The 144,179-nt window shown below is 38.1% G+C and overlaps 3 protein-coding genes across 3 annotated transcripts; 2 read left to right on the top strand and 1 right to left on the bottom strand.

Annotated features, from left to right (window-relative positions):
- Nucleotides 1-10,689: 10,689 nt before the first annotated feature.
- LOC143353698 (uncharacterized) lies at nucleotides 10,690-14,909 on the top strand. Its single transcript, XM_076787204.1, has 4 exons — nucleotides 10,690-11,005; nucleotides 11,117-11,295; nucleotides 11,917-12,196; nucleotides 14,021-14,909. The coding sequence occupies exons 2-4, from the start codon at nucleotides 11,126-11,128 to the stop codon at nucleotides 14,264-14,266; spliced, it is 696 nt and encodes a 231-aa protein (XP_076643319.1). The 5' UTR covers nucleotides 10,690-11,005; nucleotides 11,117-11,125; the 3' UTR covers nucleotides 14,267-14,909.
- A 6,994-nt stretch (nucleotides 14,910-21,903) lies between these two features.
- On the top strand, nucleotides 21,904-31,091 carry LOC143353870 (uncharacterized). The gene is made up of 4 exons (XM_076787474.1): nucleotides 21,904-21,912; nucleotides 26,510-26,715; nucleotides 28,795-29,047; nucleotides 30,542-31,091. Exons 1-4 carry the CDS (start codon nucleotides 21,904-21,906, stop codon nucleotides 30,761-30,763), a joined length of 690 nt encoding a protein of 229 aa, XP_076643589.1. The 3' UTR covers nucleotides 30,764-31,091.
- Nucleotides 31,092-44,930: 13,839 nt separating this feature from the next.
- Nucleotides 44,931-143,372, bottom strand: LOC143353696 (popeye domain-containing protein 1-like). The gene is made up of 7 exons (XM_076787202.1): nucleotides 142,452-143,372; nucleotides 139,063-139,385; nucleotides 66,696-67,037; nucleotides 62,853-63,250; nucleotides 60,275-60,696; nucleotides 59,272-59,525; nucleotides 44,931-45,133 (listed from the first exon to the last, which is right to left on the bottom strand). The coding sequence occupies exons 3-7, from the start codon at nucleotides 67,023-67,025 to the stop codon at nucleotides 45,110-45,112; spliced, it is 1,428 nt and encodes a 475-aa protein (XP_076643317.1). The 5' UTR covers nucleotides 67,026-67,037; nucleotides 139,063-139,385; nucleotides 142,452-143,372; the 3' UTR covers nucleotides 44,931-45,109.
- Between the last annotated feature and the right edge of the window lie 807 nt (nucleotides 143,373-144,179).

The following is a 144,179-nucleotide window of genomic DNA, read 5'->3' as shown; positions in this document are numbered from 1 at the left end:
CAACTCTCGGAGAAAACGGGGTCACGGATCTCGCTGCCTCTACTATGTTAATTGTCGGTAATCGTGCCTGTTATGGAAAAACTAGACTGTTAAACGGCGTACGTTCGACCGAGGAGAAAGAGCAACTCGGATCGTACTTTCTTCTACTTGTTTTCAACGATATTCGCCTTACAGTCGGTGTACAAAGTATTCGTACACTCTTCAATACCAGGACTACCGAACCAGTCAAAATGATCGGTTCCCAATTTTCTTTTTCACAAATACTGAAATTATAAAAATGTTTTCATCAGTTTTCGAACGAACCTCTTCGTTGAAGCACATGCTAGAATAAAAACGGTATTAGGTTTGAATGGATGCAGTCGAGTTATTATTACAGAGCAATATACATCAGTTGTATTTGTTACTCGGCAGTTCTAGTGTTAAGAACGAACAACTTTCTTAAAATTGCACCAAAGTAATTTTTTGGAGATGTCAGAAGGATTAATTTACTAAGTAATGCGTAAATAATGTATTTTAAACATTGCTCGTGATTCGGAGGAAAAAAGTAGAGGTCACGATTTTGTACGTTTTTTGTCTGTGTCTGTAACGAAAATTTCGAAGGGCTCTTTTGTAGATCACCAAAGTCGAATTCCATACCGAAAAGTCTTATCGAAGAATTAGTAAAACAAATTGATAACGAGATCCAGTGTTTCAGCCGCATTGTTTCGCAGCTCGTCCAGTTGAACGGCCTCCGATGCTTATTGCGTGGTCTTTATTGTCCCCCGGTACTTATATGTCCCCGTCGATATTCCCCTGACGATCGAGAAAAACGGGTAAGATTGATCACGGGCACCGAAAGGAAAGCAGATTAGTGGTTTACCGGGGAGAGTGATCCTCCAAACCGACATCGAGCGTGGGAGGGGGGTTGGGGAGGGGAGGGGAGGGGAGGGGAGGGGCCATGGCACACCAGAGGATACGAAAGGGGCTGATGGAGCCACCGGGAACGCGAGTTGCATTTCAATGGGCCCAGCGCGTACGTAAAAGTGTTTCGTGGATTCCAGCGGGGTAAAAACCCTCGACGATGACCGTTCGGACAGAGAGCCACAAAGGCACCGCCATTTCGTGCGATCCCGGCCATGGTGGTACCGCCTGCGCGCCGCACCCCGCGGAATGCTTGTACACGCCGATTTTTGATTTTGTCGAACGCGGAGGCGTGTCAATAGTCCTGTGCCCCTTATTCATTCTAATAGGTCAGACTTCGAGAATTTTGCATACGTTCCCGGGCAGCTGCTGCGCCCTTTTTTTTTTTACAGACTCACCGTATGCCGCGTTATACAGGGCTGCGCGAAATAATAAGACACTTTACATATTCGTTCAGGGTGATCGGTGACTGGTAGCACAACCGAAAAGGGGACGATTCCACGTAAAAACAAAGACAATTCGAACATGCGTAACAAAACTTTTTCATGCGAGGCTTTGCTTTCGAGAAAATTGAATTCGAATGGTCGTTGAACACTCGTGCTTGGAGAAGTAGAAACGGTTGGTCGTGATCAGACGCTTCGGACGATTCCTGTTTAACAGTTTGTCGACCGGAAGCTTGAAAATCTTTTACAAAATAATTCGAAATCGTATAATTAAGTATCTATCATGGACTTTCAATAATTATAATATAACAGTACGTACATTATAATTATTAACCGTACGCGCGCACACCGAATTTTCCAACGACACGTGTTTCTGGAATTTTTTGGTTTTTACGGTATAATACTATGGGTTTTCCTATTTTTTGGAGGGGCCACATCTTCACACGGATACGGATGAATAGTAAATATTTTTTTTCATTGCATTATTGCATTTTCACAGACAATTTGAAGGGTTAAACATTTCCACTTGAGGGTTACACAACCGGCGTCGTTTCTCCGAAACAAATGCGTGCATTCAGCGAGCAAGCCCGTCCTGTTGTTTGGCCACCGAAGTTACTCCTCCGGGGATCCTTTGAAATTGATCCCGCGGCTTCTTTACCTTACCCGGCGAAGAGGCTTTGAAATCTAGATAAGACCGGGGAAAACGCATAAACGACCGAGCCACTGTTAACCGTGGCCAAGCGACCAGAAAAAGGCGGTGCTTTTTAAAAAGGCGAAACTGTCCCAATGTCCGAAAGCGAATCGCAGGCGTACTCGCTCGGCGGTGGCGCACTGGCACAGGACACAATAGCGAAAAAGGTTTATAGCTCGTAAAACGGGGCCCGTCCTTGCTTGGCCGGGCCCCGGGACTGACCACACGCGGCATCCTGGGAATTTGTTCATTTATTTCGCATTAAACCAGGCCGAATTTTATAGCCGACTAAAGCCCGACGCGACAACAATGTCATTAAGATACCCCCGGATAACAGATTTATCGTGGCGCCGGCCACTTTTCCTGATGCCACCTCTATGTGTTCCATTCCACTTGTTCCTCGACACACTGTTCGTTCCCATACGGCGACGATCGATGCGCGAACAAGTTTAGATTGGATGTTATGGCACACGGCTTTTTGTTGGAATATAAAACGCTTCGGGGGGGGACAATAAACGGCCAGCCGAAAGTGTCGATCCCGGCCGCATAAAGATTCCCTGTCTACGAACATTAGGAGGTTAGGAATAATTATGAATAGACTGCGAAATTAATGTGTCTTTCGGAATTTATAAGAGACAATCAACTCGAACATTTAATAAGACTGCCGCGTCAGACGTATATAGCTGACACAAGTGTTTGGCCATGCTTGAAAGTCAATTTTTATTACAATATATAGTGAAATTTAGTGGGAATATTTTGTTGGAATCTATGAGGAGCAAGAAGATTTCTAATTGTTATAATAAACTTTCTCTTCTCTATCCTTGTATCATTATATAAGTAGGATTGTATCATTATATCTTAGTCAGTATCACTTTGACGTCATATATGTCCGACGTTGTGTGACTTTTATGGGCATTGGTGTGGCTTCGTCGATACATAAACAACGAGTAAAAACACTTAGCAAAGTCAGAGTCAACAATTTGGCCAATAATATTTTTCACTGGGGCAGAACATGATCAACAATATAAAGATTTGATAACTAACCTAGCGAGATGAATAAAATATTACACTTGTTTCGATAGATTTTACAAAGCAAATAAAACAGGATCGAGAAGAGAAGCTTCATTGTCATCGTTCTGTTTTCATTGATAACTTGAATAACGAGTAGCAGGAACATTCCCGAAATACTGAATAATTGTTCCAATGAACAGTCTATGATGCTATTCCGAGTGTGTTCATTACTGTTGGATCAATATCCAATAGGCATTTATAGAATTCACCACGGAACGAATTCGAGATATTTCGGTAAGTTTCTAGCCTATTAACAATCCCCCTGATAGCAGACGGTGATTTAGACATAGGCCATTTTATGGTGTGTATACGTTATACATATAGGCGAACACTTTTACCGCGAATGTATTTTCACAACTATCTAGTAGAGATGACTTTCTATTAAAATACATGTGTAACACGAACGTTTAATGCGTTCATATTTTAGTCTGTGTATTTTGTAATACACAGAATATATATAATAACACACCCAAGAATAGAATAAAGATGGAAGTTTTACACCTTTATATATACTTATAAAAAACTTCCATATCAAGGTCGATTTTTCTTTTCCCTTAACCTCTTCAGGATCGTGAATTTTCTAAAGTTGAAAGAAGAGATATATAATAATTTCTTGGTTGATTAACATAATATATTCTCGCGCTTCCATACAGCTAATATTTTTGTTTCTATCGTTGAGAGATTCTATAGCGAGTACAGCGTTTATTGGCCAGGAGATACTATTCTTTGATCCACGCGACCTTACACTCTTCGGCGACCGAGGTCTCTCGACCTTGCTGGTCCCTTACAGGATAGTTCTGGGACTTTTATCGGCTAGGCTTTTGTGACATATATAGAGTAAACACCGTAGTTCTCCAATAAGCTTTAATCTTGTTGTACCTCGAGTAATTTCAATTTAACAATAAAAAAGAAGCGTACGTGCTAGTGTCCCCGAAGAGGTTAACACACGCGTAGAAAATCGTGACCTATTGTTTCCACGCGGCCGCCATTCAGGCTCGTCGTTTTGCGCCGCGCTTTGCATCGTTCATGAAGAGTCACGCCTTTCTGCTTTCTATAGTCGGCGAACACAAAGAGCCGTGCCACGGGCGAGCGAATAGCCAGAGTTCATTATCACGGAAAAACATGGCCGGCTGTTATGTCGCTCGGAGAAAATCGAAACGACGATTACCGGCGCGAGAGGAAACGCCGGGGACGTTTACGACGGAATGCGCCAATCAATCGACACGTATGAACCTTTATAATTCCCGCGAGGCTCGATCGCGTTTTTTCGAGCACGCGAAATGACAGACCGGAATGGGGATCGTTATGTTCGCCGATATCGCGCCGAGCTATGAAGCAATTGGAGCAGAACGAGTTTCGTCGCATATTTTCATACTATATTTTGAACATTGTGATGCGTTCCACGCTCGTATTCCACTTCTTCGTTTCGCCGTCGATTCTGCTGATTGCGCTACCGACGAATCCGCCAGATTTTTTTTTTTTACAAAATTCTGCGTTTATCTTTAATGAAAATCTGGAACCTACGCATCCGGATACCCGATCAATGATTTCTCCGCCTTTGGATTCACAGCAGAAAAAACGTTGATACGTCGTGCGATTGTGATGTTGCGACGGTGACGTCTTCCATTGCACTGGAACGGATGAATTCAGGTAAAGAAATCACCGTTTAACATTCGTAACTGACCAGATAACCGACGCGTTAATATTCGGTCGACGAAATGGAATTTCAATTGACATAGAAATTAGGGAGAATATTGATTTGGAATTCGATTATAATCTATGTTCTACATGGTTTGTTAGTGTTGTGTTCGTTTATAACTTTCCGTCATTTGTAAACCAAAAATACAATTAAAATCTGTCGAACGATGTAGTGAGGCGACGATGCGTCATTTAGGGGAGTGAACCAGCACATATTTTGGAAAAGAAAAATGTTTGCAATGTTATTGGTGGAATTAATTAACTACGAATTATAAATTGATCGCATTCAGCTTAGAAACTGATCTAAAATAAACTACGGTTTCCTATATACAATTGCAGCTTTTAGGAATTTTTTTCTGTATTGTTTCGAACTCTACAAAATTATTTAAAAAAGAGGCGTATGTATACGTATACCCGATGTCTTGCAATTAATGGGGACAATCTCTATTTTGCATAGAATTCCAAAATCTAGTTATTAAAATAAAATATAGTGTAATATAAAGTGAAATAATGCATCCGGATCTGTAGCAAATACAGTGTTTTCTCGATATATGTCAACAACATTGGTCTTGCCAGTGACATATATCGTCAAGGAGATACTATTATCCTTTCCTCCACGGGAACGTCGTACCCGACCCGTATTATGTTTACACTCCTCGACGTCCGAGGCCTCTCGGGTAGTGGGGATAGTTCTGCGACTTTTATCGGCCAAATATTTGCGACATATATCGAGAAATGATTGTAATTCGAGTTCACATAAGTTTCACTGCAATTCATCGAGTTTCTCGCAAGGGATCGGAAGGGAATGAACAAAATCGTTGTCTCATAGAGATTGTCGCTCGATTGTTTTACGATTGTTCGTGTAACACGATGCTCCATGTTACCTGCGTTTACGCTGGTAGTTAGGAGGAAGCGCAATTGAAGCGTTAGGACAGAAACAAGAGGGATAAGCGTGTACACGTGTTCCGAAGATTGTCAAGTGCTCTCGCGCGTTCGTTAACTACGAAGATAAGGAGACTATACGTAGGTGACACGTGCTACGAAAATACACGGCTAAGGACTACTTCGAGGGAAGCGACAAGATAAAATTAGAAGGAGAGAAAAGCGCGGCGTCGAAACGTTTGTTTTACGGTCCCGCGCGGTTCCACGACATTCGCCGCAATTTTTCTTTCCACGTCCACTTACGGCACCGCGAAACGCTCGAACTCGGTGAACAGAGGGGACCCGCCGACTTCGGCGTATCTAAATTAATAATATCGTTTAGCAACGTCAGATTACTCTGCCAGAAAACATATAAAACAATGTCCATTAAATTTATATGTATCCGCAGGACTCATATAATTCCCCCTTATTAAAATTTAAACGAAATTTGAAATTTTTAACGAAGCAGAACTTTTTTCAAACGCACATACGTTTAATTGAACAATTTTTCAAATATCCGATATTTGTTCTTCGAACAATTTGATGTTTGCAAATCTCCAATAATTATTTCATTCGCTTTTTATATAAAAGCATTTATTTTTTTTTTTTTTTTGAACGTCAGAAATAGTCCTCCAAAGTAAAAGATTTAGAGAATCTTTATTAAATTATTAATATAGAAACACTAATCCGTTTTGTCGCTGCTTGATGTCTGTAATCTTAAAAAACAATATTACAATAGGAAATACGAAAAAAAAAAAAAAAAAAATTCAGTTCAGTTCACATGGGATTATTCTTTACACATACTAATCACTTGTGTCTCACACTAAATAAATGACTTTAAGCCTTGAATATTAACGAAAGATGGAATCATGCTTCGTTGGAAAGTATAAAGAGAAAGAATGACGAATAGAGAAAAAATACCAGACGGATGTGTTTTGTTAAAATTTACACGGAATTATAGAAATTTAGATAAGACCGATACAAATGCAAATATTTCACAGGAACATGACGAAGTAACAAAAGTACCGAGCGCGATGAATTATCCGATAGTTTTGTTACTCGCGGAATTCATTTAGCGAACACGTAGCCGCTTGTACTCCTCGTTATCTTCGTATTTACTTTTTCCGAGGGAACGACGTCTCTGAATGAGTTATCGCGGCGAAGCCTTAAGCCCACTCAATTATCTTAATGAGCAGAAACGCCAATAGCGTACCACGTTTTTAGGGGTACGTCTTTATTTTTAAACCTTTCTCGCGTTGACGAATTTGCGGATGCTAGTCGTCCCGTAAACGGGACGCTCCTAAATGGAGACGTTCTCCGAACCAAATATCTTTCTACGAAAGTTTTGCGTTTTCGTTGCAATTTTACTGTGCGGCGATGTTTTTTAGAATTCAATCTAATTACTTACGATGTTCGCAGTAAGTTATTAGATGTACAGATTAATTCGTGGCTTTGTCTTTGTAAATTTGTTGGTCGTTAACGGACAACTGAAACACGCTCAGGTCTAGAATATAATACATAATCTAGAATATAATTTTCTATGATCCCACTAAAAAATGAATTACATTTCAAAGAAAGTTACAATTCATTAATCCTGGGGGCCACGAATTAATTTGTACACCTAATAAGTACAATGCTGTTTGCACATATCACATCCAACATATGTAAAACTGTTTTTTATTAATAATTAATGATGCAGTATTATTTTTACATACACAATGCGTATCAAGTTCAGTTTTGTAAAATCTCTCAGAATATTTGTTCTTAAATTTATTAGTAGACTGCGGATTTTAATTGCAAGATACACAGGGGCTATATAAGAATTTATTTATTTTTTTCATTAAGAAATTTTCTTTCTAAATTACTATTATAATGCACAGGATACAATACAAGAGTACTTTTAAATTCCATAAATATTTTCACTGTTTTGCATTGGACCTACTCATTTTTATGACAAATGCATGAAGTCCGAAGTTTACTTATTAGTAATCCCGTTTTTGCAACTTCTGGAACCTGTTAAAACAACTAATTCACTTGTGAAGGACTAATAAAACCCTATATCTAAATTTGGAAATAATTTTTGGCTTGAAAGAGTTCAAATATATAGATCTGAAATTTTTTGCTGAATTACTTTTACTGTAGAAGTTTTCTATGCATATTAATGTACATACTAAAATATATTTAATGATCGATGGTAGAACGTTGAAGAAGAAGAGTGAGGAATTTTATTTTTCATGCGATTACGAACCGATGATAGTAGTAGGTACTATACAGTGCGTATGAGAATGCACTCTGTCATTAGGAGTATCATTAGCGGAAGGTGCATTTGTTTTTTATAGGGACGTTTATGCTTCTAACGGTATTTTCGTGAGCAAAAATTGCACAACGTGTCACGTGTTCGACAAATTCGCAGTCGACGGTCTCCGCTGAAAGCTTTCGATTATGCTTGACTATGAGAGACATTTCACTCCGTTCTGCTTGATCAGTCTGGTATTTTACAGTGTATTTAAAATATTTCGCGGCTAATGTTGAGCCTCCATGTTATTCCGCTCATCCTTGTTGCGCGGAAACGTTCGCGCATAAATTGTTAATTAACTTGAGAAATGCAAATGCTTGCGCGCAACTATAAAACTGAAAATAGAAATTACATCACGAAGAAATGTGTACAAAGATCTACCGGCTGTTTAAAATTTCAAAGCAAGACCATTGTTGCGTAGGCGACTTAATAGTTACGGATATTAAAAGATCTGATTAAAAACAGAACACTTATGTATTACTTTAAAAAATTGCGAAATTCAGTGAATGAACTACATTATAACATACATTAACATATATTTCTCAGAAATATATAATTTAAGACTGAAGAATCCAAATGTAAAGAAATTTTGTTGAGGTCATGCAAGACCCCAGTATACTAATTCAGTGTTAATATTGATGTACGAGATATCAGTTCTCGTTGCAGAAAAATTGATATTATTAGAGACTTAGAAATATAGATTTGTATATTTTATATATACTTTCAAGAACTGTTTTCCATTTATTCCCGTCGGGACTTGTAATACAAGAACGTTTTTTGAAAATGTTCTACAGTGCAAATAGAATCTAGAATCTGCAATGGAATCAGTTCCATAGTTTTAAATAGAATCTGTCGAATAGTGCCATAACTCTTTCGGTCCCTCCCTAGAAAGGATCGGAATCTCCGAGATACGACGAATTAGTGAAATCTATGACTAAAAAGGAAAAAAGGGGCAAGGATAGAAATAAAAAAAAGGAACACGGAAATCTCCGTGGCGTCGATCCGTTAAGATTCCAAAGGGCGAAAAACTATTTCTGGTAGTCATGTGCAAACCGCGATGCCACAAAAGTCCCCAACGCGTCGCGTTTCCCTTTCCCGCGTCGGTTAACTTAGATTCCTCGGGCGAACAACCCATCAAAATGATAAACTCCTCTTCTTCCATGAAAGAAAGCTGGGCGAGGCGTCGGTGCATTTATTTTCGTACTCTACTTTCCCCGCGTCTGCTGGATAATAGATCGAAATTCCTGTCCGGAAGCTGCTGGCCGGAAGACGAGGTGTCCTTTCGCGCCAAGTATGGCGCCACCGATCAAGGCACGAATTGTCGGTAAGCAAAGCTGGGTAAAATCACTGCAGTGTGAATTACCGTCTCTGTAGAATAAAAAGTATAGGCGTGAAAAGACTGCAAGATTTATCTTAATTTATTTTAAAAAGATTTATCTTAAGAAGATTTTCTTAAAGCGATAATCAAACCGGCGCACTTAGAACTTGTAGTATCTTACAAATAGAGAATAATATCGAGCTAATAGCTGCTGATTTATAATTCGCGATAACATTGTAAAATAGAATTTAAGACTTACTAATTATAAAAACTTGTGTATTCAATTGAATTGTGTCAGAATTTACTTTATGCTAGCTCGGGATGAGCGTAGGTGGGCCTTCAATGCTTTCCTTGTTTTCCCCTGGTCCACCTTCAGCTTCTTGGTAAGCTCCTTTGAATTACTAACCGAAAAACACAGTTTTCCATCGTCACCTATTTTCCAGGATTTCTAATTGAAATTTTCTTCGGAACTTTTCAAAAGTTCCTTCTCTTAAAATTGATATTTTTTTGCCTGAAATTGGTATTCCTTCGATCGGAGATCCTTTCATTTATTACAGGTATATGGTCTAAGCTTCTCGTGGATCCAGTTGCAGCATTTGTCGTTCGTCAGCGTAGAGGGCGTAAGAAATCTAGTTGTTGTTAACGATGTCGGTATTTCAGATCGTGAGACACGAAACCACATATGGTGATTGGTCTACTCCTATACCTCGGCTGTGATTGGGGCCATTACTGATTTAAAATTCTGAAAAATATACCAAATACAGCTGGTTTGTAGTTTCATTTTTGCTTTTCTTTCGTATAAATATCATAAGAAATCAGCGAGAAAGTAAAAGATAAAGTTTAGGCTTTTTACCTACATATTATCCTTATACGAAGTGGTAGAGATCTTAAATTTTACAGAATAGTGTTTTAGACAAAGAATAAGATTTAGCAGATAAAAAAAAATGAAAAATAACATGGGGGCCGGTTACAGCTAGACCCTTTCATTACAGGAATAATGGCCAAAATATTTCTTTCAAACAGTTGTTTAATGTTCTTGCTGAGAAATGCAAAATTGAAACACACGTTAACCATATTATAAAATTCAATGATTAAAATAATGATAAAATGATGTATTTAAATGGTATTTATACCTGAACTGGTATCAAATATTACTTACATTAATACAAAAGTAAATAATTATTTCAATCGAACGAATGTAAACCAATTTAAGAAATAGCACAGACTTAGTCTGTGGAAATACTCAGAAAACATTTTTCTTTCGAACACTATTTTACCCAGCTCTGTCGGTGAGGTAGGAGGATCGATCAGTTTGCAACGTTGCCGTTTCTAAGGGGCAACCGGTGACGAGGGAGTGGTGGGGGGTTAGTGTGACGATGTATTCGCAAATACTCGGTGACGGTGGTGAGCAACGAGGGTGAGAAAAAAAGCGGTGTCGCGAGAAGGTCGATTTCGCACAGACCTTGTGAACACGTGGCTCATATGTGCATTACACGTTGCGAATTCATACGTCGTTGCACGGTCAACCGGCGTCGCGGTGCGTTTGCTTGCGGTGTACCACGCAATTACGCAATAACGACTGGTCACGATGCGGGACACTTTGTGTGAGGGTTCTCGAGTCTTCGTTCGATCCGGAGCTACCTTGGTGATTGCTCGTGAATGAACCTGTGCGTTCATTTCGCTGATCCACGTTCCTCCATGTATAGTTGTACCGATTCGGTTCCTCGCGGGGAGCCGCAGGACCTTCGGTTTCACGAGAGCAGACCTTTGTGTTTAAGGTTACCAGCATGACCGTCTGGCCACGAAGAAGGTTCCGCATCACACCGCTACGAGCGTTTGCGGCGTTCGTCCTGATGGTAGTGTTGTTCTGGTACAGTCTCAGTCGGCAAGAGGAGCCCAAGCAACCGTGCAGCGTGCCGGAGGAATATACCGAGAAGCTACACGAGCTTGCTTACAGGTCCATATGGTTCGATATGTACTGGCTGTAGATAACTTCTTATCGGATTTCTGCTATATCAGCCTACTTTAGCAACCTTGAAGTAATTCGACGAATCATGTTGAAAATTAGCATTGCTTGCATTGTCTGTTACGAACGAATATTTCCACTTCTTTAGTAGAGACCTTCTCCGATTCTTACTTATAAATAGCCTGAAACTTTTCTCTCGGACTACATTCTGATGCTCCTGAATGAGACATGTAAATTAAACCGGTTTTATGATTCAGTACAACCAACTCATTTGGCGTTCGAAGTATGTACTCAATACGCTTTTACCACACGCGCAAGTCGTTGGTACTAATACAAGGTTACATATTGCAACGTCCTACATTTATTTCCTTAATTTCCTTAATTTTTAATCATCGAATTGAATATCTTATGTTACCGTAACGGAAAATACACGATATAAATGGTACGTTTTGGTCGCGAAAGTTTTGGCACACATCGGGACGGTACTCTATAATCAACAGAATCGCACAATTCCAGCCAAGCAATTAAAAGTGAAACTTTCATTTTGTAAAAGATTTCTCCCAAATCGAGTTTCACCGAGCGCGTTTAACTGTAACAGTCTGGTTCTACTAGGGCTCACCTGGTGTTGGCCAAACTAGGGATCGTGCACTTTCTGTGCCTCGGTGGACTTTGGGGTCAAGTTCGCATCGGCCGGGCCCTACCTTGGGTAAGGAAAGTCGAGCTATGCTTGGTGGACACGTTACGTGACGACGTTTTGATCACGAAAGCATTCCGCGAAGTTGGACTTAGCGCCACGTACATGCACGCTGCTGGCGTTTACCGTATACAGGAGAACGATGCCACCGATGACGCTCCCAAGGTGGAGGTTGTTGTCTTCGAGGAGGACGCAGTTGTAAGTGTTTGTTTATATTCTTTACACATCATCCTTAACACTAGATTTACGGAGCACTAAAAATTACTATTTTACATTACTTCATAAAAATAACATAAATTCATCTATCAAAATTTGCTGTCACATTTTTAATAATATATACCCGAAGAAATGAATTTGCTAAATAATTCCCCATGGATGATTTTAATTTTAATCTTTAAAATTAAAAATATTAGAACCCGTCATTTTGACGTGTACCGCAAATGTAGTGTTAATCGAATTTGTCTCTGGCTTTTCTCTGTGAGTTTTGTAGATACATGCCTGACACTATTGTCTGCTAGTTTTTTTGCTTGCTTTTTACAAATTTCTGTTATAAAATGATTTTGTTAGAGGAAAAATAACAAATTCATCCTGTCACGGTTTGTTGAACTAAAGTACGCTTGTTAAAGTGTGAACATAATATAGGAACCTACAAACAAAAATGTTTGCAATTACAGTTTTCCTTTCGCAACGATTTCACATATTTCTTCATCTCACATATTTCCTACCACAAATTTCTACCGCTGCCTTACACAATTTCTAAACTGACAACTTTCCCACTGACACTTATCTGCGAATTAAATAGCGTCTTCGTATACTGCGACATATCTGTAACACGGTTAGAGGATTGGGAAACCCCGATTTGAAATATCGCATGAAGCATAGGGTGTCGCTGTTACAGAAGTGAGTTCTGTCAAAATGGTGGACAGACAGTTTCTGTTTTTACATTCATTGGAATTTTGAGTCTGAGAAAAGAATATTTATTCATGATCTTGCAAAATATTTACAAAATATTTCGTTTCCCATTTGATATAAGACATAAGTGTTCTTTTAATTCTTGTTTGTAATATTTTATACAAAGTTGATATAATGAAATTATTCTTTACTGTTTTTATGTTTTACTGAAGTTTTATTGAAACATGATGTTTGGTGAATGCGTCTAGACTGTGTGTTCCTTAAACATTTCACGACGTCCAACGACAGCTTGCTCTATGCAAACGATTCCCCCCCCCCCGAATTTTAATACTTTCGTGACCTATCCAGCAAATTTAACGCTGCAGTACTATCCGTTACGAGTTATAAATTTGGCGTCCCGTTGCGAACATTTTGCGCGATTCACGAGGTATGTTTTACATGTGTCACATAACTAGGACAACCGAAAGTTGCTCGCTGGCATTGCGTTCGGTAGTAAACCGGTGAACTTTCCTTTATTAACGTTTCGTGACTTTATTGCTGCGCAACATTTGCAAGAGTGTCTTGTCAACGATAAGAGCTGGAAGATAGGGAACATAAAATGTACGAATACGGAAACTATTTGAAAAATCGTTAAAAAATTGGCGCATACTCTTCTATCGACTAACAGTCACATTTATGTGGAAAAAAATATTGTTAGGAACATGACTCAATACAGTACTCATTTAAATGCGAAGAACATTATTAAACGAATGCTTTCGTTTTCTCTCTTTAGCATTAGAGACTGTTTTAATATAAATCTATGTTTTGTAAGTCTATGGGATCATTGGTTCGGATAATCGAGGTTCTACTGAATCGTGAATTGTATAAGCAAATATGCTCCGAATTATGTCATGTTTGGTCTCATTTTAATCAGAAAAGTGTCGCGAATATGTCGATGAACATTTCATAAAGAAGTAATTAGAATTGAGATAGTTTTGTGTTAGAATAATGAAATCAGACAAATCTCGAATATCTCGTGTCTCACTTCAATCCGAAGACACACGATTTGAATAACTTCATATTCCCCGATTTCTTTAACAGATTTGATTGGAAATTTTGTACTCGTTCCAGACACAAATGGTAAGGAGAGTCGGTTGGACAAGAAGAGTGCTGCCTCCGGACTGCGAGTTCTCCCCAAGTTTGCAATGCTTCCCGCCACAGCTTGTGATTCCTCCCTTACCGGCGAAACAATTTGGCGGTCGATTAATGCCCGTACCAAGGGAGGGTATCGAGCTTCAGAAATATCATTACCCTTACGACTGGTGGCTCGAGCTGAAACCCACTGAATGCACCGAGACGCAAGAAACAAACGCGTAGTACTTGATCTCGTTGTAGCAAGGATTCGCGGTGGATGAATAATCGGATAGGTGCCGAATGATGTTCCCTTGGACGAACCGTCTCTGCTGCGAAATCGTGTTCCCAAACTGCTTCCATTTCCAACGTTCAACCATTGCTTTAAATCATTGAAACTGTTTCAATGGATTTCAACTTGAATAACGTGTTTTTGTAAATTATAGGAAGGTACCCACTTGTAGAATTCAACTTGATTTCAAATTGAAAATTTCAAGTCACAAAGAGGTTAAAGGATTCTGCTCCGACCAACTAGGAGACGCGGAAGTATGAGAATATAACAAATCATCATCAGTGAAAGTTCGAATTTCCATTTTTAGAAGCTTTCGAATATTTCTGTTCTTCCAGTAATTAAATATAGTCAGTGTTATCACGTGTCAGTCGCGGGTTTTAATAACATAGATGGTCTTTCAGACAAACATGTGTCGCTTTAATGAAAGTACGATAGGGTATACTGTACGAGGTGTCTCTATTTTCGGACACCAGGTTGATCTCCCAACGCCATTACCGTCAGCATGAGAATCTCTTGATATATGGCTATATAAGATTCATTATAAATTAATTACTATTGCTTACGTAGCTGAAAAGTTAATTTGAAAACTGCCAAAATGGCAGTGAAGGCATTTTTGAAAAATAATATAAGGTTAGCGAAAATGAATTTATCGACTGACCGTTTTATAGCAAAGTATTTAGGCAAGAGCCTCGTTTTTATGCTCCTCTTTTTATGCGAGAACATCAATTCTAAAAGAAAGTTTCTATAATTTTGTGTAACAGCAATATTTTTAGTATATTTTATATATTCATGGAAAACTTAAAAGTCACGTTTATTATAACATAAATTACGTATACTGGTTTTTAAGTTGACAATGAAGCTACTTTTCTTTTGATTATGGATTCGTGTTGTTTGCCAATTAAGGAAGAAATATGTTGGCGTCTGTGTAAGATTATTATCTTACACTTTCATTTCAAGGAAACTACTCGAATGAACGATCACAAATGACTATAATCTGATGGTCCACATCTTGTATTTTAGAAACTGGAAACAGTTTCGTCTATGTTCTGTAAGATGTGTTGCAATACATTGGGTTCACTGTTTGAAAAATATCATAACAATTTCATTAAACATTGGTCCTATACTTCTTCTGAATTTTGTTTCGAAATAATTTAATTATTACTACTTGTCTTTGTTATAACATCGACTGTTATATTGAGACACAAGTCAATCATTTTGTGTATGATATTGTTGAATGAAAGAATTTTTGTAACCATTTATTCAACATGTTTGCTACTACTTGTTTGATCGCGTTATTTTAAAAATATTATACTAAAAAATGTAGAATTACAATTAATATAATGAATTTTAACGTTTCAGTCTTTGTTGCATTCAATAAATTATTTCGATTTTGTGAAATCTTTATGTTTGCTAACAGTTCGTTTAAATTTGTAAATAGTGTCTCGTCCTGAATTGTTGTCATGAAAATTTGTCGTAAAGTATTATTATAAAGAATTTTGATATTAAAATAGCTGGATTATATTCAGATACTAGAGATTCTATTGTGTTATTTGAATATAGGATACTAAAACTTTTTTGTGCAATTATTAACAATGACAGCTTTCTTCTTTGGAGTCTCCAATAGTCTACTGATATGTATCGTGATTGAATTGTCTGATTCGATTTCCACCTCTTTATTTTCGAAATGAAACTGACACAAGTTTCATCGACACTATTTCGACTGACACAAATTCGTCCAAGTCAAGTTTGATTGACACCACCATTAATCGACGGGAACATTGATCAGCAGATAGAAAGTTTCGAATCACTTCAATCAAATGATTATTGTGTGACGAATTTTCTTCTGATTCAGAAACTGACATTTCTAGAAATACTGAAACCCTTCAGCAGTTTGATAATTTAATAAGCATATTATCTACATTCATTAATTCATAAAGCGATTCCAGGTTTCGTCCAGTGGTGTAGATGCTTTATCCTTTTGGTGAAAAAAGTTGAACCAATCAATTTTTGACATTGTTCGTCAAAGCTATGGTACAAACTTGATTTTTATGATGTCAATGTAAAACGGCCATTACAATGTAATCCAGGTCTCCTAACTTGTTTGAAGTTCACAATGAAAGTAATGTTTCAAAATCTGATGTAGTTTTAATATATATACTCAACTATAAATATATTACTACACAATATTACATAACAATATTGTCAGACATTTTTTCATATTTTCTTGTATTAGTGATATAATTATTGCAGAGATTGTGTACCATCAAGAGATCACATGCTGTTTCAAGAATGTTAAAATAATGGCGCCGGATTATTTAGTATTATCACATTAAACTATCTTTTGATGATTCAAATTACTTTCTTTTTGACGGAAAAGGATAGTTTGAATGGTGGAAATTTTATGGCTATCTAAAAAATGATTTTTGAATACAGATAAGATATTTGTGTTATGAAATCCTGATAACATGGTTTTCGTTGTAGCTGTTATATTTTTTCATAGATAATACCGTTGCGACGTTTTCTTCCAAAAACAACAGCCAATTTAGTATTATAAGCACAACGAAAGAAACAAGTGATACCAAATTTTGTTTAGTACAACTAAAGTTAGCTAATCTTTTGAAATGTTTTATGGAGGCTCAGAGTTGGTGAGAATTTGGATAAGATGATGAGGAATTGGAAAATTTATAATAAATTGCGATGGAAAGTTGTATGTGTGACATGGAATCGAGGGGGAGGACGCATTAAACGGTGAAAAAAGACGGGCGCAATTTTTCTATGTAGCGCTGAAAGTCAAATTTAGAAAAATTGTTCCTCTTAAAGAACCTGATTAGGTGCGTGCTGACTGTTTTCGAATACTCCACGACAATTGGGTTTAGTGAGTGATGTATACTTTATAAATGAAAGTTTCGAGTGTGAGTTTGCCGCTTATAGTCTCCGAACTGATTTCATGATTGAGTCATTATCCATAAGTGTCGCTAAAACCTTCCCGAATTTATTAAAACTATTCTATCGACGGCAAATGGAATAAAATTGTAATGTAAATATAAAATGAATTCCAATTGGATTCTTGTAGCGTCGATAAATCATTCCGAGTTCGATTAGTTCTCAGTTCCTCTATGAAATGATTTGTATTACCTGTGTGCATTTTGAAAAAATTACGATCTATAAATAACCATCAAATTTATTATGAATCGTGTTCTGAGAACTCGTTCAAAAGATAGAGACATCTGTTATGAGGTACACTATGGAGAAACAGATCGTCTTAAATTCACAAATTCAAGAAAATTTGCAAATTATCCTCGTATTAATTATTCAATTTATGATTCATCACTGAAGTCTTACAATTAGAAGTACATAAACACGAAGGTCACTGAAACCAAAAAGTAATGTTAAAATAAGTGAAATGAGTGTTGCCTTTCTTACTATAAATTTCATCGATTTTGTGTATCTTTATTAATAAGTTACTATTCAATAGAGTAGTTGACTGTTAGTATAAAATTAAAAATTTATTTTCTTCGTCGATACGCAGCTTCCTTTTTAAACAAATTATGCTGTAAGGTATCTCTCGACGATGTTTATACTATAAATAACATACGATAAATATCGCTAGTACTGTACTTAAAACCGAAGCATCAAGATTTACGAGTAAAACGATGAGATGCTTCCTCTACATCTTTAATAGTATAATTATTTATACGTATTTATATCGCTTTTATACACGATCTTGGAAATGGTATTTGTCCGAACGGTTTCATAAGTTTTCTACGAATCGCATTTTTCTCGTATCGAAATTGCATGTCGCAAAATGTCGAGTCGAAGACTCGCAAATGAAAGTAATCATGCCACGATCCTATCGATTAATCGTATTTTCGTTCGTAGAAGAAACTTCAAATGTATTCGACAATAATACGATTGTGTAGCGAACGGCAAGCATTTCAGTATAATCCAATGAGAAATTAGTTTGTATTAAAAAGAAAGAGAAAAGGAAACGTTTGTTGAACGTTTGAATTCCTATATTTTAACATGATTATTTATATCCTCTTGAAATTTGAGGAAAGCGGGGAACATAAAAAGAAGCTAACATATTATATTTCACTAAAATGATCGAAATTAATTTAATAAGATCTGATCAAACATTTATTTGTCCTTAAGTGGTCGACATCTTCCAACTGCTAGTTTAACCTTATAATAAGAAGTAGTTTGATTAAGAATTGTTAACTAATTTATCTTGCCCGTTTTCATTTGATAAACTGCTTTAAATAGTGCTGTTTCTAATTTTTTACTGTAAGAATAGTGTTAGGTATAATTTCGAACTTAAGCATTGTTGAGAAATGAGTGCCGTACTTACTACTACGATAACGTTATGAATGAGTCATTGAAACGTTTAGTATTCGAGTTACACTTCCAAATATTTACTGTTAAACAGCGCTGTAGCTTTTTACTCTGATTACGTCGTTTTGAATTACATGTACCGTCCGGGTCTCGTAATGTGATACTCGGAAGGAATGCGAAAGGAATTCGCGAAGAGACCGTCTGATTGGTTAGGCGCAGACAGTTGAGTCACGCGCATTCTCGCTATTGGCTGAGGGGATTACCACCCCTACTTCAGGTGGTATCCCCTAACCCCTGTGCCATCCCGAGTACCACGTTATGAGACGCGGTACATGCTCGTTGTTTTTCGTATGGATGCTCGGAGTATACGGAGGTACGGAATGTGTATTTCTTGAATAGTGGACTGTTTGGTGTATTGTAGTTGTCTTCGAACCTTTCACGAGACTAAATAAAATACATATGAAAAACGCAGAGATTTTTTCTTCAAAAAGGAAAAAAACAAAAATAACCTGTATCTCTATCTGATAGGTGGCTGTGAATTTTACGAATTTATAAACACAAAAAGAAAATTAGTAAGTGTTAAGAAGAAAATTGGATTTAGTATTGTCGATAATAGGTAGTCAGATGCTTCCCAGGCAAAACAACGGACTATTTACACACTACATTACGTACGACGTTGGTACCGTCAATCGTCCACTGGCTTTACAGAGTCCATAAAAAAAAAATCAATTGTGTTTTACAGTGTATTGACGACAATACCTTATCGTTGAGCTATTTTTCAGATGGTTCATTCTTAAACTTCAATATGAAATTATTATATTTTTGTGTTTTCCACTTTTTACAACCAGAGTTTGCAACTGAAAAATGTGTCAGATTTTTTTTAGAATTCCTAGATCCGATTAAATGGGGAAAGTAGGGTAAAAACTGGTTTTCCGTTTTTTTCCTCATAACTACCCTCACGGTCAAGCCGTAGGGCTGAAACTGCACAGAAAGGGTTCCTTCTTGGTAAGCTATCGAACGAGCCATTTCCGGCCAAAACCGGTTGAAGGGCGTTTTTGACCCCCTTAACCGGCTACGCCCTATCCACGTAATTCCTGCTTTCTGCAATCGATGGAGACAATTTGTATTTTACATAAAGATCCACAGTCTGCTGATGAATACTGCGATAAAAGACCAATTTCGAATACGTGCATATGGCGTAGTATACTCTTGACTGATGCTATCGAGTTGAAACTTAGAAAAAACACTGACACTGATTTTACATATGTATCCTTCTCAAAATAAAAGTTAGAGGAGTGCTTCACTTATTTATTGACTGGCCGCTGTTATTTAACTTATGCATTTTATTTTTACGCACTTTCACACGTTCATTTGACAATGCACGATCTCGCTTGTCCTCAGGGGCCTCGCAAACCCGTTTTTACGGTTGCCCTCGTTTACAATCCTTTCGGAGGAAAGTGCTCTCATCTCTCACTTACTGTCCATGTCATCCGAAGCCGGTCCGCATGTTCAGCACAACTCTTAAATTAGGGCGTTCAGGATAAACTGTCCCATTTCCGTTTAAACATTACATTACATTACATTACAAACGTAAAAAATACTTCAAATGTGCAAGTCAATTTTACATCGGACACGTTGAACATACTGACAATGATGCGTATACTCACCTCATTAAGAAACAAAGATTTGCACCCCAAAATATAAGTAAAAAACCTGCTATAACATACTTATGCTAATAGTAATGTATTGAACTTACTTACTTTTGTTTACAGTCCGAGTATCTAAGCTCGAATAAAGAGAAAACCAATAACTGTTTGAAAAGCAACAACAACAAGCTTTACGTTGAGTAGATTACATGGTATTATTCTACAAATTTTAAGAAAGGTTAAATGTTAATTTTATGTCCCGAACTTGTTATCTTTGAACACGAATATTAAGTTTCAATTTCAAATCTTCGTAAACATTAAATGTGACACAATGAACGTGTTAATTTTAATAAGTATTCGGTGCATCGGAAAGTTTTAGTATTTTTCAATCGTCTATGCATAATGACTTATAATTATAACGGTTATAATGTTCTGCCTTTTTATGCAACAACGTTATTGTATAAATAACCATCTGTATTATCGATTACTAATATACCTCGTATGTCATGTATAAATGAAAGAAAATTAGGAAACTACTAAGCATGTTGTATATACCAAATATTGCAAACTGATGAATATTAAATTTATAAATGTATTGGCGAATTTATATTTTGCTCATTTCGAAATTTGTCCAGCTAGATCAAAGCTGTTCAGCGTCTGCCCGTACGGGCAACGATTATCTTGCCCTGGGCATACACAGAACGGCAGGTACGAAGTCACGCCCCTGCGGGCAACGCTGCATGTGTTTGTCACACGCATTGTCACAGCTATAGCTATGCCCGTAGCTGTGCCCGTAGCTCAAGAGTCAACGGATTTGTTTCAGAAAAGAACAATACAAAATTACATATTACACTTCGCAGAAAGCTGAAAACGATCCATTCATTGATCGAGGGTTATAAAGACGCCATTGCATCCTGCAGAGCACATGACGATACCATTCCGATCAGAAAATTAAATATGACGCAGAGGGTACGTAGCCCAAGCGGCGGTCAATGTGCAAATGTGGCGCAGTGGCCAACAAACAGCTTCGCCATTGCATCCAAGTACCGTTTTCTGCAAACAATGTAGCATCTTCTCGTTCAATGGTAATCTTGATTTTATATCCACCGTTTACAATGTACTCTTGCTGTTTCATTGGCACAATTCGCGATCCCCACGTGTTCGTAACTCGCCACGGGAAACCGTCGACAGGGCTTTAAATCGGGCGACTGCAACTTACGAGCAACGCTGCACTTTTGTACGGCGTCGCGTCGTACGAGTTCCTGAACTTCATTAGCCGCGACTGTCTCGGCCCCTCGGATGTTTTCGGATTTACAGGCAACGGAAACGCGCATCTTTCCTTCCCGAACCCATCAAACTTTTTGGCACTGGCGTTGTCCCAGTTCCCGTTGATCCTTTTATTATCCGTATATAGTTTTCTCGGTATTGAAGTCGGTCTTCGTGGAATCACGAGGTCGAGACCAGTCCCGGAAATGGAAACACTTTGCCGCATCCGGGACAGACTTATCCTCTTTCATTTGTTATGATGGGGACGCGACCTTGACGCAACGCCTCGCTTCGGACTATTCGATGATCAGCGTCGGTCATCGGTAGACTGCGGATTTTGCGCATTTATGGCGAAAGTGAGTTTGTGCGATTTTGAAAACACAGAAGGTTAAACAAATTTTTGAAATATCGACGTATTATTTCCAGCCTATCAAAGTCATTCAAGAAAGAGAATTATTGTTGCTTGGTGAATTTTTGTAATTAGGGGCAACAGAAAGACTGACCTGTCGCCAAAAATGTATTTTAAAAAATTGATAAATAAAACAACGCATAGTCCTAAACATTATTAATTTTAAATTGAAAGGTCCATATATCAGGACAGTTATCTCATACAACGCTCATATTATTTCGTAACGTCGACACTAATCATCGGGATGCGTTCATGTTTGTTCATATTTAATGGAAACGCTAACTGATATTACTTCACGTATTGTAATATTAAGCATGCATACGAATAATCAACAACTGTTGCGCGAATGCAGTGATCAACCATTATTTATTCGCGTTTAGATTCATAAAGTGTGGGTAGATAACGAACGGTGAGTGCAATATCGGTCACACATGATTAAGAGAATATCTTTAGACGATTTACTGAAATCAAAATGTGCGCCAAAACACATTAAATAAATCCAGAAAACATTATTAAACAGTATCAATTGTTTCAAAGGAATTTTATGTTTTATAATTTAGAAAGCCGTTTTGAAACATTTATTAAATTGCAAATTCGTTCTTCAAACTCTCCGCGAATAATTTATAGAATGATTTGAAAAATAGACTAAGTAAATTTTAATAAAAATAGTGGTAAAATAATTATTACGAAAATTTGTGTAATCAATTTTTCCTCGGTGGATGGATTGACAAATGTTGTATTGTTTTCAATGAAGGGGTTACGCGTATTCACGAGGTAATAATAAATTGTAATGGAAATCGACTAAAAGGAAATGTTTAGGGAAGAGACAGGAACTATGAGACAATAGAAAATTGTTGACAATGGGATCTTCGTGACAATAGTACCTATGCGGAATACTAGGATGAATAGGGAATTCGTAACGTTAGGACAGTGTAGACAATAGAGCGTTTATAACAATGGCGTGTAATGGTGCTCTTATAAACACATTACAGCATTAATTTTTCACGCCTTTATCTTTCTATACTCTTTCAAATCATTTGGGTTATCGCTAAAATTACCCAATCAAAATGTACTTGTTCCTGATTTTTTCTTTCACAATTAGTGAAATTATCTTTCTAATTAAAAATATTGTACAAGGTCTGTTATATTATAATAATATTGTACACACATAGGTGTGTTTACTGCTTGGTAGCAGATGAGGGGAGGGGGCACGAATTGAGGGGAAAAGCGCGGTAGAAAGGGATATTAGAGTGGGGGAACAAGTCTTGATCTGGCGACACTGCTTGGTATTTCCAGTGCTAATCGATGTCCTCTTCCTTAGTTAAAAAGTAAGAAGAATTATTAAAATTTAGATAATTAAAGGTTATCATTCATCTGGTAGAGATAATAAATACAGTTATTAAGGATAGATTATTGTTGTGATGATCAATAAAATGAAAATAAACACTTTTTCATAACAGGGACAGATATATTGTTCGCCAATATTAATAAAATTGTCACTTATTGTCACAAATCATTATGACTGGCATTTATTTCATAAGAACTGTCTTAAAAGGAAATCCTAAACATTTCCTTTCATGCAAATTCCACAGGAGATATTCTTTTAAATGAAGCAGAGAACGTTTTTAAAAATAAATGATAATTGTCTATCTCTGATGTAGAAAGCGATCTTACTCCTATCAATTGTGCTTTTCCTAAAATAATTATACAACCACTAATCCTGTTAACTATTCAAAATACTCTAGGCGCTCAGTTCAATTTCAAAAGTAATCCTAAGATTCAAGCTCTATGCGACTCTTCAACGCGGCCGGATACACAATACACATCGAGTGGTTGTTAATAACTTAGAGGGACCGATGTTGCGTTGAATAAGTAAACAGAAAACGGTGGAATAATTTAGTTGCGCCGAATACATATTTGGTTCGGATAAAGCAGGACCAGGTAATTGGAACAGTCGGATTGATACAGAGGACCCCGCAAAAGAGAATTCCCTCTCACGTTTCAGCTGCTCTCTGCTCGTATTGGGCAGAGTGGGACAAATATAAAAGAAAGGTGGGTTAGACTTTCGGTCGTGGGCTTTCGAGAACATGTGATGAAAGTGGGCTCGCGTGGACGGGACTTGTCCAACGGTATTAATGAAGGTTACTGTTGTGCGCGGAAATGAGCGAACGAATAGTATCCTCTTGCTTTCATAATAGCTAACGACTTAACTTGAGTCGCGTGGATAGTGAGGTGTACACAACGTTGCTCTATCTGTGGCTGTTTAGATTGTACGTTTTGTCGCGTGCTTCGGTATTAAACATACTCCTGGAGGAAACAACGAGATTGAACGAAACGTCGACTGATCAGGTTATAACGATGAACTTCTTGATAAGGGTGAGTTGTTTGACTGTGTTTCATTTATCATTTTCATTGACGAAGATTAATTGGCTTTCCAGGAACATGATTCTTGATTATTTTCCTTCGGAATCTGACTTAGGCACAGATTTATTAAATATTTTTATTTTCGGAATGTCACGATTCTGTATTTAAAAAATTATATACGCGTGTACTTTGAACAAAATTTCCAACCATTAGTGAACTATTGACAGCAAAGAGAGTTTTATTTAATTTCTGTTTCCTTTATAGAAATTTGTAAAGTATTGTGCATTATAATTTACACGAATTAACTTTCACCGCCGCTCGCGATATCGGTAATCCAGTATTTCCGATAACAGTGGTCGTTGGAGCAATATCGAAAATAACAAGACTCTCGAATTTCGGTTCGCTGAAACGCGTATTTACGACAGAAACGAAACACCAGAATCGGCTAAGGAGTATCTTCTAATTGCGCATACGTATTCCCTTACTGTTTCCCTTTCATCCCATAACGCGTCTCCAGACTGCCACCAACTCCGGTTTCACCGGTTCTGATAGTATCGCCGAGATGCTTATCAGATCCTGCCGTTACGGTACCGCTTGACTTTCGGAATTGGAAGGGACGTCGAAGATTGTCAGTATTTCATAGAGAGATTCTCTGCAAGCTGACGGGCATTTCGATAACATGAATTGCAAACCGTACTGTGCAATGTGATGTCTGAAATAGCGACAATAATACAGTATACAGAGCGAAGCATGTAAAAGGACATGCTCGGTATCTCCGTGACTTGTCAAGATACGGGAATGTTCGCAGTTAAATGACGAGATTTAGAAGTACAAAAAAAAAAAAATGTTAATGCATGGAAAAATTTGTCAAAGTTGTGCAACTGAACAAAATTAAACCGAAATTTTCCTACCTTATTGAAGATTTCATCGTTTCAAATTAATTAAAACTATTTTTACTACGAATTTTATGCGTTTATGGCAAAAATGAGTTGGTGCAAATCAGAACAATGAAGAAATTGCAAGAATATAAGGATCCACATATTATTTCAAATAAATTTAAAAAGAAATTTTAATACATATTCTGTTTCATACAATTGAATAATATTTATTTTGCATAAAGCAGTCTAGTTATTAATAATTATTACATTTGTTGAAATACTGAGCTTTGAATAATTGAGAAATAATTACACTGCAAATCTTCGTGCATAACGAAAGTTTTGTGGATCAATTACATGAACCGGGGATAAAATATGAATTTATTTGAACTTTCAATAATTGGAATAAATCGAAAATTACATGATCATATTTTTAAATTCATTTATTGTTTTTGCATTTTTAGAAAATTACATTAAATTATTCTCAACCGTGTGTAGGAATGCTTTCGTAGGCCACTATAAATTTGTTCAGGTTATACAGAGGAGGTTCCTAACGAAATAAAATTAATTCGGTATCCATCGAGATTTTATCGAGGAAGAATCTCCGTAGATGATGGACCAATCTGATTCACGCGATTCCTCGTGAAACGAAGCTTAAAATTTCAGTAGCTCAGTCTCGTGAACAGCTTTTTCTGTAGGGAAATTAATGGCGCAGAAACTGTTCCAATTTATTCTATCGGTTTGAGCGAAACCTTCCTGTGTATCCTATTCGGTAGCAATAATGGAACAATATACTTGTTGCATGTTGATTCGCAAGCGACTTCAATAACGATGGCAGTTGAATTTACATACAAGCGAATTTCTGTAGTCTGAAAATTCCGTTATGTTGTAAACATTGTTGTTTTGTGCGAGATTTCCATAGAAATATCAGGCAAATTCTGTTGTTTCTATTTTTTTAGAATAAAAAAGTATAAACCAGAGGATGTTGCGCATTTTCGTGCCTTTTTATTTATCTTGAAAAATATAATACACATGAGAAACTATCTAGAATAAAAATCTAATGGCTTTGATGGTCCATAAAATTGTACAATTAAATTATTAAGTATTTGTTTAGCATTAACAGCTATTGAATTTTTATCTTTACAATTTCTTCGTGTCTATTAACACCTTTAGAATGTACTACAGAGTAGAAGAGATATTTTTACATCTATTTATATCTATTTTATATAAGAGATATATTTATATAAATTTTTCACTCAATTGTCTATGATTAAAATTACATAAACAAATTTATTGTTTTAACAGCGGTGTCTGCTGGCTGCAATTTTTGTCCTGTTGCTCGACATTATTGAACCCGGGGAGGCATACAAACTGACGAGATCGTACAAGCGTTATAAACGTAGGCCGTTGCATCGACCACGATGGTATACAGGTCATGGATCATCGAAGTACTACCATTCAAGGAGGACACCGCCGGAAGATTATTATTCTCAAAGGCCTGAATATTATGGGTACGGAATAAACGTAAAAGTTTTACGGCGGAAATGCTTCGAAACGAGATCACGAACGAAATTAATCTCTTATACCTTTTGAATTTGGTTGGCCTTGTTATATTTATCAATGGAAATTTCGATTGAAAATCACGGTCGTATTATGCATTTTAAATGAACGGACTCCGTGTGTAAAATTCTGAAAATATTTCAGATTATTTATCCGGGTAATTATTTCGATTTTAAAACTCACTACTCAAACTGGAATCACCTATATGTCTGATTTTCTATAAAAATGAGAATTTCTTGAAATATTTGCTATTTATTATATAAGTCTGTAAAAATACGAATATGTTATGTTATCGTGTTTAACATAGCGCCTAATTCGAATCTTTCGAATCTCGATCGATCGTTTAACACAAATGACAGTTTAATTGAAAATTAAATAGCAAATTTAGCGGAATAATATAGAATTGTGTAAACTGGAACGTGTTTCATCGACATCCTATCTAGGATAATTACAACCATTTACGCGTTACGAGTATTACGCGATACTTAGTCTGTTCGTAATATGTAGTTAGCATTAGTGTTATGCGATAGCGTTGTCGTTCATCGATAAAGTCTCTTCGTAAGGGTTACTTCAGAAACACTTTTAGTTCGACGATTTTTCGAGGCCATATTAAAGAGAAAGATACGGGAAATGTATTGATTAAAACAAAATGTAACTCCGAATGGTAATACCTAAACAATCGATCACAGTGTCTAACAACTTTCTGGATACATATTTTCATTTTTGATTTGTAAAATATTGACAATATCTCGAGAACCGGAACAGTGTTCAATTATTTTTTAAATCCATTGTACATTAAAGAAAATGTTATTTCCTTGTGATCGATATTTAACTATTACAGAAAATGTAGACGTACGACAGATATAAATTATATTTTAAAAATATAGAAATATAGAAATGATCATAGTTGAAATATTGACAATTTCTCGAGAATCGGAAAAGTGTTGAAATAATTTTTACAAATAAAAAAAAACAAGCGGCGGTCAAAGAAATGTTTATGTAATACTTGAATTCGAGATTGGAATTGATATATTGTCGGGGAACAGCATCGTTTGGCCATGATTTCGCAAATTTGCGTAATTAGAAGTTGTACCGAGCAATTTTCAGGACAGTGGCCACTGTCGTCGTATTGTCCGCGAAAGCGAGCCTTTTTTCTGCTGAGAACGAGGAAACAATTGGAAACAAAAATTAATTTGCTGGTCGGAGGACGGCGGTGGAACTTTATCGATTCGATGAAGTGCGCGAACGGGGCTCGAAATGCCGGCGTTTTACGAATTAAGTTTAATTGAAAAACCACGCGTGACTCTTCGCGATCGATTTTAGGCTTAAGCGGATCCCTGCTCGAAACACGTCCTGTTTCTATAATTGGATTGCAAATTCGGTCGCCTGTTATTAATAGACCGATTTGCACGTGACCGAGATTACCAAAACGGCCTACGGACGATACGATTTATCGTGCAACTAATTCTACGACAGAAGTTGCCTCGATCGTTCGAACGACAGTCGCACCGTTTGCGGTGCTGTCGCAAAACTCGTAGTACGATGCGGTCGTGTCGCGCGGTAGTATAGCATACTAAAAAACAGTCGTACGACAGGTGTCGAACGTTGTACGCGTGTTACAACTTGTTGAAACTTGATGAAGCGATTTCGATTCTATTTGCATTTTAAGAATAGGGATTTTTCAATTTCTCATTTCTTACTTTCTGCGGACGTATTCTCCGTGGTCAGGTATTTCAGCACCAATTGTAAATCGCGTGTTTCTTTAGTAATTTTACGGCGAATTAATTCTAACAATAAATGGCAAGCTACTAAAGTTGTAATTTATTGTTACATGTAAATTAATATTCGACATTCTTCATATTTTTGGTATAATTATTTAGATAAAAAATTTTCCATTATTGCGTTTAATTAATAATGCTTTCTAATTATTAGAGCTTAAAAATGTATAATTATTACAGCTGTTTAAATTTTTCACCGTGCGAAGTGAAGTACGAGTTAGCTGGAATAATGATGGGAATCGATGGTTTCAGATCGCACATCGGAAACGAGGATTATGACGGACGCGGTGAAAACAAGCCGTACACCATCGTTATCCAGTTACCCAAAGGCGAAGACAAGTATAAGTATAATGATTACCTCGATAGTAAGAGAAACTTCGAGAGGGATCCGATTCAGGTGTTTACGAGCGAGAGTGATTACATAGATGATGATGATGATATCAAGAGGGATTATATGGATGATGCTAAGGTCGTTAATGTTAATAATAAAAGGGTACAGATAAAGGTAAGTGCTAAGTGACTATAACTAGACTGCGTTTTTGGGGAAAATAAAAAATTGTCTGTGTTGATTTTAAGACAGTAGTCAAATAGATATAGTGAAGAGTAAAATTTAACCAATGAATGGTTCTATCACATTATGATAAATTCTATCTCTACAGCTTCATTTTCATTAAGTAAATTATTTTGATGTTGTGAGAGCTTTTGGGGCTGACGTTTGTTAGTCAATACAGTGATTTCTCTATATATAAACGTCGCGGAATTATCCCCACTGCCCCGAAGCTCGAGAGGCCTCGGTCGCCGAGGAGTGTAAACATAACTCGGTTAGGCTATGTTTCCTGGATGATACATGACGCTGGCAAGACCCGCGTTGTTGACATATATCGAGAACGCACTGTATATTGAAATTCCTTTCCCTACTCAATTTTGTCATGAACGCATAAAATCCGCAGTTCAATAGTAACAAATATGTAGACTCGTAGACTTATTGTAACTATTATATGTAGATTTCTTGACTAGTTGTAAATATGTTCAATAATTTATAAAGTATAAATATTTATAGAATTGAATAGAATTAGTTTAATATTAATTTACTTATGTCGCTGATGAAGCAATTGGAAACATTCTTACCTTAACTTTTTTTAAATTCCACCATTTTGCATAAATCTTCACTGTCTAGTTACAGCTACTCCGAAAGAAATTGAATAGAGTATTTAGATGCAAGTTAATCGGCAGATTTAAGAGATGTTGAGATTCGCAATTTTCTCGAGTGAAATTTTCGAGAAAATAAATTTGGATTTTATTTCCGGGCAAAAAAAAGTTTTACATGCAAGAACGGTTAAAGAACAACTACGAAGAGCAGGACATAGGTAAATGCATACTACACAAATTTTTATGCATTTGTAGCTTATAAACATGTTCAAGGAAAGATACAATAGAATTTGATTTGTCTTTATCGAAATTATGAATATATGAAATAGAATTTTATTTAATTTCAGTTTTTCACAATATGTCTATAAACGTGTGAATTTGAAACTTTTGCAATTAACCGGTGAACAATGAAAATATTCGAAGGGCAGGTTTTCATATTTGAGGTTTTTGGATATTCCAACATATATCTACAGTTGTAAGACATTTGACGCGTTCCATATTTATTTTGTACACGCCATTTTTAGCATTCGCTTTCTTTTTCGAGCATCAGTGCAGCGTCAATATTCGCTCGGTAGATAGAATTTAAAGTGAATGGTTGACAGTCTTTGTTTTAGGAATGAAAATTGATTTTCTCGAGTACGAGGCATCAAATGAAAAAAATTCATTGCATATTCTCGACTTATTTTCTCATGTAGAATCGACCCCTCCCCACCCTTTCACCTTGTATTATTTTGTGTCTCATTCTACTTTAAGGACAGTTTTAGGGATTGTAGCTACCATCACAACATTTAGATTATGTACACGTTTCATGAAAATAAATAATGTTCAATACGTATTTTAATGCATACAGATGATTAAAGGTGAACGGCCACAGTTGCATATCAAAATATCACGATCGGACGACGAGCAAGATATAGAATTTATTGACAATGCGAACATCACAGCCATGGGTTTACTGGCCACATCGTATGCAAATTTAACGTTTTCCATGCCAAATCCTGAGGAGAGCTGGACAACGATAGAACCATCTACCACATATCCGGAGGTCTTCAGCAGCAGTGAATTAACATAACAAAAGAAGACTCCAGTGTTCACTGGAGAGAATTTTTTTATCATTTCGTCTTCCTAATTTAAATTATTCTCCCATAGTAGATTTACAGAACGAGTCAACTATTTATTATTCATTGCTCCCTTATTTTATCGTAGTTATTCTATTCATTATTTTGTTATTCTGTTATAGTTATTTAATTCTTTGTTTTGCCATTCTATTGTAGTATACTTTATTCATTATTTTGTTATGCTATTGATAATTCGATTTACGTAAAATGTATCTTTAGCAAGAACCATATATATGGAATATGCCAAAAATGAATAGGTAAAATCTTAAAAAATAGCGACATTCAATATTTCAGAAGAATATTATAGTTTTAAACAATTTATTCTTTGAAACTAATATCGAGTATAAAATTTTTTAATACGAATATTAATAGTGAATATTTGTGTAAGACTATAACATTCGGCGTGACATTATTATAGTCACGTAATGTTTAAGAGAATAATAACAATAATCAGAAGAATGTGATTGAGTAAAAGTAAGCAGTTACTTAGTTGTCAGAACAGATGTAGATTGTTTAAGAACAATGTAATAACATTCAGTTCTCATGTGTTGCTTTTTTTAAATTGCACTATGCATGTATATTCAATTTACTGGAACTGAAATAAGAAGATATTGAAATGCGTGCGAAAACCTATTAATTTTGTTTTCCTTATTGGAAACGTATAAACATCGTTCCGTTGTACACGTTAAATATAAATCATTCCGTAATGCTCCAATTGAATGCTTAATGGAAACAATTATAAAACGAAGCATGGAGATATGGAACGCGCCTGCTGGAATCCTTTGAACAATACTATTGATTTTCCCCCGTACCAGTTTTCCCATAGCGTATTGTATCGAAAAAACAATGATCTTTGCAATTGTTTAATGGTAGTTGCGTATTGCGTTATTCATTGGAAGCTGTTCGCTAAAAGAGTTATGGACGTTTAATATCAGAGAAAACAATAATAATAATAATAATAATAATAATAATAATGATCAGTTTGCAAAACTTTATGCAAAATTAAAATTTGTATCAGATTCACTGTGAATATACATATTTTTTATGAAATCATTATAAAAGAAGACGAAGGTGTGCAGTGCGCACACTGCATTATTATTGTTATTATTATTTATTTTCAAGATTTAGTAGATCAAAATAAAATATAATAAAATTAATTATGCACATTAAAATTCGTCAAATATTTTCCAGTGTTTTTGTATAGTTAAATGAATTTAATAGAATATTGTTTACGGTATCTAACTTCATTGACTATAAATTTATGGTAGAGATGGGTGTCTAAAACAGTAAAAATATTAGAACAATTAATGAATATACTCGTGTTATTATTAACTTATAAAAATTATTCAGAGAATTCACGAAGACAAACGTCTATTTTGCATCAGGGTCTGCAGCCTGGAAATTATACTAATCTGTTCGCTAATCCCAGTCCAAACGTATGAACGAGATCTGATTTCGTCTTCACGATCCACGACGGGCTTAACAAGTTCGAGATCGAAGTTTCGAAGGCATTAACGAATACTCTATTATAGTAGTCCGTTTATGCCAGCGTAGATTCTCCTCGGGAAACTATGAATCTCCACTGCGAGGGGTAAAAAGCGTCTGCCGAGGAAGACAAGATAAGAATTTCGAATACGCGAAATTGCTCGGAAGGGAGAGTTCCACCGTTGATCTCCATCCTCGAAAGTTTCCGTTCCCCCTACGACTTTCGATGTCGAATTATTCGCAAGAGGTACCCCTCCCCCGTCGCGTCCTCGCCGTTCCCACGCGGTCCTGAATTTAATACCGGACGATCGAGCACTCGAAACTCGGGAAACCGTTCTTGAAGTGGATGGATGATGAAGAAACAGCAAATATTGTGTTTCGAAGCGAGGCCTGCAGCCACACCTCTTGTTCCGCGTTTCTTCCATTTCGAGTACCATTCCGCATCCACTTCCACTTCGCTGTTCCTCGAAGACTAAAGAACGCCGAGCACGGCGAGCCGAACAAAGACGGCGAGAGCAAACGCTGCGGAGCTTTCTGCTTTAAAGAGAAACAATTAGCTTCTCAAATCTCGCCGGATCATGGAATCCTTCGAACTAGTCGGAGACTAGAGAATTGTAATTTCTACAATTTATTTGATTTTTCATGCCAACTAATTAATGCCTCAATATATGCGACTGAGATTTTCACGATATTTGTGAGTAATTTCATATCGAATTAGATATGTATCGGTGGGATACCTAATCCAGTGGTTAAATTTCGTTATTTTTAATCATTTTTTTACGAAAGTTTTCATCAACATATTACTGACATTTTTCTGTTTACTACATGTCACAGTTCAGAGTATACTTGATTGCTCAATTGACCCTGTTTGACTCCTATCCCCTCTTCTTCTTCTTCATCCGAAATACGACGAAAGACGGTCCCGAGCCGTCGCCTTATATCGAAAGAAAACTGTAGTGAAATATCGGCGTGAGTCAGAAATTACACCGGCATCGGCCTAGAACACGCAGGAGTCTAAACTCCTTGACGTTATTTTAATTCGTTGCAAGTTTACACCATATTTCATCTTGAATTGAGATCACGGTATTATATTTGTTGAACAACATCGATTTTGCTCGCACAAAATGATAAAGATTGAATTTTATTTAAGGTCTTCGCCACGACTCTGCCGCGATATTGTAAGGCAAGGGATTGAAATACGTAGAGAAGGTGGTCGAGAGTAGAAAGAAGGTATCTTCAAGGAGATATAATAAGATTTCCAGGGATTCGATCGATCAGGTCACTTTCTCTCATTGTTTTTCTTCAATGTAGTTTTTATTTCTAACACAATAGTCAACGAACATATCGTAATAATAAATAACTGTAATATACAACGCAGTTGTGGCCGTTCGCATCAGTTTCTTTTTCGCTTTTGGTTCATTCATTCGTACGGTTTCTCATTTCCTGGTTTGACGTTCGCCCTCTATCCGATTCTGTTGATAACACGAAACACAACGTCGAAAAAGACACCCTTGGGGGTTTCCGGCCGCTCCCGGAAAAAAACCGTGGTTCGTCGGAAAATACGATTTGATTAAACAAATGTGCTTCTTTGCCGGCGGAGAGATAATCCACCGCGTGTTGAAAACTTTTCTATATACGGAGCGTTAAAGAAAGCCGAACAAAAATTCGAAATCGTTAAAAACATTCCAGAAACGAGAACTGTGTTAATCAGAATACGCGTACAGCGAAGCGAAGTACAGCGATTTGTCTATATACAGTGACGAGCAAAAGTGTAAACACACTTCGCTAGTTTTACATAAAACGAGATAATAGAACCTACTTTTCAATTGAATGATAAAGCTTAGGTAATAATAATTATATGATGAATGTGATAAACAACACATAATAGTGAAGTGTGTTTACAGTTTTGCTCGTCACCGTATGTCGCCGGGGCCTGGATGATAAATGTCGCGCATTTATCCCCACTACCGCGGGGTATAGGAGTGTAAACATAACACTGACGATACAGGACGCTGGCAAGACCCGTGTTGTTGACATATATCGAGAATTCACTGTACAACATCTTGAGGGACACCCTGTATATTTAATCGAGTAAAATTTCGGAATATGTAAACATGTTTTCCAGTTTCGCGTAAACAAACATATGTGTAATGAACGTCGAAAGATGTCCAATGGAGAGCATAAAGCGACGCGTGCTTTTTATGCCTTTTGTCCATGCTTAAGGCACTCGACGCTGTCAGAGGATGAACGATGACTTTCCCTGAAAATTTTTCTTGGCAGTTCCGATGCCGCGGTCCGTTTCTACACAAAACCTTTCGTCTGCTTCTCAACGGTTTCTGTAATCGTTTCCATCGATTCACGTCAATCCTTTTGGGAGTATTCATCGTGGGAACGGTGATAATCGAAAATCGATGGGAGACGTCAGTAAGCAAGGTACACAAAGGATGAACTAAGACTTGACACTTGATACGCATTATTGGTGTACCCTCGTCGCTCGCATTTGCGATTAAAACAACGTAGACGACGGAAGTCTTTTGCATCTTTTTGATCAGGGTGGTCTAGATACAAATTCATTTTTTTTTATGCGTAATGAAAATTTTGGAAAAATAGCGTTTAGTCTGAATTACGATAGAAATAGTAAAAGTCGATTTTCATAACTTTTTTCTTTGAGCTTGTAATGAAAATTAGAAAATGTGGTTTGTACATTCGTATACGTTACATACATGCTGAAAATTTCGTCGAAGTTGATTGGTTTACGAATTATGAACGATTACAAATGCTGAAAATTATAGTTTTTCACGATTTTCAGCCCATTTTCGTCGTTTTGTTCCATTATTCGGAAATACATTTTGTAAATTTTCGTTACGGACTCGAAGAAAAAAGTTGTAAGAAGCAAAATAAATACTAAAAGTTATTTTCGTGATTCCGACTAGACGCAGTCGTTTCGTCCGTTTATAAAAACGTTAAACGTTAATAATAAACTCAGGTGGAACATGGCTCGCCCGTGGGATCGGTGAAAAAGGGGGACAAAAGGCGCATCAAAAACGTGACGAATTTCAGGTGCTAATGACGGTGCCGACCGTATCGTCCCGGAAACAATATTATCCGTTAAACAGTTAACGGGCTTGTCCCGTGAATCAGCTGCGATCAGCGAGCAGCATCCCCGTTCGCTTTGTGCGCCGACATATTCTACAATCGGTCCGGGGACCAACTCGAAAATTCCGAGTGCGCTCGGAAGAAAAAAAAAGAACATGTTTGGCAAATGCATTCGGTACGGTCTCCATTCGTATGTAAATAACTCGGCCTAAAATCAAGCCAGATATTTGCCGGTCGACTGGGTTTCCCTGCCAATATCGACGAGTCCGCGGAATCGGGGCACACAGAGGCGCGCACATCTCATCCCTCATTACGCGAAGCATAATTGCCATCCCGACGTCCCACCGCCCCTTAAACTGTACCATTTCGCCGTGATCGATGCTGCGCGCGTTTATTATTCCGGGCACACTTACGGGGAGCAAAATTCGTGTAATCGGTTAGGAAGGTCGAATTTTCTCTTGCATGAATGGATTCTACTATATCTGCAAAAATATATGCCAAAGCATTTTATATGAAATTCATAGTACAGTGATTTCTCTATATATGTCGCCAAGGCTTGGATGATAAACGTCGCGGAATTATCCCCACTACCGCGGGGTATAACCCGTGAGAGACTTCCAAGGTCAAAAAGCTTCGGGCACCGAGGAGTGTAAACATAATACGGATCGGGTACGACGTTCACGTGGATGAAAGAATAATAGTATCTCCTGGACGATATATGTCGCTGGCAAGACCCGTGGATCTTTATGCAAAATGAATATTTGCTGCATGGACTGCGACAAACTCGAGTGAAATAAAAATGTAGTTTCTTTCTTAATATGTTCAATAAGTTTAAAATAATATAACACTGTTTTGAAATTGTTCGAATGTTTTTACTGTTTTAAGTTACACCTACACATTTTTGTCATAAATGCATAAAATTTACTTAGAACACGATATTCTGGATATTATTGTTTCTAACATGTTACACAGTAACGAATTTTGAAATTTTGAATAAATTGCGAGTAATAGTTTTTCTAAAAAGAATTCATAAAAATTGCTCCATTTTCAGCGTGTTACAAGGATTGTCGTCCCCTTAAAAATTCAACTGTGCTGGCGATGATTTTTCGTAGACGTGAGCTGCAGAACTAATTGAAGAAAAATACGCGCTCGAGATATCGAGCGTACACAACGGCGCTTTAGAACACTTTGAATCGGATGAAAAGATAATAAATCTTTTCTTCCGTTGATTGTATTTTTGGCGCCAGTTTGATCCCGACTGGAGAAGAAAAACATCACGTTTGAGAGTACTATTGTACAGGATGCCTTACAATTTTCTGTAAAAGCTTTTCCAATGTCAACAATACGTAAAAATCCATGTATATTTTTATGTTCAAAGTCTGAATATTTTTGGAACGTAAGAATAATACAATTGTCAATATATCGTGTGTGTTATAATATTAATTAAATGATTCAAATAAAGAATATCAGCGTTTTAGTCGTGCTTCATCAAAATAAAAGATAAAATACATATTAATTTAATCGTGGTAGAATATACATATTATATTGTTTGAATATGAATAAAAGTCACTATTAAATTGTGACATTGAGATCTCTACGAAGTGAAAGTGTTTTCCATTCTATAGAGACCACCCATACCATCAGTTCAGTGAGAAATAAATATGAATTGGATGAGATAAATGATTATATTTATCTAAATAGTATTCACATTATATAAACATAAGTAAATTACACGACGATACTTAAATTAAATTAGACAAACTACATTTCGCTTTATACAAACTCGAAGTTACGTTTACATTTTACGAAACACCGTGTGTGTGTGTGTAAAAATTTCGATCGCAAGTTCGGTTCAACAGTGCCTCGATTTAAAGTTGGAACGTAAATGTACCATATAGATAATTGACCTTATTTGTCTTAACATAAACGTCACTAAATTTGTAACCTTTTGCGTCGTTTCAGGTCACCTGGTGTCAATTTGTTAGTTACGATACTGTGCAAACAGTGCGAAAAGTCATTCATGTCGCCGGAGCGGACGAAGATTTGGCTTCGTGTCTGACTAGTACGGTCCGCTACTACTGATTTAATCGGGTCTGACCGTCTTCGACGTTGTCGGCCGATATTAACTTTTTGACTGGCAGTATCCGCAATTCTGAGCGTATCAACCGGCTGACACAATCTGTTTTATCTGGCAACAGAACTACAAGTGTCAGTGACGTGAAGTTCGATTCGGGATGATGCTTATCTTGCTAAGGGTTATCCACGTGAAATCTGATTTACTGTCACTAGCGTGACGAGACCATAGAGAACTCGAAACGGAGACAAAAACATCGCATTTTCTTTATTCAAATTTCTTCGTCCAAGAGATAGAATGTAGAATTTTTTTTTTTTCTTTTCAAGAAAAATAACTAGACAAAATTTCTTCCAAATATTTAATCAAAACAATCTCCATGTGTCCTGCGCATTTTCTAGAATTATTAACTAATTTCTTTGTCTCATATTTATAGTTATTGTCAATCTCCAAATTGAAAAATTTGAATTTGTATTTAAATAATCGGTACAACGCGAAGACGTCGTTTTGTGTATTAATTTTATATTACATCGTTGTTATAATACTCACAGTCTTATCACTTCCTTTTTATAATCCCTTAATTTCGAGACAGTTCACTTATTTCCAACACATTATATTTCATTGCTTTTACAAATCTGAGACAATAAAGTCAGTTAATTGTTGGGAAAAGTCTAGAGAATCACGTGGAAATTACTTTGAGTTGCTCGACGTTTCGAATAATTTATTTCAATTGAATATATGTATGAACTGTGTATAGATGAAATTTGTATGCGTCAGCCAGAGTATGAATGTCATCGATATCGCCAGAAATAGTTCGTACCATAAATTTCGAACGGAATGACTAGATAAAAGTGCATCATCTACCTAATGAGTACTCGAGTACATGAAAGTGTTCCGCTAAGGGCTTAAAAGCTTCAAAGCGTTCGAATGCAATTATCAGGATACGTAATACTGTCTCGTATGTACAACGCTATCGATATTACTATTTTACAATTTCCTTACTATACACATACAAAAATATAAGCGCGTCGGTATGTATAGTATTCTATGTACGCCATCGTGCGATCACGACACGTGGGGCAAATTTTTTTTTGACGTTTCTACTACTTACGTATTGTCATAAAAATTATACGTTACGGACTCTACACTTTCGACTGTAACACTAATCACTGATCCTGATCGATCGAGAAACTCGTTGGCATTCTATGAAGTTAAATGTCAAAGATACGTGATATAGTGAGAGCGAGAATCTCTCTGAAAACTTTGAAGCTTGCTGAGGCCATTTCGATGTGTGAATCGCTATTATGTGTATACAGTGATTTCTCTATATATGTCGCCTAGGTTTGGACGATAAACGTCGCGGCATTATCCCCACTACCGCGGGGCCGTGAGGGGCTATGAAGCACGCCGAGGAGTGTAAACATAACACTGTTCGTGTATGTCTCCTGTACGATATATGACGCTGGCAAGACCCGTGTTGTAGACATATATCGAGAATTCAGTGTATACAGTTAATCAGAAACAGTAGTAGCATGTCGTACGAGTCAAATTGTCAGTCGAATATTCAGAAGAATTTTTCAATCCGTAATGTCTTGTCGTGCTCGATTTCAGCTAATTGCGTTCTACGTTCGTTTCTACGGTAATGGTGTCCGACTTACCTGAACGAGTAAACACCTGTAACAAGTTTAACAATGACGTGCGCAACAAAATTCTCGATTTGTTCTAAAATTATTTCGAGAAATGTCTCTGAACTCTGAATCATAACCAACGTTTGGAAACATAAATTTGTTTAAATAAAAAGGATTTATTTGTCTATTTGTAAAAAACAATTGTTCCTGTTTATCTTCACAGACAACTGTAATCAAAATACGGACAACATTTTCAACGAATTTTTCCGCAAATTGTACTCCAAAGCATATCATTTGCTGAGGTGTACAATAGTTACTAACACTAATTTATATTTCTTACCAATTGCGTATCACACACCTAAAACTGTAAACAAATAACGCGGTGAACCAAATTTAGAAAAACAGAATCAGTCTCTTGCGTTGGTGTTGGTACGCGACAAAGTAGGAAAGCTATTTTGTAATAATCTACATACTTTAAAGAATTAAACTGTTTGAATTTCATTGGTCGTCGGAATTTCCTCATTTCGAAATAAATCGGGAATGACAGCTGGAATTGAATTGCGTAGGTGTCGAATTATATTTTGATCTGTGTAAATTTTGAAATGTAAATTAACTATATGTAGTTTCAATAATCCTGAAAATATCAGAATGTGTTAAAACGTGTTTGGTTACGTTTCTGAAATCAAACGTTTCTAAAATTTTTAATTACGTTTCTAAAATCATATTGTCATACACAAACGCGTTACTTTTACAATTTCGGTTCATTGTCGAAAGAGGAATTTCAACGTGTACTGCAAAATGAAGGATAGGGTAAACGGTTATAATAGTCAATTATAAAAACAAATTTGTTTTCTAAATCATATTCTATAAGCTTCAACAATGTACAATGTCATTCGTATGTATATGTTAATACTTCAAGTAGAGGCGACTTCGGAAGTTAATAATTCAAGAGACTATTATACAATAAGGGTCATATAAACTGTTCAGTCGTTTCAAGAATTAAAAAATACTACTATCTATTATTAATGCTTTCCTGTTTTTACGGCTTACCAAGTGTGAAAGTCAAAAGAAAAAAAAAACAAACAAATACTTCAAACATTTTTTGCAATCCTTGTTGCCTCTAAACGTTTCCAAGCAGTTCCTGATTGGTTACCGGTCTCCGGAACAAGTTCACTCAATTTCCATCTTCTTAACGACAAGCTAAAAACAAACGACAGAAACTGACCGAAACCGCAGCGGCAACAATTGTGCAAATTCGCATGAGCTGCTCCCTCGCGTAAAGGCAAACGAAAACTGTAGGAAACATTCGCGACATTTGCGGAACGTTGGTTTTGAGAAAATCAAATTTGAAAACTTTTTCAAAATTATTCTGATCTTGTTGGACTGCTGACATGAACAAAATTAATATTAAAACGTTGTTTCCAACATTGTACCAATTCATATATAAAATTTTTATAATGACTGCGGTTCGATGATATGTACAGTTATTTCTGTTTTTTGCATAATATACCAATCAAATTATAGTAGTGAGTATAGCATGTACACTGTTTTCTCGATATATGTCAACAACACGGGTCTTGCCAGCGACATATATCGTCCAGGAGATACTATTATTCTTTCATCCACGAGAACGTTGTACCCGACCCGCATTATGTTTACACTCCTCTGCATCCGAAGTCTTTTGATCATGGAGGTCCCTCACGGGTTATACCCCGCAGTAGTGGGGATAGTACTGCGACTTTTATCAGCCAAGAATTTGCGACATATATCGAGAAATGACTGTATTTATATACAAGAATAATGAAATGATATTTAATCATGCACACTTTATTAAATGATAAAATTGTACATGATATTAATATAGATGTTTTCATATAACAAATATATTTATGCAGGGTGTGACCGATCTGGTGGAACAAACTGCAAAGAGGTGATCTATATAAAAAATTAAGTCGACAAAAAAGTATAATATTTTTTCGTTTTCGAGAAAGTCGAGTTTGGAAGTTCAGCCAACCGCGCGCTGTTATATAAGAATTGGCTGGCGCGTCTGATCGTGACCGACCGATTCTACTTCCAGCAAAGACTAGAGCACGCGAACCCAACGGACCTGCAAACTCATTTATCTCGGAAAACCTTAAACGAAAGAACACTATACTTTTTTCGACTTAATTTTTCACGTAGATTTACCTCCTCGCGGTTTGTACTACCAGATTGGTCACACCCTGTATACAAAATGAGTGATAGGGCACACGTTACTCGTGTGCATGCGATTCAAATTTCAAATGCTATTTTCTCAAAATACGGTTCCGCGGTAAAAAATGTAGTTTTGAATTTCCTTTTCACGTCGACGAGTTGAATCACGCGTGTTCATGCTACAGTTATCGCCGTGCGTGTCCTGGAAATCGGTAACCAATGATTCTCCGCTTCGAAAGTGTACCGACCGCCTGAAGTATTGACACTCATGGACCGTTCCTAAATATAAAAAACCTATCAACCAGACTGCCGATTTTATGCGTGTGCAGCGTTCGCGACTACCCGAAACCCAATGAAACGGCTAACTTTATTGCATTTTCGAAAGTTTCATCGCCGCGAAACTTTTCATCGAAGAAACGATTCCCGTCCGATTCCTCGCTTTTGTAAATGGATCTGCAAACGCAAGTGTGTCTGCATAAACATCGACGGTCTGATAACAATGAATGCCAGAGATTCGTCACTCCGGGAAGATTTCTCCTCTCACCGTTCACCGTAAAACAACGGACAACAAACTAGGCTGTGTTGTCGCACGGAGTCTCTCACCTGTAGTCGCGACTCCACGGAGAACGTCTACAAAGTCTGTCCTCTCTCTACGCTCGCGATTTTTACGGCAGTGGCCATCGGCGTTAAACGTTTCTGCTAACACGTTCCCATTTGTCTCTCCTCGTTGCGCGTTCTGCTGACGATAAAAAAAAAAAAAAAGAAAAACAGAAAAAAAAAGATAGAAAACAAATACGAGAGAAACATAAACCAGAAAAGAGAAACACCGATCACGTTTACAACATCCCAGCAGCAGGTACGAAATATATTTTCCGACGAACGTAGTGCCCAACGTGAACGGCTGAACACGCCCGCGGTCCTTGTCGGCGCAACAAGCCGCGTTTACAACCGACGTTATGCCTCCGTAATCGTTGTTACATGACACACGCACCAGTGTACGAAAATTCGTTTTTTTTCCCGTCGATATATTGCGCGCGTCAGTATCGCACACACCCACCCACACACACACACACATACACACTCACATTTTTCTCATTCATTCTCACACGCATTCTCACACGCACTCTCCCTCTCTCTCTCGTTCGCTGTTCTTTATTATTATTTTCTTGTTTGAATATCGTTTTTTATTCTCGAACGTTTGTGCGTCTTCTAGATTCTCTACAGCCTCGCGCTCACACCCGGGGATTATATAAACATAGAAACATACAAACACACATTGTTTTGTTTTTCTTTTTCGTTTTCGTTCTCTTCCTCGTTCTCTACGTACTCTATTTATATTTCGCGACGCGACGTTTAAATAGTTTTTCGTTTTTTTTTCCTTTTTCGTTTAACCTTTAGTTTCGCCTTAACAATAACTTTTATTTTTTTTTTTTCGTTTTGCTCTTTAAACCCTCTTTCTCGTAATCAACTACAATTTATTTTCATTTTTTTTTCTCGAAGCACTTTATTGCAGGTTTTTTTTTATTTCATTTTAACGAAGCACTTATTGCGTTACGTCTCAAGATTACGCTCTCCGGACTCATCGTGTACTCTTTCTCTCTCTCTCTCTCTCTCGCGCGCGCGCACGCGCTCTTTCTCTCGCTCTCCTCTTATTCATTTATCTCCCATATTTTATTCGGCTGTCTCTTCGTATTTATTCGGCTACCATTCTGCTCTCGTCCCCACTCACTCCCGTTCTCTTTGCGGTTTTCTGGGCTCGTCCGTGTGACCCCGCGCTCTCTGTGCGTTCGTGTGCGTGTACGTGTACGTGTACGTGTACGTGTGTGTTTGCGTGGGCAGTTCCGGTGTCCGTTCCGGTTTAGCGAACGCAATCTTGGGCTCGCCTGTGATTCGAAACTCTGAACCACGCTCACGACCGATCGGCGTTGTCAGATTTTGCGCGCGCGCGCAACAGGGAACCCTCGGGAGCTCGGATCGGGAAAGTTCGGACGTCCGGATCGTTCGGCTGCTAACCGAACAAACGATCGAACCGATCTCGCGCGTTACCGAGTTTCATATTAGCATTACGATCAACAGTGTACTGCAGTTACGAGCCGAGTTCAAGAATTTCGGTCACAGTGTTCCGCGGTTAGACGGAGAGCTAACTCGATCACTGCAACGTCCTACGCGAACGAAACAGCGGTTCCCTCTGTTTGTAGCTGGCGCCATCTTGTGTTCGACGACGGCGAAATGTCGTGCCCGAAAATGGGACGGAAACGATTACACTTGAAAATAACCGATTGATTGAAATAATTATTCTGACAGAACTGAGAAACTGAATGGCTCACTTAACGACAGAACGGAGAAACTGAAAATCGCGAGAGACAACAGTTGGACGTCCGAACTTACCCGACCGAGTGACCCGAGCATCGAACGCTCGTCGCCCCGCACTGTGGTGTGTGTCTAATACGTGTACGTAATCAGCAGTTTCCTCTGAAAGACTTAACAATTATATCCGTTATAATCACAGTCGATGTAAAGATGTACGCAACGATGACGCTCGTCAAAAGTATACCGTATAATCTACCGAATCGCCTGCAGGAATTTTCCCAGCGTTCGCTGACCGTGCAGCGTCGCCTGGAATCGACGAGAACCGAAAAGAGAAACGTCAGAACGCAAACCGAAATCCAGAAACTCACATTCGTCACGGGTCCCCGACGATACGAGGCGCGTTCGACGCGATCCATCAGCTCCCAATCGGAATCGGTTACGCGGCAACGAAACCGATCGGGAAGCCGTGAAGAATCGTCAACAACGGGAGGCGCTCGTCACGGTAAAACAAGCGACAACAAAAGGACCGATACCGATCACGGAAGAGCATTTTTGTCACGTTTCCCGGCGAATACAAACAAAACGACCCGTTTTTGTTCTTCCCTCCCCCCTCCCGCCCCCTGGGTCCGTCTAATCGTTCCCGTAACTCGATGTTCCAGCAATCAACCCTGAAATTCTCGCGAGTCCCGTGGGTATCCGTCTGTCGTTGATATTTCGTCTCGGCCGCGAAGCAACTCTTTCCCAGTTCGCCTGGCTTCGATCTTGCTTGTCCCTCGAATCGAAACCGCACCGATACCGGCGACCACGTCCGTGTTCTTCGTGGCGGGACAAAGGGAACGCGATTCGCGGGACACTGGGTATCACTCGTTTTCGGGGATCCACCATTATTTCGCACTCTCTCTCTCTCGCTCTCTTTTCTCTTTTCTTTTTTCTTTTTTCTTTCTTTCTTTTCTCTCCGTTCACTACGATCGATCGCGAACACACGGCGCTGCGTAGCGCGGGTACGTGCGCGCGTGTCGGCGTGGCTGCGTGTAGTATCGGTAACAACGTGTAAGGCATAGCACTTGCGGGATATGAACGTATGTGTGTTTTCAGTTTGATCGCGCGACCCGACGCCGACCGTGTCCGCGAGCCCGAACCCGTATCCGAACGAGCCGGGCCGGTAGATGCGATCCTTTTCGCTCGGTCGTCGGTGCGGGTCGTGTCGGGTCGTGTCGGGTCGAGGCCCGGGTACACGAAGAAGCACTGTGTCACTATGCCCGTATCTCTGTGTGTCCCTGTCGTCCGTGTCGTTCGGGTCATCACCACCCGGCACCACGCGGGCCACGATGCTGGTTGTTCGTCGGCTGATAGGCCGTGCGATTAGTAACCGGCCGACGCGACGGCGGCGACGAGCTTCAGAGGGCGAGCCATGGAAGCTGATACAGTTTGACGAGATCTCGACGGGGCTAGGCTGAACGCTGCGGCGACAGAGATAGAAGAGGCACGCTGGCAGGGCCCTCCCCGTCGAGCGACCGTCATACGGGCGTCTCGAATGTTACCTGGAACAAAGTTCAACGGACAATTGTAAAAGCTCGTTTGCGTGATCGTTCGAGGTCAGCAGAGACCAGGCTCGGAAGGTGTTGGAATTTATTTCATAAACAGAACAAAATGAATCTTGTAGCATGTATAGAAAATTCGAGACGGAAAAGTAAAACAAAACGCGGAACGACAAGCTTCTAGAAGTTTCGCGAAGGGAGTTTGTAGGCAATCACGCGGGGAAGCGACGCGAGGGGAGCGCTCGAAAAGTCGAATCACGCTTAACGACCGGGTGTTGATTTCACGTTCGCGGATAGCAACGAATTTATATAAATAGAGGGATCACGGAGGGACTCGGCCTATTTGCTATTCCGAGAGAGAGGACGAGGTAAGGACCACGGCCGCTCTTGGTTAGCATTAGCACCCCGGCAAGAGAGTACGGCGATAATACCTGGACGCCTGTCGGGAGAACGGGAGAGGACGGGAGTCTGTTCCTGGTCGCTCGTTCGACATGGAGAGTACGGCGATAATACCTGGACGCCTGTCGAACGAGAGAGAACGGGTCAACTCCTGGCCGCCCAGGGCTCGGCAGGAGAGTACGGCGACAATACCTGGACGCCTGCCGAGAGGGAACGGAAGAGTGTTCCTGGCCGCTCGTCTCGACAAGGAGAGTACGGCGATAATACCTGGACGCCTTGTCGAGCGAGAGAGGACAGAGCATCTTCGGATCGGTTGCGAAAATACCACGGAACCTAGCTAGAGTATACGTGTGATGAGAGAAAGTTTGCATGATTGTGATTTATAATGCGAGCAATTTAATGAATTTATACATATACCTCACTTTCCTGTACCCCTGTTCCTAACCCAAAAATAAATTCTTTTATCCAGCATATCCTGATTAAATCCTTACTCATGGCTACAATCTGTTATTTCTTTAGAAGGAAGGATCGTTTGAATCGGCTTTTGATATACATTGTATCTGCAGTTAATATACATTGTATGTTGTCCCCGGCATGGGACCCTCGATCCTCTGTTGTTCATATTGAACTGTTGCTCCTCTGTTTCGTTTTCTTGTTTCATTCGCGACGTTTCTCTCAACCCGTAAAGACGTGTCTGACGACGTGCTATTAGAGAATTTGTTGAAATATAATCTCTATTCCGTGTGCTACAAAAGAGTGTGCTTTCTTTATATATATACCCATATCCCATTAGAAGGCGTGCGAAAGGAATGAAAGGGTATTATTGGTCAGGCCAGCCCACGCACGCCCGCACACGCTCGCACAGTTCGGTCGCACGCATTCGAGCTGTTCGCTGAGCACGTTATAACTGGATGTGGATCTTCGTGCGAAATAAACGTTTTCTCAATTTTAAGAAACAGGGGCCAAGGAAAATGTTCTTCCCTTCTTTAATAATTTTAGTGGGTTGACAATAAAGTGATTTCTCTGTATACGTCGCTAAGGCCTGGGTGATAAACGTCGCGGAATTATTGGCGACAAATATAGAGAAATTACTGTATAGCGTTTCTAAACCTATTCTGCTCATTCCTTCGACCGGAATCCAACAAATCGTAGATAAATAGTTTCACTTAAGGTTAAATAAATGAAATTTCACTCGAGAATAAATAAATTTGACAGGGTGGTCAACTTTACGTTATAATAGAGTTGAAAACTGTGTTTCGAAAAATTTTCTTAAAACCATTGTTGACACTACAGGACTCGCCAGAATGGCGGCTTCCGAATTCTTTTATATACGAGAATTGAACAAATTGATTTAAACATACTGTTGTTATTTCTGTAAAGTAAAGTAAAATAATCTTTTTCATAGCATCCTAGATCTAGCACCAAGTATGGAACAGTTTGTGCAGTGACAGTACCGTGTAATATGAGAAGTTTTACACAGTCTGGTTAACAATACAAACTAATTGAAACCTGCTACCTTCTAAATTGTATGAAACATGGAATTTGCAGGTATCGTTGCAAACACACCGGGCGTCGAATTTTAAAAGTTGATTTATTATTTCAAGCCATTTTTAGCAAACGAATATTTGCTTTCTATTGCTCTGGCTCGGAACTCAATAGCGATTGCCGTGTCATATGTATACCTTGCAAACACTATAGGCCAGGGATGTTCAACTGTTGTCCCGCGGCTTCCAATTTAGCGTTGCTCGAATGTATCAGGTTACATCCCGCCACGGCTAGCTACATATTTTCTATTTCGCTTTTCCATCACCGCTTTTCATTCACACGTGAATACGTCCGAAACTCAGAACGAACGACACAGATCGTGCTACACCACGCAAGTATGTGATCGCGATCGCCTAGATTGATGAATATGCATTGAAACAATAAATTTTACAATGAAAATCTTGCTACACTAAATTCTTACTGTTACTGTTCTCCATTCATCGTATTCTTCTTTTGTCACGTATTGAAGTTGGTAATCGTGAATATACATGTAGCAAATGAAAAAAATGTTTTCTGTATCCACATTTAGTCTGTACTTTTTCTGCATTAATATATTAAAAATCGTAGAAACACAGACCGCTCGTTAACCACTCGAAAAATAATTATAATTCCACTAGTAGGACAGCATACAAGTTATACAGTGTGTCCCACGAGCTCTGTCCACCTGAATATCTTGGTTATTTCAAACAATACGAGAAAATCTTACTTACAGAAGTTGTACGGTTTAAGAAACTACATAATATGGTATAAATGATATTCTTGCAAGTGGAGGCGTAGAGAAGATATAGAGGACACCTTCGTTTTTTTAAATGGAATGTCCAATTTTTTATGCTCGATTTCGATAGATTGGCGTATTCTGAGTATAAAAGTACTGAAGTGTATTTGTCCTAAAACTTACCGTTGCTGAGATTTTTTATCTAAATGGAACAGGGAAACTGAGTATTTAATTTGAACATAATTTAACGTACGAATTGAGGCTGTGTATCAATTGCATTGGCTAAGCAGTGTGCATGTATTAAACTAAGAAACTATCTTCTTTGTGAAAATTTTCATTTCCAAAGATTTAGAGTAGGATAGCTCCTCAGACGAACGATTTTTCAATTTCAATAATATGTGGAGAGCCTAAGTCCAGCTAGATTAACATTTCATCTACAGCAAATCGATACTTCGGTGCTGCAGCACACAGTGGTGTGATACTTCGATAGCTGCATCTGGTCCTCATTGCTTGGCTGTCGATATCTCCAGTTCCCTTTCAGCTTGACGCACAAACGACAGTTATCAGGGCCTGTGTAGTTTCTTGAACGATTATCTCTCTCCGCAGCAACGCCGGCTGATAATCACGAGCCGCGCGAGAAGGTCAGAACGAAAAGTCAAAGGAACTAGGTGGAGCATTATCGCGATTGTTCCAGAATAGCCTGCGGAATTTGTCATTTCTAGGTGCTGTCGCTAACAACAATTCTGGCTGGCTGCATAGATGAAACGATTACCGTGCCGCAGAATGAGCCGGTATCATCAGTCACTTTCACGCGACATTGATTGAAAAAATGAAACGCATTTCAAAGTACTGTTGCATTCACTTTACACTCACCAAGGTTATTCAGAAAGTACATAAACTTGAAATGAACGCAGACAATTCTTATTTTAAATTTTATTTTTAAGATCCTATCTTCGATAATATAAATTTTGTTGGTAATATTTATTTCCTCTTTGGTACACATTTATAGGTAATAAATAGACTGTGGATTTTAAGTATTTATAACAAAAAATAAGTAGACCAAATACAAAACAGTAAAAGCATTTAAAGAATTTAAAAATACTATTGTATAATTTTCATCTATTAAGGAAGGAAATAAACGTGTATGTAGCTCCTGTATTTTGCAATTAACGCAGACAATTCTTATGCTGCATAAATCCGTATAAATCGTTCCACCTTTTTGCTTGAAATTGAATGGGTTCAACGAAAAATTTCGTCTCTTTTTTCCATGTGCATTGTACTATAGTCACGAGCAACCGTTCGTTAAGTTCTACAGAAGAATTTCAACAATTTCCACGGTACTGAGATCCCCGCAGAAAGCATTTCTTAATTGGCAAGAACTCGGATCCAAGGACGTGAGAAATCACATTTCGTCCGGGTTAATGTAATCACACGGGCACGCTTTGCGTCGCGATCGGCTTCAGATTAACCGGCACAGACTGCAAGATAAAAATGAAAAGACCACGTCTTAATATCCGGTTACCAGCGCCGCTTTCCCTCATTTTCCCTCGTATCACTTCCATGTATCAAGAGTAATTGCTTTTTAGTTGCTTTCCCCGTACCCCGTTACAATCTCATCAGTTGAACTGATTAATAACTGGATTGGTATCAGGACCGGTAACCCAGTTTCCGAGACAGAGCCTCGATTCTCTTCGTGGCGTTCTTGAAAAATTTTACAGATTCTTTGTCGGAGTCAGCCGGAGATGCTTAATATACACCACGTGACACGCTAATGACACATGCGCGCACGTGGCTGTGAAATATTTAAGCGTCGCATGCGATCACGTCGTTCTTAATATTCCTCCTAACGCGCGGTCCTTTGTCGTATCAATCGTCGCCATCGTTCAAGTTTCCCGAACAAATTTGCTCTCGCATCAGCCCGACGTTTCAGGCGTTTAATTGCCAGCGAATATTTGATATTTCACTCGGAACGCGCGCCGAGGAGTCGCGAAACGTTAACTCGAATCACTATCCACAATCCTCGGAGCGTAATACAATGGATAACGATACAGAGCGTGTGTGCTTTGTATCGTATTATTTCCTTCCAAGTGCAACATTTGCTGATTTTAATAGCGGCACTGCGGATCCTTATGCATTAACTGCAAGAAAAGTAAGAACACAATTGGAAAAGTATATAAGGGGGTCTAATGTGCCCCAAATCCAAATTGATCTTTCTTCGTAACAATCGATACGGCCCCCGAAGAAATCCCTCTGTGGCAAGTTTCGAGTCAGTACCCCTCCCGCAAGGGTAGTTATGGGGTGGACACCCTTCAACGAATTATGCCCTGTTCCTTCTGTTCAGCTCGACGAAAAATTACGACGAAATTCACGAACATCCTACCTGATAGCACACAGAACTGAGAATTTTTTCCGAATTTTTTACCACAAAATCGATTCTGAAAAAAATTCCAAAAATTTAAAATTGATGGTTTTATATTGAAGTTATCCATGTTGATATTATTATGGTAGTTGGTCTTATTATGGTCATTGACATGTATCTTTTCGGATTAGACAGGAACGTTTGAAGAATTGAAAATTTCCAAAAATCCGAAAAAATTGCATATTTCTCTTAGGAGTTTTGGAGATACCAGTTTTATATAAATTCAGTAGTGTGCTATTGTCGAAAGCAATATTCTTCATTTTTTTCAGATTTTCTAATTAAGTGCATAATAAAATAAAAACTCGATTTTTTAAAGTATCTCTTTACTCTTCTGTAGGTATATTATTAAACACTTCTATATTGAGGGGAACAATGTGCATAATTGAAAATTCAATTCAAAATCATGGGATTCCATGAAACTGTAAATAATCATGACGAACTGAATAATTTTCATGGAGCTATCTCGAAGGGGTAGTGAATGGTGAGATATACAACAGCTTGCTCTAGTCTGGCACTATATTAAACTGTAAGAACCATTAAGCGCGTCCTTGTTTTCGCCAGAAGATTATCGGACTTCGTTATCGTGTGTCGGTCAGGCATTTCTGTAGCTTTTCTCGGCGTGCGTGCAGCAAGCCCGACATGCAATTTTCTTGCAGGACCTTTACTTCATATTTCGTAGGATTTATAATGCGCGCAACTCCATCCGAGGATTCTATTTACGGACCGTCTTGAACCCACGTGTCCGAGGTTGCGTTCTGTTGGGTGAGCATTAATTTAAGCTTATACAAGATTTTCTTGGCACCTGGTGGTTAAGAGTCATTTCGAACCGCTTTCCCCGTTAGGACAGCACTGAACTATTCTTTATAAATAATGTGTGCAACATAGGCCTCCAATTCACATGCATTTACATACACTTATGTTAATATTCGTTAAATGCTGGGCGTTTAACTCCTTGCCATATAATATCCAGTCAGGCTCGAAATTAAACTGCAGATTGTATACAGTTACAACAAAAATTAACAGGTTAAATACAAAACTGAGAAGATATAAAAAACAATTCAAGGGTACTATTACATTATTTTGGACTTTTTAAAATAATTTAAAGAGAAACTACATTTTTATTTAACTTCTAGAACATTTAGGAATTAATTACATATTTGATAAATATAAATTTTCCTTTTTTTTTTTCTTAAAAATTATTAGAGACAAAATCGAACATACAAATCGTAAACAAAACTGTATGGCAAAGGGTTGAACCGAACTGGTTTGTTTACGTCTTCTTTTTCTGTTTTGCATACTGCCATTCACAACTGACGATTAAGAGTCATTTGTTCTCCATTAGCCGTTGCCATGAAATTACCTATGCTACAAGCAAAATGTTAGAGTATTTGTCCTACATTATGTTAGGTTATGGCCTCCACTGTTTATTTCTTTTTAAATGTCATAGTGTTGCAGTAATTTCCTGTCATATAATACTCATATCAGACTTACACTGTATTTTTTCTACTATAATAGAAAAATTCTTCATTTTACATCGTATTTGTTGATATTTAGTCAATATTTGTGTGATATTTTTTCTTAGAAAAATTTAGGACAACCGGCAGAAATTTCGTGAACAATTATTTAAGGTTGTGTCGGATCCATTTATTCCATGCTATTGGAAATTGCTGTTTCATTGCTCTAATTTCGAATCGTTACGTCCGCTGTAAACGGATTACAGTGCCATTTATATTCGCACATTTTACGATTTTATATCGCGTGTATATTAAACGTAACTGTATTACAATTTGCGTAATTTTCATCTATATTTGAATACAGATATTTATTTCACCTCTATTTGGTTTTAAATAAATGTACGATCGAGTATTGGATTACTAGTTTATCGCATGATTGCTGCAGCTTTTTGTTAAGTTTACACACTCAATTTAAAAAAAAAAAAAACGAAAAAAAATATAAATCACACAAGAACGTATCTCACGAAAACAATTACAGGTAATACGGCAACCAACAAGCCTAATAATAATTTATTGCGTGTCAAAGATAAGCGCATGAAATATGACCAAAATTATAGTGCAATCTGATACATTTACCAGAGTGTGTGGAATTAAAATATAGCTTTCCGTGTCTCCAGGTCGCAGATAACGATAACAAATTTTGACGTAATTTGTCACAACAAAACGTAATCAGTTCAATTGCTGTTTCGACACGTAAAGACCGGGGTATTTACATTTGATTACGAAACTAATTACACTGATATCTGTAATTCCCGTCTGTACTCTGGAAATGTACAAAGTTCATTTTGCACCCTTTATGTTCGCTAATTACTTGAATAAATTCATGCGAATACATTTATTCGCGCGAAGTAACAAAATGAATTAACTGAAAATACATAAACTCTTAAATTAGTAAATGTGCAATAAAAGAAACATAAAACGTTAGGAAATCGTGCAATTTATGAATTTTGCTTTTGTCATTTCTTGTATAGTATGCTTTTCAATGTCTCGAAAGAAATATGACCAACGATTGTAGAAGATTTGCATAATGTGTGGAATCTTATTTTCTACATGACTGTTAGAAGAATTATATTTATTGCTTACTGTTATCGTATCACATGCTAACGAAGTAAATGATAACACGCGATAAGGAAAATGTGTATGTATATTATTGTTTGCATTGTCCTTACACCTGTCAGTTAGGTGATTTATGAACAACTGTGTACATACGTCCATCGTAAGTAGGATAAGACAGCTTGTGCCAGACATCTTCTAAATATCGATTCTTTACACTACTCTACTCTTTAAACCTTTTCTTGCTTTGCTTTGTGTAATGTAGTTGACAGCTGATGATAGTATTTTGGTTACGATTCATCGCAACTATAAAATTATACTTGTTTCAACAACAACAACAAGAGAAGGCTATTAGAAATAGTACTTTAGAAAATCTTTCACACAAAGTAAGGAGAAATTCGTAATGAATAATACCACAATATAAAACTTATATATTAAACGGCTAAACTTTACTTCAGGAAACCAGAAATTTTTAACTGTTTTTTATGTAATCCGTTAAATTTTGGCGAGAAAACGCCGAAAATCCAAATTTTAATCCTAGGAGATCAGTAGTTCAAAAGTTATGAATGTGTAAAGATGTGCGATTTCAACGTTTTGAAAAATCCAAGTTTCGGTAAAGACGAGGATAAAAATACAATATTTTACAGCAAAATTAACAATAGAAACGATAAATAGTGGACTGTTTTTACTATATTTGTTAATGTTATGCATTTGGGCTGAGGCTGGAGTTGACTTGACGGTGCCATTTACTGTCCTCATTGTATATTTTCGAAGTGCTTGCGGGCGACGGAGTCATTTAGACTTCCTCAGGACACTTTCCGTCACCTCATTCTCAACGGCAATTAATGAATCGCGAGAACTCACGCAATGCAAGGACTTAGATTTATGGGTTTGTTTTCCTCCAGGTAAAAGACCTTTCTGTAGAATCTCGACAGAATAAGTATGCGGAATTATGCATTGTGTGCCCGTGGGCGTTGTAGGTTCCAGAAAAACAGCCCTATATTTCTATTGGTTTTTTATTGTCTCACCTAAATACCTTTCCTTCCACAATTTTTGGACGGAAAATCTGCACTTTCATATTGGTGATTTTCGAAGCTTATAAAAAAACGTTGTCACGAACATACTAAAACGACTCTCAAGAACCAATTTATATTTTTTGGAAATTATGTCATTTTAAGCATCGAGTAATATTCTTATAACGAGTACCTTTCAATTTTCATTTGTAAATATCTCAAAATTCGAAAAATCTTTTCGATTTGTACTCGTGTTAAAAATATGCATATTTTTCGATGTTTCTTGGGACCAAAGAATGTTTTCACATTTGTGTTAAAATTAGATCGAATTTATTATCGTTTATCAGTATTATTTTATTTGTTTGGCCTACAATGTATTGTATATGTCTATGCATTTCCAAAGTGATTCGAAACTTTTGGCTGACCATGCATAAACGAAGTATTCCCGATACTTGTTTCGTTTTTTAAATCTCGTAATTGATGAACTCACTCTCTAAATGTCTCGTTTGCTTTTTTACGTTCCCTGTAAGGCACTCAGTAAACAAGCCCATGCCTAGTTGAGATTGAATGCATCGCATTCATTTTACTGATGGAACATCGCCAACGATACAATGACTGATCACTTCCACAGCATGTCTGAGCCATCTATTACATGCACAATCTTTCTAAATTCTGAACAGATGATTGATCATTATCGCACTGCAATTTTATTTTCATTCTCTGTGTCAATGAATATTCTATCTGGTTCGTATTGGAAGCCTTGAGTATTCAGTGAAATAGCTTTTCAGTTTTTCATAAATAATTTAAGTTTATGGTAGAACCAAGGTTTTTACAGACTTTCTTTACACTTTATATGATGTCGTAATTATTACTGCTTACATTAGATTCGTAATGTGATCAATTTACCTCATAAAAATTTTAAATTTCAATCATATTTAACCTATCTAATCTAGCGTTGCTAACATTTAAAGTTTCTTTACAATTTATATGATGTCATAATTATTACTGCTTACATTAGATTCGTAATGTGATCAATTTACCTCATAAAAATTGTAAATTTCAATCAGATTTAACCTATCTAATCTAGCGTTGCTAACATTTAAAGTTTCTTTACAATTTATATGATGTCATAATTATTACTGCTTACATTAGGTTCGTAATGTGATCAATTTACCTCATAAAAATTGTAAATTTCAATCAGATTTAACCTATCTAATCTAGCGTTGCTAACATTTAAAGTTTCACAATGATTTCCTACGATACTCAATGATGTTTCATTAATTAATTCATGTTTAAATTAATCTGTGATCACCAAAGAACATAAAACTCCACAATAATTTTACTATTGGTCAACTGAAAAAACGTTCAGAAAGTTTTTAAAAAGATATTGAAAGTCGGTAACCGGTTATTGACCTAAGGGTTGAGCCTTGTACAGCCAACAAAAATGTAAAGATATTTTAAAAACTGTAGTGTTTAACATTTTTCGCACAAATTCTTATTTTGAGACTATAAATCGGTACAATACTGAACACAGGATGACCACAGGAAAAAAAATTGCATTTGCTATTAAATAAAATTGAAGAGAGTGCGGCGCGGTGTAGTATGAGAAAAGAAGCACGAAAATAAAAAAACTAATTAAGCGCACAAGTCCACGTTCTTAGAACGAAGTGAAACGGTGAACAGGTTAATGAATTTAGAATTTGAAATATTTTTTTCTGCAAAATTTGATCCAGCTCTGATCGGAGCATACAGCGCGAGTGTCAAGGACCCGGGCGAAAGTCGTCCTGCGGCGAACGTATAAAAGGAAGCGGCTAAAAGAGATGACAGAGAAAAACGAGAGTGGTTGACGGCGAGCCGACAGTTAGCAAAATTCCGCCGGTGGCAAAGAAAGGGGGACGCGTCTGAGCGTCTAACGTTGCACCATTTGTCTCTGTGAAGAAGCTAGCTCCCTGCCACTTCTGACTTGAAGAGTCTAGCGCGGCTCTTTCCGTGACAGCTGCTCTATTCACGAGTGGACAACAGCCGGGGATCTCTGTTCACTTTGTTGCTATCTTTTTTTGCGTGCCAGGGTCAAGAATGACACCATCTGGCCCGAGCCGCCACGGAGCGAGCCGACGGTAACTCAATATCGGTCCACTTTTCCTGGCTCGAGTACGCGCCGTAATTGAGTTTTTCCCGTAACGATATATTCGTTGCGCTTTTTCCTCCGGACCGCGATTTATGTCGCGGCTCTCGCGCGAGACCTTCTCTCTCTCTCTCTCTCTCTCTCTCTCTCTCTCTCTCTCTCTCTCTCTCTCTCTCTCTTTCTTTCTTTCTTCTTGGCCTGGTCTCGTTCTATCACTAGATCCGAAGACGAAGAAACGGGCGAAAGCTCTGCTTCGATCCGGGACACTTAATCATCCCCCCTGGCGACGAGAAGAAACGACGCGGTTGAAAGGCGTCGCCAGGTTCGGTGGCAATCTGTTCGAACCCGTAACCGGAAAAGCCGAGAGATAAACAAAAGCTCGAGATACATGGAAAATGTGCTCGAGCTATTGAACAATGGTGCCATTCAGGTTTTTGCGGGATCAGTTGCCGTGTCCAAAGAGGTTGGACAGCTTTTTGCTGGATAAAGATAAACAGCGGACGACAATACCAACGGGGAGGAGCACTCGTTGAATAAGACACTGGAAGTACGACGCGAAACCGATGGACATTTTGCATTAACATTCTGCTCACGAAGACTTGATGAAAAGTCACGTTCTTTCTACCGTATAGAACGAGATTGCGTCATGTAGTCGTGGAGATATCAACTCCTTTTTTCTGAAGAATCGTGAGACTACCACATTGTTCCTGATCGTTCGTAGAACAATTGTTCTTTTTATCCTGAAAACAATTAACTTGCACATCACTTACGTTTCTTGTTACGAAGAAGGGTGTACATAGCATTTTTTGGAGTGTTAAAAATTAGTGTTTGTACAATCGATGAGTCAGGACTGTCGACATACAGTCAACCCAGTTTTATAATACAAAGTGTCACTGTAAGGGAACATTTTGAGCATCACTTGCAACAAACATCATTTACAGAGAATAAGTAACTATTAGTAGCTATTAGTTTTCACCCTGTATACCCATATAATTTGTTATTCAGAGTTCAATTGTCTCTTCAACTTCAAGATTAACAGTCACAATAAAGAAACAGTAAAGAAGAGTTTCTTGACCTTTATATCTTGACAAAAAAGGAAAACAGGAAAAAAAAACTAATTATTGAAAGCCCCTCTTGACACCATACTTTCATCTCAACCATTTTTTCATACACCAAATAGTTTACAAGTAGTTTAGGTGAATCACCCAGTATAAATATGTGTGAACATAAAAAGATGACGTAGAACTACGTTACTGGTAATCAGCAGATGACTCATACGAAATGTAAAATACCTGTATGAAGAAGGGTTTATGAAATAGTGATTACAGTATTTACTCGATATATGTCCCAAATATCTAGCGGATGAAAGTCACTTCTTGAGGGTCCATGAATCAAGGCCACTGTCCTTTGCTGTCCTTTTCAGCGTTCGGCAATGTCTCAAAGAATAGTATCCTCTAGTCGATATACAGTGACTCCCATAAATATTCGGACACTAGGTATAACTAACTTTATGATTTAATAATTCGTTTGTTGATAAAGCAATCGCCCTGGAAATTGTTTCTAGCAATAAAACATTTACTAAGGATGATAAACATATATAATTTATTTGAAAAATATATATACGTTTCATAATAAAAATTATTAAACGAAATAATGGACCATTTGTGGCTCACAAAAATATTCGGACACGTATTATATTTCTCTGGCAATCACCTTCTGGGGACGCGATATTCCAAGAACGGGAAAACGTTTGTTTACAAACAGAATCTCGTGGACCATTAGATGTCCATGCCACCTCACTGCTGTCAGTAGTAAACGTGAATTCGTTCAAAATGGGTCGCAAAGGAAAGAATACGAGTTTCGATGTGTGGCAGCTTGTAATTTTTCATCGAGAAAAAGGAAAAACCTATCGCGAAATTAGTGCAATGCTTCGTATAAGTAAGAGTACTGCTGCAGATATCTGTCGACGATTTTATATTGAGAATCGCATTGATTCTATTCCGCAAACTGGAATACCAAGTCTCTTATGTACGAGGGAGAAAAGCAAAATTATTCGGAAAGTGAACAAAAATCCGCGCTTAAGTGCTCCAAAACTAGTTAGTGAACTATTAGGCGAAAGCTCCAAAAATGTTTCAGCCGAAACAGTTCGGAGAGTGCTGAGGCAAGCTGGTTACAATGGAAGAGTAGCTAGAAAGAAACCATTTATCAACGAAAAGAATATTGATAAACGAAAAACCCTTGCAAGAGAGCTAATTTCTAAGGATGAGACATGGTGGAAGCATGTCATATTTGCTGATGAAAGCAAATTCAATCTGTACAATTCCGACGGAAGAACTATGATGTGGCGGAAAGCGAATAAAGAGTTTAATTTTGAAAATACAAGAGGTACAGTGAAACACGGCGGAGGCAGCGTAATGGTCTGGGGTTGCATTTCGTCATATGGAGTCGGTAACCTAGTTTTTATTGACGGTATCATGGACAAAAATCATTATTTAAATATACTCAAAAATAATTGAATTCAAAGTGCTGAAAAAATGGGGCTTAATAATACTTTTAAGTTTTACCAAGACAACGACCCCAAGCACAAGTCACGTATTGCGCAAGAATTTTTATTATACCGCTGCCCCAAAATTCTTCATTCGCCGCCCCAATCGCCGGACCTTAATCCTATCGAGAATTTATGGGATGAATTGGATAGAAAAATTCGAAAAACCCCAATTACATCGATAGCTAAATTAAAACAAAGACTTGCAACTGAGTGGTCGAATATAACTGTTGAATATTTAAAAAAAATTACAAACAGTATGCCAAACAGATTAAGACATGTTCTTAAACAAAATGGTTATGCCACGAAGTATTAAACAAATTTTGTAATGCTAAATTACATTATCTAAATTGAAAAATTAATATTGTCCGAATATTTTTGTGAGCCAAAAATGGTACATTATTTCTTTTACTAATTTTTATTATGGAATTTATGTACATTTTTCAAATAAATTATTTATGTTTATCAACATTAATAGATCTTTTATTGCTAGAAACAATTCCCGGGACGATTGCTTTATTAACAAAGGAATTATCAAGTCGTAAAGGTAGTTATAGCTAGTGTCCGAATATTTTTGGGAGTCACTGTATGTCTACGGATAGACCGGTGTTGTGGACACATATATCGAGAGAATACTGTATGCACTGACCACGTCAGAACAAATACATTCGATCTCTGCCGGGAAATGGTGAGCGGGTGGGGATTGAAAAATGATCGTGGGTTAGGTACCTTTTCGTAAATAGCTAGGCAGGAATAATTCCATCGTGATAACGGAACGGCATTAGAGATACAATGAAGTAGAGCGGCACTCACCTCCCTCGTTCCCTTTTTCGATCGTTTCCTCTCGAGCTTCGGTGTCTGAGGTAGCAGGGTATAATCGCCGCTACGCTGCCGTGTCAACGGCTGATGCGTCAGAAGGGGTATCCGCGGCGGTGGCGAAAACTGAACACCCTGCGGCAGTAACGAATACCCGAGGTTCTGACCCTGAGTGAACGGCGAAGTCGGCGGGAAGTGATTCGCCACCACGGGCGCCCAATACTGGTGCGAGTATCGGGAGGGTGAACTCCCTGTGGACAGTCAATTTCAACGCTCGTCAGTTCAGCGTATCTAGCATGCGACCCGCGTAATTGCTATTCGATACCGATCGATCCAGTCTCTCTCTCTACCCAAGTTCGGCAAAGGTTAATCGCTCTCCCTACCTCCTCCTCCCCCCTCCCCCTTTCTCTCTTCATGATCGTTGTGGAGCTATTGTAAAGCGAGGCTAGCAAAACGATATTTTTTACTGATGACTCTTGTTCGAGGATTGAAACGGTTAACCGTCGCATCGGCTTTTCGCTGCGGAAACTCGATAACCCACGAATTCGGATTATTTTTTTGTTTAAACTTCGCGCTTCTGCGGAGAAACGAACGCATGCGAGAATTAGCGAATTTTAGCATATTTCTTAGGAATTCAATCATTGTGGATTTTTACTGTTTTGCAAGATTTGCACAAATGAGTTCAAGTTTTCGTAGAATTTGGACGGGGTTTATGATTTCTCGAGAATACAAAATTTAGTGTTCAAACGATTTTCAGATTCGAGGTATACAATAGATACATACAAATCTCCTAGTTTTAGGAAATTATGAAGAGTCGCTGTAACCGTAAAATAAATTGTAGTGCAAGGGGTTGATAAGTGTCATGCTACTTTTGACGTGCACTAGGTCCCCTGGAACGTGACGATATAAAAGCAAAGTTTTGCTGCGACCGCGAAAGGTTTCGAAAAGGAAGAAGTAACAGTTTATTGTTCTGGAAGAAGGGTATAGTAGCAAGACTTACTGTCGCTCCGCGGGTTGCTGTGCCTCCTCTGTGCCTTCCACGTCGTTGAGCGTACTCTTCCCGCAGTTTCAGTATTTACAGCGTCGACGCTAAGACTTCTCGCGACGCCCCTGTAAGGATTCGACGAGGTTGTCTCACTGGCCGCGGCGACACCAGCGAGCTGCTCGTTAAGGGCGTACAACTTGGACGTAATGTCCTTACCGATGAGGGTGTTGAGGACGACCTTAAGTAGCGGCCTATGCCTGAGTACCCTGAGCAACTTCAGCCTGGTCCAACAGATGTACGTGCTGGACTCCTCGGCTCTAATCGTCACTTGGAAGACGTCGTCGATGTTCTCGTGCATGGCCTCCCATTCAGGCGAGTCGACGAACTGATAAGCATTGATGTAGTGCAGGTGTGTCCCGTCGCAAGTGACCTTCAACCTGCGACCCGGGGCAACGATTCGTTACACGATGCCCGAAACTTTCGACGCGACGCGCGTCGGCCGAGCCGGAAAGTTTCGCATTGATATTTTCGCGTGGCGCGTGTCCCCAACGGTCAAACTATGATTACAGTTTTTATGGGTTCCCCCGAACAGGTTTTGTTTAAAAGTTCCAAGAAAGGTACGGAATCGAATGCCGTTGAGGAAACGAGAATCGTCGTCGCTAGACTGCGGATGTTCATGCAATTTTCAATTTTTGTAGACAAATTTTAAGAAAGTGGAATCACAAACAAATTTTTTTTTAGTGGGAATAGCCTCTGCGATCCAAAATACATAAACATCGCACTCAATTTTATTGTATTTTATGTTCTCGGATTTTTTTGAAAATTTTTATAAGCCCACGAACGAATAAAGTTCCGCAGTCCAGTCATCGGTATTATAATGAAATTTTGATTTTCAGAATTTTGATTTCTACCGTGACGAATCATTTCATCGCTAAAACTTACGTTTCACGTAAAATGTTTACGTGAGAAATAAGATAAGAGAAATTTTAAACGAAATTTATGTGGTTATCATTTAGAATAACTTCCAATTACAGTGATTTCTCTATATATGTCGCCAAAGCCTGGATGATAAATATCACGGAATTATCCCCACTACGCGGAGCATACGAGACGCCGAGGAGTGTAAACATAACACGCCTCGGGTCTGTCTCCTGGACGATACACGGCGCTGGCTAGATCCTTGTTGCTGACAAATATCGAGAATTCACTGTATATGGATCTTGCATTCATGGCGTAGCTGTCACGTTGAAATGGATACTTCATAGCAGAATTTGAATATCTATCAGAAAAAGTAAGAACATATTTTAATACTTTTCAATATGATATTAAAAAAAATAGTTTCATTATTATTATTTAAGGCTAAATGTCTTCGTGATCGTGCTAGAATGAACTTCGTACTACTCAATACGTGTGCGTCAATGTGTTTTCATTTCTTACACAATATCTCTTCGTTCAAACATTACGAGAGTGTAAACTCCTACTCTATTTTTATAGTATCTATTTAGTATTGCATTATCTGTTTGCACAACTCAGTATCTACGCACAGTTGCCTCGGAAAATAGATCAATGTTTCTCGGAGCATACTCTTGTCTTTCATTAGTCAAACATTTAAATTGTCATTTGCAGTTCTGTCTAATACGTTATGATTATGCTTAATAGTTTGGTAATAGCATGAGCTTACTCCTGAGGCAGCTGTGTCACTACTCGACCTTTTGTCTTATGATGTACACTTCGTATTCAGACTCGCATGAGCTACTTTATTCTTAGCGGTAGTCCTATACATGTATTTGTTTATAACAATCACCGAAAAGTGTAGCATAACACACTTCTCGAAGAATAATTTAAATTGTCAATTATTTTTTCATGATTTGTACTCTAACACGTAATATGATATTTTTCTGATTAAAAATATACCAAACACAATAAACTTTGGATCCGCTTGTTTAATTCGCGACACAGTCAAATCTCCATTATCCAAACTGAGTGTCACGAAATAATAAAACAGTCACCTGGATGCAAATGATTTCTACAATAAATAAAATCGTACACGTATCGCCTTAAATTGAACTGTTTAAAGAATTCAAATATATTCGGTTCGGATAGTCGAGGTTTCACTGTATCGTGACTAAAACGAGTAACTGTGGTCCAAATTGTGTCGTGTTTGGTATCATTTTATTCAGAAAAGTGTCCCAAATATGCTGATGAAAGTTTCATTACAAAGAATCGTCGGGAACAAATGTTTTCTTATTTAGTATCTCCCAATCGTTTTCCACCTTCGACGTCCGCGGCGGGAGATCAAGGGACAGTGTCTGTATAAACATTACCGCAGTTTCGTTACCAAATTTCAATTTGCAGCTCTGGCAACGAGCCTGACTCGACACCATAAAGCAAACGGTGGATAATCCGCTAACTAAAGAGCTAAGTATCCAATAAGAAAGCAAACGAGTAAAGAAACGGAGCTTTCGTGCAAGTCGGAACGAGTATGAAAGCTGTTCGCGGAAGACGTCCGATACCTCTCGGTCTGTTCCCCGGGATCGATTTGACGACTATGTTCCCCGGGGGTCGGATCGCCGCGCCGGGGGTTAATACTTACTTGCCACGCAATAGTATCGATAGTCGTTCGTCGGCTGGCGAGACGCCTTCGGTGGCATAGGTTTGACCAGAATCCAGCTTGAGTATCCTCGCCTCCTTGGCCAGCTCCTGGAAGTGCTTCTTGCTAACCTTGTACGGTTTAAAGAGTTTCAGATAGAGCTCGGCTAGCTCCGGGCTGAGCGCAGGCGGTAGAAATCGACAGGCTAGTATGAGGGAGTGAATGCCGTTCAGAAGGCCGAGGGCCAAGCACCATAGCATCGCGTCGAGAGCGCATATGGTGATCCCTGCCCAGAGGGCGGCCAGCATGAAGCCGGCCGTCAGAAACGTGCGAAGAGCCAAAACTGAGGCCTTGAAGGAGCGCGGCACCAGGAACGCCGCCGCGAAGAATAGATTCGCCGCCTGGCAAAAGGCAAATCGAAAAACGGTTTCCTCGTGAGAATCCCGACACCGGCAGATTGTTCGTTTCGTTCCGTTCCGTTTCGTTTCGTTTCGTTTCGTATTGGGAACGACCGAGGAACGACATTGTGAGAAAACGATTCGGTACACCGGCGAAAGTCGATTTGTCTGAACCGAACCTTGGGCAGGTGCAATGCGCATACGGTAGTGCTCCATTAGAGTTGCGATCTTTGAGATCGAATAGTCAAATTCGTACCGTTTCTTCGCCAGAAATTGACTCGGTCAAAGCTCGAGAAAGTAAGAGAATAGATACAGTGACCCAGAGCGAAATACAGTGATTTCTCTATAGAGGGTGGTTGGTAACTGGCGGTACAAGCGGAAAGGGGGTGATTCTACGCGAAAAAAGAAGTCGAAAATATAGAATAAAAATTTTTCGTTTGAGGCTTTGTTTTCGAGAACATTGAGTTTGAAAATGCAGCCAATCCGCGTGTTATTCGATAGGAATTGTCTGCTGCGTCTGACCATGACGTACCAATTCTACTTCCTACGCATACTAAAGCACGCGAACCCGACGGATCTTTAAATTCGATTTTCTCGAAAACAAAGCCTCGAACGAAAAATTTTTATTCTATATTTTCGACTTCTTTTTTCGCGTGGAATCACCCCCTTTCCGCTTGTACCACCAGTTACCAACCACCCTGTATATGTCGCCAAGGCCTCGATGATAAACGTCGCGGAATTATTCCCACTACCGCGGCGCATATCCCGTGAGGGTATAAGAAGCTCGGGAGGCACTAAGCGGTAGCCGAAGAGTGGGGATGTAAATTTAGGTGTAACAGATTTAGCAAATTTAAGCGAGCACTACCGTAGTCGTTTGAGGCGCTGCGATTATGAAATATTCTACAAATGCTAGTGGAAGTAACTTGTATAAATTTTCTGGGAAGATCTGGACATGTTGATATATACATAAAAATAGTTCAATAATGCAATATATTACCAGATCTCAGTATTTTGGCCATTAATTAAAAAAGAAAAACGATATCATACTAAAATACAATAATTTTGGTGGGTGAACAATGCCCTTTCTGCGGTTAGAAATTCACGTGAAACCTTGTAGTCCGAGTTAATTTAATTTCACGCTATTGCGTTTCGGAATACAATAATTTTATAACATTGCAGTCAACGAACTGATACATTTACTCTGGTGCATGTTAATTTCACTAATTAACCATGGTTACTTCCTGTTAAATGTTCTTTGTTCTTTTACGCAAAGACGGTCCAAAATTATACAAGAAGAGATAAAACGTGAATATAAACGTTTATAATAGTGACAACTATTGCATACATAAAATGAAACAATAAATAAAACTTTGCTATATAAAATTTTAATATTAACGTTAATGAATTAACGTTGAGTTGAGTTCATTTTAACAAATAGTTTTTGTAACACACAAACGAACCTAATCGTTTAAATCTGTTCGAAGATTTCGACGTTTTTAATGGAAGAGAACACATGACTTGAAAATAATAGTCGATCCATTGAGAAACACCGCCCTGGATGAAGACCCGATCCGATTATCGATAGAAGCCTGAAATTCTACTGATATGTGCCACATTTACCCGTTATGTATACGTAGTACATACATACATATAACGAATTCTATCATATCTATTTCCGACACTTCAAGTTATACAATTCTAGAAAATACGCTATTCTGTCGTAACTATTCCTACATAATGCATTTACGTCAGTTGTAAGTAATATCTACTACTGTCTGTTACAATACTTGTATAAAATTCGACTATATTCTAACGGATCTGAAACACTATCTAAAATCCTAAACCTATAAATTGTGGCTCGTAAACTTATATCCTTAAAGGACTTGTATACAGGGCGAGTCATATCGGACATATAAAGACATATCTGACATACAACGAATGTGTTGATTATTGATGAAAAAGTAAAATTTTCTTAAGTTCTATAATGTATTTGATATTACCAATGTATTTCCAATGTCTGCTCGATTAAAATGGGTACAATCACATAGATTATTTTTAGTAATTTTTAGAGAATTAAATTTTCCTTCATTTTACAAGGAAGACGCTGGGTCGGACAAATGATGTTATATATTATAGCTTGCTTTTTGTGAAAAAAGATCTAACGTACATTGATGGCTGTAATAGCTGTCCACCCCACTCCAATTACTCCCAGACTTACAACATATGGCCTGCAGAAGTCCGGCGAACAGTTATTATGACAATCGATATATATCATGTCTTTTCCTTCGGAAAATACCCTATAACAATTGAATTATATAATAGCCTCATAATAATTATTTTAATACAAAGTAATTTATAGAGTTTGAAATCGAAAAGAGACTTCTCATTTCATTAGGAGTTCTATATATTCTCAAGAAAATAAAGGTCTTGTCAAACTTTCTTAAAACATTTTACTCTGTTGATTTTTAAAAGATGCTTTCCTGTTGTTCACTTATTACGAAATTAGTTCTAAAGCAGTTTGGTTTTATTCTCACCAGCAGAAATTTATTATTCTATCGGTACGTTCGCATCAAGATCAAATGAAAATTCTTGAACCCGTGAATTTATCAGTTTCATCCGTCATCATCTCTCCTTCAGACAGTCTCAATTTACCCGCTATACTTTCTCGCACACTCCCCCATGTCTTTATGTACTTCCCTTGTCGCAGAGTATCGTTTCCCAAAGACAAATAGCGAACGCCAAAGGCGGATCCCCGGAAATGCTTCCTTGCCCCTATATCCGTTCACATGCCACGTTTCCAGATCTCTATAGTAGAAACAGTTGGTAATGAACAGTCGCGTCAGCTCCACAATTGTCAGAAACGGAAAATTCCTAATCGCTCTTGAGTCAAAACTTTTATCCTCCTTTCTTTTATTTAGGCGTGCATAACGAATATCTTCCTTCTATATTATACCATATTACAAGGAGAAAACATTTTTCTCTAAAAAATAGCAAAGAAGTCACGTCCGTATCGTACAGCTTGACTAAATTAGGTTAAACTTCACCTCCTGGGACCAACAATTTTTAACTTCCTGTACATAATTCTGTAGATATCGACGAGAAAATGCGAAAAATCGAAGTTTTAATGCGAGGAAATCACTAGTCCTAAAGCGATGACGCATAACTTTTGAACCGGCGAATTCCTCGCATTAAAACTTCGATTTTTCGCATTTTCTCGTCAATATCTACAGAATTATGTAAAGAAAGTTACAAATTTTTGGTCCCAGAATGTGAAGTTTATCACTTCTTATGGTCTTTTCACTTCTAAAATATTGATAAGAAATTCCTTCGAATTCGAAGCAGTTGTAGTCGATGACTCGCCCTGTTTACAGCGCTAAGCACCACTTAAACACCTATTTCACGCTTGTGTCTCTACAGTACGCGGAAAGAATGTGGACCCGGTGCTCACCTGGAAGAGTTTGTGCTGCGCCGCTTCCCATTCGTCGCAGTAGCCACCCCCCGACGATAATACAGTGGTATTTAACCTCTCGGTCACGTTGCTGGCCTCGGTGCTATTCCAGACGTCCACCCAGAGTTCCGTGTAATTCAGATCCTCCAACGAGTAGCCACCTAGACTAGGCAGGCCGCTGTAATTGAAGGTATAGCCCTCGGTGGAATAGGACGTCGACGTCGGGCTGGTGAACGGAGTCGTCGTGGTCGACGACAGAAGGCTGCTCGCAGGCGAGGGAGCATCAGTCGTGTTCGCCATTTTTCGTCGTGAGCGCGTGGTACGGGCCATCACCTTCTTCCACTGCAACAGAAAGCAGATTCCTTATCAGTACACTGCCCTGCAAGTTTGAGGAGCAAGTTTGGTACATTAACCCTTTCTGCATGGAAACGTGTACCTATAGTTCAAAGTTCTCCTCGTTTTGTTCACTCTTTCGTTGACACAGAATCGATTCATCGAAGCCAAACATGGATATTTTAAAACGAAGCCGGACTATTTTCAGTTTGCTTTAAATAAAATATAATGTTAAATACTTGATTGGAACCGAGTGGGAATTAGTGCATTCTATCAAATGTTTTGTCGAGTTTTAAATAGAAGGGGCGTCGCATTTAATTTTGTTTACCGAACAAAAGTATAGAATTGCTCTGTGAGTTGGCGAGAATAGCAATTCACTTCAAAGTTAATAAACTTGAGGATTTATAAATTGTTACACATATTTGGAAAAAGGTAAGAGTTTCAGTAGCCGTTTCTTGGAACTAATCGATACTCCCTCACTGTGAGCACTCGATGTTTCTCGCTTTCGTCTCCAATGCAATCAAGGAGCGAGGAAACCGACGGATAACAGCTGCTAGTTCGCACGATTCATAATTCACATTCCGAAAGTCATTTCTGCTGTATAATCCCTTTTTGTGAAAATATCATTAGTGCAACAGTTACGTGCAATCAGATGTCTGAGTTAATATTAAGTCGAAACTATCAATAACAGGATAGTATTTTTATGAATTAGAGAACCAACATTAGTTTGTCAGAAACATGCAATTCTTGGTATACTTTTTAGACCAGTGCTTGATAATTTTTAATAATGCTTTCAATAATTTTATATGTGTCTGTACTTATCATTAAAAATATATGAGTTGCACATTAAAAGTTGTTCTCCGTAATTAATACTTCCCGAGGTATAAACCAAATATATTCCACACTCCCTTCCTCGAGGGTTGTTTTTACCCTGAAAATATGAATAGCGGTTGCTAAAAAAATACGCGCCCCACATTTTCTCGAGTTCCGTATTATATATAAATTTCATCAAAACTGCACGAGACCACTTGAGTAACATTCCTTAGTCGGAAGAACACCTATCTCCTTTCATAATATTCGCAACGCGGTCCTGAATCAGCGTTTATCAAGCAAGCACTACTGGTACACGGTGAGCCAGAATTCGCACATTTCAGAACTAGTAAGTCAATAAATCAGAGAGTATGTGTTAGCGAAAACAGTAAAATCTTTTATTATTCTAAAGATCTTATACTTTGATCATATTCTAGCGACGTTTTGCTAGAACTGTGTCGGCAACGAGAAACATTTTCTTAAGACATAATTGCCCATACATTGCTTTAAACAAACAGAAAGAAATCAATAATTTGCAACAAGTATGAGCCACATATAAAATTGTTTTTTCTTTAATAATTTTAGTACGTTGAAAAATAGTGTATAGATGTTTGCAGTCCAACGTCATCGCATCCACCGATCATCAATCGTCGCGTCCTTATATTTTACGAACAGCGATTGCGACAAATGGAACCGGTGAGCTGAAGCCTTCCGCCGTAAATGCAATTCAAGGTGCATAATTTACTCGAATCGTTGAAGTTCCGTAATAAACACCGGATGTCTTGAAACTTTAACTCAGGGGGGGGGGGAGGGGGAGTGGAAAGGGGGTGGAGAGGAGGGGGGTAACTGAATTATTTCAAGGAGCGACGCCTCTGCGACACCGGGGGACACTGAATGCCTCAGACGTCGGGAATTCGTGCGTTTCTGAACCTTCTTCTTCTCCCATGATTTTATTTTCTGCTTGGAACGGAGACGCGATACGAACGACCGGGGCCAGGACGATCGCATGAAAGATGCAGCCGATGCACGATTCATTCGCGGCCGTATCAATATTTACGTCAAACCGCCTCCCGCCAGCCCCGTCGATATTTTCCGCGCGACGCGAATGGAGATTTAATGCAATTTGTCTGTCGCCCGACCCGTTTCTCCACGTTTCACTGCTTCTCCAACTGCACTTCCTACCAGTCTTCCGCGCTGCGTTCACACGTGCACGCGCCAGTTAACCATGCCCGTTGTACGATCGGCCGACCAACGGCAACAGAAATGCTCGCACGCATTTCCATTTCAATTTGGCAGAGTGACTGGTGGGAGAATTTCGCCGGCTATATCATGGCCACTTTCGATTCAAGGAACTTTTTTGTATTAACACTTGAACACACTCTGTGGACGAAAAGATTAAATTTTCTTAAGTTTTGTAATAGAAACTGGTAAACATATGTTTTCTATGTCATTACTAGTTTTTTTAATACTATATTTTTTATATCTCAATAAAACGAATTTATATATACACTTCGATTCAATTATACGAATGCAAATGTAAATTTTGTAATACCCAAAAGGGGAGTACAGAGTGCATGAAAAGTGAGGGTAAAGCCAGTCGTAGCGTGACTCTACACCTCTTGACAATTTCTATTAATATCCTCTTTCTTACAATTAATACTAACAAGTTTTATTTTACATAAAAGTCTACTCATAGGGTAGGGGAATATATTACACCATACGACACCCCTCTGGCACATAATCCATTACAACTCCTTCGTGGATGGTTCTTTGTCAGTAAAAAAAAATGTTTCTTGTTACTTCAAAAAGTGTAGTAACATATCCCAAAAATTGAAAAAAGATTGGTTCAACCTATTAGTTACAATAAATTCCTAACCTAGAATTTTAATTTCGACGTGGACGGTCTGCTGCGAGTCAATCAATGATAGTTATTATTATTAATATTATGTAACTCGTGGATTTACAATTTCGATTAAAAAAGTTTTATTCGTTCAAAGTTACGAAGAAATTGCAGCGTGCAGAAGATAATGGTAATTTAACCAGATCTCGCGATATTTGATATTTATCGACAGCAAACGAGTCGACGCTGACAAAAGCTTGTTTCTTGACCCATAACTTCAGAGTTGTCTGGAACGCAACGCTGAGCGAAGAGTCTGGAAGTTGGAACTATTCCATTCAGAAGTTTCGAGACGTAAGATGCTGCTGAAATTCACGGAACATAACACGTGGACATATTTTCGTAAAACATCCGGAAAGCAACATTTCGATCGAGTCAAGTAAAGCGACTTCACTGTGCTTCAAGCAATAAATTTTGTTATCAAACAACGTAACAAAAAAACTCCATTTCAGAACCAGAGAAACGGTTACCCCCTCTGCGCGTGTACGGCGGATGATCAAATTGTTAGACAAAAATTATGTTTGTTTCACTTAACTGTTTGAAGTCGGACATTCCATAAAATAATAGAAATGAAAATAAAATAAAAAGAAGAAGACCAAAAAGTTCTGATCTATTATTTTGCCTAATATAAATTCGATAAATTTTAATGAACTGTTCACTTTACGTGCAACGCAATACAATTGTCTTTAAAAGAGAATGAGCAATTTTCTCCTTGAATCGAGTTTACGAGGATTAGTGAGTAGATGTCTTCATAAATCACCGTCATTTCACGGGGAGCGGGTAAAGACGGTCTCGATGACATCCAGAGAAAGTCAGACTCGGAAATATGTTTCCATCGAATTCACGATTCAGATCATGCACATTACTCGCGTGAACCGTACATACCCCGCGTTCAAAGACATCCCGCTTGAATGGCTCGCACGTTTCTTTTAGGAGAACTGCTATCCACGGACATTCAGGTGGAGGCTTCCTCCCATGTTTCTAAAGGGAAAATAGATACGGCCCTTTCATCGAAGAGATGAGGCATGCGTCCAACAAAACAGGGAAGGTCTCCTTCCGATTTTCTAGACGGCACGTGCCGCCATTATTTGGCAAATTCCAATAGGAAGTTCAGCTCGCGTGCACGAGAAACCAGATTCGATTACCATTTTCGCTAGCAGCCGTTCTATGTCCCCGCTCTCACGAGTAGCAGCGAGTATGCTCGATTTCAAATGTATTAGGCGTGCAAATTAATTCGTGGCCATAACTTCGTAACTTCGTTGTGTAATTAAAAATAACAAAAATACGTTCAAGACTGGAAAATAATCCCCATAATTTTCTATGTGTTTACTCCATACTACAGGTAACTAGCAAATCTAGCATGTAACAAAATTGAATTCAAAATAAAGTTACAACTAATCATATGGTTAACGAATTAATTTGTACACCTGACATGAGTATAGTTTGTTTTATGCTCTCACGTATACAAAATTGATCTTATCAAATTTAAGGGTGAACATACATTCACGATACGAATGGTAGATCATTCTATTTAAATGATATTACTTGTTCGTAAGATCTTGGAAAATATGACCTCGAGATAACCTTCACAGACTTATGTCCCCCTCCAAACACGATAACTTTCGCCCCAAACATTTCTTCGTATCTGTACAAATAATTTCCTAACAGCTGATGCGATATAAAAATATAATTAAAAAAAAAATTATTAGGGGACGCAGAGTTAACAGGACACCCTGTATTTTCCGAATATAAGTACCATCAGTAGATATATCGTTCTTGTATGAACGAGAGCTAACGATAGGTTGATACCAAAAATTGAAATCTTTCTAAATTTTAAAAATCCTTTTTCGACAACCAATGTAGTCAATCTTTTTGGTACGTGTAGAATTCTTTCTAACTATGAAAAACGAACATATATTTACGACGATATAAGCGATCGGTGTAATTACGAAAAATAATGTTCGAGACTGTGTTTACGATTGAATGCGTGTGCTATTCCGAGCATGATTTTTTCCCGAAGATAGAGTACTAGCGGAAACTTTTTCCTGTGCGAGGGAGAGAAAATTCGGCGTCAGAAAACTTTCTCCGCCGACACGATGTTTTGCACGAAATCACTTGACCCGTGTTACGTTATTTATCGCCGTGATTGATTTATTTGAGCCTAAGGATGGAAACGTCAAAGTCGCTTGTGTCTTTCTTCCTAAAGTAGAAAAGGAACCGCCCTTGCAGCAACTTGACATAAATTATTGCTCAGCTTGGACGTAACCCAGGCAGCGACACGAACAAAATTTCAATATTGCGACACGACACAGATAAAAGCATAATTGCACATTGCGCCACGAATATTTTCCAAAAGGAGGGTCCTTGTGCGGAAAATTATTAACGTGGTGTGTATCAAAATTGTCCGCGCTGTGATTGTTTCTAAATATAACTTTATCCATATTTATTGAACATATTTATCAAATATAATATTATTGAAAATATTAGTGAAAATAATATATTGGTATATTAAAATTTTTTTTACTCTTTGCATTATTATAAATTGCACCTACACATTTTTGTTATAAATGCAGAAAATACTTATTTTTAGACGATGCATTACGTTACACAGTTTTACAATAAAACATAATTACAGAATATGAGTAATGAATATGGTGTAGGTAATAGAATACACTTAACATTCGAGTGATCCAATAAATTGTTCCGATATTGTACATTTATCATTTTAGCTAATATACACCAGCGAGACTCCGCGGCGTGGCTAAAAATTTTGACTGCTAAATATTCACTCCTAGCATCTTTCACGGCGCTCTTCGGCAATCGAGGTCGAGGTCAATCGATTTATGGCATCGTGTAACGTGCGGCTCACAAACTTTTTATACTGCACTTCGGGACGAAGTTAAGTTCACCTGTAACGGTAGGACGTGTCTTCAAACTGTCGTGCTATGTCATCCGTTTTACAACTGTTTCCGTCGATACGCGAGGACGGAATATCTAGCATAACTTGCAAACTCACGTAGAATGATCGAACGGAGTTTAAGAGGTTCATTCAAAGTTTCTACGCAATCTATAGATTCTATTTTTCGATAATTCCTTCGTCGATAGACTCCCTTGAGGCTTTAGAGTCGGGATTAACAATCTTATAAACCATAGAACGGAATTCGCTGTATTCTCAACTTCTTGAGTACAAACTGAATTTGTTTACACTATATGTATATCTTACCATATACCAAAACTAATTACTTTGATAATAGATTGTGAACATACATTTTTCAAGACGATAGCAATTTACTAATATATCGATACAATGGTTGATAATATATTTTTCTAAATGACAATAATTCACTGTCAGGAAGCAAAGCTACCTGTCCAGGTGGATGTATTCAGATCCGATGGATTCATTTTAAAGTTATCTGGGCCAAAGGCTAAGATCAGAGTGTACCAGGTTCGAAAGTTCCTAAATCACACCATTGCAGAACCGGGAGTTGGAACTACTACAAACCAAGATCAATAGGTTCGAATTAGGCCATTCAAGAACCAAAAGATACGATTTCGATCTACCCGGGACCGAGAGAATGCAAGTCATGGCTAACAGAGTTCCAAGTTTACTATCTTGACACATCGTCCAAGCCCTCCGCCTAATTTCTAACTAGGGGGTGGATGATTTCAGGGAATCCAAGCTTATGGACCTCTGGAATCAGAGCACAGGCACATTGGGATTCGAAGATCCAACCCAGAAGAACCTTTCAAATCTAAGCAGTGATCTTAGGACGTAGGAACACGAGCCTGAGGATCTCTGACATCCATGCTCAAGAAGATTCAGGGAGGACACCATTACCCCTAGCACTCATACCTAGGCTCCTCGAACACATACTCATCTTAATTATTTTTCCCCAAAAAATTGTTGTGTACAAAAAGTTTTGTAATATGTAAGCGTGAGATGCTTCATGAACATTTTACATTACGTTTAGATGTGTATTTATAAAATAGAAAGTAGATACAGTGTTTACTCTGTATATGTCCCAAATGCCTCGCCGATAAAAGTCCCAGAACTATCCCCACTTATGCGGAAGTAGAATTGGTTGGCGGTGGTCAGACGTGTCAGACGATTCGCTGCATTTTCAAACGTGATAATTATAACATAAAATGTTATTCCTATTTTCCAACTTATTTCTGCACGTAGAATCACCATCTGTCCGCTTGTATGTTTCGAAAACATTAGAAGGAGATTAACACAAACGACGAAGTTTTCAATTAAGGATAGTTCAATTAGCGTGATTGCCGATCGTGTACCAAATATTTTCGGGCGCATTGTTTAGCGAAGTACCTTCTGCAAGATATCTACCTATAGAGGCAACGTTTGTGGACGCACAAAGTCTTTCAAGTGAGAATCCAATCAAAATTCCTTGGAACGTTGTACCACTAATGTTCCTGGTTGACGAATTTCTAAAATCAATACTTACTTCGTGACTGAGCACCTAGATAGACTCGGTGCCTCACCCTACCGCGTAAAATTATTGAGTTACTATACACCTTCAAAAGAACTTCCGTGAGGGCGGCTTGTTAACTTCGTGCCCTTTGCATTTGTAACGCCGACATTTCATTATATTACTGGTATGTATTAGCATAAAAGTGATGCTTCTTGAGATAAAGAAACAAACTGTTTATTAATAAAACACCAAGTTCGCTACAAAGCTTTTGCATTTTTCTTTTCAGCCCATTGATGGTATCATTTGAAAGTGTAAATGTTAGAACAAAATAAAGATACTGCATGATGGCAGACTACATTTATACTTTATTAATTTAATTTTAATGAAGTGGGCCTAACTTGTAGACATTGAAATATTGAAAAGACTTTCTAATAATATTTACCGAATGTGAATTTCATTTTACATTTAGTTTTAATCATTGGTGGTTCATCGTTTTCAATTACGTCTTTCCATTTATCAACCAACCTTTTCACTGCACTTTCGAACAGCTTTTTGAACCTCAAATGAGAAAACTTCTGCTCCAATTGGAGCTTTAAGTCACTCGATGTCAAAGGTTATTGGTGAAAAGTACAAAATTCCATTTCGGAATCTGGAAAATCATCAATGATCTCTTTTTGCATTTAAAACATGCTCTCAATACATGTTATAGATATTTTTAACTGTGTTGCTTATTTATACTCATGCAGCACGCGATGTCACAAATGAATTTCATTAACACTCATTCTTTGGTTCTGTTTAAATGAGGAATTTCGTTCGAGATACCTCACAGCGAGAAGGTATATTCTGGTCTGTTCAAAAATGTACTGACACTTTGAATTTCAAAGTTTGATTTTTTGAGCTTCAAACACTTTTGATAAAAAATTATGAAGATTACAGATTTATTGAAGTTTTTGAATTAATAAGTCTGCTGAAGATTTTCTGAAAATTTAAAGCATTTAAAATGTTCACTATCAATTATGTGGAAATATGTATAGATACTTCATTTATATCCTCGTTATTTTAAAAATTAAGTTGAATAAATTCTTTCGCATGCCACTGAAAAGCTCAACTCCACTAAAAACAAATTCCACTGAAAAGCTCAATTTGCAGGAAGAAGTTTCTACAAAAATATCCGATAAAGAAACTCCGGACGTTTATATACACGAAGTGCTATAAGAAACATGGTACGATCTAATGTGGATCGTTGTGATTGCATGAACAATAATTGCAATTTTTCTTCGCTTGATCCGGCTGCTTGTGCATGCAGCGTGTGCTTCTTGCGATAGAAGTAACCGAAAGAAACGTCGTCGCGCGATCCATAAATTTCTTGCTGAAGGACCGTGCTTCCGCGCCAATGAAAAGCCATTGACGCGAGCAAGAAAAAGATTCTGATTCGCAGCGAATAAATCACAGCCGGGTGTTCCTATTACGCTCGTTACATCGATGCTGATTACGCGACTGCATTCGTATTTGGCTGCCAGATGGACAATCGCTCATTTTTGGCACGGAAGAAAATAAATGACGATCTCATTCGTCGTAACGCGTCCCTACGAAGCTTTCGTCCTTTATCAACTTGGCCCATATCTCGCTGTCAGGGCTAGCTATTCTTCATTTATATCTGTCACGTATCGGCACATTCATTCCCTTTAATCACTAACGATTAATCGAAAAGGTAAACGCACCGTGCGATTGGAAATCCTCGTATCGGTGTTAATTAACAACGGATGCAAACAGCGGACAAACAAACAATGATCAAGTGTTATTAATAATGATAATAAATAAGCGTCGAATTTGTCACGGCGTAGATAACCGCCGGAGATTTAATTGTACACTGCTATAGTTCGCGAAATTCGATACGAATTGGGTGACAGCTTATAATGAATATTAATTAGCTACGGTCGAAAGTGAAATCGCGAACAGGCTGTTGTCTTCTGCTGATTATACAAATTTGCAGCGATGCCTGGGTAAGCTGTGAAAATTTGACAAGCTTCTTTATAGACACGGATGAATTATTAATAAAAATATTGTATATCTCATCGAAATAACTTCCATATGATTTTGTACGATTTCCTGAACGACTAAACCTCAAAATCAATCTATTTATTATTAAAAAAATAATTTGTACTCCAAAAAATTATCTAAATTTAAAGAATTCCAGGGCAAGAGATAACGTGGTAATATTTTAATTCGGATATCCGGATTTTCATTTGTTCAGTAAAAAAGGGATTAGTTTCTTTTTCACGGTATGATAATGAAACTCAACGACAGATTAATTGTTGGGCAAAGTGTAAAGAAATTAAAGCGTTGCAGCTGAGATAATGAAATTCAAAGAATGTTTAATTAATTGCGGCAAAAGTGTCGAGACCCTTATAGAAATGATTTCAATTAAGTGCGCAAACTGTTTCGCAAGCTAAAATCTGATTTGAGGAAAAGAATGTATCATATCAACAATATCAACAATATAACACGATCACTTTAAATGGAACAGAATTCTGTCTTTCCGTAAAGGTTAGAGCGCGAGCTTGAAAACAATGAGAGAAGTTCGCGTGTCGTAATATTGAAATCGATATTGCAGTGGAAGATCCGAATCTGGATGCACAATTATCGCTGACTAAGATTAATATGAAAGTCTGCGCATCTTAATGCAGTTTTTTTTTTGCTGTACACGGTCTCTATCATTTTAACTCGCGTGTCGTGCTTTCGCGGTAGATTGTGTTGGGAATAATTGATAACTTTCTGTGTAAATAAATCGACGATTTTTAAATTCGTGTCAGATTTGCATCAATCTTTCGCTCGTCGCTCGTATATTTCAGCGATCCACGGTTCAGAGGCACGCGCGAATTTTAACGAAACAGTTCACTCATCCAGTCGGTCCGCTTAGCGATAAGAGGGTTGTAAGCAGCGAGTAGGTTGGAATCGTGAAAACGATACTTCGCGGCCAGATCGGCCGCTGATAATGTCCGGAAATCTAGCATTGTAATTCTGGTTGCAGCGTGAAAATTATTTACCTCGTGGTCCGGCTTTTACAACTGCGCAAGCACGAATCGTTTTATCGAATGACTTGCTCCGGCTGTTCGTGAATATTCATGCGGATTTCCATTTTTATAATCACTTAAGAAGAAGGTTTGGCCACTTAACGATCGTGACGATGCAGTTGCGACGAACAATCTCTGATAAAACTACAGTGAATTCTCGAAACCACTGAAACCATCTGCAGAAATTTGAAATTAAAGTTTATTTTACGATTCGGTGGCTTACGCTGCATGTCAAATTCTCGAAAAATTTTCGATACATAAATTGTTACAATTTCGTAAAAACAAATAGTAGAACGTGTGCCTGGACTCATTTTAAAATTTGAAGCCACTACTTTCCGCGGAACAAAGCAACGAAACTTTAAATGTAATTTAAAATACCTGAAAATGTAATTATTATACTTACATTACTGTGGCAAGTTATTCCATAATTTTATTACTATTATTATGAATTGCATACTATTATATAGTAATGTAAGGAAAAGATGAAAGTGATGATTAGGTGGTGGTGATTAGTTTTGAACTCGAAAGTGCTTACTAGAATGAAACCTAAACGACACACACACACACACACTGCTGTAATTGAACTTCGAGTTGGACATGCGTGCCGGTTTACAATGGAATTATTACAACATTTGGAAACATTACGTACACAATAGATTATGTATGTTAGAGCAGATTTGCATATACAGGTGCTGTATTAAATTCACATGTGTTGGACTATCGAGCTGTAAGCGGCATATCTATCAGACCCAGTGTGTTCGGGAACATTTAACGAGCCACTCACCAGTAGTTTGTAAGTGGTTTGCATTGGAGCGGAATTAAACGTTACTCGCGAATTACTTGGGCGCTGCTACGCCCTCGCAACTAACCACATTCCCGAATAATTATTATCGCAGTTCGTTCTAATCGCTCAATATCAATACGTTGCGTTTGAATTCAATATTCCTGACACTTGGTCGACTTACTTTTGACCAAAGCCTTACCGCATAATTGGACGATCAACCGTTTACGTTCTAAAAGTACAGTGGGTGAGCAAATGATTAGAATCAATAACATAAATCGACAAGTTTACGTTAAAATAATCCATTTTTAAATGAAAGTATAGTTACAGTAGATTTCCTGTATTTTTATCAAATATCTTGTGTGATGTTAGATTGAAAATATACATTTAACAACACTACCGTTTTTGTTTCGATATAAGGCGATGGCTCGGGACCGGCTTTCGTCGTATTTCGGACGAAGAAGGGGACAGTGATTTTCTTATTTCGAAATAAAAAGCGTCACCTTATATCGAAACAAAATTGTACATATTGACGGTCGCTCGACCTTATCCCCACCCCGACGGGTCACGAATGACCCCGAAATAGCATACCGAGGGTTGAAGTATATTATATACACTAAGCAAGCATGTTTTATGAACTTCATTTATTATGAAACGTAAGCAAAAAAAAAAATTAAAATCTCAACACGTGTTATTTTGTAATAATATTACAGTGTTTACTCGATATATGTCCAAAACACGAGTCTAGCCATGGTCACATATCGGCCAGGAGATACTATTCTTTGTTCCACGCGACCTTACACTCCTCGGCGACCGAGGTCTCTCGAGTTTCTTGGGCCCTCACGGGATATACCTCGCGGTAGTGGGGATAATTCCGCGACATTTATCGGCAATGCCTCGGCGACATATATAGAGAATTCACTGTACTAAATATCATAACCCGTTGACCGCGATTACCCTATTCTCCCTTAAAACTAAACCCGCCACGGTCAAAATGGAGGGTTTCTATCCCACAATTATTGAAATTATAAAGACGTTTTCATAGGAAGTAACTGAGTTGACTTCTTCATTTAAGCACCTATTATAATGAAAATCGTACAAAGTTTAAGCAAATTCAATTTTCGTGTCACGTTTGTATGATTTGTGCTCGGTAGGTTTAGTGTTAACTGGTCTAATCAAAAAGTATTTGACAGAATCGGCTTAAGATGAGGATCGGACAACCTCCCGTGCGTTCTCCTGTATAACAGACGAAGGTTAAGTGGCGGTAATAACGTGTGAGCATGTAATGGATGGCGCAACGTTCGGGCACACGTTCCTTGCAACGCCCCAATAAATTGTGTTCGCGTCGCGTTGAGCAACGTCTATGGATTATACCACACACCGCCGCAAAATGACAGCTAGTTACACGCTGGTCAATCCCCAAAGAAATTGCGCGGGTTACGCACGATTCGTCGAGCCCCGTCTACGAGCCAGTCACTTATAAATGATCAGTACATGACCGTTCGCGTGACTATGAAAAGTTACGGGATAGGTACCTGGGAGAAATACAATTCACGAGTGTTTTATGGACCGTTCGCGAGCAGCCCGACACAGTTTATGATCGTATTCGAATCTGAGATTCAGTTCGATACAGGGTGTCTCAAAGTCACGTTCAAGTATTTCGAACGACCAATTCTCTATCATGAAAGGTTTTTATTTGTCATTTACGGTAACGGTGTATACTCTGTGTAATTGCACGGGCACAGTCCGCAATAAAAATGAAAGACCAAAGTAGTGGAACATTTTATCCTGCTTTTTATAGTTTGGCTTACAACATTTTATTATACGCTAATTCGTGGAATTCGTAGCAAAGTTGGAATGATCAGATCGTGAACATAGATACCGCATACCCTGAGGGCTATGTTGAAAGTTTCCAGGCATACGTCCAATGTTAAATCGGTAAAAATGATTGCATGTCCAAGACAAACGAAAGACATTTTGATATATTTGAATATTTTATATAATTAAAATAAGAAAATGTACATTTTACACTATATTTAATGTGTCCTCTAAAATGGGCATACCGACTCTTAAGTTTGTATTCTAAAGGAAAAATTAATTTACTTAGAATTGTTTTAGGACAGTATTTTATTAATATGTTCTACCAGCATCTCCATACTGTTCTGAAATACAGTGAAATGGAAATGGCAGCGAATGAACAAGGAAAACGAGTTACAGTAAATAATGATCTGACAGCAAGTGATAGGCCTTCCACTGTGAAACATATTTTCGTAAGGACAGACACGTAGACAATATTACTTTCGAGGAGAATTTACGACTGAATCAGAGCTCGACGCGACGCCATCTAGGGCCATGTACATTTCCAGGTGAGAGTCGGTTACATTGGTTATATGAAACACGTTCGGTATTGTTCCCGTAACTCTTGAATAGGGTGATGGAACTGGGCTAACGTTTAACAGTTGTACGATAACGCCAATCCACGTTGATCGTGTGTTTTAACGTTTTATTTAAAGCAGCTTACGAGTGTAAACAACAAGGTATTTAAGACTGCTATGTCTTATCTTATCCTACCTCACTCGGCAACCTTAAATACAACAATTATTCTTGATAATAAAATGAAATGTCGGAGGAAAACATGATTAGGTTTCAATGTCGATACTATTATGGTATGGAAGGTCACATTTGTTTTAAAAATAAATGTGCGTTTTTTACAATGCATGAGGACATTGTTAGACTAATAAATTGTTCTAACTGCAACTACTTTTTATAGTTTGGTACGCTCTCCTCATCATGCAATCCGATTTTTACGTAAATTCCAATCATAAAAATATCTATGACAGTACGGTAATTAAATTTCTATCGAAATATCTAGGGGCACGGTAATTAAATTACATATTAGATAGGGGCTATTAGACGCTAATTAGAACCACACGGCTTCGACCTGGCAAAGGATGTGCAACTTGTTATCATCGCAGAGTAGATGTACCCTAACATCTAGTCGAACATTAAAGCCAGGAAGGGAATATGGGCGACCAGCGAGTAATGATAGACGATTTGAGCGTTGACCTAGTGAAAGGGTGTATCCAAGCACCAATTCCAAACAGACGGACCATAACATCCTTTGAACGAACCCTAGTTACGGTACTCACAAACTCTGGAGACTGATTCATAGTAAAATAATAATAATACCAGTTAAAAATAATAATTATAACGGTAATAACTTCTCAAAGTGATTTCGCAACGAAAAGTACAAAAATAGTTTTATTTGTTTCTAACTTTATTGCTTCCTTCTGTTATTTTGACGTTCAAACGGTAAATGTTTTCGAATACTACTCGGACAGTGGTGTGGAAGTCTATTCATTGCTAAGCTTTCAATATTGCTTAATTTTTCTAATTATAATGTGCAGGGTATGGTACAACCGAGCAGGGGATTATAGCAGTTGTAGAAGTAAGTTGAAAAAGAGAAATAACTTATTTCGTTGGACGCCTCGTTTTTTAGAAAATCGAGTTCGAAAATGCAGGGAATACGCGTGCCATTAGATTGGAATCGTCTGACGCGTCTGACCATGACCAACCAATTCTACTTCCTGAATATACTGAAGCACGTGAACCCGACGGATCTTTAAACTCGATATTCTCGAAAACGAGGCACCAGAGGAAAAAATGTTACTCCTCCTTTTTTACATGTAGAATCATTCTAAAAATAAAAATTTTGTTAGTACCTAGTGTTTCAAATTTCACACATTCAATATCATCACAAATGCATCCATAGTCCAGTTATTAGTTTTATAAACACAACACACGATTTATAAGCAGATAAATATTTCTATCTCTATATTTAAATGATATGTTGTAAAATACTATTAGTAATTGTACCGTTAGTCTAAAGTTCTGTAAACAGAAAGTTTTCGAGCAGACAATTAAAAAAATATAATCATAATTTTTTTTTTTATTAAATATCTGAAAAAATTTAACTAATTGAGTATTTAAGAAAATAGGCTTTTCCAGTGTTTTCTATTGAATTTTTCTGTGTGGCCACAAGCATTCGCACGGCATTGTGCGCGAGATATCAGCTATTATAAAATAATAGTGTTTACTTTGAAGCGTTATTACTACAAAATGGAAGCCGTTCGGAAATAATGTCGTAGAGGATCGTTTGTTCCATTTGAATTCCCTCGGCTCTCCTAATGTCTGCGTTCATGTGTTAGGTTCACGAATGTCTCGCAGTTTGCATGCGGAGATCCACGGCTCGTGTAATATCTTTCTTTCTAAATCGGATGGAAACTGCCGAGACTACATTATCTATCCTCGATATGAATTTTATAGATGCTGTAATTTATTGGCGGACGGAAACATTTACATAGTCGCTTGGTGGACTTGAATTTCTATCTGCCGTTTACTGACGATAGTATGAAATGATTGTGTGTGGTTAATATACCTGCTCTAAGAAGTGTATCGCTCAATAAAATAAACATTATTACCGGTCAAATTGTAGACAGCTTTAAACAATTAGCCATGGTGCGCTTGGTACTATATATATACATAAAATACTATTCTATTCATACGATTTATTATGTTCCCTCATAGTTCACAATTTTTTGAATGAAAATGGAAGATACGTATTGCCCTGATAATTTTCTGTGCCAATTTCGTCAATTGTAATCATTAGTAGACTATAGATTTATTATGCAAAATAAAAATCGTCTGCATTAATTTGTGAGATATAAGAGCTACATTGAAATTTATATCTCTTCTTAATAATTTCAATCAGATGGAAATAGTGCAACAGTATTTTTAAATTCTTTTAATTGTTCTATTGATCTGAGAGAATAGACACAGATTTTATGATTAACTAATTTTATATAGTATTTCATAAACTTATGTCTTTGTTTTAAAACCTACAGACACTTGTTGCCAGAAGTGTCTTCACGTCCTGGTGTCCAAAGGATAATAAAGTAGGGTATTATTCATTGACACAAGTAGTAACGTAATTATTGTAATCAATTCTGCATAAAATTTTCATATTTTTTTTCCCCGGAGCAATAGTATCTGCTTTCGTATTTCGTAGTGCACCGAAATCCAGGGTGAGCCGAGTGCTATCGATCGAAGGGTGAAAGCATCGTAAGAGTACCCTAAATCCTTGTGGTTCCAGAACATAGATATACATACATACATAGCTCTATGTATTTACCACTGTTTGAGCCAGGTGTTCTACTCGCGTTGCTACATAGCTTTCGCCTTTACCAAAATCTACATGCATTTGCGATGCAGTTCCACGAATTTACATATTTCAAGAATTTTTTAACGGAAAAATGTTTTTAAAGAGAAATCGCAAGTGCTTCATTTTCGTGCAGTGCAATATTCCTTTTTTTCACAAATATAGTGTAAACGACATTCCTAACTTATTTTGGTGAAGCCAAATACATGGAAGAAATTATTGAATGAATATTTGTTACACAATTACAATTTTATTTCTTTCAAATTCACTAAATTGGTTGAGAAAATAATTATTATCAATTTGTTAGCTTAACATTTGATTATCATGATAAATGCATAAAATTTGCAGTTTAATTACTATAAGCACTATAGCAAACATTTGTGACGTATTCTGAGAAACTACTATGTTGATCTTGGCTTGCAAAAAATTATTTAATAGGAAGCTATTCGAACAGTATAAATGCATAAAGAACTACCTGTTTCAATTTCTATTAAATAATCATACAGAGGCCCGTTCTAAAGTTTCCAGTATTTACACAATTTCAAACTGACGACAAATATAAAGTTCAGTCAATTCTTTGGAACATCTAAATTTCGCAATCTCGAATCACATACGTAAAAGTGTCGCGCCGAATTTGAATAGAATTTTAGAAAACAAGAAAACACTTTATCGTTACAACAGCTTCCAAGCGCAGGTCAGAACTTCGAAGCAGTGAAACTCTAAATTCGGGAACATCCTCGCGAGGTATAGTAGGCGGGACCCATTGCTTCCGAGAAATCCGATTCCAAATCATTCGGAAAAAGGCGTTGCGTCACCGATCGGATTCGCGAAGCGTCCACGGGAAAATGCTAATAATCCGAAAGGTAAAGGGACGGGTAAGCTCGGCGGCGGGGTAGGTATATCGATCCTCGAAAGAGCCTTGATTCCATCTATCCGTGATTCATCGCCACAGAACCCGATGCAATAGCAGAACTTTATTATCTTCGAGGTCGCGTAAAGGCTGCGTGACTCCGGCTCCGTTCCGAAGCGTTTTAGTGGCCGAGTTTACGGGTCGGCAGATCTTGCAGGATATTTTCTGGCGGCCGCTAGAAAATCTGCCCCTCGAAATAGCGGTGCCGGCCTACAATCAGCCACGTCATCGGACCACCTACCAGCCAGGAACAACCGATCTTATCAGGTTCGAAGCCGTACGTACGCCAACCGTATCTTATTGAGACGAGCTTTTCGGCCTGCAACAACCGTGGCCGATCCGCGCGCGCGATCCCTCCTTCGAAAACACCCGATGATCCCCGATGATATCGTCCCGACCGACACGGATCCTGACCCTAGACCGTCGCTGTTTGATTGATTTGTTAATAATGTGGGGCTGCTGCCACTGCGGAATTCTGATCAGGAACGCCAGATAGCCGGACCGGTCATTTTTAAGCCCAACGGGTCACGGACCAATCCCCTTACGTAATCCCGTTTTCACCAATGAAACGCAACTTCGACGGTCCTTTATTGCTCCATCGAGTCCAGCGTATTTAGAATACTCTTGAACACTTCGAACAGGGTATGTGTACCATTTACTTCTACTCTAACGGTTTTCGTGTCATCCACCGATACGGAATGACAAAATAGGTCCACACAAGTAAAGATCATGTCCTAAATGTACACACTCTTAAAATATTAGGAGATACATAATGTTTGAAACATAATAATTAAAGAAAGAAAATATTGCATCATTGCACAAAATCCTTTTGCACCACTTGTGGCCACAGAAGTACCATTTTTGGATAGCCATCTTTCCATCAGTGAAAGTGGTACGAACAGTAAGAATTGTAACGTTTAATTTGTACAAATGTTTATTCCTGAACAAATAATACAATAAATGTACGAAAATAGTATGAATGGCGAATATTTTTTACTTTTTTCTTTTCTTTAATCGGTAAGTGGAAGTAAAACATTGTAATGTTTTAAATTTTCACTTACTAATTTTTATTGTGAATTCATAAAATCCGCAGTCTAATAATAGTAATGTTAATAATTAATGTACGGCTAAAAATTTAGTTTAATTTATGCTGTGAAGGGATGAATAAAGTCCGAATAAAAGATTATTAAATGAAATTATAACAGTTGCGAGACAGTAAGCCGGCGAATGCGTTGTATAAAACATGTTTCCAAATCTCACCTACTTTTCCGTACCGCACTTAGCTATAAAAGTTCCTTAATAGTTGAGGTAGCAGAATACGTCTGTGATCAACCATATATCTTAAAAGCTTTTCTCACTTATCAGGCAAGTTTTATCCCGGTTATAAAAATTGTTCCGAGTACTTACCGTAGAAAATTTTCTTATTAATACCTACGATTGTGCTTTATTAATATTTATTCAAACCATTCGATTATAGGTGGTTAAACACTTTTATATTTAGGTCGCACATTGATTAACATTAATAGAATTTTAATTAATAGAATTAAAAAGTGTGTGAACACTTAATTTCCGATTCTCGAGAAATGATCGATATTTACTTTTTAAATATCAACGATTCTTCAGAAATGAAAAATATAGTGTTCGAATGTTATATAGAAATTATATAGAATATTATATAGGAAGATTTGCGAATTTAGAATAACACTGAACACGTATAATTTTTCGAGCCAAAAATTCTTTCGAAATGAAAAATTGTTGCCAACAAAAATGGACGGCGATATAAGCTCCGTTCATCGTAACGAGCGCGAACGCAGACGAAATTGATGGACTGCTGGTAGAGTTCATCGCGGAACCGCAAACTCGGAAATTAATCAACGCATGAAGCACCGGAAACTTTATTTAAATGGTCGCGATAAAGTTGCTCTTTGATAGAAGCTACAACGGCAGGACAGTTACAGATGTCGTCTGGCTAGCAACCGTTTACAGAAGAGTGGGAAAAGTCATTTGGCAAATTGCTTTCGGACTGGTGCGCTCAAAATTATTGATCATGGCACAGATTTTAAGCGTCTTGCTCGCGTATTTGGCTTCGATCCAACGAAAATTCATTTAGAGAGCTAATGAGATTTTGGAAGAGTGTGTTTGCTGGCCGGAAGATCTTTCCCGTTCGCGTCGAAACGTAACTGCGGTTTGCGAGAGTCGTGACTCGCAGAAACGCGTAAAACGTTCCGTTCAATTTGGCGAATAAGAACTTTTGAGGTCTCCGCATCAGTGATCGAGACACAGCATGGATATACAGGGTGTCCCAGTGTTGATAGGGCAACCGTGGAGGGGGTGATTCCACATGAGAAATTTTTTTTCTCATTTTACGCCTTGTGTTCGAGAAAATTGAGTTTGAAAATTCGGCGAACACGCGGGCTGCTGAATAGGAATCGGCTGACCTGTCTGATCATGACCTACTGATTCTACTTCTCAGAAATGCTAGGCACGCAAACTTAACGTATCCTCAGTCGATTTTCTCGGAAACGACGCCTCAAACGGAAAAAATTGATTCCGTATGTTCGACTTATTTTTATAGTTTAAAAAGTCAGGATCAGCCCCTTTTCGGTTGTACCAAAAGTTACCGGTCACCCTGTAGGAAAGCACATTTTATTGCGGTACATTTATACTACACATTTGTAGGAAAATCTCGAGAATCTGGAATTAGTCGTTTTTAGTTGGATAGAAATAAACTAAAATTGATAACTGCACGAAAATCCACAATCTATTCGCGATGGTCTCTCCAAACGCGCACTGTTACTCGGCTTCGAAATTTTCACAACAGACAAGCTCACGGATGCATCATTTACGACGGGTATTTCGTAGACTTCCAAAACTCGTGGAAAGTCTACGCTTGAAGCGTGCATTACGGCGATAGCTGCCGCTCTAATAGCATATTTCGCGCAGAGGGCAATTATTCATAATATAGCGGAACGCTTTCCGCCATTTACAGAAACATTCTTAAGACAGACGTGTCATTCGGCTCTCGTTCCCGATGCAGTCATTGTTCTCGCTTGCACTTTAACTCGAAGATTTTTAAGCGGTCATTTCAATCTCATGGGCACGTTTACTCAACTGCGAAAATACTAAAAACTAAAAATTTTAAGTGACATTATTTCAGGTTTCCTTAGAAGTAACTTATATGAATGGGGCCCCAATTTAAAGTTTATCTAGAGCCCGCTAGAGGCTTCACCCGGCACTGGTTATAGTGCTTAAAAGGCTAGCCAGTATGCTGAAAGAGCGATTTTTAGAAATTTTTTTGTCAATAACTGTAAGACGTTATGAAGCAAATTTGTTCGTATTTAGAAGAATTCATATTAAGCAGTGCTCCATCGCCCTTCCATTGAAAAATATTTGGAGAAAAATGAATAATGGTGTGCGAAATTTCAACAGGTATATTTCAATTTAAATATCGTAAATTTCTCGAGAATCGGAAATTTTTATTTTCCATGTTTTTTGGATCCACTCTAAGTATTTTTGGACGACAACGAACAACATTTTCTACGTTGAATATAAATGCTAGAGTATCGGAATGCCAGCGATTAAGCTGCATGAAAGATATCCGGATCGTTATTTCTAACGAGGTGTAGTTTACTTTGTGATGAATGAGAAACTAATGAGGTTCAATTGTATGGAGCATAACTTCAGGTTTCTCTGACAACCTCGCCGGAGTATCAAATGTTGCGTAAAAAGGGTCACTCAATTCGCCGTGACATTTGAAGTTCCGGGTCAATGAACACCTCGTTAAAGTGGAGATTCTTTTCGTCGTCTCATTTCATCGATATCTCTCAATTTAGAGATTCTTTGATAATAAATTTTCGTAATAGGCGATTCTGATTGAACACGTCAAGCCAGGTTAAAGTTCGCGGTCATAGTACTTGCATAACTATCGAACCAGTGAATTCCTCGCCTTAAAACTTCAACTTTTGGAATTTTCTCGTCAATATGCACAGGATTATATAATAAAAAGTGAAAAATTTCTGGGTTGCCAAGGTGAAGTTCAGCCGAGTAAATTGCTAATTCTTAACACACAGAAAATCCTCAAAAACTATATTCACATGTCTGTGCTTTTGTTGTTTTTGTCGCACACTTTGTGCTCTATTTAACAACTGTTACATTTGTGACGGCTCTTTGTTAATATTTTATGGAAAATATTAATAACTTTTTGTACCTCAGTTTGGAACTCTCTTGCTTGGAACCTCTCGTTGGAAAAGGGAGTAATATAACGACTCAACAGCTCGACGCCTTCTTGTAAATTTCACCCGTAAAAATCTGTTTAAACGAGAACTTTTAACCGCATTTTAGAATGTTCTGTCATCCACGAAAGCGAGAAATGCAGGCGGTGTTCCAATGGAGTCACGGGAGGAGAAAAAAAAATGCGTCACAAGTCACAATGCTCGTGACAGGCCACATGTTCTCACTCACATGTTCTAAATGAGTAATAGTGACTGACTCGAAAACTAGGTCAATAAAGCAAACACGGAATAGTCTTGCTAACAACCGAAAAAACGAAAGCCACAAACGAATGAGAAATCTGACTAAAGAACCGATGAAATTGTTAACGATAACGTGCACGAAAATTATTAACAACTTCTCGTCCTTTTCTTATTGATTTGTTTTTGCTCCTTTTTTATCGTTTTTATCTTTTAGACATAACAGAGCTGAGATATAGTAGACTACATAGTCGCTGTCAAGCAAGAGGTGGATGCAATTTTAAAAAGCAGAGAAAAAAATTATTTCCGTCCGTTCTTTATTTGACGAATTCTTTAATTGGTCGAAAACGAATGTTCATGCGGATTTTAAGCGTTGCCCAGAGTGCTTGAAATATTTTTAGCCCTCCTGTAACACTATAAAAGCTGGCTCAACGAGTCCAAAAAAGTAAAACGAAACTTTGCCCGTGAAAAGCTACGTTTTCGAGAAAATTAAATTTGAATATTGATCGGGTACACATTCGTTCAACTAACATTTTGAATGCTCCAGGGACACTGCGGAAGTATGTGACACTACTACCACCATCTGTGATATCGAACACAGCGTGATTATCCGCGTACTGGACAAATGTTTAAACTCGAATTATACTTGAAAATAAAATCATTTTAGTAGGCATTTAGTCGTCGTTTAATTGCAGTTCCTGCGAGCGGAATACTTTATATCGGTAATTTTATGTTATAATGGCGCAGTTTCGAATTTGTTGCTTTGAGGTACTGAAATGGAATGAAATAAAGAAGGAAGTTTCTGGAAAATTCATGGTTTTACACAAGCACTGACGTGCAGACGGATTTTATGCATTTGTGACAAAAATGAGTAGGTGTCATACGAGCCATTGAAAACATTAAAAGAATGAAAAAATACTGTTATATCATTTTCGACCTATTAAACATATTAAGAAAAAAATATATTCCTATTCCACTCCAGTACGTTGCAAATCAGGTAGACAAATTTTTATTTGATGTAATGACTGGTGGATGATTTCTTCTTTCACGATTACTGAAACTATGTAAACGTTTTCACGAGAAATTTTTTAATATATCTCTTCTTTGGAGTACATGTTACCATAAAAATCGTATGAAACCTGAGCAAATTCAATCTTGCTGTTATTATAAAGGGATAAGTCACGTTTAGGGCTCGGTAGTTCTAGTGTTAAACCTCGTTATTGAGAAATGCATACCTTTTTTTTTTTTACAATATCGTTAAAAGAATTAGGTTGCATCTACAATTAAGTCGTAAAGAAACAAACGCTGAGTGGCAGAGGCAATATCGTGACGCGAATCGATGTTTACGCTAGATTGTTTCGCTCGCGAATTTCGAGAGGAAGAGTGCCCTGACGAATTTCCGACTATGCGATGGAATCTCGTCAATGCCGAATCGGATTAGCCGGAGCCCGTACGGAAATACTGCGAATTGAACGGTAATATCGAATTATCTGGAGAGGTGTCTTCCGTCGTTCTGAATTCGCGGTAAGGCCATTATCGTTGCTCGATTCATTGGATGTCAGTTTGATACGGATAGGTCGATCAAAATAGTCAAATCATACACGTTCACACGCAATAAGAATTGTTCGATGTTTATACAAAGTAACCATAATGGAATGAAATTGATTCGATTCTATTTTTCTCAATGATCTTTTAATAGCATTTTTATAGACGAATCAATAACATTGAACATTTTTGTTATTTTTTTAATTGAAGTATTTGTGGATCTTTTGTTACGTGACATATACGGCGATTTCTCTATATATGTCGCCAAGGCCTGGATGATAAACGTCGCGGAATTATCCCCACTACCGTAAGGGGCCACGAAGCACGAGAGGCCTCGGCCGCCGAGGAGTGTAAACATAACACTGCTCGGGTATGTCTCCTATACGATACATGACGCTGGCAAGACCAGTGTTGTTGACATATATCGAGAATTCACTGTAAGTCTTGTTTTCTGTAATTATTACTAGTAGAGAACGCCTGGGCTCAGTTGCTTCAATCCTAGCTAGCAATTACACGAGTTTGGGTTTGACTTGGGTTAGATTTGATTTAGGTTCGGTTTAAGTTTACATAGGTATGCAGTGCACATACATTAACTTGTTATAATAGAAACCAATCTCAATTAAACTTAAGCTCATTTGACATGTTGCTGACTGCTGTAGGTCTCGCTCTAATCCTACACCGGATCCAACCTGAACTCAAATTTTAAAAATCTGGATAAATACCATAATAAATCGTCATCTGGTTCCCCTACACGATACAGAACTCGTGAATGATATAGTGCGTATGTTGGCGCTTTGTACGGAAATAATAAAAATAAACTGTAGGGTAGAAATGGCGACGTCCCCTCTGATTGTTGTCTATTATTTTGCCGATACCCATTGCGACACATATAAAATCACGTTTCCTATAAAAGTAATTGATCCGAACAGGAAGACAACCGGAAGAAGGGCAACGTGACTGTCCGTGGCAAAACGGAAAGGGGTTCGAGTCACGGAATAAAATCGTGAATATCTTCTTCCGTCACGAATGTCATTAGTAATGCTATTAGTATTATCACACTGTGAACATATATCATTAGTAGAGTATCAGTATATTAGTAGAGTAAATTATTGGATTTTACTAAAACGTTTCTAATTAAAAAAATATATATGTTGAATAGTTTCACATATTTAGGGTTAATATAGTTTACTAAAGTTCTAAACAGAAACAGAGTGTGTATGAATAAGGCATGTATTTTAAAAATGTGATTAATCCGCTGGAACAGAAAACGAAATTTTGTTATATTTCTATTTTGATAAATTGTATTATGTGTACGTGTGAACAACTTGCTTCTATGGACGATGATGATAGCGTAGATAAACGAAGGGAAGAATAATTTTCGATAGAGATTTTATGGCTATTATATAATTGGGCTTGAACGTTTAGTGCTCAGCAATAAATATCTCCGAAATATTAAAATTTTACTTCACGTGACATGCAATGTTCAGGAGTCTTAATTCATGACTGTCTGAGCCTCCATTAGCATGGTAATTGTTATTCGATTTCAATATTTTTGCCATATAACGGTGCTACGTTCACTGACCAGGATTTTCCCTTGTTAGCCGCTGACCGTCGGTTTTGCTGCCCCCATTAATTTCTTGAAACTGGCTTCACAGGGTGTCGGTGTGTTTTGTAACCTTAACGATCTTAGAACCCTAATATTTCATGTCAGATATCCGTATCTTAATCGCACTCGATAGACAAGAAAAATATCCTGGATTTCCTTTAATGCTACCCCTTGATAACTGAAGTAATATGGTCCAGTTAACACATTTTAACACCTACACCATGAACAACTACACTCCCATACAAAATAGATATTGTCTAAGTTCTTTTTCCAATAATTTCGATAATTTGAAAATAATGTAACAACATTCTTAAATTCTTTTAGAAGCTACTAGGTCTTCACGGTTCTACTGAAATTGCTATTTAATTGTTATCCCGTACTTAAGATGTACACACATAATTTCAAAGCTTCTTTAATCTGAAAAACCACTTCCTGTATAAAGAATTTTAATTCATTCAAAATAGTGCGAAATGTGAATGTAACTATACATGGAACTTACTGTACATTTATTTCATTGTATTTTATCTAGTTACAGATTATTCTATACACACAACATATATATATTTTTCTTAGTATATATATTATTATATTTATATTTTATTATATTTATATTATTTCGAAGAAGAATATTTTAAATTATTACTTTACAATATACAAATATATTATAAAGAAAAAAATTATATTTCATAAAGGTCATAATTCAATAAAAATTGTTCTGGTGAGCTCAGCCATTTGAAGCAAAGTTGGAATGGTGGTATTCTCGTGTTACGCCGTCATACATACGAGGGAGAAAGTTTTCGTGGTGGTAAGGAGCGCTGGCGAAAGTCGCCTGGGAATTTCAAGGATTAAGAGCACAGCCGTGTTGTTCTCGGCACGAGAGCCGCATTTATTGGGCACCGACAAAGCGTTTCTACGGTTAAGGGTATCGTGACAAGATATATGTGTCTTTTCGGTGTTCACTTATTGCCGACCGGTAGGTTACCGGCATTTATCGTGCACTTTGCCAGGAGCATGGCGCGGCTGCAATTGTAAGAAGTGGCGTGTTCGCGGGGCGAAATTTTAATAAAACCGAATCAAGTGATACTCCAAACGGCAATATTGGACACGCACAGGGAAAGCGTGTTTATCGTTGAAGGAAGCATTCCGCTAACCCAATTTGCTGAATATATACGGAATTTAGGTTAACATGATTTTATATTCGGAGCGTGGTCCATAAATTATCGATTACCATTCGTCAAGCTTTTTCGAATAATTTCTACACAGCATGGCGTTAAAAGCTAGACATTTGTGCAAACGGTCGGATAGCTGAAAGCCATTGTTCGGTGTGAGTTTTATTTTATTTGACTAACTTTTCTTACTTAGACTAACTGTATTGTGCGAAGACACCTGTTTACAAAATTTCAGCTAATTCGGAGCAACGGGACTTTTCAGAAGTTTACCTCTAAACGATGTGAGGATAATGTGATAATACTGTTCAAGTTCGATATATCACCTTCAGGCTGCGTCGCAATTAATCGACCAATTTTGTAGTTAGCATTTTTAGGCAGTCTCTGGTGCGTTTCGTGCGCTCCGTAATGGTCTGTTTGGTCGTGTGGTTCATGTACTGCAGATCCTCGTATATCCTAATTAATGAAAAGCCAGCCCGCTAATCCTAGTCTCCATTCCAGTTACCCCGTATATCATACGACCCTTCATTTATTTTTGTGTTTAGTGTGTTTTTCGCGAATTAACTGATTAACATGCCCTGGCAGCAAATTTTGTTCCAACACATGTGACTATAAATTTTCCTGTGCATAAATCATTCTTTGTTCAATCAATTTTTCATTTTCCAGTGAAGCCGTACTTGAAATCCTATTTTTATTCATTGCTGATTAAACAATTTTCAAAATTACAACTCACCCAGTTTCACCATCTAGGTCTTCATTTAATTAACTATAATTCAAATGATATTTGCACACATTTCAATACTACTTTCTCTATTATCTTTCTTTATTTTCGTTCACTTCCAATATATTTTAATTTTACAAAGCATAATGGACCAGAATGGTAGAAGCTAGAAGGGTAGAAATATATTTTTATAAATGAATTTTTGTAGGAGTTAAAGAATCTTGAACGAACGCGTTATTTATAGATCTGTTATTGGAGCATTTAATGTAACAAATTGTGTCACTAAAATATGCTAGAGCTCAGCATATAACGCCGAAATGTATGAACGCAGAAAAACCAATGTGTTCACGTAGCTGGACAGACATTTTATCCTGGTGCGGGAGTAATTTGCATGCCGTTTGTAAACCGTAAGCGCAATAAATATCCTATCGTGCACGGTTGCAATCAGGCACGCCGACAATGTGCTAATGAACAGAGAGAACAACACTGCCGAGGTATTACCCGCCGATGTTCCGCGCGGCTTCATATTTTCTCGTTAATTACGCCCGGATCCTCAAGTCACGATAATCGATTAAGCGCGCACATTGCTGTTTCTTACGATAATTACCAGTTGTCTCGTGTATACTTCCAAGTAATAGTTAAATAATGGAGCGTTGCTACTAAATTTCTGGATATTTGTCACTGAAAGGGTTTCCCGCAGAAATAAATTTCCTAAAAATTAATTATTTGAAAACTGTCACGAGTGACATATAATTTTGAAAAATAGGAACAAGCTAATATTTTACAAATAATGAAAAATGAAGGTTATACCCTCGTATTAACTTTACGATAGGAAATAGAGATATGAAACTGCTCGAAACGATATTCTAGCCAAACAGCATTATTTAGCAAACGTAAACACTAAAATTGGTGCCGAGTCATATTACCATGCCTTTAACCTTCTGGACGCTTTTAATAAAATTCAACACAGTTTCGCTTTACTTTCCACAAATTAAATTTTATTCAATGTCGCTCGTTCCGAATTTCTCCAGGAAGGTGTCAATTTGCAAAAATTTCGTATATGAACATAAATGAATATTTACTATATTTTAATGATAAGGCGTTATTCCCATTTGGAGTCGTCAATTTTCGACAATCTATGAGATCAAACCTGATTAGGTTATTATTGGTCAACTGTTTTAAGATTTTGCATACGTGTTTGGCCACATTTGAAGATAACATAGTGTAATTTTTATGCAATTTCCTTTATTATTATTTAAATTACTGCTGGATTTCAATAGCATGTCACATCAAATTTTACACACATAATTATTTTTTTCTTCCTGGAAAAAGTTTCGATTCTAGTGAATTTCTGATTTATATGACCACCATTTTGTCAAAAGAAATTTTTTCTGGTTTTCCGAGTTGGCAGGTGAAATTTGAAGAGGATTGATCAATTCATTATTGATGTATCATGGCAGCCACGAAAAGTGGCATGGAATAGTTTAAATAACAATAAAGATAATTCCATAAAAATTACAGTGTGGTATTCCGGAATACAGCCAAACATGTAACAACATTTAGAACCATTTGACCTATATCAACCCAACCCGTTTTGATCTCATAAATTGTCTAAAATTGACAGCTCCAAATGGGAATACACCCTTGACGATGAAGAAGTTCTAGTCATTGTAGCTGCGGAGAAAATAATACGGCAAGGGAGTCAACACATCTCGTGTTGGCGCGAGTGCGTTCCGGTGGATCGATCCGAACGGAACACCCTATACATCTAAGGGTAAGAAATATTCTGGTCGAGGCGGGAAGCCTTGAAGGCAACGGAAAGTGTATTAGCATGCGTATCGTGTAATTGCGTAAAGCATTAAATTGAGACGAAACGAGGGAGATCCGTGGCGAGATAATTAGAGCCAGCCACGCCGTTGAACGTTCGCCGTTGCCGTCGTGAAATTTGCCCTTGCGAGGCACGCCAGCCCTCTCCGAAGGGGTCGCGCACGCGAGAAATATCTCGGTTCCAATTAGCACCCGAGTTATCGAGCCAAGGACAAGTTACGCGGGCGCGAAAGCTTGCATGAGAATCAGCCTCGAACGTAATTAATGGCGAGTTATCAAATGACGGCACAACCATTCAAGGTAAGTCCCGTCCGCCCACGTCGCGTCCACGGCGCTCATCTTTCGCGGCCGCCATCGCCGGTGGAAGCACTCTCGCTGATACGCTTGGTTAGTGCAACATCGACGCTCGATAGCATCGGACATGCGAAATGCACGCGACACCTAGATCCTGCGTAATTACGTGTTGAACGGAACCTTGAATTTCAATGGCCGGGGCACGCGATACCGCGCGTTTACCTCTCTTCCCGATGATTCACGCAATTTCGGTGATACACTACTGCTGCTCGCTGAAATTTCATTAAATCTGCTGCACTTAAATTTCCACGGCCCATCTCCGCCACGTTCCCCTATCACTTAGTGCCTCGAGCTCGGCGGCGCTTCACCTCGGCAGACAAGGAAAGAGGATTAATTTGTCACAATTGACAAATTAATTGACGAATTGACAAAACTTCATTATCAAGCCGAGAAGAATTGTTATTAACACCGCTGGTCGCTTCTATGAACGAAATAAGTGACACTTGTCACAAAGCGCACAATTTATCCGTTAATAATTCCGTAGAAGAAAAGGAAATTTATGTTTTTGCTTGACACATAAAGTCAAGATCTACAGGATTATATTTAAAAAAGTTAAAAATTCCTGGATCGTCCAGGTGATATTAAGCCAAATCCGCAATCTAATAATAAGAAACATTGACATTATTTACACGTAACTGTAACATAAATTGCTCCCACAATTTCCTGTGTTAGAAAACATGTTTTGATAAAATAAAGTAGCATCGTCTGTTTGCATCCTTCTGAAATGTGAACGGAACCGAGCATTACAGAGACTCGTTCAGAATAATTAAAATTACCTTCCTCTCGACGTTTCACTTATTAACGATTAATTTACATAATGAGTTCCCCGGTTCAAGAATACCGCAAGGAGCAAAAGCGTGGAACCACTCAAATTACCGCGAAGATTATTAATTACACGCGTTGCATTTAATGGAGGCCGTTCGAAGCGGGTTCGGAATTTCGCTTTCGGCGACAAACTTTTCCAGCCAGTGAGCACAGATCGCGGGACAGCTTCGATCGTTACCGTTAGCGCTGAAATGTGTTATTAGATTCTGAGCATCTGAAAACTGCCCCGCAAGACACGCTTCCCCGCTGTCTACTGACCAGGTAAGTTGTTTGGTTGGCTCTCTAAACAAAGGATTATATCGTACGTTACAAGTCCTCTGCCCCTTCGCCCAGAATGGAACATGATCAAATTTACACGCATGGAAAGCTGTGTAACCATGAAATTATTCAATGGAACCGCTTGAAACTCGCAACTGTGTGTGGAACCTTCTATGTTCTTGGGAATCTGGTTAGCTTTGCTATCTGAATGAGTTAGTCGTAGGTATGAAAATTGACGAACAGAGTACATTTTTTATTTTTTTGGCAAATACATTTATTTCCATTTCTGCTCGAAACATAACCTGGCAGAAAATGGTTACTCAAATTCATGATCGTGATTGTTGAAAGAATCGTTTGAAAGTTCATTGAAAATGAAAAATAGTACTGTATATTGGACAAATATAATAATTAAACTGGAGATCTCTATACAAATTTCCATTTTCATATATTATTGTATAAAAAAAAAAAACAGAATCAGCGAAATGTTGTAAATCGATTAGAATTGTGGCAGATATAAATTAAAAGTGTTAATATTTAATTTTATTTGTGAAAAATATGAAAAAATTGATGTTCTGTTTATACCAAGTCTCATACTGAGTAACACAGTACGGTGAATGAATTTATGTCACAATGTATAAGAAATTGTAAATGTCTCGAGGACGTAAGTTTCGCATTGAAGTTGAGGATTCAGTGGAAAATTTTTAATCTTCGAAGAATCCTTGGAACCGTCCAGCGGAACATACCTACATTGGACTAGGTCACCAGTTTTCTGTAGAGATTGAATATTTTGCCAAGAAACTCGTTAAAAGGCCATACCACAAGCGACTGTAATGATTCTTTTATTTATGATCGTTTCTTCCACGCGATAGAACGACTACCACACCGACAAGCCGATATTTTGTTTCCTGGAGAACGATATGACAACGCAGAAATCATGTGCGGAGCTGTATATACATATACATCTGAACGTAATAAATATTTGCGCTCCATTAAAAATGATTTAATATATCCTTCATTTTACTAGAGAAACGTGTGTTCTTAGTGGCTTTAAAAATGAAAAACTTCTTTTGCGGTTTCTACGTTCCAGGTTGCTTTCAACGGGCCATCCTCTCTTTGTTTGAAGAGTTAAGGGCAAGGGCATGAACACAAATAATCGCAGGAAGTTCGTATTTTCAAAGTACTCCTTTTGAACTCTCTCTTCCTTCGTTCGAGGCGACCCCAGTTCCAGAGTGCTTCTTTGAAGCAAATGGGACAATTTGTCGTCACTAATCCGCGACTAACTGTTTCACAGAACGTGTGCTCAATGGAACGAGAATATTACAATGACAGCGTGCATGGAAACTTGTAATGACGTTGTTATGTCGAAATAATTGCGATTCAACTTTCATTTCGTAACTTCATGGAGAACGTTCTGGAATAAATTTCATTTTACATTGGCATTGTTGCGAAATTTATGCAAGCGGTAAAATGGATACACAGTAACGTTTGATGTGTGTGCGAGATATGTGCACGATATTTGTGGGAAAGTTATCCTTACTACTACGAGGTGTATCCCCTAAGAAGCACAGAAATTCGATTGCCGAGAAGTGTGACACGATATGAGATTATAATACGACTTTGTGATTTTTAATTCTTTATGGAACTTTTATAGACATATCCGTGACATTTTTCCGATTAAAATGAGACCAAACACGACACAATTTGGATCATATTTACTTGTTTAATTGACGATTCAGTAGAACCTCGATTATCCGAACCAGGTAATATTTGAATTCTTCATTATCAAAATACAAATTTCACATGTAAACAATATTATTGCTATTGTACAACTCTGTAAATATTTAACCGAAAATTGCAGATAAGTAACTGATTGGTACGGATAAGTGTCGTATTTGGTGTCATTTCAACCATGAATATGTTGGTAATAATTTTATTAAAAAATAATTAAATTCGAAAGAGCTTTCAGAATGTTTATTTTTAGAATGATACCCTACGATCAATCATGGTGTCATGTCAATCTGCTTAGAAGGTAGCAGACGAAAGAACTCTGGTGTCTAGTGTTAACCCTCATACGTTTCTCAGAAATGCTTGAACCAAAAATCCTAAAACAACACTTCATCCATTTTCACCACACAACTATAAAACAACAAATCTCTCTTGGAAGGTTTCAGGATCTGTGTCAGTAACTTTACTTTTACTTTCGCGTGTTCTTTATCTTCGATTAGATCAAAAACATCCGAACACGAAAGCTGTAAACGAACACGGTGCCCGCATCATAAAAAAAAGCTTGGCACCGGTTAGCGGATTTAGATCATCGAATACCTTCTGAGATTGTGGAACACAATGAATCAAAGCTTTATTGTCCGAGAAACTTCAATACCGGCGAGTAGTTCGGCTGTGTTGATTTCGTTGCGTCATTTTCCTCTTCGCCGTATCAAAGACGATCGATCAACTGACGCATTAAATTCAGATGAATACGTACAATCCTGTAATGCTTTCAATAGGTGTGTGCCAGAGCAAAAATGGAATATATTAGTGCTAGCATTTCTACAGGCTGGCGATTCATTTTCGAACAATTCTTTCACGTGAAATGATGGTATCGCCGACAAAAAAACCTCTCCACCCAGAGACTGGATTTCCTGGTAAAATAGTTTTCGTATCCGTAAATCTTCTTTGTATAAATTTAAAGGCACAATTCTTATCTTTCTGGAGTTGCACTATTTCACTTTTCGTTTATGCTCATTAATTATTTCTCACCATTTCATTTATTTAATTTTTTATTTTGTCACATTTTACGTTTTCAGAACCCTAGTCTAGACATCAACTATCAACTAATACAAGAAATTATATTGTTTTATTTGTATTCTTATACTCATTTTAAGTACATCTGTCTTTGCGTTAAACATTTAAAAAATCTAGTCTAACGATTAATGATATACGTTGAAGTTCTATTATTTTATCTGTATTTCAATACCTCTCTTATTTATTTGTGTTTACGTTGTATGTATTTTTAATATAACCTACATAATAACGATACACATTCATATTGTATTGGTTTATTTGTATTTTTACGCCCCTCTTGCTTATTTGTCTTACGTTGAAAAATTTTTGAGACTGAGTTTTTAGTTATACATATTTCTTGTAAATGGTATAATTTTTCTTTAAGATATCGTTTAGAATTATGTCATTAAAGTCATATACTTGTGCTTATTTTTTCTCCAGTCCAATGGCACTGAAGAATTTTAGTATTTCTGTTGCATGTACGTACCACGAAGTGTTTGTCTGACCACAGACAGACTAGTTCTACTGCAGAGTGATATTCACACAAATCGCTTCTAAACGAAATATGTACTGCCGCTATGATTTTTAATATGTTAATGTTGCGGTGTTCCGTTAAATACACTGTTTTGTAACACTGTTGGAACACACGATAGCACTTTGCAACGATGCACATTTGTGCTTATCGGGTATACCGAAATGCAGCGTGGTGGCTCCCGCGCAAGTGATAATTTCCGGTTTCGTGTTTACTTGTTATCTGTGTTAGATTACGTGCGTGGATCGAGCTTTGGTAAGCTTATTTTTAATAGAAAATTTCTACAAAATATTATTTAAAGACACGTGACCGTTAACGAATCAAATAAGAACTGATTAAGGTTAACAAATTTGTAAACTTTATTTACCTCTCTGCCTCTCATTTCTACAGCTGCAGCTGTTTATTGATATTAAATGGTACAAAAATACTAACAATATTAGATGGTAAATTTTTTAGTGTAATTCACGAGAAGCGTATAAAGGGACAAAGAGTGGATGGTGCGTAAAATATCAAAAATAACAGAAAGTAAGGAAAGAACGTGTGCCTCGTTTAATATTCCCTCCCATTTGCAGGGAAAACATGAAGAAGCAGTGGAAGAGTATAAACAGTATGTAGCAAGCAAAACACGCGAAGGTATTCATAATTGAAATTCCAAAGACGTTCAACAGAAAGCACGTGTTCTGAATAAATCACGAAAGGAACCGAATGGAGACCTGACGTAATTGTCACATTTCAAATATCGACAATTTTTAGACCAAATTATTAGCTAGATACGGCAGATCCAAAAAGTATTTGCACACTAATTAAATACTTTTTGGATCTACCGTATCTAGCTAATAATTTGGTTGGTAAAATGTTGTAATCGAAATGGAACGCTGTAACTCAGGGTCAAAGTGGACCCAACGTTTAGTTACCGCGACGAGACGGAGAGGCAAAAAAGATAAGGGTCCAGGACCGTCAAGGTACGTCTAGGCTAACCGTTACGCTAAGGTATTTGGTGGAGCTTACCGAGGCGTGGAAAATGGTCGAGCTTGGACCAGCCTTTTGCCCCATACGCGAAGACGTTTGGCATCTGACCAACCGTGCCACTGTCAACGAGCGTGCCAACGGAATGTATCTAAATTATAGTTACGTCACAACGAACGCAGACAATCCAGTCTCGCCGCTGCCAAGAGATTACCGGGCCAACCAGCAGCGGCCACGGGGCGTGAAAACATGAGCCTAAGCGTGACGCTTCAGATGGACGTGAATGAGGGACCAGGCTGCATAGAGGCTTGCAAAGGTGCGAGGCTCGTTCATAGTAACCTTGAACTGTACGTGAGATTCTTGTGATGAATACACAGCATGCGGCGTTACCGCTGGCATAACCACAACAAGCTCCTTTCGCATACAAAATAGATTGAGAATTTATAGTACAATATTTTTTCACGAACAGCTTTTTCATTACCGTAAAGCGAACTTGAATATTCATAGCGGATGCTTAACATTCTATGGCCTGCATTATATCGTATTTTTATTTGCCATAGGTACATTGTCGCGCGTACTTGGATTGTTTTAATAAAATCGAAGCGTGCATGGTTTGTAACAGGAGTTTAATGAAACAGCTTGTTTCTGCTTGCGTTATATCTCATTTTTGCGTTGCATGGTACAAAAAGTTATCACGATCTGCTGAAAATTATTCCAACGTTTCCAATGGCTGCTGTTACATTAGAGTGCAAGAAAATTTATACTGGCTGTGAATTGTATGTATTCCACAAATAATTGCGCGAATATACCGCAACACTAACAGGTTCTAAAAGTATTTCCCCTGAGCTAAAGAAAATTGGTCACTGAACTTTTGTTTGTCCACTATACTTGAATGTATCGTACCGAATGAATCAATGTGCAATAACGAAAAGTATTAAAGCAAACTGAAAAAATGTTTAATTTCTAGGATTTGAAGTTTCGTTCATCAGGAATCTTAAAAGGTGCGTAAAGCCGGCATATTAAAGAAGATAATACTTTAATTAATTTTTGCAGAGCGTTGAAAGCGGGGACGAAGAAAAACAGAGGAAATATAGTTTCAAACGACTTTACTGAAATTCAGATAAGCGAATAACCACAGCCCGAGCACTTTGTCCTTCGGGTCCATTATAATTAATCCCACAACGACGAACAGCTCCTAGTAAAAAATGAATTTTCACAAGAATGTTTGGAGCTTGATTCTTACCAGCAGCGCGGAAGAATAAATGAAACCCTCGAGATCCCCCATCGCGGGAATAGCAATTTTTCATCTGGAACTTTTCCTTTTCTCCTGTATTCTTTCGCAATTCTTTCCTTCTCGGCCATAGTTTAACGAAAATGAAACCGAAAAATGCGAACTATAAGTTTAAACGAACCGGGTCAAACTGTTGACATAAATCATTTCTGTTACGGGCTCAGAATACAGTGCTCGTATTGTACACGCTTTTGAAATTGGTTTTATAATCTCTTTCGAATCGATTACGGTCAACGCTTACATGAACAAAACAATATTGGATCTTAATGGAAAACATGAAATTTAATTATATAAGCTGACAATGAAAAAGAACTTGAACCAACCTCTTTAATTTCAAGCTTTTATCTACTGAATGCACATTGAAGTTGTGACAATTGAAAGATATATTGCTCTTACTGGAAAACCCTGTATATGGTGTTATGAAACGGAAGGTTAAACTTCACCTCAGGAAACCAGAAATTTTTAACTCTTTTTTATGTAACCATGTAGATTTTGGCGAGAAAATTCCGAAAATCCAAGTTTCATTAAATTATTAAATGTGGTCGAAAACTTTTTGCCAGGGTTTCAACAAAATTACCATAGTTCGAATATTAACAATTTCTCGAGAATCGGAAATTTAGTATTCATACGTTTTGGCTCCACTGTATACACAGCAGATCTACAGCAGTAGCAAAAAATACCCGCTTGAATGCATTAACAGTTTGACAGTCGGTGTAATACCGGCCCGTTGCCATTCAACGATCCATCGTCCGCAGACATTCGTTTGTTCTATTAATGGACCTTCTTTCAAGTTCATTGGCTATCCGATCCTAGAGTGTTTGAAAGGAAGGATTATCGGAACTTTGAGCAGCGTTCCAGCAATTCGATTCTCGCCTCATAAGCCTGCGCCGACTTTCACGGACACGGGATCCGTGCCGCGATCGGAAGGAAATTAAATAAAATAGAGTAAAGCGCTTGGAACAGTCGGCAGCTTTGGAAAAGTAACAAAAAGGAACCGTGGCGGGAAGACGGAGAAATGGAACGCGGAAGTTCTCCTACGTTAGGAATAAGAGGCGTCGAGGGATCTCATTTTGCTAGCCTTTCATGTCGTCCTCCCGAAAGAATTCCTCCTTTTGTGCGTTATCGAGGTTATTGGAAATTTCCCAAATTCTCGATGGACATTTCATCCGACCGAAAGTCATTAAAACTACGATAATCGATCGTGACAGCGAACACCTGAAGAGAAAGTTGTTGCCTTTGAAATTTTATATTATCTTGGACATGAGAAACATGTACAAGAAGTTTGGTAGTCCGATAAAGAAGCTTACATTCTTCAATTAATGTTCAAACCAATATAAAATATTTGTTACATTTGAAAGAAACGACAAATGATATTTGGGGGTGTGACAGTTCGCATATCACCATGCGACCGTTCTTTGATCGTACATCATCGATCTCCGTCGTATTAAAACGCGGTATCGAGCGTTTTGTTTAGGGCTTTTCTCGATTACGAGCATAGAAAGATCCATGATCGCAATAAATTCCGCTCCAACCATGAGTGTTTGGTGGAGCCGAAAGACAGAAACGGCGAAGCGCCCTTGTTACCGGCAAATAAAAGTTCGCGTTGCAATTAACCTGGGCGATCCTGTTCGTTAGCGGTGACAAACACGCGTTCCTCTATTTCAGGCATATCGCGTCTGATCCGGGAGCGTGCAGTGCCGCGTCTTCTATTAATCTTGTCAATCCGCGGAACTCGGATCGGTTCGAAATAAAAACGAAAAAAAAAGAGGGACTGTCCGTCCAATTAAAACTGCCCGTGTGTAGAACGGCGGCGGGCTTAGGGAGGCCGTTTCCTGGCGTGAGAGCTCGCGGTCCTTTTTTTTTCCCCGGTCGTGCCAAAAATCTGCATTTCCGGTGATCGTTAGCAGGGAGCCGGCCGGCCTAAATGCATACGATAAGACACGCCGACGGCGTACGAATGCAACGCGCATAACCTCGGGGAGACAATTAGGTCTGCGGTCGGTACGTGCATGTCGGACCTGCCCACACAGCCTTGTTTGCGCCCCTCTCGGTGCTCGTCTTCAACCCCCGAGCACCACTTTAGCACTAACGCCCTTAGAGTCGGTTACGATGGAACGATGACAATGGAACCAGCCCAGGATTCACCGACGGCCACAATGGAACCACCGAGACACCAAAGAACTGTCCAACCTGCCTCCCAAAAATTTACTGGCCATCCTCCTTCATTTCCAAACTCTTTTTCTTCGAAATGCAATTTTAAAAAGGCGGTTCGAATCACCCTGTAATTGTGAACATTCTGTATCGCGAATGTGTTGTAATTTATTACTGTATAATTTTATTCGGCTTAACTTCACCTTGGCAAGCCAGAAATTTTTCACTTTTTATTATTCAATCCTGTACACCTTGACGAGAAAATGCCAAAAATCGAAGTTTCGAGGCGAGGAATTCACTGGTTCAAAAGTTATGCGTGTTTAAAGTTGAGCGATTACATCGAAAAGTAATTAAAATATAGAGAATCATATACGGGATCTCAAAGAGAAGGTGTAATCCAAGTTGGTTGAGATTTGGTCGTTGGCGGGCCGAGGACCGTACGTTATACGACCATGCCGAGCACACGCCAACATGGCGGCGCCCCTATCTGTCAAGAACGCTTAACGTCGCTTAACTTTAAACACGCATAACTTTTGAAGCAGTGAATTCCTCGCCTTGGAACTTCGATTGTTGGTATTTTCTCGTCCAGATGTACAGGATTATATAGTAAAAAGTTAAACATTTCTGGGTCGCCAAGGTGAAGTTTAACCTCTTTTTCTGCTACCAATTTCTACACTAGAAATTACTAAATTTAATGATTACATTACTGCACGTCTCGGAAGATAGGTTTGATGTGGGCTATGTTCAAACTATTTAATTTTACCATTTTATGTTCACTCTTTTGTATTATTTCCATTATATACTGTTTGTGTCAAATTTCCTTACTTATGTTTACATATTATATTTACATTGAAAATGTATTTGTATTGAATAATATATTTGTATTGAAAATATTAAATTTCTTCTAATATGAAAATGTACATTTCCATGTTTTATGTAGGTTTTGATTTTTGTCCCGCATCCCCATTTAAATGGCCTTAATGGAGCCGCTGACACACCAAAAAACTGTCCAACATGCTTCGCAAAAATTCACTAGCCACCTTCCTGCTCTGTCCTATCCTCGACGCCTACCCTCGTTCTTATAGCAGACTGCCTGTGGAATCGCTGATAAGCTCCGGGCGTACATCGCGCCGGAGAATTTACTGCGGTTACTATTGTGCGACTCATGGCAGCGGCGAGAAAGAAATGTCACGGGGGAAGTTATCGGATTAGGAAGGAGGCTCGCTTTTTACTCGCCTGTGCGCCGCTGGTTCCGTCGCACTGTAGTCTAAACCATCAATATGGTGTAGGGTTATGAATGTGATACTCCGTTAGAGTGATTGTTTAGAATAACTGTGGACGTGACATCGTGGCGCCAACGTGTTTCGGTCCGGCGTGAAAGAAGAGTGTTTGGGTCTCGGTGACAGGAGTGAAGTGTTTAGGGGCGCCAAGCGCAGGGCGTACGTGACTGATTGGGTTTTCCGAATGGATGTGAGACTGATAGAGAGAGAATGAGAGTACAAGAGAGGAAGAATGAAAGTGGGCCTTAGATGAAAGGGACGAATGCGAGGGATGTTGTGTCAGTGGAGCGAGAGTCGCGAGCGAGTGCGTTGACGAAGTATTGAGTATCGAGTTGTCGAAAGAGAATAAAAGAACTTTAGCGAAATCGGTGTCAGATCATTCCACCCGATACGTCGCACCTAAGACGTAGGAGTTTCATTAAAATATTCCTACAATGGGAGCTATACTTTCAGCTAGGTTAAGAATTCATTCACGGGAAGTTCGCTCAGAATGTTTTCAGAGAACTTGGATGTCAGAAGAATATGCCTGTCTTCGAAAAATCACTCTTTTTCCTGAAGTAATCGTACAGGGTAAAAGCAGTAACTCTGCTCACTTTGAGTGGCTTTGTAATTTTTAGTTATTCAATTAAATGAAACATCTCCTCCACGTGTGAGGGTGAGAGAGTATCTTTATTGTAAGCATTATTAATTGGAAACAATATATATACATGGTTTTCCACCCACTTGTTGTTCACCATATCTGCAAGAAATTGTTTATAACCAATAAGCAGTACGACTCCGGCAAAAACTCTGGCGGAGAATGTGTTAATGATAAAGAATGGTGTTCCTTCGTTGAAAAGTATTGGTTGCTTCGTTGCCCAATAAGTGAGGATCATTTATTTCACTCTCATGTATCATTTATTTCACTTTTTATCTAATTCGTTCAGTAAACACATCATTCGCGATCAATATCAACAACGAACATCACTGTCTTATGTTTTATTGATGGGAGACTAATATTTATCGGCGTCTATGAAAGTTATTTATCCTCTATATTTTTTCCTTCAACATATTCGAAGCTGTGTGCTCGGAATGGAATTTAGTACGCAATGTCTAACAAAGTAACACAAAAAATAGCTAAAAAGAAAATTAAATAAAAAAAAAAACAAAAAAACTATGAAATGAAAAATAAAATATAAAAATAACTATGAGCATGTTGAGATTACTGAGATTGATTACATGCATAATGCAGTATCATTAATGAAGATATATGTTAAATTTCCCAAGGATAATTGCCAGAAGAAGTTTCATTGAGCATTACGAACTTTTAACAGAGAAAATGGTGATGCGAACCTCAAACTGAGAAAAATGTGTTCATTAAAAATTTACTGTAACCGAGCAATTTTTTGAAACTTCATGACACTCCATATTCTGCACAAGTAATCGACACTTGATTCTTAATTTCAGTTTCATCCAACACCGGTCATACTTGACTTCGCACCCGCTGCCTTACTTTTTTTGGAGAGTTAAAAGGCAATGTAAGTTCCACCTCTCAGGGTCGTTAAAAAATTCTTCTCCTCCTTTTGCTTCGCTTTCGTCATATTTAAGCCTGCGGCAAAGACGAGAACGGGAACGAGCGTTCAGTGTTAAATTACCGTGACACTAGAAACACAAGCGCCCACTCTATTTCGGAGAACATTCTCGAATATCTTCGCACGTCGAGTCCACGCATGAAACCATTTCTACAATTTGCTAATACGCGTGCAAAATTCAGGAGCATTTTGCAAGAACCTCACTTATGAATGTCACTTCATCTTTTTCCATTTTTTCCCGTGCATAATTCTCTGTAGATGAACAAAAATTTCGTATTCTAATTTGAAGCACGTTATTGCAATTTTCATTTTTTTGAAAAATTGAAAAGACGCAAAACTATATTTTCACATTTGTGAAATGTTAAATGTGAAATGTTAAATTAAAATTAATTTCTAACTAATATGTAATGAAGTTTAAAATTTAAAATTGATTTGAAGTGATAATTAGAGTTAATTGAAACTCAAAATAATTTCGAAAATGCAATTATACCGATTTTTAATCGAATTTAAATTTAATTGAATTTTGCAGATATATGTATCATCTTGTTGTGGATTAATGCTATATTGTTCGTGTTTACTTTATTACGAAGGTTTCCTGTCAAAGAATCTGTTGTTTACAAGTCGCTTGGCACTTCCTCAAAGAAACACTGAAAAAAGGGAGGCTTATTGCTTCAATTTACACCGCCATGAACGTGAAGATATAATAAGAAAGAAGTGTGCCAAGAGATAAGAAGACGGGAACACGCGAACGACACTTTAATAGTTCAGCCAATCAAAAATTTATTAAACTTTTTGTTTGCGTGCATGCTAGGTACTACACTATCAGTTGAAACTTTGAAATCAGATTCTGTAACTAATGAAAGCGCAAAGTGTTACTTTTAAAGATTTAAGTGATGTATTAAAAAACGTTTCTTGTACTGTTGACTTAAAAATAACAGTCACTTTCCTGGAAGGAACTTTATAACTAATAAGAATCTTTACATTCCTTTTTTTCGTAAATATCTTCACTGTAACTTAATAATAATATTGTGACTGTATTACATGTTCAGTTTCTCTAATAAAAATTGTAGAAGTAATAATTAGCTCTCGGCGAAACAGCCAATTGCTAAACTATCAATAATTTAATAATTTTTTAGTAATTGGTAACGTTCACAAAAATTGATTATCCCAAATATACTGAAGTATATGTTATCTTTAACAATAACAATATTATCGTCATAAAATTAATTCTAATTATTTAGATTTAACACTTTGATTAAACACTAACATTTATATAATAAATGGGGACTAGAATTTAGGTGACCACATACTTTCGGTTGGCAGCGTACATTTTATCTCAAATTGAATCTGGCCACTTATTCTTGAGACCCTTTCTGCTAGCAAATGTTGAGCTAAAGTGAAAGTCTATTTACAATCCCATCAGTGCCCTTCGGATACTCGAAGTCGTTTCACTGCATCGATGCCCGAAAGCTTGCAAGATCCTAAAGCTTTGCAAGAAACCATGTTTCATGGCAGTTAGCTTCAACGAGAAACGTGGTTCATGTATCCATATATGAAGTACAAATACGATATTCTTTCGATCTGCAGCCTCAAAGGAAACATTTTATAAATTATACAATATCTGTATTCAATATTTCATACTTTGAATGTGTATTATAGGCTATTTAATTTGTTAAATATTACATTTCATCGACAAAGTAAAATAAGATTTTTTGAAGTTGAATAAATATTATCCGCTGTAGATTTTATAAATTATAAATACTTAATGACTCGAGTCCACTTCGACCCAGAGTTACAAATGTCCCATCTTAATTCCAATTCCCAAGTGCATAGCTAGTTCATCTAATTAGTATTTATTAATTTCGATAAGAAATTGATTCTTCGAAGATGCAAAATCACAATAATACCTTAACGCTAGAAATCATAGTTTCTCAATTGCATTTTTATTAAATAAATTTCTCTGACTTCACTGAATTTTTACGATCGCCGAGCGAGCGATCAGGATGTTAAAAATACATCCACAATTTACGGGAAAATATTGTGAACAGAGGAATATGCTATTCGCATTCAAGTTATATCCGGAAGCCGTGCAGCCGAATAAGCGAAGAGTGAAAAGGTTCGTCGAAATAATTTCATTGGTCGAGCAGGGTCGGCCAAAAATTCGGCGTACAAATTGACCAGCACTTTTCCGCTGGCCCAATTGCGGGACGTCACACGGACGCGGTGCACTCATGCTAGGGTGGCCGTAATGTCGAAGTCTCACGTAAATCACCACACCCTGTTATGACGTCACATGATTTACCCTGACCCGAGAGGCGAGCCAGTAAACCGAGCTCGGAAAGGTAACGAACAAATGGCGTCGGCTCTGCCGGGGCATCGAGTCACGAAAGAACAGCTGCTCTTAATTAGCATACGACTATCGCGTTATAGCTGATACCTTCGGCTGCCTTCAGAACTTCTGCTACCAATCAATCCTGCCGAGGTGCCCGTGCTCTTCGGACACGGGTGGGGGCTCGTTTAAATTTTCAAAATCTGTTACACTTAAAAATTTACTCGATCCCTCCCCACTTTTCCCCTGTCACTTGGTGCCTCGAGCTCGGCGGCGCCTTATCTCGGTAGACAAAGGAAGAGAATAAGAGAAAGAAGTGACAGACGTACTTCAAAGAGGTGCCGCGGGCGCAGAATGTAATCTTTGCGATCAAGAAAATGTCAAATTCAGTCATTTTTCTCACACCGTTTCAAACACAGTACCGTGGTGTTGTTGAGATTTTTCTGATTAAAACGAGTCCAAGCACGACCGATAACGTTGGTTTTGAAAACAGTTTATCTCGCGTACGTTAAGTGAGCACTATTCCATTTAAAACGATGATGGTGTAGCTCATCGAGCTACTTTCTCCGTCAATTGATCCTACTTCTCCTTATTTTACCGTGAAGCCATCCTGGCGAATCAATTCGGCTTCGATTCGAAGCAATTCCGACGGCACTGCGCATGATTGGAAATTCATGTCACCATGCTAAACGACCAAATTGCAACAAGCACAAACAGTCTGGATAGCATGGAACAGCAATTACCAAATTACCCTCGCACACCAGAAGCAACGCCTGGTAAACATTTCATCCCGTCCCAACGCAAATAGAAAATATGTTAACGGTTTGTCAGCCGGTGTCGCGATGCGTAATTTCGTTGATCCCATAGTTAGCGGCCGGGGTCACGCAAATGCGACTTAGGCTCGTTCTTGCGATTCACGTGACCGATTAAGGGCCCGGTCTTCGTAGATTCGGGATAAGGTAGAGCGACTACATTACCGTCAAAAAATGGTTTTACGTGCTTCAAGTTTTCGTCCTTATATAAGAATATTTTGTCGCTGGTAAACGGCTCATTCGAAAGCAGTCAGGAGCTGCCGAGATTATGCAGATATTTGGTAATATAAGCGTTACATGTAGGCCAAAAATTGACGATGTGCATGCCAATAAATAATTTTTCATTTCATTTTTCATTTCATCGAATACTTTTTCAAAGAAAATTTTAAATGCTCACTAATTTTACCATGTTAGATCGTTCGAGCTTCACGAGCGAGTTCTATGAATTCTTAACCATTCTGTTTGTCACTTGATCCGTTATAAAAATAACAGCAAGTTTTGCATAGTAACTTTTTCATCTGCCCTGTTACTTTAGAAAAAAGATCATTAATTGGGGGTTTCCATCCCCTTTTTTCAGAGCTATTTTCGTCCTAAAACGGGGAGCTTTAAAGATATTTATTAAGTACTATTCGACACTATATTCGCGTACAAAGTTTCATTACTAAAATTAACCATAATCGCAACTGTTTTACGGATTTAAAATTATTTTGTTAAGCCAGTATTTAATTCTAATTTAAAAGAGACAAATGGCATCTATATTTATGACATTCGGTTCAAAGTGTTCAACCAGAGTTTACATCAATTTGACGGTTAGACAGTGCATTTTTATGCAAAATAAAAATTTTTTGTGTCAAAGTATAACAAATTAAAAACCAAAAAATTCTTCTTCCTTCTCGTAATAATTTGAATAACTTCACAATAATATAAGGGTTCTTAAATTTGTCTGATGGCTTGACTGTTATTTTGTATTTTGTCTACCCATCTCTTTCATAACTGTATAAAACCCGCAGTGTAATTGTAACTCTGGGGTTTAACGATACGTACTAAGCAACTTTTTCTCCCAACTTTTCGCCAACTCATGGCCACATATGCGCTCTTCGAATCGCGGTCACCGAAAATTCTTTCGCTCTGGACCAAAATGCATATAGTTCACACTCGGTGTTCGGAGATCCCTTCCATGCACAAGAACAATCATTCCTATCTCTCGAAGTTATCACGCTCTCTCACATACCACACTCGTTTTTGGCACTCTATCTTGGCACAGTTTTACACCTCTGCACATGTTTGTAGATAATTTCCTGCTCTCATTACAAACGCTCATAAAACTACCCTGCAGATAACGAAGATTTTGTCCATTTCTAAACCTGTACTGCGTGCGCTTTAGAAGATGGCGTGCAAAATTTTTCATAGATGGACACTTCTAGAATACAGTGAATGCAAAAAGTGTTTGAAGACTGAAGAGAATCTATTGCATATTTGAAGATTGAAGCTTACCCAAAACACGATCTAAGATTTTTATTGGCTGTTTTATAAAATAAAAATGGAACCTCATATGTATTACTGTAACTATGACAGTATACCTTTCATTCAAAGAGCAATGAATCGACCAGAAAAAATAATAAATCAAATTGTTCAATCTTTAAATCTAGTGTTTTCAGCCACGAGAACAATTTTTCATTAATTTTACAGACGTTTCAGTTTCCAACATTTTGAACCAAAAAAGTGTCTTCTTAGTTGCCATCTTAGTTTTGAACTAGAGAGCATATAATACCGTAAGGTGGCTCCTCTGCAATAATTAATTGCAATAATAAAAAATTGGTGGATTACAATTTGATTCCTTTTCTTGATATCGTGCATGCGAGTAGCACTGTACGAAAGAATCAAGACGTTTTTCTGTGTCGAAAGAATAACAAACGACCAGGGCATGAGGGATTGGGCTAATAATTGGAAAGAAATGATACAGCGTTCTCAGTTACAATCAATCATTCGAACAGAACAGTCCGCCCAGAAAATTCACTCTATCATGAAGTGTTCAGTGAGAATATCGACCAATCAACATTTATTGTAAATATACTTATAGATAAAACCAATTTCCGCATAGTAGATTGCATTTCGAATTGTAGCACAGTACCTTTTGAATCAGTAATAATTAACATTACCGTTTTCTATATGTTGGGATGTGGATCGTGGATGCAGTGGTGTAGATGTGGTAGTGGCAATCAGAGAACATACGATTTCTAATAATTAATGTAAAAGAAGAACGGTACAAATAATATAACAGCCGCTACGTGGTTTTTCTGCTGCCAGGCAGGACGGAAGACAAAAGACAGCTTGTCTCCGAGCCCCGAGCATGCGCGTTATACCTAAACGACAAGGCCCCGTGTAGAACCAGTCCGTAGCGCCATCTATACAATAGAGACCGACTGTTTGGAGCGCACGGTCAAAACTATGGACCGCATTAAAATGTATAAGGTATATTTACTTGACTGTTATTAAATCATAGGTGCTACAAGTAATACGAACTGTGATATAACGAGTTCAAATTTTGTATTGCAGATAAAGTCAAACGCTGTTCTAGAAATAAGAAGACAATTATAGTAATTCCAAGTGAGACTTATATTGTATTATTCTATTTTTTTTTTCTGTTTATTTTGAACCACTGAAAATTCAAGCGTTGCACGATCAAATAATGTGAATGAAACTAGCCTTAATTAAATAAATATTCTAGAGCGAAAGTCTTGATTTTGATGTTAAAATAGTTAATGGTAAATTGTGTGTTTGATAATGGCAGATAACCAGTTTTATTGCAGACCAGCAGAACTCTCCTGAGACGCGACATTTCACCATAAACAATCGAAAATCGTAAGGGTAGAAACGGAATTCTTTGACAGACGCGGGAAAGAGTAGTTCCGCTGTACTTTTGCTCGCATAAATTAAGCGGTGGAACACAACCGGAGTCAGACTGTCTCCTGCGGCTTGTCAGTAACCATTCTGGCCAAAGGATTCGAGAGATCGAAGGGTGGAATGTTGTTGGGGTCCTCACGTACTCCGCCGGCTAATCCAATTCGAAAGCTGTCCAACAATCTCCAGGTATCTACTGTAAACGAATAGAGAACTGTAGTTTCCGCCGAGGGAAATGGCGGCCTTAAGGGGATTCGATCAGGTAAATCTTCGTAAATACTTAAGTCCGGATTCATCTCGCTGCTGAACCTGCATAATTTATTAATTAAATTGCAACTCACGGCGCGTCGTCTGCTCTTCTTACCGTACCGCGTTCCACCGCTTTATCAGACTGCATTGTTATTTGAAATCTGTTTGCCGTGACATTTTCACGGTACGAGTATTTAAGCTCGAACACTGAGAAAGGCAATGGCTTTTTTAATAACAATAATAACAAGTCTTTTCTTCGGTAGATTACATTTTGTTCTATAAATTTGAAAGAAGTTTTAATTTTATTTTATTTGCAGAGCTAATTTTTCAAACATGTATGATATTTATTTATTTATATTTATGATTGCTTTAAACCAAGTGGTGTATTTATTTTGAATGTTTGATAGTGCAACATCCCAGAAATATATTTCTCATATTTTATACTTGAGTTCAAAGAAATGACAATGTTACAACGAATTTAACAATGTGATATATTCTTTAAGTATTTTGGAAATTGGCTTTCATGATTTTTCAACAGTGGTTTATTTTTTGTACTGGAATTGTATAAATATTTACAACAACGTTTTGTTAATTTTTTATTAGCTGAATGATTTTTATAACTCTTTCATATACCTCCAAGTGAACACAGCAAAAGTATTATAAAATTTTTTCGTAAATTAACCGAGCAAATGAGTGAACTAATGAATGAGTCGATGAATAAGCCAATGAATGAATTTATGAATAAACTGCTGGGTGAGTCGTTGCAAGGTGCTGATTAGTATCGTGTGCAATGGATAGGCGATCGATAATTACTGCAATGGAATGTTCTAGAACGAATGAAAGTCACTGCTGTTGCTGAGAGAATACAAGCTAAGGATTACGGATGGTACTGACGAGACAGAACAATACGTGGAGAATAATGGCTTCGATCTAACAATAAGAATGTTTTTTTCGTTTCATTTTAGTATGGAAGATTACTATATTCGTACAGGTTAATATATTCTTCGACTTTGTCTTTTCAAACGACTAAAAACTAGATAGACATAAATCGTGGAAACTGTACTAAATGATCCTAATTATTAGACTGCGGATTTTTATGCACAATAAAAATTGTCCCTATCAATAGTAACAATCATAAATTAAATAAAAATGTACTTTTTAAGAAGCTGAAAACAGAGTGAGTATGTGATAAATGTGTCAATAAACATTCGGATTATATAGAAAAATTAATAGTCTTTAGATTGCATTTTCAGTTAATTAGAAAATTCACTTAAAATACTTTGTTTTTTTTTATATGCATGCAAGTTGCTTTTTGACTCTCCTTCGTATTAAAGGAATATTTTCGTTGTAGCACACGGAATTTCCGTAATATGCGGCGTTCCTAACTTCTCGTTTACAGTGGCGCTTGCTTGGCAATATTTCAACGGTGAACTCTAATCAATGTTTTCCGATATATCGGAAAGATTGGTCAAAAGTTTCTAATTTTCCACGTGAAATGTGCCGAGCGCCACCCGTCCACCGGAGTTGTTCAAGTTTCGTCGATTATCGGCGATACCTTCGACATAAACTCCAGCGAAACTATTTACGTGGCTCCGAAATCATCAAACGAGCTTGTAATCATGTTAAATTGCAATGAACAGAGCTATAGATCCACAGATTGCAATTTTACATTGCAATAGAGACAGTACAGCGAACGAATTTTTCGGGCAGTCCTATAAATAAGATGTGAGTCAGGCAAATATAAACAATGCAATTGTTGCGATTGAAGAAGAAAGAGGCACTGAGGTCCAAGAGGGTTCCGAGGGGGTTCCCCCCAATGGTGGGGATAAAATTTTCACAGTTACGGTAGAGACCTCTGCGACAATTACGGAGAGAATACTGTACTCGAATCGCTTCTATCGCAATGGCACTTCCGAATTTGCTTCGACGACCCTGTTCTTTTCTGCAGCGAAACAGACAAGTTTCCTCTACAGAAAAAGACATTTGGCCAGACATTGCAAAAATGTAGAATCTGGTTCTCAGTATTGATTGAAGATCGTATCAAACGCGAGCATTGCAAAAACCGAAGAGTAGTTTCACCCATAATGGCAACAGATAACAATACCACTCTGATTCTACACAGCAGAGCCAAAAGAGTTTTTTTTTTCTAAAAGAACCATATCTGGTACATAACCTGTTTCCTGTGCCACCAGGGAAGTTAGGAATCCAATCGACAATAAATAAATCCAACTGGAAAACGGTAATTTAAAAGAGGGAAACAAACAGTTGTAATAAATTACATTATATTAGAACTTTAAAACAGGGAAATGTAAATAATAAAACAGTTCAATGTTTATTGACTTTTACAATAGTGTTACATAATGGTCGTGTTAGAGTGAACTATTCAAATTTAAAACTTGTTGGGATCATGGAGACTCGAGATAACGGAGGTTCGGACAATAGACATAATGCATTATTTATTTATATTTATTATTAAATACTGAAACAGAATTTATTCAACACTAATTTGTTCGAGACTTGGGCAAATGGCAACTGTAGCGTAAATGTGCAAACGCAAAATACCAATAATTTAATGATATTTACTCCGACAATTATTTTCATCTGCTCCAATATGTTTTATTTATCGTTGCAGTTGATACTACAATAGAATAACAATTACGTAGCGATTTCGTGTCAACACTTGAAACGCGGAACACTGTTCTTCTGGCAAAAAAGTCATCGCTGTCGAGTTAACGGATTGGAATGGAAGTTGCATTAATCAGCGCGGTGTTGTTTATTCAGGGCACCGTTTTCATTTCCATTCGCGCGTCGGAAAGAACCCACTTTACGAATTCATTGCGGTCTAACTTTAATTGACAGACAGTAATTTACGAGAATGCTTTCCGACCTACGTCTGTCACTACGTACGACTGACGTTAGACGTCTTGATGCGTCGCTAAACAGTGTAGCCTATGCGGTCTCTTATTCATGCGCTCTCATTATCTTCACTTGTTGAATTTCTTTGCGTTAACACATTCTTTTCGAATTCCCTGTTAAAAGTGAAGTTGTCATTGCAGACAGTAATTAATGAATTATTTTGTGGACAAACGTAATTTTTTACGGACAAATACGAGTGACGAAAGGTGGGACCGTTTTATAAATATTTGCGTAACTAATAATTTCATAATAATTATACTGCGGATGTTTTTAAAATGATTATATATTAATATTCTTGATTATTATTTCACGTATTCATTGTTTCCAAAAATGCATATACTCCGCAGTCTAATGATAATCCATGACTCTGTAAGTATAATTACTATAGGCACAGTCATTGGCACCCCCACAGTAATTGGATCCCTTGTTCTATGTTACTGTCTTCACATAACAAATTTCAAGGCTGTCCGTAACTCCTGTGACAAGTAGAAATAGCAAATGTTAGTCAGGCAGAACGGAAGCTACTGTATTTGGAAGTGCATATATGTACACGTAAAACTCTCGAAACTAGTTTTCTCTGAATGAAAAACAGATCGAAAAAATGTTTTCCCATTTGTTTTTAGCATTTACTTTTATGTTTTATTATCATTGTGGTAACATTGTTCCTGACAGGGGACGTCGCACAATTTGTACGCGCAAATTTAAATAAAACTTTCCATATTGATCGAGGATCGATAAACGCTTGGTATGCATTGTTTTAGCTAGGCAAGATCATGTATGGGGGTAGGAATTTATTTGTTGACCGCATATGGAATGTATTCTAAGTCACGGTATCTACTTTTTGGAAATAGCAAAAACATGTTTTCGTTTATATGTTTATATTGACTCTATATTTATTCACAGCATTGTATTTTCTGACAAAGCAATTTTACGTCAAAGCCAAAATAATATATGATCCTACCGATTATTAACGGAGAGAATGATTGAAATAGCTTTCCAAAATAGAACTGGATCGAATTCTCAATTTAAGGAGACGTCGAACTCCACTTACCTAGTGTATATGTAGATCAAAGATTAAAAGAATTATGGAACTTTTTAGAAGTTCTCATTTGAAACTTGTAAAAATGATTCAGGTAAAAACGTGCAAATAGGGAAGCAAGTGAAGTTAAATGAAGTTAAACGAGACAGATAAGTTTACACGGAATATCTAAAAACAAGAGATGTCTGTAATAATTTCACTCCCCGATGAAGTTCCAATTTTTAGTTTTTTTTTTTATATACTTTTCATCCTTTTCACCTAACCTTTTAAAATTCAAATGTCAGATGCGCTGTACCTAGAAATTTTGATAACAGAGGCGGTTATTGAACGAAGGAGACGTTGAAGAGATGTTATAAGTGAGAATGGGCTGGCGAAACTATGGTACAGTGTTTTCTCAATTACATTTCTGAGCGTACATGTGGATTGAATTCAGCGGGAAGAAACGAGAAAGAAGTAAGTACACTTAACGGGCGTATCGAGTTACGAGTTCTAAAGCGTTACACAGGTACCTGATCCCAACAAGCGCGCCGAACAAAGCCGGGAATAATTGAAACGAGTCACACTTAACGTCACGTGCAATTTGAATTACATTTCCTTTCGTAGATCGTGCGCATTCGTCGAGCGCGTTCGGTGCCGAAATACAGTCGCATATAGAACTAAAGTCGCCGGGAACCTTGTCGACACGCGAACAACACTACACAGCTGTTGCTGTGCAGAAATGGATTCGTGTATATCATATGATTTGCACATAAACGCTTAATGGAGATCACAGCTACGAACGTAATAATACTATCACTGTGAAATGTTGCAGCTTCAATTGGTCATTTCGAATCGATGAAACTTATTCATCTTTGTCTAATAATATTTTCCTTAATTAATTTAGACGTACCACTCACATTTCTCGAGTATTTTTATATCACAACTGTACAACACTTCGTCGACAAGCGTGATTGAATCACAAAATAAAAATTATTGTATAAATTTTGCATTGTAAAAGTTTAGGTGACACTAGTCTGTTCGAATAAACCGTTCCCCTTAATTCTTTCTAAACTATAGTGGGTGAACGAATTTTTATTAGCGCCACAGAACGTAAAATTTATTTTTTAACGATTGCAGATTTTTATACAAAACATTTTCTACATCAACTACAAGAAATAGGAGTCGGAAAGGTGATTCAGTTGCCACGGTTTGGCACTGTTGCGATCTGAAATGTAAAAGTTGCCGGGAAACTTACGATTCACTTAACAGGGGGAAACGAATTCAAGCTAAGCACCGGATCAAGAATCTTTAAGCAACGAAATGTACTTTTTCACCTTTTGTCTTCGACGCGAACGAGATCTCGAAATCGCTTTAAAACTTTTCCCGAGCTTCTTTTCAAATTCTCCATTTGAATTTCCTCTCTACTTCAAACTCTGATGCTCTCAATCATTTACTAAATATAATGTTGTCAATTTTCAAACTTCTCTGCTTCCTTCAAGCTCTACCACTACTTGTTCAATATTTCAATGCGACAACAATCTTACGGATCTCTGTGAATAATTCATCGTCCTGTAAAAGCTTTTTATTTAATTTTTTTTATTTAATATAAAAAAGTCTGATTTGTACCTTTTGATCAGATTCATTTTCAAGTTACTACTCACCGGTAACAGGAATCTTCTAAGAAAACGAATTTAGTTCAAAATAATTCACGAAGTTAGCAATATTTACGCTACTTGGTCAACACCGTCTACATTGTGGTGTACAGTACTACTTATTGTTAGCAAACTGTTTAAAACATATACGAATGTATTGTGGATTTTTGTGTAAAATTATGTTTCATGATTTTTCTGTGGACTTGCTTAGTTTCCGAGATATTCGCGAAAAACTGTCAGTGTTAACCTATTGAATTTTGCCTATAGTTGTGCGCCTGTGGTTGCGCACGCGTCAGTATTGGTTGCTCGACGCTGCACCGTAGGTTATTTCAACAAACTAGCAAGGAAAAAGTCATCGATGGGACAGAAATTAGCAGTTCGGTGCAGGTATCTATTATTTGTTTGAAAAACACCACCAACATTGATTTGCTACCCTCAAAACTTTCACCTCTCGGCTTTTAAGTGTGTTTTACAATAAAAATTCGTATTTTCGGATTTTGTTGGACGGTGGACGACGAATATAAACTGTGTTTGTAGAGAAAATTTTGTTTAGAACTGTTTTGGGTAATTATTGATTTCGATGACCTTGAGGTATGTTGTCAAGGTCATCAGTCTGAACGACTTTTCCCGTTACTGTTGGGATGACTACACCCAACTCCGCCCTTTCCCAATGACTGAACTCCTTCTTTAGGTGCTCCTCCACTGTTCCTGCACCTCCTCCTCAAAAACCTAATGCAGATGAAAAATAACACTGTCCAACACCAAAAAAATTTTGCAATACCTGTTGGGTGATTCTTATACACTTTGTCATCCTAAAACCGAATCTGAAAGTAGACATACTTGAGTGGTACCAACGTCGACTACGCATAGCGACGGCCCTGGCGAGTCGCGAAAAGGCTGCAATGGCCGTCTGGCGCGAATGCGTCGCGCACACGCTGTCAATTAACATTTTCTGATCCTTCTCGTACATTAAGGGAACCAAATACTTTTCGTGAATGGTTTATTTACCAGAAATGTCTGTAGAATGCATTCCTGTATAGTAAATTCCTGCTAGATAAAGGATTTTTCACATAAATACAAAAATAGAGCGTACAAAGTACCCGCGTCGGCACATTTTCAAACTTTAACAACCATTTACAACTATTAGGAAGTACATAAAAATATAATTGACTATATGAATATGTAGAGGAGAGTCCCCTCTATCTCTTGACTCAAATTTGAACTTTCTCGCGTATTTAGTTTTTGCGTAACACGTCGTTTCGTATCAAAATCGGGCATTTTTACAAAAATCAAAATTTTTCGAAAACGTTGCGTGATGGAGCAATTCTACTTTCAGATTCGGTTTTAGGATGACAAAGTGTATAAGAATCACCCAACAGGTATTGCAAAACTCGAAAAAAGTTTAATTTTGTTGGACAGTGTAATTATACATAATTCTTGGAAATATGAATTACAGTATCGACGTTGCAGGAGTGTAGGTACGCTATCGGAAGGCGAATTTGCGGCGCACGCGAGATCGATTCGTTCACGAGCGGGATCGCGTAGAAATTCCGGACACGGTGTTGAAAAGTCGTGCAGAACTATTTACGTGCTGTTGTCTCACGCACGAGACACTCGCTCGACAGACTCGACAAGCCCGGCCGGGCAACAAGTGTTTTCCTCGGTTTTGTGAAACGGTAGCCTGCATGAACGAAACGAATCTTAGCACTTTAACGGCGTAGCGCGCGCGGCTTTGTGCGCCAATCGATCCTCTACGCCCGGAGACCGATTGAACCTCGACGTCGGGTTATGCGCGCCTATAAAAATATTTCACTGGTGCGTATACGCGGCCCTATTGTCAGCTTCCTTCCGTTTGTCTTTGTGACAGCACGTAACTCTCGCAATATTGAGGCGACGCGCAACAAGTCCGCGCAACGTTCGTAAATGACACCGAGACACCGTTTTGCGCATCGGTATTCAGGCGGATTTAATTTTAGTCCGTTTCGCTTCGTGTACCAGTACCTTCAATGGAAAGTGTTCGGTCCGAACTGCGAATGCGAGTGTCGATAGATTTATTTGTTATTCAAATGATACTATCCTTCCACTGTTTCCTAGTTGCGATGCATGGCCGCGACAATTAACAAAACCCTGCTTAATATTGAAATCGCAGACAGGGGTCGCATTTCATTCGATCGCGAGGGTTTCTAATTTTTACAAGAATGCTACAGAAATAAAACATATACGATACAGTAAATTCTCGATATGTGCCAACAACATGGGTCTTGCCAGCGTCGTGTATTGCTCAGCGTCCGAGGCCTCTCGCGTTACGCGACCCCTCGCGGGGTACACCCCGCGGTAGTGGGGATAATTCCGCGACGTTTATCATCCAGGCCTCGGCGACATATACAGAGAAATCACCGTACATAGATTTCCCTATTGATCTTTGCAGGGAGTTTATATACTGTCTTCCATTATCGCAAAGTGAAAGGCAGAAATTCTTGTCAAGCAATTACCTACACGAGTTTCTGTTCTCGTTACTATGATATTCGGGTCTAGTGAACCGAATGTAAAGGGACGGTAAACAGGTATGCAGCTGAACGGAGAATCGGCCGATTGCATTAATTCACTATTCAACGGATCTTCGATATTCTTTCTGTGCGACATATAGGAGAAATGGGTCGCTATCGCCTGGTAGAAAAATAGAAGTATCGCGCGCGATGTTCTCCAGGGGATAAAAATTTGTTGCAGAAACAGAGGGACCTCTTGCGTAACATTTTCCTATGGAATAACGAGACGTTTCTCAAGGTGTTGCGAAGGGAAACGGACGGGAAAAGTTTTCCGAAGAGAATATAAATTGTCGCCGGTATGTAACCGAATCCGACACCTCCTCGACGTTTCTCGAAATTGTACGCTGTAAAGAATGTCGCTGGCCCTCTCGCAAAGTAAACACGATACGTTTCGTGATCACGAAACTCTCGCGATGTTATTACTCGACTGCGAATCTTTGCGCAAAATAAAAGTCTCCTGCGTAGGAGTTGACACATTCAGAGCCGCGTCTTTCAAACATGAGGGACAAAATTGTTCCTTCAGATTCAAAAGTGAAGTTTCGTTCTGCTTTATTCAATGTACGAGTAGAATTTGCAAAATGCAAGAAAGCTACACCTTAACTTTACAATTTTTATTTTATTAAATACGTTACTTGGATTTCATGGATATTTTGAGATTGCTGGTCTGGTAGTAGAAGTGTTGAATAAGAAATTATTCCTCACCTCAGTGTAAATTATTTATTTAATAACATTTATAATAATATATTTATGAAGACATTTAACACGTATTTCAAGAATCAGCAACAGTTGCTTTCTAATTGGCAGACACGTATGTATTATAGTAGGGTAATCATACGAAATAGACAAAATAATAATTCATTAAAATCGTATGTGAAACAGTTGTTTATGTTTCAATTATTAGATTCTTTCTCTGACGGAACAACAGGGGAATACGGTAATCACGTTAACGCTCGGTAAAATCACCTAACCTCCATAATCAAATTGTCGCATCGAGCTTCACACGTGCGACGTAATCTATTTATTCCCAACTGGAACTTCTGAACTACACGGAGATGAGTAGCCACTCAATTATAAGTGTAAATTGCAGGTGTTTTGAATTTCCGAACTACGTATATGTAAAATTAATACTCCAATCAGTGTGAACGAAGAAATCTGAACCATACACGTCATTAATGAGCTACAAGTCGATGCGAAATAAAAGCTAAATAAAAAAAAAAAAAGAAACGAGGTTATCAGTTTGAATGTGATGAATGTATCATGCAATATCGACAATATTTCATGTTATTAGTCACCAGATTTTAGATTTGTAAAAACACTAGGAAATTGTTTACCAGTGTTATAGATGACGATATACAAAACCGAAATGATAACTAGGCAAGGATCAAAGAATAAACTGTAACAAAAATCTGACTTGTAATATAAAGCCTTCAACTAATAAATAAACGTAGAACTAATAATAACTATCTAATATGAATGACACCCTTAAATAAAATTATTATTAGGTACGCTAGTTATGATACAGTGATTTCTCTATATATGTCGCCAAGGCCTGGATGATAAACGTCAGGGGCCACGAAGGTGGAGAGGCCTTGGACGCCAAGGAATTTTAAACATAACACGACTCGAGTATGTCTCCTGGACGATACACGACGCTGGCAAGACCCGTGTTATTGACATATATCGAGAATTCACTGTACATGTATTTTTCAGTTCCGCGCTCCTACGTGTGAACATTTATGAGCAACAATATACGTTTGATTTTGCGTCTATAAAAAACGCCAGCGCACCCTTTTTATCACAGTCCCGTGGATGCCAATATTCAATTTTATTTCCCTTGCATAAAACTCATCATCACACTCTCTTCATAACAGCAGTGAAGCTATGATTGAAATCAAGAAGGCACAGCCCGTGGGAGCAGATTCGCAGAATACGGGAAATAACAGGATTCCTGGAAATTGCAATCACACGTGTCTTGTATTTGCTCACGCCTCACAAGCCTGATGCGATTTATTGAATGTGCCATTTACGAGTTAGTCTAGCACGTCGACTTTCGTATTGTGACAACGTAAGTAACGTCTAGTCAACGTTCCACGAAAGGATTTTCTTCGGACTTGATGCAAGACCCCTGTTCTGCTTACGGGATTAGGTTTGGATCGTTGCATTTTCTTTTTAGTCCTTCGGTGTTAGTTGAATGTTCAAGAAATATAAGTACATTCGGTAAAGTCTTGATATAAGCCGAACGGAGCTACACGATCTTAGTCAGTTCGCCTATCGCGTACCTATGCCGCGTAATTCGATACCGGGTCGGGTATGTCGGTGTGAACCACTACTAATTCAATTACAAAACTTCTTTATTTTTCACTATGTTTTGTGCGCCTTCGGCCGAGGAGTCCGTGCTTACACGCGTTGTCCTTTTCTACGTTCGGCGCGGTCGACGGGGTCACAAGAAAATAGTAGCGCTGGACGATCTATGTCGCAGCACGGACCCGAGGATTGGACTTGGATCAAGACTTTACTGTATAATGAAAAATAATTGTGTACATAGAGTATAACGTAGTCGTACCAAATATGGACGTATAAAAATGGACGTTAAATACTGTGAAAGTTATTGTTTCTCTATTTTCGTGTCGCAATTTGATGTATTTATAAACCAAATTGGTCGAGCTAAACGGTGAAGCAAAGATTAATGTTGTGAGAAGCATATACATATAGGGGTGAAAAATAAAGATGTTTAAAGTTGAAATAATCAATTAATAAAAATAACGTCTGAAACGTAGTATGTTCAAAAAGCGATCAATAATATTCTGTAAGCAGAGTTCCCAACACTTTGTATTCAAGGTGTACATATTGAAAGTATCGCGTCAAATCGGAAGATGATAAATATTATACGGAAAGGAAGTAAAACGAAACTAAGTAAACGAGGAAACACTCCCCTAGCCATGGGACAGAATATTAATATTTATACTACACAAGCGGATATTTGCGCAAAGTACAAAACGAACAAACACGAGGGACTGTGGTGTAAGTACTCCACAGATTTTCTACTAAAGGCTCCCATTTTTTTCAATGGATGCAAACAATTTTCATTCTTATGCTACACATAACTATTACAGAACAAATTCATAGGCACAATTTAGATGACCAATGGGCATTTAGAAACATTATTGTAGGCAGGTGAATTTGGTCTGTGTATGTGAAATATAAAACCTGTGTAACAATAAATAAGGCTTAAATCGATGTAGGGTGAGGGACCCAATTACCGTGCCTATATTAATTATACTTATTTTTAAAGCATAATGAATATTAAAAAAGAGATATTACAGTTTTTACAGTGCCGAGCAAAAGTGTAAACACACTTTGCTAGTTTTACATAAAACGTGATATTACAATTATGCTCTAAAAGTAAGTATAATTGATACAAGCACAGTGATTGGTACCCCCACAGTAATTGGATCCCTTACCCTGTATCTTTTACAAAAACGACGTTGCCTGATCGCACGTACATCCTTGCTCCCCATGTGTGTGTGCGTGCGAACCCTTGTAACTGTCTATAGCAGGCGGAAGGCGCGAGCGCTGTACGAGCAGGGCTATCGACCCTTTTTACTCGCAGCCAGAAGCCACGCGGTCTACTTCGTTCCGACTTCCTCCGTTACGGAGAATTTAACCATGAATATATCCGCTCGGTTCAGGATCACTGTATCATATTACAGAGCTATCCTAATGACGGATTTTATCTTTTGGCTGGCACATTCATCGAGAAATTCAAAGATACGTCCCCCGAACTCATTCGGCAGTTTCGCCTCCACGTTCACTTTAACGACAAGTCCTGAACCGTACAGTCGATTCCTGCTAACTTTTTCTTCGCCCAGTTCGGTGGTGTAAAGCCTTTACGGTGTACCTTATGTCACTGTAACGTGGCGTTAATAAAACAACTTAAACGAATCGTACATCAAGTTTTTTTCAATTGTACGGAAGATACGTTTAGGAAAAAAATGTGTTCAATGTTTTTTAGAGACGTTTGGTAGAATTTTCGGGAGAAAACGTGTGTTCAGTTTTAGCCAGAGAAAAACTTGTCACGTTTGTTATCGTACAATCGCTAGAGTAATAAAGGCATGGTAGGTTATTAAGTAAATTTGTTTATTCTTGTGCGATAAAAATCATATCAAATTGTCGACAAATGCGCCTACCGACGTGATCACTATATTCAATTAAAAACGAGTTAATTTAACGGCTGGGTACTTTGCGTGTTAATGAACCAGATTACTAGAATAAACGTATAATTAACTGCATGCTCGCGGACAATGAAATTTTTATGTTATTTTTCGTGTAGCGAATGAAAACTTCGACCATCGTTTCTTTTCGAAGCATTCCATTTCGTGATAATAGATCTCGAAGATTGTACGAGATACGTGTACACACACGCCGCAGAGAATGATACGAAAGGTGTGAAATAAACGGACAGCAATTCAATTTTACGATAATAATATTGCATGCAACGCGCGAATATTTATCCTTACATGCCCACTTGTGGATTCAATGTAGATCGCGTGAATGATTCAGGTAGCATGTTGTATTAGAACGTATCGCAACTGTTTAGATTGTAAGTCGATTTCGCTCGGAAATGATGCAGACTCGGCGTTGTTAAATAAATATTGACACTCGTGTTTCGATTTCAATCCTCGTACGATCCATACAGAATTATCTTTCCAGCATTCATTTCTTTGTGTACTTGTACCTCACTTATAGTTATGTACAGTAACATAATTACGCATTAATAATACACATATAGTAATTACAGCGATAATTGAATGCACTCGCAAAATATCATATATAAGTTTATACTCCAAGGCTAGGCAATTTATCTGTCAGTTAATTGAAAACAATTACCGTCAACTGAATTTAAGAAAACTCAAAATATATAATTTGGGAAAATTAGTCGAAATGTTTTTACTTAATAAAATCATAATCTATGGAACGAAGAGGATATTCATGATCCCTACGTTTTCGATGATATTGAAGGAGAAATATTTGAATGAAGAAACCCTTGATCCGTTCTCGATACTTCTGTTAATCAACCACTGTCCAAGTGCCCCCACGATTGCGTTAATTAAAAAGTCGTAGAAGAAGCATTCCTGTCGACGAAGTTTTAATCGGTAATTATCTTTTAATGAGTGCCCGATGTAAAAGGAGGAACGTAAATTACGTCTACACGTAATTCAGAATGTGCTAGCATTGGAAATTTAAACCGGAAAGGAACGATTATCATTCATTGTAGAATCATTCGATGAAACTGTAAAATAGTCGAAATAACAATAATTGAACATTTTAAAAGCTACGAATTCGTTTATAGTATAACATAGAGGGTGTCCCAAAAATGTTGTACTTCTTTGAAAGGGCCGATTCCTGAGATGATTTGAAGTAACTTTTTCCTGAGCGAAAATCTTTCAAGGAAGTATAACATTTTTGGGAAACCCTGTATTATGAACACTGTCAATCTTATATTTTTATAAACCTTGAATGGAAATTTTTTGTTTCTGAAAGATCATACGGGAAATAGTATACTGCCCGAGATAACACTAAAGTGGTATAATATTTCTTATTTTAACAATCTAAACTCGTTTAAAGCATAGTATTTCCATGGCGGAAGAACAATTTGTATTCGAGAGATCGTTTAGTCGGTACAGGAGTATTACGGAAAGAAATATTGCCTAGTCGTATTTTACAGAAAAATTGTATCCCTCTTTATACGCCATTTTATTGCAGTCTCGATCCAATAAATATTATACATATATATATATCCTGTCCGATAAAATTAATCTTCATTCAGCGAAGAAAGTAATCCGATTGGAAAACCAATGGCGGCGAACGCAACTTTCTTAAGCGATAGTGACAACCTAATTAGAAGTTGCAGAGAGTTCAGCAAACAATGCTATCGGCTGGGAATGGTAACGTCCAGTGACATTAGCAAAAGTTATCGTTAAAAAACGTGACGGTGTGAACCCCACGTCTGACCAATATTCAAGTTGGCCGAATAACATACTCATACATCATCCATTTTAATCTCCGCAACGATCGTTCGCAAAAAACATCCGACGGAAACTATGCCGTGCGTAAATATTTGTAAACCGGAATGTCGAACAACAGAGAAAATTGTAAAATACAGAATCGGCACAATTGTTATTAATATACTCCTCTTCGCTAATGCAAATATATCGACGACTGTAGAGAACGTGGGAACTGGTTATTTATCCGTATGCAACGTTTCAAAAACTTTTTGTGAGAAAATATTCGCACCGTGGAAATTGTTATGTTACAATAAATGGCTACAATCTGCTCTGTTTTAACGTGTTTGAAAATAATTTCTCAAAATTTGTTTATATGGGTCGACTGTAATGTAGTACAAATGTAAGTGTTATTTCGATGATTAATAGTTTTGGAGATTAATTAAATATGTCGCCAAGACCTGGATGATAAATGTCGCGGAATTATCCCCGCTATCGAGAGGCCTCAGACGCCAAGGAGTGTAAACTTAACACGGCTCGGGTTTGTCTCCTGGACGGTACACGACACTGGCAAGACCCGTGTTGTTGACTGAGAATTCACTGTATAGTGTATGTTTGTTAATAATTATTAGCAAGTGCAAGTGCACGAAATATTTGAATTATTTCTTTTATTTCTGACGTTCTATGATCTCGAAGCCCATCGTATATTATTCATGATAAAATTATATTACAACTATTTTATTTAATGTAACCCTTGAGATGTGGTGTTAAACCATAAAGACAAATATTGACTTACACCACTTTTATATTACACTAAAATTCTAAAAGGACGTGTGTGTTCTCGAGCAACGTAAGTAGGCGTGACTCTGTGAGGTATGATTGGACACGAATGAGACATACCGTTATTCTTATCTGCGATCACTCTACACACCCTCAAGGTTTCGGTCGAATCGATGACTAAGGGTTGACGCTATTCCCTTGGAAGTGGCAATAAATGAGTCCTGCTCCAATCTTGCCGGTAGCAAGACAACGCGTCAAAGGTGGCTGACAATGAACGACTGAGAAGGGACGAGGGAGAACTCAGATGGTCCTCTGTCATCTCATCAAGTAGTTTGTCAATGACATTCGCGGGAGCCGTATTGCATGATCATTCGAACGGCCATCGCGGCAAACTTCGCCCGACATTAGGAACAGGTAGATCGTCACGCCTTGACATGTTTCTAGGACTGTTCACGTTCGTCGGCGTGACGTGACAAATCACACTCCTGCATACTGTTTCATCAACATAATTCGACCTAAATGTCGTTGTCCGGATACGCGCTTACACGCCTGCAAACATACGTCACGAGTTCGAAATTTTTCAGAGCCTGGTTTCATCGACGCGGAAAATTACGGTCGACGATGCGATTCACTGACTGACACGAGTCGTGCGAAGAGACTGCGGATTTTTATGCAAAACAAACAGTTTCGAAGTTGACTGTGAGAATGAGATGTTCAATAAAAAACGTATTTCTTCGCCTAATCCTTAATTGGTATCGTTGGGCCTCTCACGACTCGTAACAGTTTAAATTGTTGATTTCGTGATTGCTAAACAATTAGAAAATTTACTGCACATTTTTGTCATAAAATGTGGCTTCACATGGCACATCCAAGTATTAATTTTGTTTCGCTGAAAAACGCTGAAAATCACACGTCTTTACACACATGTAACGTTTGAACTAGTGATCTTCTAGGATTGAAACTTGGATTTTCGGAATTTTCTCGCCAAAATCTACTGGATTTCATAAAAAAAAGTTTAAAATTTCTGGTTTCCTGAGGAAAAGTTTAACCTTATAAGTATAGCTTGTATAACCGATATCTGTCTCAGTACTTTGTAGATTCACCTGATACGTATGTGCCTGTAAACTAGGTATATTATATTAAATTTCGTACATTATTATTTGAACCAGCACTTTGTAACACTGCACCATTCAGTGGGTCTTTTATAATCGCGGCATTCCGTTCCGCGCTGCCGCTGAATGCGAACCTCAATTATTTCGAGCTCATTGTTTCAGGATTGCAAAAATTTAGGCGAAAAAGAGGTCATTCCAAACGCTTTACTTTGTTTCCAACCGTCGAAAAATTGTCACGTGAAAACTGCGTCGCACCTCCGGTCAATGTCCCTTTTTACTAAAGAAAAATGTTACACTGTTCTAGATGATAACGATAAAATGATTTACATCGGCGGGAATTTCAAACAAAAGTGGTTTAAAAATTTAGTTTCAAACAAACATTTATTAGACTATGAATTTTATAAAATTTTGGACGTTACATTATGAAAAACTATAGTTGCATAGAATTTTACTTCGTAAATGAGAAGTTGCATAATATTCACTATGATACAAAAATACATAGTTTAATTAATTTGTATTTAATATAGTCCGAATTCTACACGTTCCTGAATTTTTCCTTTTCTGTATTTTTTAAATGGTACTTTACTCTGTCATACTGAATTGTCTCCCCCGTATAACGAGGTTTTACATAAATAAATGAAATTGCACAAATGTATATTAATATTATAAGAATTTGAATTTTACTATTTGAGGGATGCTATAAATCCATGGAGGGATGAGGAAGTTCGGTTAAGACACAGAAAGAAAGGATCATGCAAACATCATCTCATTTTACTCTCAAAGCTCCACCTTTATTGAAGAATGTCGTTCATGAATGAAATCTTAAAGAGCACGAAGACATGGTTAATTGAAAAAGAGGTCGAGAACAGTTGACCTTCTTTGCTGTTTGTATAAGAATGAAATTATTAAGTGAAACGACAATTTGTGGCTCTCACTAAGGACTGTAACAGAAAAACGTCTAACTATAAGTAAAACGAACAATAATGCAAGCCTTATTTTGTAAATGTTAAGTTAAAAGATATAAGCGTATTTGTAAAAGTTATAAGTGCAGTTATCGTCTATAATTTTTAATAAAATATAGGCGAAAGTGACTTCTCACGTGCTAAAAAATAGAATTGTAAAAAAGTCATTGTAGCTTGTAAATTTTGTTCTCCAAGCACTATAAAATAGCAATGTTTTACAATATGTGATCTGTGTCATTATCTCTAATGTACTCATCAACATTCTTTATCTTCGCTTAGTTCAGACGTTTAACATATAAAATTCTATTTTCATTGGTAATAGCATTTGTAGATCCAAAATAAATAAAAATCGTACTAAATTCTGTCGAATTTGGTGTTCCAGCATTTTTTGAAAATATTCATGAGCCCATGCACAGAGATCCGCAGTCTGCATGTAACATTCCTTTCGCAAGTGAATTCATAATTGAAAAGATTTCCCCGTAAATCCCGTTTATCTGTAATCCGAACAGAATGCAAAACAGTCGAGGCATATTCAATCGAATTGCATTCCGCGGAATCGATAAAAAAATCCGTCAAGCGGTCGATTTTCTCTCGAGCGTTTGAACAAATTAGCCAGAATGCTGTGCCGTCGTTTACCGTACACCGCGTTTCGAATCGAGAAAAACGTCTCGATTAAGTCTACGGACTGTGAGGCGAGGCGGAATTCGGATCGAGTCTATTCGATTTCGTTCCGTTCCATTTTATTCGCATTTCATCGACGTGCAATGGCAATATTGGACCGCACACACGCGTCACGTTGCAATTATTCAAGCTCCATTGGACAGCGTGTATACACGGCCGCTTCCAGAACATCGGTATCCACCGGCGCGGCGTTTCACCACTCCGACGGCTGTCTGCGCGAGTCAGCCTCGTTTGTCGCAGAGCCTTAATTGCTCATTAATGCGTCCCGGGTCCAATTAAATTCTGATCGAGACTAATGTCTCCGCGGATATAAAACTGAGCTAATATAAAACTCCGCGGGCCGTGCGTCATCTTAATTGGGTCGAAATTTTCCGTGGAATCATCGACCGGAAATAACCGTCGACCGATATCTTCGAGATTTCCAGCATTCGACACGGAGAATATTCGCCACTTCCGAATCGTTATGTTCATAAATGCGACAACCCGAAGGACGATTAATCGACCCAATTATGTTGTCCAAAGCACACCGAATTAAATGAAAAATTATTAACCTGATGACGCTGATAACTAGACTAGGGATGTTCTGCATTCATGATACAAAAAATAAAAATAGTTGGAAGATTAAAAGAATTTCGGTGTATTAAAATTAGTGAAGAAAGAATGAACTTTTTATTCGTTTCCTATGTTGTTTTTCTTTTTGCAATTGATCCAGGAAATTTTTATTTTTCATGAAGATCCGCAATTTACTAATAACCCATACAAGTGGTTGCTGCGACCGTAAATAATTAATTAAAAAGAAAAACTCATAAATTAGTTATGTATAATCACCTTGTAACTACATCACAACCATAAAACGGCGGTTGCACGTGGGCCGTCATGAATTATTATGGAAAATGTTATTATTAATTAATTTGGTGTCAAGCCTGTGGTATGGCTTTTTGTTGTCGATATGGTCTTCGGGCGACCACCACAAAGTGAGTGGTTGGTCCAACCACGCGACAATTGCAAAATAATCAGAAATATGTGACCAGCCTGTGTTAAAGCTAAGCCTGAACCTCTAAATAAATTATTTCGATTTCAACGGGGATAAAATAAGACAAAATGTAAGTTTCGATATGTTACGGTATTCGTGGTCAAGTTGTGTCGATACTTTCACATGGCTATTGGCATAAACGGCAAGAGTAGCATGGTGTCATTGATTTCAAACGAAGGAAAGTGACAAAACATCGAAAGTTATCGTGTCAACGCGGCGGCAATAAAAAACAAATATTGACAAATCCGTATCGGCGGTTCACAGGTCCAAAAGTTAAAATAAACAGGAGTTGATAAAATAATCGTTTTCGATATGTTCAGTCTTGAAATGCTTAAATTTATCCATTTATTCTCACGGTATATGCATGGTCTTTCGTAATCACACTGCGGACTATATGCATATTTATGGTAAAAATGAGGTGCAGTTTATAATTTTTTTATGACAGTCTGCAGGCAATTATCTGTCAGTGTGGACATATCGATACTTTTGACATTGTTATACAAGAAAATGAAATACCTATTTGGCTCTTATCTTTTGCGATTGACGTAGAGAATTTTCATTTTGCATAAATACTCGCACGCTATTCGTGATATATGACCACAATTACGGGGGGTTTCCACAGAAAAATAAAAACAAAATTCATGTAAAATTGTAATCGTTACGACCTCGTTTTCAAACATTTCATCAGAGCTTCACTAATATTTAAAAGGCAGACACTTTACATTAGACGCCTGTAATTATACACGGTTAAAATAATTCAGAATAATAATTCAGAATAATTCTGAATAATTCAGTTCACAAAGGGAAATAAAGGAAGATGGTTGGAATTTTTTCTATTCTCACGTGTTAAATTCGCTACTACAGCTTCGATCGAATGTTCCAGCAAGCTTTACACGATTTATGTGAAAGTTTATAATGAAAGACTATAATTATCTTTGAAAGTCAACCATCTGCCATGCAAGACAAAGGGTGACTAGGGTAAGGGACCCAATTTCAGTGGGGATCTTTATGAAAAATAAAAAATGGCTGCATCAATTATACGAAACAAGAGACAAATAATATTGTCATTATTTCTTTAATAATCTCCACAAGATTAAAAGGATTCAAAGAATTGAAAAATATTGATGTATTTTACATTTCATCTACTCATTTTTGTCATAAATGCATAAAATTCGCAATCCAGTAATAAGCATTAAGCACAGTTCATAGGGTCTGTGCGAAAAGGACTTACAAGGTTTCCATCCGAATCAACACTACAAAAATGATTGGGTGCAGTGGAATGGGTGCAATGAAGGGTGCAGTTGCAGAGGTGAGGCAGGAGGAAGGGTAAAGTAAAAATTGGAGTTTTTGAGTGCAACTTGCCGTTGCGAACAGAGTCGTCGCAAAAAAACGTTCCCAGGACAGCTGACGCATTTGTCGGAACAGGGAAGAGTGTAGCTTGGGAATGACGGAGCCATTAAAGTACCTAGGGTCTACAAATAGTATGGTGTACGTCTTCGTTGGAGTAAAATAAATTCCAATTGAAGGGGCTAATGCAACAAAGAAGAAGAATAAACGAACATGCAACAAGATGAGCTTGTTCATGAACTTTGACATTTACTCTTTAAGACGATCAAAAGAGAAAATACACCTTTATTTAATCACAGTTTCTTACAATTGATTGGACAAGTTATATTTTTTGTAAAAATCCGCTATTTAGAAATCACTATACCGACTACTTGAGGTTAACTTTATTTCACACGAAATGTAAGATCACACTTTTTAACGAAGTAGAGAATATAATTAAAATATGTAGAAAGTGGAGTTATAGTCTTGTAGATAATACATTTTTCGAAATAAATTTTTATAGAAATAAATTTTTCAGAGACTAGTAAGGAAAGGTAAAGTTCGAAATTAATAATGCAAATTATGAATGAATTTTCATAGGGCAAACGCGAATTCTGGGTAGTGTGTAGTGTGTAGTGTACATTGTGCAAACTGTTAGTCACGTTCCGTCAAGTGCAATATGGCTGCCATGGGCGTGTTATTCCACTTAATCCCGGTTAGATGGAACATTACACTCTGTAGACAATAATGGAAGTAACCATACAACGTGTATGTAAATGTCACGCGCAGTAATTATGCGTCCCTAAATTCTATTGCGCAATATTTGCGTCCATCTATGAAACCATTATTGACCTTAAATTACGAGTTAACGACGAGTTAACGAAAAATGAGCGGCAGATTAAATATTATTTTTACCCAAGTGAAACTATATTACAAAAATTATTTTCAACATTCGATTCAATTAATATATGAAAATTTGGATTCTCATCGCTTTTGTAAAGCAACTATAAATAAGTCTGTGCGGTTTGAATAAAACGAACATCTGCGAGCCCGAAGTTTATGTGAACATTTGCAAGCGTTTAGATTAATTGACGTTTTCCACGGTAAATTAGTGTCCATATGTTTCGCGTGCTCGTGAAATTTACCGCTTGAAACATCCATTATTGTAAACAGGTGCAAGATGTTTGTAAAACGAATAGCATCGATTGTACTCCTCCTTTAATAAACAATTGTATTTTATAAAAAGAAAAATCCTTCCAAAATTGAAAGAAAATAAGAACAAAAATATTCTTCCGTTTTTAAATAAAAAAGATATATTATTTTTACGTCATAAATGTTCACCTTACATTGTTCATAATTAACTCTTGATGATCTACCGTGTTGCATTAATATTACTGTCACCTTCACACATGACAAATCTCGAAGCGTCGACTTTGTTAATGAATTTTAAATGAAATATTGAACATCGCATTAATGTGTATTACTGCACGATTTATAACATACTTGGAATCATATTCGCCGGGGAAGCAATTTCAGTTGCGTTTTAATGTTCTTTTTTCGCCCATGACAATTCTCACGATGAAACGCAATTGTCGCTATATCGCATCATTCAACGCAGAATTTTCATTAACAGTTCTTCATTAAATATTATAGCCTCTTCACGAAGAAGTGTGGCGCCCACAGCCAGTTATAATAGCTCTTCTCCCCACCACGATCCCTCTAGACTGACGACATTTTGGTTCGCGGCGTGGGGTGCGCGGCTATAGTGAACGGCCGTGTATCTCAGGTCTCTTCTTTGGAAAAACGAACCATACAGTCAATGACGATTCTATGAGGTAAAGAGGAAAGTGGAAAAGATTTGTCACTCGAGTCAAGTACTTTTGTTACTTTCGCGACACAGACACCTTTAAGAAGGCGTGGGCGTTTCTTGCCATAAACTGCGGACCTCCCAGGCCATATTGTGACATTTTCCAGACTTCATTCCCAATGTACCGTCACATTAGTCTAGTTCCGAGGAACGCGTGTTTCTGGTACATTAGCAGCAAAGACGAGTAGGGTAAGGGACCCAATTACTGTGCCTATATTAATTACACGTATTTTTAAAGCATAACGAATATTAAAAAAGAGATATTAAATTTTTTTAATTAAAATTGTCTCTGTTTTAATATTCATTACGCTTTAAAAATTAGTACAACTCAGCTTTTCCGTTAATTAAAACAATATTCTTATGGAGTGTTATGTACATTTGCTTCGACTAATGTTTTCCTTAAATATCAAAATATTACTTAGAAATATTATGCGCATTTGTTTAGACCATTGTTGGGTGTCAGTAATTGAAAATATTATGTAGCTGCTGAATTACTTATTGAACTATTTTAATGTTATTCAAGCGTATATTTAACACTATACCCAAAGCGTTCCAGTGTGTGTATGTACATGAAACGGACCGATGTGTTTGGAAATTACCTCGTACCAACAACGCACCGACATATTCGCTGGAATCGTTCGCGATTAAATTTTAATCCGCACCACGCAAACTGACATTTCCTTGTTGACGTGATCAAGAACGCCAGCAAATATCAAAGCACAATGAGGTCAACAAATGCGATAAATATTGACGTTGCAAGCTTGAAATCCGGTAAATTAAAATCTAATCTTTGACTCGTAATAAATTCTGGAAAATTTTACGTAACAATTGATTCAAACAAGTGACTCCAAAAATTGCTTGAACACCGAATATGCTACTCTCGACGTTAAAATTATGATAATGTAGTTAAAAAAAGAAATAGTACGATAATAAATCTAGTCTTGTTCTAGACTTTTGCCAATGATCATTCATTTTCACCCAAGATAATTTTGCATAACGTAAGTCAATGTAGATCGTAATTTTTCTGAAGCAACAATAAATACATTTGTGCGTTCGAATAAACTAAACATACGCAAGCCGGAAGTTTATGCGGGCATTTGCGAGGGTTTAGATTAATAGATGTTTTCCGCGGTAAATCAGTGATCATTTGTTATGAGTGCTCGTAAAATTTATCGCTTGATACATTGAAGATTTTCCAATGAAACAATAGAAACGTATTCCCCATAAAAGAACCTGCGTTCCCGTTAGTTCGAACGGTGTGGCGTGCATCGCTTGTCACAGAGACGCGTTCGCGCCGGAAGCGCCGGGCAACGCCATTTTAGTGTGCGCACACAGAAGGGTTGCGACACCCGGAAAGTTCTCATTACCCGGATTACGATCTGATGCGAGGGGATAAAAATAAAGCCTTGCCCTTGCAGCCTATAATCGCGTTTAAAGCCGGGTCCGCCGGCGAAAGCTAATATTACTTCTGCGCAAACGATGTTAACCAAGCAAACCGGCGTTGTTTGTCGTGTAATGGCGTCCGCAACGATTAACAAATATCGTCCGATTGTGATGTGCCGCGCCGTGTATCAAGCGGCGTCCACGCGGCGCGGCGCGGCGGCGAGCAGCGTCTCGGAAGACGCTGTCGTCGTTGATCGATGTCGATCGTCCGATGGAAAGGAAAACCGAGGAGAGAACGACGAGGAAAACGTGACTCGTTCGCGGGACTTCGGCTGCCACGGCACGTCTTTTTACACGTCGTCACGAACGTGCAACAGGTAAATGGTAATACACTAAGATCGCATGCCGCAATTAATTTTTTAATAGCTGCACACGACCGCGACTTTGCTGGAATCTCGGGGAAATGCTTATCACCGTGAGCGCAGCGGAAAGAGCGACTAAGAGGACGCGAAGAAAAAGTTGTGGTAATTATTCGGAAGTCCAAAATAACAGTTATTTTATAAAATGTTCTTGGAGAAAATCATTCAGCGAGAATTAATGTTTATTTTTAATATTCCGATTACGGATGACTGTTTTTAGTATTGAATATTTGTTTGGTGTTACTAGTAAACAATACGAGCGACTGAAATTTTTTCGTTCTAATAAAACATATCCTGGTCAGCCAAAATAATTTTAGTCATTTATAATAGTTATTCATAACCAGAATAAATGTATTTACTCTTACGCTATAACTTTTAAATTTTGTGTTATAAAATATTGTTGTATTATTTTTGAAATAGAATAGGAAAGAAATGAATGTGTACGTAGCTCCAGAATTTTGCAATTAATGCAGACAATGTTTATTTTGCACAAAAATCCACAGTCTGCTAATTCGAAATAATTCGATCTACATTCCAATTTTCTGGCAGACAGATGAAATCATTGTTTATTAACATTAAGTCAAGCAAGAGGATTCGTTCACGGATTGCGGAAAGGAAGGAGAAGAAAGCGAAAGGTGAAAGAAACACCGAGGAAACGAATAAAAGAGAAAGTACGATTTATAGGTGGACAGATTTAGAACATTTTGGGCATTTAAGAGATCCTATGGAGCCAGATAGAGGAACTAGGATTGAGTAAGCACTGGGTGGAAGAAGTCAGATAAAAACAGCTAACATAGTTTTAAAAAACGGAGGAAAAAGAAGATAGGGGAATCTGCAATGGCATAGCAAGCGAGAATAGGAGTGCAGGTAACGTAAAATAAAAAGGACACCGATATAAATAACGAGAGGAAGAGGGAGAGTAAATGAAACAAATGGACGGATTAAAACAGCTTTCTCAAGTTAGGAGAAGTGTAAACCAAGTCTAGTCCTTTAAGTCCTGACGGTGCTTTGCAGCATCAGTTACTTTAAACGTTGCTGTGGACCGAAAATGCTTACAAGCCTCGGACTTAGATCACTATTTCTTTGGAGCATTCAGAGATCCTACGAAATCACACTTACATACGAATACAGCATGATTACCTTTTTTAACTGTATCATGTTTCTAAATAAAATTGGACAAATAATGTCTGATTTTATGGAGAAGTTGTAATTTTAACAATCTTACTGTTTTCTGTCGAAAATAATCGGTATCTTCTGTTCCGATTCTAGTCCTGCATACACAATTACGTTACCTATCTATTTTTTCAAAATACATTACATTCGTAATCTCAAGGACTCCAAGGAGTTCAATATTTCCAATGATAACAGACCACAGTGTTTAAAAAAAAAAAAAATAATTCGCGAGAATAACCACCAAAATCATTGAAGAATAACAAGTTCCGCAAACTTCAGGAATGCATCCAATAGTTTGCTTATGTCAATGCAAACTGAACTATTGACTGAACTATTTGACGATTACGAATTCTTATCATGTGATTATTATAAGGCTATTTGCTGTTAATGGCACATAGATGGGCACGTACCTTATGGTGGATAAGCGATATGTTGTTTCGAGTGCGGAATAATACACCTCAGTCTTCTGTGTGTATGCGTCAAGAGAGGGTGGCACAAAGATGAGGAGGTTCTTCTCGATTCGGCAACGTAGAAGGTCTTCACTTCGTGCAACACCATTGCAATTGACTTAACTCACTAGCGAACTCTTCACCGAACAACTGTACAGAGTCACACGACGTTCGATCGAGCCTCGCGACCGATCCCTACCGCGAATTTTGTTGCATCGCCCGTCACCGCGCGGCTCACTGAATTTCGCGTCCCATTTCCTAATTCGAAGAGGCCGCAAATATGTCTGAAACAGAGAAAAAGACCGCGCTTACAAACGCTGGGACAGGCTCGTTAACTATGTTAACTATGATTAACCCTTTCCACTGAAACGACGGAGGTAGCTCGTCGAGACTAGACTGCGGATTTTCGTGCAAAATAAAAGCTTTTTGCGTTAATCGTAGAAAGGGTTGCTGAATAAAAATGTTTTCCTATCTTTAAAGCTTGAATAACTAGCTGATAATATTATTTCACAACGTAGCTCAAATATTGCTTTTACATTATATCATTATTGTAAAGAATAACCGTGAACTCCAGTAAAATTTAGCTATTAATTCTTTACTTCGCTTTCGAATATCGGTTAATTTCATCTGAAACAACTGCGAAATGCAGAAGTATAACCTCGAACCTCCTCGTTCGTAATTAACAAATTATAATAGCATCGACTTTGTTCTCTCTTGTTGTCTTCATTAATCATTTGCGTTCCCTAGTGCAACAATGTTCTCTGGGTACGAAGTAATTGAACATTCATCTGCTTTGTAGATTGAGTTTGCGTGTGTAGAATATTGCATGTATATTGATGACTATGGAACGAAAATCACCTGATTACATATTACAGCGGCTAAATTATTAAAGATGGCTATCATCGCCTAAGCACGAACTATGAAAGATATTTGAAACACAATTTTCGGTATAAATAAGCAATATAAGATGCAATTTATTTAACTGAAATGATAGGAAATATTTTCATTTTATAAGGTTATTGGGTTATTAGGTTGTTAATTAAATTCTTCCGCACTTTTAATTATATTTCCTGTTAAGAAACAAAACATACAAAATTTGTAGAAATTATTCCATAAATAAATACGGAAACTTAATTTGCAATATAATATTAACAAGATATGTAGTTTTGATTTAACAAAAATATAACAATTCATGAAAGACACCGAACCACATAATGTAGTACATATCAAACTTCAAATCTTATTTTTAAATGAAAAGTTATGAAAAACAGTTACAATTTATTACAGTTAAAAAAAAATGTTCAATTTTAAATCACTCGTAATATCAGAATAATATTAAAAATTTTTAGAAATTGAGCTTATACGACATTCAGGTGGCTTGTCTGACCACTGCTCCCCTATTCTACTAATGTTTGTAGACACTAGTCGTTGTTCGATACGTTCACGAGGGATATTTTTTAATTGTTTTATTAATTGTTCTATGAGTTATGATATTAATGACATATGGCACACACTAAAAAGTTTATAAGGTAAATTCGTTGCGAAGCTTACTAATAAAATTTTTATTATTCCATAGATAATCATTCTGTGTAAATAGGTAAATGTCACAGGCTGCTTACATTTTTAGCGTATGATCATAAAATTTAATTATCTACTATATTTCCAACTTCTTAATTCTATTCTGGTAAAAGATAACAACAACAAAAAAATTGAAAACAATATATTATAATAAATTAACAACTTAACGTTCCTTTACACGATTCACTTGCATTAACGAATTCGAACCATGTTATTCACCTCACCTAAATAAAATCAAAAGTACAAAAGAATCAAGCAACTTATAAAATTTGGCTGTCACGAATAAAATAACGAAGCAAAACGAACATGACCATTCAAAGACAGTGTTGACCTGATTAAGAATTATTTTAACAACTTCCTATCAGGAGAGAAACATAGACATACAATAAAATTAATTCACGTAACACTTTGTTTCAGAAATAATCACGATTAAAAACGTGTCTGTTCACGAATTGCCATTTCTACGTCCTGTAAACACTGCTGCCTTCGATATCGATTATCTCGAAAAAGGAAACGTACAGGAAAATTTCGACGTAAATCCTTTTCCTTCTTTCGCGAAGCCGTTTTGTTGTACCGATCATAAATTTTAATAAAACTGTCAAAAACCGAGTTCCTCGGATGACTTACAAAATACGAGCCGTCGCAGTGCCCATCGTAAAAATAGTCTGATCACATGGGACTAACGCTTTACAGTTTGTTTACAGTCGTCGGAACGTGCAATTCGAGCCTGGCCACGTTCGGAGAACACGGAATCCCTGTGCCAGTTAGAAAAATGAGCGAAGACCCTAGAACTAGCATCAACAGAAAACAACTGAATCCGCGAGTGAAAGGACAAAGGACGCTCGAAGGAAATGTCTTTGAAAGATTTGCGCAGAGCCACCTGTCCATCCGACTCGACTGTCGAGTCTCGTAACAACGCGTACCTCATGTACTCGTGGGTACGTTCCGAGTGCACATGTACTCGTCGGTTCATCCCGTGAAGGTTAGTCTTTTCGAAAATGCAACGAACTCTGCCACTCGATACACCTGCCAATCTAGATTGCGACATGTCCAGACGAAAAGTCACAGACAAAACAAATCCGAGCGAAGAAAAAACCAAACTCAACTGTACAAATCTCAAAGACACAATTCCGAACAAAATTACTATGAGCTGTACCCCCGGACTCGGTTCTCTCGAGCACACTGATGGAACCCTAAATGATCACACGAAGGGCAGTAAGATATTTTACGAACGTTCCCATAAGATCACTGAGAAACAATAATCCCACGGATCACTAACGCTGCAGCGTCCCTCTAATTTCCTCGACAGCCGCGAACCGTCACTCGATCTTTCGGTTGCTCAAAGAAAACAGCGGTTCGTTCACAGCATTCCCGAAACAGCGAACATCGGAATGATCCGCGAACGAAAACGTCACTCGTGACGAACACGACGGACGATTCTCTACGGAACAACACTCGGCCGTCGGCGAGGCGACGTTCCAGCTAACGAAAACTGCACAAACGTGTTCCACTGTGTCGGCGAGGGTCGGCGACAATCGAAGCGAAGCGTTTACACGCGTCTCGGACTGTCATCGGTCGTATGGAGTTACCAGAGAGCTTAACGAAGAAGACGGAGGAATGAATCTCGGGATGATGCACGGTCCGAGGGACATGTGTTCTGTCGTCGTCATCGGCGAGAACGAACGAAAAAAAAAAAAAAAGATAAACAAGAGAAAAAAGAAGAAGGGGTGCAGAAGGAACCCGTAAAGGATCATTACGAAACGTGGACGTACTTCTCACGGTGGTTACCACTTGTTAGGTGCAGTCGGATGCGACACGCATCAATCACGCTCGAGCTTGGCCTCGATAGAATGTCTTGTGGAACGGTCGTGGAGGTTCGACGAGGGGCCGAGAGGACGGGCAAGAAACAACACGACGACGGTTTCGCGCGACGACGACGGCGGCGTCGGCAACGACGACGGCGAGGACGACGAGGACGAGGACAACGGCAGCGCAGCAGGACGAGAATCATGACTCGTCTGTTCCGTCCATACCGTCTTGTCGCGGGACGATCCTCTCAGCGTGGCGACGATCTCGGCGGCTGTTCATCGGGCTCGGGGACGGAACCGACGACGTGGACCAGGGAAACGACATCGGCGATTGCGATCGCGATTGCGGTTGCGGTTGCGGTAGCGGTAGCGACGACCGTAGCGGCACCAGGAACGCTGCTCTCGAGGCGTGCGTCGAGCGTGAAGCACTGTTTACACGCGAGGAGGGGCGCCATGGTCACTGCCGCCTCTGATCCTCGTTCGCGATCATCGTCGTGGTGCCTGGACCCGTTGTCGATCGTCCTCCTGGCGGCGCCAACGCGTGCCGCGTCCTCACTTCGGTGTCCAGCCTCGGTGTCATCGCAGCAACGAACCGCGTACGATCGCCCGTTCATTCATCTCCGAGACATCACTCTGCCCGACGATCCGCTTCCCTGCTACGCGCACATTCACCCACCATCCTCTCTATCCCTGGTTTTCACCCTCTCTCTCTCTCTCTCTCTCTCTCTCTCTATTTCTCCGTCTCCGCCGATGTCTCTCCCCGTCTCTGTCCCTTCCCCTTTCCTCAGCCGAGAGTTTTCTTCACCCTCGAACCCGCGCAGCCTACGGTAATCTGCCCACCCACCCCAACTGGTTCACTTCTCTACCCTCTCTCTCTCTCTCTAACTCAACCTTCTCTCTCTCTCTCTCTCTCTCTCTTTCGCTCTCCCTCTCTCTCTCTCTCTCTCTCTCTCTCTCTCTCAACCCTCTCTCGCTCTCACGCGGTGCCAAAAGCGACACGAGTGTGCTGCTCCGGAGCTGTGCGACGCGTGCCAAAGCTCTCGTTAGACTACCATCCGATAGAACTAGCGCCACGCCCTCCACGCAGGTGGCAGCACCCGCCGTCATCTCTACGTCGACTTACCACCAACTCCAGCTTCAACCCCCTCTATGCCAGCGAAACCACCCCCCGAGGTTCAGCAGACGTTCGGTCTTTACCCGGTGGCTCTTCCCTTTAGTGGTTTACCCTTGCCCTCCTCCCGTGCCCTGGCCCTCTTCGTCACTCCTTGTTTCTTTCGTTCGTATTTACTTACATCCCTTGCGCTCCACGCTCCCCCTCGCCCTCCCTCTACCGGTGTTCTTACCCTTTTCGCAATTTTTCTGCGCTACTTCACCCCCGGACTTTTCAACGTTACCCTCACTCGCGATTTCATGCATCATTTTTTCCCCTCCTCACAGGTTTCGGATCTTACCCGGCCCTCTATCCATACCGCGGATCTCTCATTCGGTTATGTACACCGCCGCCGGGCCTGCTTTGGGCAACTGGATTTTTCGGCCTGTCGTCTTTTTCGTTTCCGTTCCTTTTCGATCGGATAAGGGCATAGTGTTCCCGCATGCGAAAATCCAGAGACCCGTCTTTCGATGTGACGGCAAGAAAACGCTGGCCTCGGTTGATCCTCCCGCAATATGTTTTCCTTCTTTTTTTTTCGTGTG

Source organism: Halictus rubicundus, chromosome 4 (genome assembly GCF_050948215.1).
Source record: "Halictus rubicundus isolate RS-2024b chromosome 4, iyHalRubi1_principal, whole genome shotgun sequence".
NCBI classification, from domain to species: domain Eukaryota; kingdom Metazoa; phylum Arthropoda; class Insecta; order Hymenoptera; family Halictidae; genus Halictus; species Halictus rubicundus.
Note: the sequence above shows the minus strand (reverse complement) of the source record. Positions and strands in the feature narration are given on the sequence as shown.

Coding starts and splice junctions, on each gene's coding strand:
- LOC143353696 (XM_076787202.1), bottom strand. CDS start 67,025: ATGGCCCGTACCACGCGCTCACGACGAAAAATGGCGAACACGACTGAT. Junction 63,251..66,695: donor CGCAGCACAAACTCTTCCAG/GTGAGCACCGGG, acceptor GCCTTTTGCCAG/GCGGCGAATCTATTCTTCGC. Junction 59,526..60,274: donor CAGCAACCCGCGGAGCGACA/GTAAGTCTTGCT, acceptor GACTGTCCACAG/GGAGTTCACCCTCCCGATAC.
- LOC143353870 (XM_076787474.1), top strand. Junction 26,716..28,794: donor CAAAGGCCTGAATATTATGG/GTACGGAATAAA, acceptor CGATGGTTTCAG/ATCGCACATCGGAAACGAGG. Junction 29,048..30,541: donor ATAAAAGGGTACAGATAAAG/GTAAGTGCTAAG, acceptor TAATGCATACAG/ATGATTAAAGGTGAACGGCC.
- LOC143353698 (XM_076787204.1), top strand. CDS start 11,126: ATGACCGTCTGGCCACGAAGAAGGTTCCGCATCACACCGCTACGAGCG. Junction 11,296..11,916: donor CTACACGAGCTTGCTTACAG/GTCCATATGGTT, acceptor TGGTTCTACTAG/GGCTCACCTGGTGTTGGCCA. Junction 12,197..14,020: donor TCTTCGAGGAGGACGCAGTT/GTAAGTGTTTGT, acceptor TACTCGTTCCAG/ACACAAATGGTAAGGAGAGT.